This window comes from Primulina tabacum, chromosome 1, assembly GCF_025594145.1.
Source record: "Primulina tabacum isolate GXHZ01 chromosome 1, ASM2559414v2, whole genome shotgun sequence".
Classification (NCBI taxonomy): domain Eukaryota; kingdom Viridiplantae; phylum Streptophyta; class Magnoliopsida; order Lamiales; family Gesneriaceae; genus Primulina; species Primulina tabacum.
The window spans coordinates 5003582-5117109 of record NC_134550.1 but is presented as its reverse complement, the minus strand read 5'-3'; the positions used below and the strand labels follow the sequence as shown (position 1 = coordinate 5117109).

Genomic DNA, 113528 nt, shown 5'->3' with positions numbered 1-113528 from the left:
TTAAATAATAATCTTTGAGTGTAAATATTCAAAAAAATTCATTTAGTTGAATTTTTTTTTGAAATCGTAATTATTTTAATACTAAATAAAACAAAACATAAATATTTAAATTTGTTATCGGATCAACACATTTTTGTAATCATATATAATTATAATATTGTGTACTTTAAATAATTTCAATGATGAATGAAAAATATGATGTAGATAATTAACGCATAAATTTTTATAAAATCATCCTATTCGATTTAATTAACAAAAATATATTAATTTTTAATAATTATTTATCAAATCAACTCATCTTATAAATATAAATAACTCATTCTTAAATATGTAAGAATAATGAGCACTAAATTATGAGTAAAATGGAATTAGCCCTAATCTCTGGGAAATTAATAGGACAAATATTCAAAATTATTCCGATCCACAATTAGCTTTCCGGATCCAGATCCCCTACTATATCTTTTCTGTTGATCCCAGAAAACTGCTCAGAATCAAGCCAAAATGGGGTTTTCAACTTCTTCTCGAACGAAACCCTTTGGTTTCTACGTGCTCTTGCTCTCTCTCTTCTTCTCCCAAATTGCAGCTCAGGTAATTTGATTTTATTGTTTTTTCACTCTTATTTCTTCGTGGTAATCACTTGGATTTGATGTTCGGACTCATCTATTTGTATACTCTCAATGCTAGGAGAATGGCAGGGATGAGGCGAGTGCAGGGATCAAGGATCTGGGCCGACGTAGTAAAGTCAGTATTCCACTGCTTTATAGTTTTACCCGCTAAATCAGATGTTGCAATATTTGGGTTTTGAGTAAAAATGTCTAAAAACTCTTGATTTTTTTTATAGATTTAATCATGTTATAATGTGTCAGCCGCTGTAATTGTTTCTGAGGAGCTTAATTTCTTCAGTAGCTTACTGCTTGTTATCAATATATTTGGTGCCGTTGAACTTTTATTGGATGAAAGAATTCTCGAACTTTCAACAACTGTAGCTGGAAATAGAAGCTGTGCCTTAGTGGTCATGTACATGCTGGCGTGATATTTTTTGGGTGTATGTGTTGTATTTGTGGAATTTATGTTGGAGTGTGATGACCATTCATGAGTTTTGGTGGGCAGATATTTGTGGACAAAATAAAGACTGGTATTGCAAGGAATGTAAAAGATCCTGATTCTGTTAATCTTGGTGTTGCATTGGACTCTGGTCTTGGGCTATCCGATGCTTTCTTTGCAAGTTTATCAATGATTATTGTCAGCGAGGTAAATATTGGTATCATATATTGCCAGGCATTTTACATTCAGATTTATCGATGTTCTCCGCTGCTCGGGCTTGAACTTTCCAGTATCATGCCATGTATAACTACTTTGATTTGTCATCCCATCAAAAGTATTTCTTTTTTTACCATCCTTTTACTTAATGTTTGAGTTGTCATATTGATAAGAATCACATTTTAATCTTTGTTTTCTCGTGTAATGCTCAATAGAAATGTCACCTATTTACAATAATGAACATGGCATCATCTCGTGCAACAGTTATTGTTGATTTAATTTTGTTGACCAAGATTTTGACTCGTATTGTTGAAATATCTGTTCTTTAAAATAGAGAAATGAGACAGCTAAAATCTTTCTTTTGTTATTGTTTTTCATGGACAATATGTGAATGTTTCCTTTTTTATTCAGCCATTTGTTGTTAAGATTGAATTCGTTAACCACTCACTTAGAACCAAAGAGAACACTAGTATGCCTTTCTTAATTTGCTGGGATAATTTCCTTTCTTAATTTGCTGGGATAATTTCCTTTCTTTCTTCTAGTAAAACATGAAAATAGTCGATCGCAGTCTATGCGGTTAAGATAATATTGAAATGAAAATACCTAATGGAAAAGCAATAGAATGTCAATAGTTTTTGCAGCAGTGTTTTGAAAAGTTGGTCTGTGTTTCATGGTTTTGACACTCCAAAGTGTGCAGCCTTAGGTCTTGATCATACTTTTACAAAATTACATTATTTTAAGTTTCACCACTCAAAATATTGGCATCACAATTTTGAAAAGTTATGTTTGTTTTATACTTATGAAATCAACCTTTTTAAGGGGTTGATAGCCTGTTTTGATAAGATCCTTCATTTGACATCCCTTATCTTTATTGATCATCTTTATTGATGCCTTGCTACTAGATTGGAGATGAAACTTTTATAATAGCAGCTCTTATGGCAATGCGTCATCCCAAGTCAATTGTTCTATCCGGCGCCCTCAGTGCTTTATTTGTGATGACAGTAAGTTGAATGCTGTTTCTTTTGCTGAAATAGTCCTGTTTTGTTTGCTGAAAGAATGCTGTACGTTTTGCTGAAATAGTGCTCTATATTTCTTCTTTTAGGCTTATCTCTCCATTAATTCCAAATATTTGAAGCTTTATATCTATTTCCAGTTTTTTGCTCTCAAAACTTCTTATGGTGGATGATATTGATGCTTTATTTCCCACACATGCTACCAGGTACTATCAACTGGTCTTGGTAGGATTGTGCCTAATTTGATATCAAGGAAACACACTAACAGTGCAGCTACAGGTTATTGCTTCACTCTTCTCCCATATCTATCAATAAAATTTTGCCTTTTTTGGCACGGGGGAGGGGGGATTAAATATGTAAAGCGATTGCTTTTCCAAAAAAAAAGATCGGATGATTTATGATTTGGTTCAACTAAATATGTTTGATGGGTAGCGAAAATGAAAACATGCCTCCCTCAATTGCCAGTTGCGAGATTAGAAAGAAAGAGCCAAAAATGAGTGGGAAATTAATATGGACAGAATCAGTGAGTGTTGTTAGGCAAGGGGAAGCAAAAAAGTAAAAGAAATATATACGGGTGCTTCTTTAGAGAGTTTAGAAAGGAGATAACAAGAATCAGTAGATAGTAAATGTGGATAGATTCGGTCAGTGAAGTGCCTGGTGTCATTTTAGAAATGCTTGTTACGTAAAATTATATTAACTACACAGATCCTAACTCAGAGTACATGCATCCTGGGCTTTCTATAATCATCATCAAGTGAATGACTGGAAGCTTGATAGTGTTTGTAGTGTTGTTAATGAATAATGCGCCAGTATCCAAAATAGTAACTATACTACTAAGCATACAAACAAAAATATAAGCTACACTTCACCTCATGGAACATATTGGATATGCTCCAAGCTTGTTACAAACCTAATTTAAACTTCTTCTCAGTGCACAACACATTTATGCAACCAACTTCTAGTCCAACTCACATATATGTACCACTTATGTCCATCACACTAAACTCAATTATGATCAGTCTATCTAATAAACAGAATCTACTATCACCAGGTCAGTTTCCTATGGACTTTGCTTTGTGATATCCCCATAGCGATTGAACTTGGTTCATCAAATGATGGCTCAAACAAGCAAAATCTTGAATATTTTTGTTCACGCTTTTCATGACACCAAGGTGAGCTTTAAAAACCTTGAAGTCTGCTGGAGAAATATGAAAATAAAAAATGTTAAAATGGTATTGGCTCATTTACCACCAAGCTGAAAGCCATGTTGTTGGTGAACTACACCTGCATCTTTAATGAAAGATAAACTTGCTTGTATAATCTCAAGTTTCTATCTATGCTAACTGGACTTTCAACTTGTTTAGATATCTGATATTAATTTTCTATGGCAGTTCTTTATGCCTTTTTTGGACTCCGACTACTTTATATTGCTTGGAGATCAGATTCAAAAGCCTCTCAGAAGAAAGAAATGGAGGAAGTATGTTCCTATTCCTAAATTTGGTTTATAATTGTAATTTTTATTTCTGAAATTGATACTGTTTCCTGTTTTTGTTTTTTCTATTAATCTTTGAATTATTTTATGGAATTAATTTTTTTGAATTTGACTCTTGAATAGACACTCTGGATGCTAGCCTGCAGTATGTCGTATGCATCAACCTTTTCTGCAAGCTGATTATGTTGGTGCTATATTGTGTTCATGATGCTGTTGTTTGGTGTTTTGTTATAGTAAAACATCATGGTTGATACGACTAGTCATTGATTTTTTGGTTTTGTTGCATGACTAGCTCGTTAACTTTCTAGTTTAGCCTTTTTTCATGCGTTCTCTGTTGATAAATGTAACGCTATGAAAGGACCATAATGCGTTCACCTCACTTTCTGGTTTGGATGGGCGATATTTCTTGTTTCATAGAGCTGGTGGTTGAAATTGAAGTTACTTTCCAATCCTGACTTTATCCTAGCTTATCTACCTTACTAAAGCGTATACGCTGCACTTTCTGTACCTATTCTTATCTTCTCTCCACTCACATGTGTTGATAGATTGTGGAATTTGGTTTTTCACTGTGAATATTTTCAGGTAGAAGAGAAACTTGAGGGTGGGCAAGGGAAAACACAATTCCGACGTTATTTTTCTAGATTTTGTACACCAATCTATTTGGAGGTTTATTTTTACTTCTTTTCAGGCTTTATATTCTACCTGCTGTTTTTCTCTTTATCAAGTTTTATATTCTAACTAGCTCTCAGGTGCACACTGTCCTTTTTCTTTCCAAAGTTATCGTTGAATTATTTCAATTTTTATGTAAAAATTGGTCCATTATTATAGAATAGAGGCAATATGATAATGAGTAAAAAATGATCCGTAAGTTATTGCCTTAATGGAAATTTAATATAAAAAAATGTTAAAATGATCTTTAAGTTATTGCCTTAATGGAAGTTTAATATAAAAAAAATGTTAAAGGGGTAATTGTTAAAATCGAGAAATGGGTAAAATGGTCATTATCAAAACTGCTAGGGTTGAAATGATAATTGCATAAAATTGGCAAAGGGGAAATTGTGAAAATTGAGAAAGAGGTCAAATGATAATTAACAAAATGAACAGGGATGATAATTATATAAAATTGGTACATTATTATAGAATAGAGGCAATATGATAATTAGTAAAATTGTCAAAGGGGTAACTGTTAAAATTGAGAAAGGGGTAAAATATTAATTATTAAAACTGCTAGGTTTATAATTGCATAAAACGGCCAAAGGGGTAATTGTGAAAATTGAGAAAGAGGTCAAATGATAATTATCAAAATGAATAGGGATGATTTTGACAATCATAAAAAAACCATACAAACCTACCTGTATTTTGTCTGTATTATGACTCAACTTTAATATAGGAATAGATAGATAAATTTCTCCCTATTCATTTATTCCATTTTTTTTGTGTTTGTTTTTCCCTCTGCTTTAATTCAAATGGATTGGAGACTTTAAAGTAACTGACTGCAATGTCCTTTTCGCAGTCATTTATTTTGACATTTTTAGCAGAGTGGGGGGATCGTAGCCAGATTGCGACAATAGCTGTAAGATTTTCTTATTTACCTTCAAGTTTCTGATTGTATGTGTGCCAACTTTCAAACTTGGTCATTGTGGATATGAGTATATGTTCCGTCCAATGGTGTCAAATGCATTTCAGACATGCAGTCCTTTGTAGAACTTGAGAATTGATTGTTCACCACCAGACTGGCTAAGCATTTCAGCCATTTCTTCTAAGATCTGTGGAAATGCTTCAAGATTCAGTCTCGTTTAACATAGAAGCATCCAATGGTCTTGGTGTTTGAATGATAGCCTATGTTAACATGGTTAATCGCTAAACAAGCGATATTAAGAACTATATTATAGTTGTAGAGATTCACACACACTTAGGCCATAGAAACTATGACCAAAGCTTTCCTTGTGCTGGTAGTAAATTTTGATGAAATTCATTATAGTCCAACATTTATGGACAAGGATATTGCACATAGTATCTACTTGCTATCAACTTAAGATAATCAATATGGTTTGCGTCATGGTTAATGATTTAGCAAGGGATACAGAGAACTGTGAATTCATTGGAGATCTCTGTTTGGTTATAGAGTAATATATACAGTTGTGCTCATAATTTGTTTTTGGTGATGTACTTTTATTCATTTTCATCTCGTTATATTCCAAGACATGCACAACATTTTACGAACTCTATTGGTTTTGTTTGACTAGAAAATATAAGGTTTCTTTTGTCATCATATTTCTACATGTATAAACCTATTTAATAGTGAGTGAACTGAAGTGTGAAAATTTAATTCAGTTCAAAACCCCTTCATGATTTACTCTAGGCACTACTTCATACTATAATTGAAGTTGTCAAAACTAGATGATACCGTTGCATGAGTTGTCCAGATCCCAGATTAAGTTTCATCTTGGATCCTAGAGGCTTGTCTGGAGTGAAAGCAAAATAGGAGTTATGCTTAATTTGCTATCTGTATTGATAGATTGTTAGAGGACAGTTTATTACGTTGAAAATTTTTATATGGCATGGTTTCAATGTGAATGTTGTGATACAATATTTGTGGTTGTGAAAATCTTGTACTTTGGGCTTGTCAATAATAATCTCTTTAGTCATCTCATCATGCAGTTTACATGTTTGAATTTGAACAATCAGAGGGACTGCAAACATGTTTCCGAGCTAAAAAATCCAAAACTAGTCTACTGGACGAGTAAAAAACTTTTGAATTTTTGCCTTTTACAGCTAGCTACACATAAAAATGCTGTTGGAGTTGCTGTAGGGGCCATTATAGGACATACAATCTGTACATCGGTGGCAGTGGTCGGTGGAAGTATGCTGGCATCAAAGATTTCACAGCGTACTGTTGCAACAATCGGAGGCCTCCTCTTCCTTGGCTTCTCCTTGTCTTCATACTTTTATCCTCCTCTATGATCATTTGGTAAATTCAACTCGATTACATGTCGTGATATCCCCCCATAGTGTTAAGTTTCTAATTTATACTTCGTCACATGTGCCAGGATAAGTTTAATATTGGTGTTCAATGATATTGTTCTCCCTATTTTTTGTACGTAGCATTCTCCGTATTAAGATCAATTTATTAAATACTCTTAACGTGTTTCTTTCAGTATAAAGAATCATCTTTTGTTGAAAACGCAAAGCTTGCAGTTTAATTCATATTCCAATTTCCAGCTCTGATGTCTCGCATACGTATAGTTTTGGTTTATTGAAGCTAGTTTAGTCATCATGATACCAACGACAGAAGTACCATACACGAAAAGGCGAAAGATTCTGTGAGACTGATTGCGAAAATCATAGATGACACAAATCCATCCTATCCGATCTGGTCATATTTTTAAAGGCGAAATTATGAAGATTTGCTTGTGTCCACGAGTTGATGAAATATACAGCCTCTTGTTGAGAATATAAAGAATAATTGAAGTGAATATATTACCAAAGATGGTGAAATAAAAAGCTTGATAGTATAATTTTTTCCTTCATAAATTGAATCTGAAGTGGATTCGACTCTTGGTGCTATTGTTGCGGCTTCTGCAAACACTGCATTATCGGAGCTTGGCCAGCAGATCTTATCCGATACTCCGAAAATTAGGACTTGTACAAGACTTTAGCTTCTTGTTCATTATGGTGACATGTATGCCAAAGGCGGATGCCCTAAAATCGTGAGGACCGCGATTGGACAGGCAAATTTAGTACAAAAAACTAATGAAGAAATACAGTATTCAGGCAAAGCAGGTATCCGCATGTTGTGCTCTTAAAGCAACCAATGACTTGATAATTCATTGGTTCCAAATCCTTCGGAATCAGGCAAATTAACAAAATTCCCCAGCTATATTTATGACTATAGCGATTGGGGCTCTCCATGTTATCAAAAGTTTGCTTGGAACGTACTCATTTTTGGTGGAGTAGCTAAAAGATACAAGAAGATTAAACAAGCAAATAGCGCTGGTTACCTTCTCCTTTAAGTGAGGCAAGTAGAGGAGGAGCCCACCTATTTAGAACCAACGGAGAGACAACTGAATATCAGTCATCAATCGTGAATGGACATTCTTTCTCAATATAAAACAAAGCAGTTCTAACTTAAAAATAAAGCTAGTGTGTAAATTAGAAGCATATATATTATATTATAGAAACATCACTCCTCCAAATCCACCTCATAACTTGTTGCATCTCAGTTCTAAACCATATCAAGACATGCGAGATCGAAGCGAACGGTTTTTACTTCTTCCATTCACTATGGGCTGCATCTCTGAATCAAGCATAGCAATTGGAATGCAGCAAAAAAGATCAAAGCCAGACATCGACTCAACTCCCACAAGTCTGCTTCTCCACAAGACATAAACGCACGCACGCACGCACGCATTTCATGCAAGCATTAAATCCTTTTACTCGCACACTTTTAACCTTTCTGGGGTTTTTTGTTTTTGCTTTGAAGGAACCAATGAAGGAGACAGGAACATAGAAGAAGGGGACTACGAGGATGACGAAGAAAGTTTGTCGGGCCAAAATTTGAAGAGCCCATCCTCCCTTCCAAGATTACAAAAGCTGATAAAAAATTTCAAGAACTTCTCCCAGTTATTTGGTACGTAAAAATGAAAATTTTCCTATCATTCAATACACATGTTATGTCTATTTTAAGATGCATAACTAAAAGTACGATTTTATTCTCATGTTGAATGTGTCCGTCATACTCTAAAAATAGTCATCTTGGAAGCCGCCCCAAGATTACTTTATTTGACTCCACAAACTTGATCAAATAACTCAAATATAAATAAACAGTATCATTTCCAAAGTCACCCCCTTTGTTCACTTGTCAGGCTTCTTTGACATGCTTATAAATATACGTGTCAAAAAATATTTAATATGTATCTCATTCAGCATACAAAGATGAGTTAGAAGAACCAGAAATAGGAATGGAAATTGGATTACCGACAGATGTGAAGCATGTGACACACATAGGGTTGGATGGTTGTGCAAGCTCGATCCTCTCAAACGGCTGGAACAATCTTATTGAACCAGAAATGATAAATTTCCCATCTTTATTCTTACCGCCGACGCATGAGATTGCAGCAGAAAACCTTGCTGATACATCCAGTGTCAATATGTTGCTTGGAACAAAATGTACAGTTTAAAGTGATAATCACAGTAAAATTGAAGAGTGACTCAGATGAAGATGGTTACTTAATTTTAATTGTGATATGCATCTCCAGAAATTTTGCTCATGTATCTTATAAGTGTTTATTGTGGTTATGTTTGCTTTTGTGATGGTGTGTACCTTGTAATGCAAAACTCTATGGCAGTTATATGATATTTGTCCAAATTCTAAGATACATACGGCTGCAATAAAACTAAATCCCAAAACCAACAAAGTTAACAACAGTAAGAACAAAACCTAAGTACGACAGTAACGTTAAGAAAATTTACTAGCTGATAGGTCCAAAGCTCCCATATCAATTTGAATGGTTGACAAGCTCTTGGTGGGAACAGTTGAGCTAGAATATGTTTGATTTTTCAAAGTCCCATATTTTTTGGAACCAAAATTTCTTGGTTTCAATTATTATCTTTTTGACAATGTCACTGTGATGGTAAAATCATTTTTCTCTAGTTGCAAAGACAGCATAACTTCCAATTAGATATGAGACGAACTGAGTTTAGGTTCAAATAGCAAGAGTATGACGCATGAGATACTGACACTATTTTCACACATAAAATGTTTATTCTAGCGAAATCCTCTCAACCCCCTAGATTTTGACACCAACTGCATGCATTCAAAATTCACCAACTTATCCTTCATTTAACTGCGTGATAAAGCGGCAATGGGACACAACTCCTGTTATGTCTGGAAGTGATGTAATAGCTAATTATGTGTGAGGTGCAACGCATGCTAGGTCAATGAAAAATGGACAGTCATGCAAATCTTGTGATGATTCAGTGGTTTGCTGCTTTGGGACTGCCTACAATATGGTAAATCTGTATGTGTTTTCAAGTTAATTTTGAACAACATACTCGTGCCGAGTGAGCAAATGAGTGAGACTATTTTTGCTAAGCTATTACTAAGTAGTGGGAAAATATACATACCGGTGACATTCTAGACATAAAGCTAATCAATTGTATGCCAGATACAATACGCATAAATGCAGTGAGCACAATAACAAAATCACAGTTGAATCACTAAAAGTAACCAAAACATGAGAATGTGCAGTGTTAACAGTAATAGAAATCTTAATTGCATAACTGGCAATGATCAACGCATTGTTCGACGCTGAATCCTTCAAAAAATAGCTGAAGAATCCAGCAATGGCTGCAGGGGAATGATTAATCCATAAAAATCTCAACTCTGCTCTGATATGAATTTGTTAATATCATGAAGAAAGCATGAACGAGGAGGCCTATCTTCCCTCCTAACATACTTCTTTCCCATCTCCAAAGTGTACTCACTCATCAGCCCCTCCTCCCCACACCTTTTCCTCATCGCTTCCCCAAATCCCCGATGCGCAAAGTACGCCTCCGCATGCACCACCTCATCCCCGCCATCCGCAACCACCGCCACCGGAAGCCTCTCGTAGTGGGCTCGATCAACCCCCTCCAGCTCATCGAGACGGGCCAATCCCCGGTCTGAAGACACGGAGTAAAGCTCTCCCCGGATCAGGTGACCCGATCCCGGAAGGTTGATCAGGTAAGGTATGCCGTTGGGCCCGCACACCAAGGGGAAGGCGTCCAAGGTGGCACGTGGTCCGATGAATGCGGCGTCGCCGGTGTGCATGAGGTTCGAGATAAGCGAGTGGTTGTAGAAGCCACGCTTGAGCGTGCCATACACGAAGATGAGGCTGACGCCACCGTCTACTACTCCTCCATCTGCCACTCTTGCATTGGCCATGCCAAAGATGATTCAAGCCGATAAAGCCTGTAAAAATCTGATCTTTCAATTGAGAAAGTTGATTGATGGGAAAAATCAGGATGGATCTTCCCCTGCTGAAAGTGAAGAGAACCGATAAGGAAAAAGAGGAAAGCCGTGCTTTTGTGCGATCAGTTTCATTAGGTCCTAAACACGAGTTTACCACAACCAAACAACTTTCACGTTTTTGCCTGGTTTAGTATCGAAGCAGTTAGCTTTAGACTAGTCTGATCGTGTACCTCTCGAGCCGATTTAAGAAATCGTTTTATTCGTATTGGAATTTGAGCATAACCCAAATATGTTCGATTTTTTTTCGATCGAACTCAAACTCAAATTATTTTATTCAATATTGCTACCCTCATAAGAGCTCGGGTCATCATGAATGACCCGGTATAACAAATGGATTTCCAAATCAGGGTCATTATGCATAATGGATTCTTCTGAAGTCAGGCAGGTGCAAGCTCAGGTTCAACTCTCCGGGCAACCAGAAGCCCGGGCTCTCATATAAGCTCCCGGGATGCATTCTACTCGGGCTACCTCGATAACAGTGCCGCACTCGAGTGCTATCTTATCTGTCAGAATTACAGGGGTTTGGCGTGTCAGAAAAGCTATCAGAGGTAGGGTGGCTTGACAGGAAGTCAACATCAAATGCTAGAATGGGAAGTGTACGCGCAAATCAAGGTAATCCTTGATTTTCCTTCTTATAAATAGCAGTTATACATCTCATATTTAAAGAATTCTGAATTCTTTGAACTCTCGAGCACTCATATATATTCGCTTGTGTTCATCTTCAACCTGTTGACTTAAGTATCGGAGTGGTCACGCCGGACACCCCTCCGGCACCCATTCACGAGTTCCTTTTATTGTTTGCAGGTCACGATCGAAGCCATCTACCTTGCTCATTTTTTTAAACAACATTATTGATTCGATTCGATGGAGCACCCGATCCTGCTAATCTATTTAATTAGGATCGCATCAAATGCATCTCAAGATTTGAAAACGAATACCAAGGAAAATTGAAAAATGGATGACTAAATCATAAAAATGACATAAAACGAATAATTAAATGAGTAATTATTCCACTTTCAAAAAAAAAGGAAATTATCCCGATCATTAATTGATTGTATTCAACGTACATTGGGCCGGGACTGCAGTAATTGGGTTGGTTTGGTGGCCCATTTGACTTGTCTCGCGAAAGGACATTTAGACTTTTTTGTGAAATATGAACACCGATCGTTTCCCTTTATTTTCAAAATATTTGTCAACATGCCAATTATGATTTGAACTGAAAATGGATTTATCGAAAATTGTCATATAAACCATATTTCGGTTTTTTAGGTTTGGGATAAAAATTTGAAACCAGCGAATATGGCGAGACTAGCTCGACCAGTCGAGCCGACGCCACGGTTCGACAGATACTGGGCTTGGGATGGCTTGATGTGCAGGAGTCCACACACACACAAGTGTATTTCCCTGAAAAACCAAGAAACCTATATGTATACAGAAGAACCTGACTATTTAAGGGTGCATTTGGATGAAAGTATTTGACTGGATCAGTGAGTGGATTTTAAATTTTACCAAGAAAAAAAATTTTATATATATATATATATATATATATATATATATATATTTTGCTTCCTCCATCTTAATTTGAATCAAGGCAAAAATTTGTGTGAGACGGTCTCACGTGTTGCATTTGTGAGACGAATATTTTATTTGAGTCATCGAAAAATTATTGAATGCAGCCATGTGCCCATTTTTATTTATTTATTTATTGCAATATAATAATTTATTAATTAATCTTTGTCAAACTTGGTTAATTCAGACAGCATGCCTACCAACTTTGAATATCGACAAAGCCCACCATATGACCATATGCCTAACTTCTTTATCTTTGAATACTTTAATTAATTTATAAGATTGTGACGAATACTAATTATTTAACATAATTATTACATAATATCGTCGGCTTTCGATGTTGAACTGAGACATCCATTTGGCGTCATCGGCTAATGGCGATGAATTATAAGATTAATTAGTCAATCTCGAACATTAAAAAATTGAGCTCAATATAGAAGAGTTTAATACGAAACTCAAACCTCTCAGAGCTAGCTAGACTCACGAGTCGGTATTTATCGATATCTTATAACTTATCTGATACAAAGCTCCAAAATATAGGAGTCAAACATGTATATGATTTTTCAAGCCTTTTCAATTTTATTTTTTTTTGTTTATAGAAATTCAATTACATCAATATCTAGCAAAATAAAACTATGGACCAAAATATACATTTTGTAGTCTATATTTATGTTATTAAGAAATTTGACATAAAAATATAATATTCACGAGTACTAATACTCTTTTAATGCATATGAAACATTTGAAAATTAGTTTTTAGCCGACAATAGAATTTATGCTAGGGCTAGAGTTCGGAAAATTCTTAGTCGATAAGTCCAAAACAAGGATGTAGCTCTTTTTTTTTTATTTTATTTTATTTATTTAAACGATGTAGCTGCTTTATGTAGGGGGGGAAACAGCTTTAAAAAAATTGTAATTTTACCTTTAATTTTTTTAAAATTTTGTTAAAAAAGTTTGAAAATAATAATAAAAAATTTAAAATTTTGTCCATCCAAAATTTCCTTTTCGCCTTGCCTATCTGGTCACCACGAGCTGTGGGGTAGGCGTTTAAAGTCTGTATATATATATATATATATATTTCACATCTTAAACATGTGGTGCTAGGCTAAACATGTCTTGATCGTCATGTTAAAACTACTTTTTCAAATGTTCATTTTAATACACATTGGATTATGAATTTGTTTTGGGAATTTTTATTAAACAAAATCAAATTTGAACTTTATGTAAGATGAACACAAACATGCATAGTGTTGATCAGAACCATACATGTGTTCGATGGAGCCTGAAGATAGAATTTAAAAATAGGTTCTCTAGTTGATATAAATAATGCTAAAGTTCAGTTAGCAAATAATAAATATAATAAATAGTACATAAATATACAATAAACAATATATTACAAAAAAAGTCAGTAAATATTTGAAATAATTATATAAATAATAATCGTCTAGCTATTTTAGAGAAAAAAATATATATATCAAATTTGTAAAATCCCGTTTTTGAATTATTTCTTTGGTAATCAACAAGATAGCTAGCTCATTTAGTGTATTTTGTGACATTATTGATCGAAGATAAGTAGTGTTGTGCCTAATATTTCAGAAGCCCAAAATTCGGCCCAAATGAAATTGCAGTTGGCCCAATGAATCAACGTGATATCAGTTGCTGCCAGTGCCCGACGTGGAAGAACGTTGAGTGATGGGGGAAGGGAAAACTGCTGTGCAGAATGTGACAAAAGTGAGGGAAGGAAATCAGAAAAACCCCCGAAAAAATCAACACAAAAATCTACAGCAAAAACTCTGCAGAATTCCTTATCAATTTTATGCAAAATTTCTCTTATTTGCTATGTTGTTTATTGTCATTTCCAGCAAGCATTCTATAGATTTTAGCAATGTCCATCCAAGTCTCATGTGAAAGCTTTGTTCGAATTTATAACGGCATAATAAATATTGATGTTGCTTATGAATTCCTCCTTTAATTTCATTATATTTCTCATTTCACGTTCTTATTTTTGGAGCCATTTCGAAGGAATTAGAACAAACGGTCGAATCGAGATTCGCAACGCTTGGTAAACGAAGTCAGATTAATTCACATTCGGCACGAACACGTGCCTGGCACGCCCGCAAATTTTCGCGACAAACAAGTAGTTATTAACTTCAACTTCGATATGTTTCTTTCTTCTTATGCAACTGTTACTAGGATAATTAACAAAATCTCACAGGCAATATAAGTATTTGATAATGAATCATTCAGTTTTGCTAAACACGGTAGCATCTTAAAAAGTTATTGAAGCTTTGTACAATACTTCATCAAGCTTGTTAAAGACTAACTCGTTAACTTCTCCAAACTCAAGAAATGTCCCAAAGTCTATTGATATTGTTTAAATTGTTCAAACCGAACTTTAAAAAAGATCGAGTTTGATAAATTATAAACAAAAAATTTCAAATTACTCTTTTTTTATTTAATATTGGGCAAAAAATTTTTATTTCAATAGATTATCGCATCACGTACCATCTCAAAATCCAACGCTGGAGTTTGTCTCAAATGGTGAGGAGGATAGATTGCCCCCCGAGTGTTATGTCCCGAACCTGGCGCTGAATATCCACGCATTCCCCCATCAACATACATCCCTGGATGTAAGTTAGGAGATGTAACAGAGAACACGTTACCAGCCATTTGTTTACTGTTGCTGCAGTTTTGGAATTTCAACCCCAACTCCTCATCCCTTTTGTGCGGAGGAGTGTATCTCCCTTCCTTGGCAGATTCAGGAACTCGTGCTTCGCCCAAGCGGCGATTTTCACCTGCTTGAGAAATCCCTGATCCTTGACCTTGATCTTTCAGCAATTTAACGTCAGTTTCTTGAAGTTTAACATTTTCTGGCGTAACAGCCTCTCCCTTTGCAGACTTCCTCCATTCCTTCACTTCTGCCACAAATTCCATCATAACAGTAGAGAAAGTTTGGGTCATTTCTCTGATATCACTGCGGATATTTTTCTCCATGGCCAACATAAAGTTCAGCGAAGGCCCACCACCTTCAGAAACATCAATTCCTTCCTTCATATTCTCTTCCTCGAACTTGTGTACTAACCTTTCCACCGTTCTTCCATCTGCATCAGTTTCCTGAAACTCTTCTTGTGAGCGATGACATTTCCCCATTGATGGAGGAATTCCTTCACTCTTCTCAGTACGCTTTGGAGGCATTGTGTCCCACCGGATCACGGATTGTCCCTTTCATGAAACGCAAAAGTGAAGAACTTTCCAAGAAAAACATTTCTCCAGTGCAAACACCCTATACTTTTGATGCATCAAAGACGGAGGAAATTTTCGATCACTTGGTGAAAGAAAAGTTTATAATATTCCCCTCAGACCACAAGCTGCCCACTAGGGAGGAATTGAAAGAAAGGGATTACTGTAAGTACCACAACTCCTTCAACCATAATACTAATACTTGTTGGGCTTTCAAGAATGTCTTGCATGAAAGAATCAACAAGGGTATCCTGAAATTCCCCGAGAAAAAGGAAGCAATGATAGTGGATGAAGATCCTTTTCCCCCGATAGCCAATGTGAACATGAGCAGTACTGATTTGCGCTTCTTGATCAATGAGAGGAGAAGGAGTGGAAACAGGGACATGTCCATTAGGCCAAGAATTACTATAAAGAAGTGTTGGGTGCCTCGAAAAATGATGTTTGAGGTTAGGGAGAAGAAAACAGAAACTTTTCATGGGAAAGATCGCTATTACAGTGGGGAGGATCTGCATTATACTGGAAGGAATATGAGGTATGACAGGGAATCCATGGCCAAAAGGCCGGAGAACCAGTACCTCAGAAGGAGCCCATATTCTTGGTCGAGGAATAACGAGAGAAGAAGTGGCCAGCAGTCATGTCATAAGATAACACAGAGGCCATCTCTTCTGAGCACCGATAAAAAAAAAAAGAGAGGAATTCCCGCTTTTTTGTTCCTCCCAGAGCAATCCCTGATGGTGTATGGAGGCGAGTAGAACATCCAAAATTCCCAAAGCCTCTTTCTAGAACCCAAAAACGACGTTTGTTGAGAGAAAAAGCTGCTGAACGTAGGTCTGGGGTAGAGGAGTCATTTAAAGAGAAGAAAAAATTTGGGAGGAAGGCTACTGAAGATAATGAGGAGGAAGATGATGATCTATTATCGGAGGAAGACAGTGAACCAGTCAAGAGGGCTACTTTCAAAGTGGGGCAGATTTTGGTTTCATTTGAGTGTGCCACTGGCTCGTTAATGTTGTCAGAGGAATTCAAACGCAAAAGGATGTGTGAATCAGAGGTGTTCGCTGGAAATCAAAATGGTACACAACCTGTTCAGACTGATATTTTCAATGAAAGCGTCGGTGTTTTTGTCGATGAAGAGAAAAGAGTATTGATGAAGCGACCCACAAATGAAATGACTCAGCATATCAAGCCACTCTATATTGTAGCGCATGTGAATGGAAAACCGTTGTCTAGAGTGTTAATAGATAATGGGTCTGCTGTGAATATTTTGCCGTACAGAATTCTTCAGAAATTGGGGAAGAAGGTGGAGGATTTGATTCCCACCGAAGTTTCCGTGGCGGCTTTTACTGGGGAGTCTACAAAAACTTTGGGAGTATTGCCAGCAAACATCACTGTAGGGTCCCGATCTTCATTGTCAGCCTTTTTGGTGGTAAATTCCAGTGCAAGTTTCCACGCTTTGGTAGGAAGGGATTGGATTCACACCAATCATTCTGTGCCATCATCCATGCACCAGTTGCTGTTGATGTGGAAAGGAGATGAGGTGGAAGTGGTACAGGCTGATTCACAGCCGTATCAGTCAAACTCCAACGCAGTAGAAGCTAGATATTATGATGGAGCCTTCGGACCTATCAGAATTCGTGATTACAAGATGAATGGGCAGCAAGGAGCAGTCTACATGGACACCAAGAAAATAAAGGAAGCAGTTGAAATAATTCTCAAACCCACTGCCATGGTCTCTCCTAGACCAATGGTTCGACCTGTTATCGAGGGGGTCGATGATTAAGTTCACTAAAGAAGAAATGGAAGTGGCTGCAACTTCCGAATGGAAAGCCACATTGCAGCAGCTGGTGAGTGAAGTACAATATCAGGAATTATGGGACATTGACGGAACTGAAGTAATATTTGAAGATGAATTTGATAACGGTGAGGAAATAGAGTTACAGCTGGAAGATTTAGTCTTAGCTCCGGCACAGATGGAAGATCGACAGCCGGAGACTCAGGACCCTTTGAAAGAGGTGAATCTGGGGACTGTGGAATGCCCTAAACCCACGTACATCAGTGACTTATTGGAGGAAGAGATGAAAGGGGAAATAGTGAAACTTCTCATGGAATTCAAAGATTGTTTCGCATGGGAATATGAAGATATACCGGGTTTAGATCGTAAATTGGTGGAACATCGACTACCAATTAAAGATGGTTTCAAACCATACCAACAGCCGGTTAGAAGGATGTCCAAGGCGATTGAAGCAAGAGTAAAAGAAGAAATTGAAAAACTACTCAAAGCAAAATTCATTCGTCCAGTAAGATACACGGAATGGCTGGCAAATATAGTCCCTGTCATGAAAAAGAATGGGAAGCTTCGAGTTTGCATAGATTTCAGAGATTTAAATTGTGCTACCCCGAAAGACGTTTATGTCATGCCAGTAGCTGATATGTTAATCGATGCAGTAGCAAAAAACGAGTTGATGTCATTTATGGACGATTTTTCAGGATACAACCAAATAAAAATAGCCGAGGAGGATGTATCCAAGACAGCCTTTAGATGCCCTGGAGCGATCGGCACGTTCGAATGGCTTGTTATGCCATTTGGATTAAAAAACGCGGGGGCAACTTACCAAAGGGCCATGAATACCATTTTCCATGACATGATCGGTCAGTGCTTAGAGGTATACATTGATGACATTGTTGTAAAATCTAAAAAAGCAGCAGATCACCTTGGCCATCTTAAGAAAAGTTTTATAAGGATGAGGCAGCACAACTTGAAGTTGAATCCTTTGAAATGTGCTTTCGGTGTACAGGCTGGGAATTTCCTTGGATTTTTGGTTCACCAGCGGGGGGTAGAGGTGTACAAAAATAAGGCTAAAGCCATTATGGCAGCGATGCCACCGAATGATAAGAAGGAGCTACAAAGATTCCTCGGTCAGGTAAATTATTTAAGAAGATTTATTTCAAACCTGGCAGGTAAAACTCGTGAATTTTCTCTATTATTAAAGTTGAAAGACTCGGAGGAATTTAAATGGGAAAAATGTCACCAGGAAGCCTTTGATAAAATAAAAGAATATTTGTCTAAACCTCCTATTTTGATGCCCCCAAAACATGGTTTTCCCCTCAAATTGTATATATCGGCCGCTCAGGATTCTATTGGGTGTCTTTTGGCACAAAATAACCAAGAGAATCATGAGCAGGCCATTTATTATCTGAGTCGATCATTAACAGAGGTGGATGTTAGATATTCAGTCATAGAAAAGCTGTGTTTGGCGTTGTATTATTCATGTACTAAATTGAGGCATTATCTGATTCATTCAAGAGTTTATGTGATTTCGCAGACAGATCTTGTCAAGTACATGCTTCACAGGCCTGTCTTGACTGGGAGAATTGGCAAATGGTCGCTGGCATTGGTCGAATTCACTTTGATCTATTGCCCACAAAAATCGGTGAAAGGCCAAGCCGTTGCTGATTTCCTAGCAGACCATCCTATGATTGATGTGACAGGGAATGTGCCAGGAGATATAACAGTTTTCTGTATTAATCAGCCTTGGATTTTGAAGTTTGATGGTTCCAGCACGGAGAGGGCATCAGGGGTTGGAATCGTGATAACATCCCCAACAGGAGTCAAGACGGCTTTGTCATTCAATCTGGACTTTCCATACACCAATAATCAGGCTGAATATGAAGCACTAGTGATTGGTTTGGAAATTTTACGAGATTTGGGAGCTAGAGATGTGCTGATTATTGGGGATTCCCAGTTAGTCCTCAAGCAAATGTCAGGGGAATATAAATGTTCAAGTTTGGCGTTGGCCCCTTACTTTACTGCTGCTTCACAGCTCCTTGATGATTTTGAGGATGTGATATTCCAACATGTGCCAAGACAAGACAATTGGGAAGCTGATGAATTGGCTCAAATTGCTTCTGGTTTAAAGATGTCGTCCGAGCTCACCCACAAACTCTTGTTGATACAAAAAAGAAATCACCCTTCTATCCATCAGCGAGGAATACAAGTGGATACCTTTGACATTGATGTTGACCTCGTTGGGGATTGGAGGGATGAAATAAAAAATGCATTGAGGAATCCTGAGCAGAGGTTGCCTCATGGTTTGAAGATGAGAATTCTGCATTATGTCTTGATGGGAGATGAACTGTACAGGAAAGGATACGATGGTTTATTGTTGCGGTGTTTGGGTTTCCCAGAGTCCATGAGAGTTATGCAGCAAGTACATGAAGGAATATGTGGGGCACACCAGTCAGGAATCAAGATGAGATGGCTAATCCGTAGACATGGCCACTACTGGCCATCGATGTTAAAAGACTGTATAAGATATTCGAGGGGTTGTCAACAATGTCAAAAACACGAAAATATTCAGAGGATACCAGCCGATGAAATGCACGCTGTCATAAAGCCGTGGCCATTTCAGGGGTGGGCCATGGATTTGATAGGTAAAATTTATCCTCCCTCGTCTAAAGGACACTCCTTTATAATTGTGGCAACCGATTTCTTCACCAAGTGGGTTGAGGCTCTCCCCATGAAAAAGGTAGAGCAGAAAGATGTTGTTCTGTTTGTAAAAGAACATATTATTCACAGATTTGGAATCCCGCAATCGATCACTACCGACCAGGGAACTATGTTCGTAGGGTCAGAAATGAAGGAATTTGCCGAAGATTACGGAATCCAGTTGATTAATTCTTCACCTCATTATCCCCAGTCCAACGGTCAAGCTGAAGCTTCAAACCAAGTATTGATCAAGATGTTGAAAAAGATGATGGAAGACAATCCCCGAGATTGGCACCGACTGCTATCAGAGATTTTATGGGCTTATCGGACCTCAAAGAGAAGTGCTACTGGTACAAGCCCTTTCACCTTGACTTATGGGCATGACGCAGTATTGCCTATGGAAGTGGTAATCCCTTCTTTGAGAGTGATGAGGCAGAATGATTTGGAACCAGAGATTTACACGGAAGCTATGATTATGGAACTTGAGGATTTGGATGAGCTGAGAATGCAGACATATAATGCTTTGATGCTTCAGAAATCCAAGGTGGCCAGAAGTTACAATAAGCGTGTGAATAAGAAAATATTTGAAGAAGGAGACGTGGTTTGGAAAGTGATTTTACCCCTCGGGACCAAGGACAGGGAGTTCGGCAAATGGTCACCCAACTGGGAAGGGCCATTCAAAGTTCATCGACTATTAGATGGAAATGCATATTGGTTGGCAAGTCTTGATGGGGAGCCACATAGAAGGTGCATTAATGGCAAATATTTGAAGCATTATTACCCCAGTAGTTGGGTAGGGGTGTCAGAAACAAAGGGTTCATGAAGCTGGATGCGAAGGAGTTGGTACAAAGTAGGCTAGATGGCCACTTTGTTTGAATCCATTGTATTAACTTGTCAGAAGTTATTGTGAATATGCAAGGAATAGGCTTTAAGCCATTCCTTGGCAAACTTATTTGTATAGAGTGACAGAGCATTTGTAAATAAATAAAAATACTGGCTCGTGGAGTTCGCGGTAGTTAATTTGGGTAGAGTGCTCGTTTTGTTAGTTGGCCAAATCGGTAACAAAGCGAAGTTCATTTAAGTGCATGTCTTGAAACTTCGGTGAGCTTTATTCAAAAATTGTGGTTTGGCCGTTCATTGGGAATGTATGTTGATTTGCGTTTGTTTGCATCGTTATTAAATGTTCACTTTTTAGAAAAAATTTTGGCAGAGTTTCGCTTGTAAGTATAATATGCCAAAAATATAAAAACACCTGCAAACAAGCCCCAAGCAACAGATATCCAGAGAATAATGCATTATAACAACAGAGCTGAGTTTCTAAATATTCCCCAACATTCACGAAAAAGAAAAAGAACAAGCCAAATCATGGCAGACATGCGCAATATGTCAAGAATGTACTACTCTATAGTCCATAAAGTCCACAAAATACCAAAATATAAACCAATATCGCCATAAAGATGAGATGGAGTCTTCAAGAGAAATCAAGTTGACGTAGCTCTTCCCACTTGGACAAGCATTCAACCCGAGTCTGCTCAGCCGTTTTCAATGTATCCTCCCACTGCTGATAGGCATGCCTTTGACTTACCAAATTGTCGCCCAAGCTTTGGATGTCTGCCTTGAGTCTGTCAGAGGAAGTCTTTAAAACCTCACTATCATGAAGGAGAGTTACCATATCAGCTTTGTGTTGGGCGATTTCCATTTCTAGCTTCTTCACCAATTCCTCTTTGGCGTCAAACTCCTCATTTTTCTGATGTAAATCAGAAAGAGCAACTTTCCGTTCGGATAGCATACCATCTAAATGTCTTTTTTGCTCCTTGAAGTTGTTCACTCGAATTAGTGTCTCTGAACATATAGAACTCGAGTCCTGGAAAGCTGAGAATATGTTTGGCAAAGCAGCCAACACCTCATGAAGTGGGGATGACGAGAAATCTGGGCTGCTTTTCAGGATAGACACAGCGGATAAAATGGTGGTTTTTTCCATATCCCCTAAGGCGTTGAGGTTCATATTCAAGAAATGCTTCAGTGAAGCTTTTGCGGTAGCAAGCTCCAAACCAGAGGGGACATTCAAAGAGGAGGCCATATGAGAGGGTCCTGACTCCAAAAAGCTGAAATCAAAATCCAAAGTCTCCTCTACCAAAGAGACCATCGCTCTCCGTGCCGATAGATCCTAAAATGCCAAGGAGAAGGTGAGACACAAACAACAAACTGATAATTAAAGAGGGAGTAGAATGGTTGTTACCAGAAAGTGGGAGCCAGCCGAGGGAGATTTCTCTGCCACATCATCGGAAAAATTCCCGGGGAGAACTTTCCTACGCTTGAGTGAGGCCAAAGGAGTGGCCAAAGGGACATGCTCATCCGACTCGGTCTCTGCGGAAGAGCTGGAGGTTGAGGAGGAGTCAAGATTTTCTACTGTCACAGGGCCAGCTGAGGGAATGGAAGTGAGCGGTTGGATTGCCCGAGACAATTGAGCGGTGGATCGGGTCCGTCGTCTTGACGGCGAAGGAACAGGTACTTGTTTCACTTGAGCAGACGGAGTCACTTGAGTAGGATTTGGTTTTCCCTCCTTGCCTTTTCTATCATTCCTTGCAACCGACAGATCCAAGGCTTGTCGAGGACTTTGAGGGTGTACATATCCAAACATATAATATTTAAAATCTGAGAGTAGCAAATCATACAAAAAGCAGGAGGAGATATACCTGATATGTCCAGCTCTGCAGGGATAAGACAACGGTATCTTGTAGTCCACCATGCAAGGTAGTCATCAGAGACTGAAATGGGGGCCTCCACAACAGGGGTCTTAAAATATTCGGCTTGCTCCATTAATTCGATCAACGATAGTGAAGTGAATTTCTTTTGAGACAACTCCGCTTTTATCATTTCGTTCAGGGGGCGAGGCAGATACAATGCGTTTGAAGGCACGGTTGGACACAAACCTAGCTGGGAGGGGTACAAGGTTGGATTGTAAAACTCAAAAATATTGGTACTTTGATCACGTGGGGACACCCCGTCATGTACTAGGAAACGAGGATGTAGGGTGGCAGTCCGCACATTTTTAACCAAGGAAGATACGTCTATCGCTTTACTGGTAACCATATACCCAATCCACGGGTAATCATCGGCTGTGACCGTAAGGAAAGGAGGCTGATGAACTGCTCGAGAGAAGGGCAGAGATCGCATAAAAGTACACACCCCTGCAACAGTGAAAGTACTCTGACAAGTTATGAGTTCCTTCCATGACAACCTCTCAGAAAGAAGGCCGGGCGGGGATTTCAACTCAGGAAAGTAAGAGAACAGCCACATTTGAAGAAACCACATAACCCCATTAAGTCTAGAGAGGGGCACATCATTCACGGCAACGTTCAACCAATGGTAGATCGATCCCAAAAACATTACACCAAGACCGTGTACATTTCCAACGCTCAGGGACCTGGCAAGGGCCAAGTATTCCATAGTCGGCTTACCAGAAGGACAAAAAAGATACTTACATATCAGTACCCACATAAAGGATATACGTTCTTCGCTGGTAGGGGAAGTCCTCTTGAGAGCGCTCCAAGACCTGATAATCTGAGAGTAAGAAGAAGGACTCCAATATTGTTCAGAGAGCTGAGGTAAGTCCCGGGTATCCACCAGGCTGGCAAATTCATTTCCAAGAACGGGAAGACCAGTGAGATGCAAAACGTCTTGAAGAGTGATGGACATAGGGCCACATGGGAGAATGAAAGAATTACAAGGCGGTGCCCATAACCGAATGGCACCCTCGATGAGGTCTAGATTAAAAGTACGATCGGTGGTGGACATTTGGATGAATTGGTAAAGGCCCTGTTTTCGCCACATTCCCCCATCAAACTTTTTCAACCTATCAACCCAAACATTCCAGTTAACATCTCCCCTGGGCAAAGATTTAAATTTGGCAAACTCAAAAGGTGGTACAACGGTGCGATTTAGCAATAAAGCACTTGGCTCAAGGATGGAAAGAGGAAATAGCATGTTGGTGGCCTCGGGGGATAAGGGAATATGACTATAGGAAGGATCAACGGTATAATCAAAGACTTCCACCAAGTTAGAATCACCCTCAGTGATCATCGAAAGTCTGCAAATGACATAAGATTCAAAGTAAGGGGAATTAATACTTAACAAAGTACACCCAGACAAAGAGGAAACCTACCCGGGGGTAGACATCCCAATAACGAATTCGTCGCTAAGCGTAGAGGATTGGTTTCGATATGCTGACGAGTGTGCGCCCACGAGTGAAAGATCACCGGTTATCCCTACAAGGTGAAATACGAAAGGCGTTTCACGTCACAGACAAGAAAATCGAAGAAATATACATTGGTACTGAGAAGAATCACGTGAGCTAAAGTTGCGTATCTAACAGACAAAGAGGAATTGCCAATGTGCAGTAATCATCCTTATGAAGCACTCAAGAACACGTAGCCACACAGAGCAATACTCCAACATAAATTTGAATAGACACAAAATACCATCCGATCGAATCAACCGAGATAATGAAACAAAAAGGGGGATATCTACCTGTTCCTTGTAGTCGCCCGGACGGTGGACGGCGAGTGAAGGAATCACAGACCCGTGAAGAGGAGCTTACACTATTTGGATAACGGCATGGCGATGAGAGAAAACCAAGAGAGGAGAATGAGGGTGGTGGTGCACGCGGTATATCACAGACCGCGGCTCCCAGTAAACCGAAATGATTTGGGCGATGGGCAAAATCGAGGAACGTGGAATGATGAGGCAAATCGATGCTTTTGTTATCCAGCGTAGGCGAGGAGTTGGGGAAGAAGACAATGGAAGGAACGAAGGGAGTGTGGAGGATTTTTAGGGATTTGACGCGGGGATCGAGGAATAAAGTTTGAAAATGAAAGTTGAGAAAGAAACATAAATAAGCCAGGATCTTTTATTGTGAAGGGATTACATTTGTTAAACTCATTTTGAAGACTCCAGGAAGATCGGAATGCTTGGGAAATGTGTGAGGGAATTCCATTTGTTTTGAAAAGGGACATGCGAAAACATAGCCAAATTGGCCCATGGGCCAAATTGGCTACGGGGGGCAATTGTTGTGCCTAATATTTCAGAAGCCCAAAATTCGGCCCAAATGAAATTGCAGTTGGCCCAATGAATCAACGTGATATCAGTTGCTGCCAGTGCCCGACGTGGAAGAACGTTGAGTGATGGGGGAAGGGAAAACTGCTGTGCAGAATGTGACAAAAGTGAGGGAAGGAAATCAGAAAAACCCCCGAAAAAATCAACACAAAAATCTACAGCAAAAACTCTGCAGAATTCCTTATCAATTTTATGCAAAATTTCTCTTATTTGCTCTGTTGTTTATTGTCATTTCCAGCAAGCATTCTATAGATTTTAGCAATGTCCATCCAAGTCTCATGTGAAAGCTTTGTTCGAATTTATAACGGCATAATAAATATTGATGTTGCTTATGAATTCCTCCTTTAATTTCATTATATTTCTCATTTCACGTTCTTATTTTTGGAGCCATTTCGAAGGAATTAGAACAAACGGTCGAATCGAGATTCGCAACGCTTGGTAAACGAAGTCAGATTAATTCACATTCGGCACGAACACGTGCCTGGCACGCCCGCAAATTTTCGCGACAAACAAGTAGTTATTAACTTCAACTTCGATATGTTTCTTTCTTCTTATGCAACTGTTACTAGGATAATTAACAAAATCTCACAGGCAATATAAGTATTTGATAATGAATCATTCAGTTTTGCTAAACACGGTAGCATCTTAAAAAGTTATTGAAGCTTTGTACAATACTTCATCAAGCTTGTTAAACACTAACTCGTTAACTTCTCCAAACTCAAGAAATGTCCCAAAGTCTATTGATATTGTTTAAATTGTTCAAACCGAACTTTAAAAAAGATCGAGTTTGATAAATTATAAACAAAAAATTTCAAATTACTCTTTTTTTATTTAATATTGGGCAAAACAATTTTATTTCAATAGATTATCGACTCAAAATATATATGTTGAACCTCTCAAAGAACGACCCTGAGACGGTGGCCTCCTTGACCTCATAAAAGGTTCGGCCCTAGTGTTGAGATACTAGATGTTTGATTATCTTTTAGTTCGAGCTTTTTGTGTTATTGCTTGAAAGTTTTTCAACCGATTCATAATTTTTTTATAGAAATTATTACAATATTATTCAATTTGTTCCATATATTTAGTCTTATTAAGAGATAAAGACAAATGAGGGGTAATGAGTATGGTCGTCTCCTCTCGATTTTTTATTTTTATAGAGTATTGTGTTAGATAAAATTATTTTATTTCACTTTCTTTCTCCAGAAATTTGCACTTTCCACTTAAAATTTTTAATATATTTTTTATCTCATAACTTCATTTTCCTGACTCTTTTATAAAAGTAATATTTTTCATGAATGATCTAAATAAAAGATTCGTTTCATAAAATATGACCCGTAAGATCTCTCACACAAATTTTTATCCGAAAATCAGCATGAAATTTAGTATCAAAACCAAGCACCGCCTCGTTTTGACATAAATGCAGCCGTCACAATGAAAGATAGAGGGCTCAATATATAATTATGTTAAAATCATTTTTTATACCTAAAAATTCAAATAAAGTTTACTAACATACATAATTTAGATATCCACATAAAAATTTAGACTTGACTCCACCAACTGAATCGTTCATTTGTTGTATTCATAAGTCAAAACATGTGTGTAACTTCATATTTTTCAACATTTGGCTGCGGTCAATTATGGCTGATTTTGACAAGTTTTATGAAAAATTTTGTACATCCCAACAACAATAAAGTACAATAGATAAACAAAATAAAACAACAATAAGTTGCTTTCGATTCAATCCACATTGTATATATCTATACATAACCATCAGGCAATCTGAAATCAAGCTCCAAGATTGCTAGTGGAGAATCCAAGATCGTGATTTAGTGCTCCAAACTTATTTGTTTGTTTGTTTTATTTTTTTATTTTGTTGGGTGAAACCAAGAAAGGGAATACTTTTTTTTTTTTGGTAAAATTCACAGAATAGTAATGTCCTCCATTACTGGCATTCGGTTCCAAAGTTTGTTACCATTCTCCTCCTCCGCTGCGTCTTCATCTTCAATCTCTCCATCTTCGTTGCCATTCAAATCCCTTCTCCTTAAATCGGCATCCCTTTTCAGAGATAATTCCTCGAGGCCCTTTTCGGTCCACGCTTCGTCCCTCACCAACACCCCTTCAACCATGAGTGCTGCTGATGTTTCCGCTGATGCCGGCATGGATGCTGTCCAGAGGCGGCTTATGTTCGACGACGAGTTAGTGATTCTATCTGTTGACCTCTCATTTGTCTCGTTTTGCTTTTTGTTACACTCAATGAGAGGATTTGAGATGGGTTTTTTTTGGTGAAATGGGATTGGATTCTGGGTTGTCTAGTCTGGTATTTGTGGATCTTAAAAATTGAAACTGGGTTTGCTTTGTTGTTTTTTTTTTCCCCACAAAGTGTTAAGAAATATAGAACGTTGATTCATTTGTGATAAAGATGTTTTCTTGAATGTCTGCTTCTTATTTGTTTATTTATTTATTGTGTTTTTTTCAAGACTATCTAATTAGCTTTTGTATCTATTTATTTTTACGTGACAATATGGATCATTTTTCCCATTCCGAGTTTCCTTTTGATTGAGTTCATAGTTTCGGATGTATTTTTCCTCGGATTTGATTTCTGGTCATGCTTTTTTATTGAAAAGGAGTAGTAATATTTGTGTTATTCTTTTGCAGATGCATATTGGTTGATGAGAATGATCGGGTTGTTGGCCATGACACCAAATACAATTGTAAGCCACCACCTTCGATTCTTCTGTAATATCTTGAATGCAAAAAAAAAAAAAACATGTAATTCGATCTATGTACAATCTTGTGAATTTATGCCGCGCACCCATAATCTTTTATTTAGTCATCAAGACATGATCAATCGTGTGGTCATATATGTATGCCTATGTTTCCGAATTACTGCTCTTCAGTATGTTTGATGGTTTACTCGAGGAAAAAATATTCTAGTGGTTCTTGCTGGGTGCATAGAGAGTGGACTGTGATTTTCGATTTTATTCGTTTTCACGGTGTCTCAGATGCAGTTTTAATATGGTACCTGCAGCCTGTTTTAGCTTCGAGTATTGTACTCCTGACCATTCAAGTTTTGTATTATGCAGGCCATCTGATGGAAAAGATCGAATCTGAAAATTTGTTACACAGGGCTTTCAGTGTTTTCTTGTTTAACTCAAAATACGAGTTACTGCTTCAGGTACGTGTTGCCGAGTGAGTTTTGTGCTGGCTAAGTTCTTTGAAGGTCATGCATACAATCTGTTGTTTTAGAATCGGGCTATTTTATCATTTCTCGGGGCACTTGGGTATTCTTAAAAGCAATTAATTTTTGGATATCTTGAAAAATAAGGATTAAATTGGAGCATGTATCGGATATCACTTTTATCTTTACCTAAGTTGTCCATGGCATATCTTTTAACAATTACACAATTCTCTTGCTCTTGAGTTCAGGTTGCCACAGCTCTCTGTGTTTGAATGCGTTTGTGAATTTTATATTTCCCTGTTCTCATAACCATAGTACTACGTGTGTTGTACGCTAATTTTCATGCTTGATCGAACTAAAATTTTGTTTAGTCAAGGCACTGGATAATTCTGAACTTGGAGAGTGCATTATCTGTTGGTTAATAAATCTCAGGTTTCCTCCTTCATGGGCACATCTAATTTCTTGCTCTCGCCGAACTGTTTCTCTCAAATGCTCGACATTAATCATGGACAGTCTTTTTAAAATGTGAATGCCTTTTTGATGAAAAAAATATTTGTTGATCAAGAATAACTGGAACAATCGTAATAGGACCAAGATTTCTCTAGGCCCTAAAGAAGATTGAGGTATAACACTGCTCAGAGAAGGAGTCTGCTTGGTACGATTCACGTCTGATTATGGTATCTCATTGGATGTCCCCGAAGCATTGCACCACTAAGAATCAATTGAGACCTACTTAATAAATTGTTTTTTTTGGTCAACGTAATTTAGAAATTTCTGAAGATGTCGATCTTCCGTGAAATTTGCCTCCTATTAATTTCATCTCAACTAGCTAGTGTTACTTCACGAATTTCATGTCTGTCTGTGAAGGAATGCTTACATGATCTATTATGTTTGTTTTCGTGCAGCAACGATCAGCAACAAAGGTGACGTTTCCTTTGGTGTGGACCAACACCTGCTGCAGTCATCCTCTGTACCGAGATTCCGAGCTTATCGAAGAGAATGCTCTCGGTATTTTTCTCGCTTCGCATTTAAACTAAGGAGTTAATTTTTGTCCAACAGCAATTTTGACTCTAACCCAATTTTTCATTTTAAAAGGGGTGAGGAACGCTGCTCAGAGAAAGCTCTTGGATGAACTGGGTATTCCTGCTGAAGACGTCCCAGTCGGTCATTTCACTCCGTTGGGTCGTATGCTGTACAAGGCACCATCAGATGGGAAATGGGGAGAGCATGAACGTAATATTTCATACTTCTAGTCATTATTATCTATTGCCATGGAATTGTTTTGTCACTTATCTACTACCATTTGCTTTGCCAAAAAATCCACCCGAAAAAATTCTTAACTTTCAGAGTAATTTTTCTAAAATGCTACTCTGAGCCCCCAGGCCCCAAATCTGTCAAGCCACCATCTTCGCTTCATCTTAGCAATCTCTCATTTCAATTTTAACAGCAGCTTCGTTTTGGGGCATCTTACCAGACCAACCTTAAAATTACCTATCAACATTGCTATGGCAGACTCAACGGGAGGGTGAATGCTCTCAAGAGAAATTTCATGTCTAATTTTTTAAAAATATACAAGTTATCCCACAGTCGATCTAGCTGCCCCCCTAATTTCATCTCCTCCCCTGAACATTTAGTTGCAATCTTGATTGCTCGAGGCACTATGTGTGTCTGACTCTGATCAATGTTATTTGACACATGCAGTTGATTATCTTCTCTTCATTGTTCGGGAAGTTAATGTGAACCCAAATCCTGATGAAGTGGCTGATGTAAAGTACGTGAACCGAGAGGAGCTGAAAGAGCTCTTGAGGAAAGCTGATGCGGGCGAGGGGGGACTGAAGCTATCACCATGGTTCAGATTGGTCGTGGACAACTTCTTGATGAAGTGGTGGGATCATGTGGAGAAAGGAACTCTCAAGGAAGCAGCAGACATGAAAACAATTCACAAGTTAACTTAGAAGATCTACCAGGAGTGAGTGAATATATGATGCTACTATGGTTGTCTAGGTGTCTTTTCTTGATATCATCGGTTGGTTGTTTGAAGCAATAAGTTAAAACCTTGTCGGATTTACTCGAGTTGGATCAGTGTCCCTTGATTTCGAACTACATTATCTTTGTTTAGACTTGTTCCCATATTGATTCGGCTTCAAATGGATAGTGAGTCTGTTGTCTGTCATCTTCCATTGTCATTAGCGGTCTGTTAAAATTGGATTATAAATCTGAAATCTCGTCTCACGCTTGAGGCATTTGGTGTCAAATAAGTTGTAAGCAATTTTGTTGATTGACATTGGACTATTGTTTCTACCAAAAATCCGTTTGGTAACATGGTTCATTTGATGAATATTTTATGGATAAGTATACCATAAATTCTGATAATAGAATTTGAAATACAATTCATTTTTATTTCAAGAACTAAAATGTATGGGGTGATTATATGTTTGTAAAGTACAGATCCATGTATTAAAAAATTTCCATTGAAAAATGAAATTGATTTTTAAAGAATAAGTTGCCTCGTTTTAATATTTAGAAACATATTTTGATTAACAAAAGTTGTCGTTCTTCAGGCATATTAGAAAAGCTTTAAATTTGAGATTTTTGAAAAACTCTAATTTCAACTTAATTAAATACTTTTAAAAGCACTAAAAAGACCATTCAAACACAAATCAAATTATAAAATTTTTAAGGAAAACAATTTAAAATCCAAAGGCACTCTAGTCGATGTCATGATGTGACCACAAAATTAACATATTTACCTCTAATATTAAAAATAATAAAATTTACTATAAAATAACAAATATTTTTTTTTAAAAAAAATACGAAACATTTTATGGGTATAATGAAACTCTGTACATATTCGATTATTTTTTACTCCTATATTGGATGATAAAAAATATATATATTAATTTTTTTGGCATGATAACAAATGTAAATACATTCTCTAAAATATATAAGTCTTATGAGTGATGCCCCTAAAACTCAGTTGCATTCTGTAAAATATTTTGCTCATTAAAAAAATTATATATAAATATTGAATTACACATATGTTCACGTTCCTCCAATTACTACTTTATGTTAATCATCAGGCATACGTGCTGCGAGTGTAGTCACTGCTATTTCACCAACTGCTCACGTTTCTACGTCACCATAGCTCTCCGCATTCCATCAATAACATACTTGCAAGTAAGCTTATTTGGTTCAAAACCTATTTTTGTCATCCTATCTTGGAACTCCATCAACTTAGCAAGATCTCCTTCCATGGAGAGCATTCTTACAAGAGCATTATAACATTCTGAATCAAAGATTTGAAATTCCTCAGCGAAGAGTTTCAACAATTTTTCGGCTTCAACGAAATTTCTCTCTTTGCATTGCCCATTCGTCACAGTTCTACAAATTTCAACATCTGGGGGCAAGCCGGATTCAACCATTTCTTGCATCAAGAACTGTCCCTCCATGGTTCTGTTTGATCCACACAAACCTCTAATCATACCTCTGTATGAATTCAGATTTGGTTTCATATCCATCGATACCATCTCCGCTTTCAGTTTTAATGCCTCCTTCGCAAAATTACCTCTACAAAGAGAACCAATCAACTCATTATAGATTTCCTCGCTAGGGACACCACCATTTTGGCACATCTGATCCAAAAGAGACATTGCTGCAAATGGCCTGTTCTCCTTGCATAAAGCAAGGATCAAATACAAATACACATCATGAGAGACTGTAACTCCCATGCGTGTGATCTCTAAAATAAGATTCAATGCGGAAATCAACCTATCTTGATCTTGGTATCCTTTTATGATAATCCAACAAGTGAAGTTATCAGGGCGAATCCCACTTCCAATCATGTCAAACAACAAGGATCTTACCTCTTTCATCATTCGCTGCTTGCAATATCCATCTACGAGAGTATTATAAGCAAAAACATCTGGCTTCAACTCGCGATTAACCATCAAATGGAACAACCGATGAGCCTCTCTCACACTACCTCCCTTACAAAGACCATTTATCAGGGATGTGAACGTGATTAAATCAGGATTTACTGTTCTCGTAGTCATTATATTATACAAATAAACTGCATCCTTTAACCTACCCGTCTTGCAATAGCTATCAATAAGCATGTTGTATGTCACGACATCAGGGTCAAATCCTTGATCTTCCATCCTCTCCAAGAATTCATTCACTTTGTCCACATTTCCCTCCTTGCACAACACATGAGTCAATATATTAAATGTGCACGCATTAGGATGCACCCCAATATTCTGCAGTTTTTCATAAACATCCCAACATTTTTCTCCACAGTCAACCTTAGAAAGCCCATTTAACAGACAATTGATAGTGATGAGGCTAGGAACGAAGCCGAGATTTAACATTTTTCTAAATGTTCTAAAACTTTCTTCAACCATACCCTTTTTAAGATAAGCCTTGATGAGCATGTCAAGTACAACAGGGTCCCAATTACATTCATTTGAACATGAAATCAAGTTCTTGTACACACTCAAGCTCCATAAAACATTTCCGTTTCCTTTCATTTCCACCAATTCTAACAAAAGCTTCATTGCTTGCTTAAAATTTTTAGACCATACCAAATTATGAATCATGATGGAATAATTGTGCTCATTTGGTTCGAGACCCAAATATTTTTTGACCCATTTGAAGAAAGTGAGTGCTGTACATGAATCAGACTGGCATCTCAACAAAACTCTTGAGAATTCAAGGTTCGTGAAATTACTAAACAATCCTTTCTGTTGAAGATGGTCCCAGTAGACACAATCCTTTTTCTTAAGGGAAGAGCATACGAGGGTCACAATATTATTTGGATTTTCGGTACTGGGAAGAAAGTTGTAAAGTGGGTTGGGTATCGGTTTGCCGTTGATAGTTTGCAGAGCAGATGGATTCCTGACTTTTGCGGAAACAATTTGTGTCACTTGAGAAAGTGGAGGTAAGGGGGTACTTAATTTAGCACGACTCATGACTGAAAATCATTGTCACACAAAATTTATACAAGGCGAGCTTGAATTGAGAAAGCGAGTGTACTAAAATGGGAACACTAATAAATTGCAGAGATGGACAACTAAATAGGACTCAATCGTACCAAATTACCAAGTAACAATCCTCCAGAAGTTAGCAATCATCATTAAATAGATCTTGGAAAACTGTGAAGAAACTCACGGGAGAGGAATTTTTCTCCTTCGAGCTGAGTAGGAAAAAAGACATAAATTAGTTAACACGCTAAATTACTCCATCTATATATTCAAAGCATAAAAAAATTTCACACCGCAAATACCGAAAGAAAGGGAAAATATTGAAACTGACAAGAAAAATGCAATGAATTAAATGAATTATTAGGCAAAAAATAAAAACCATTAAAGTTCAACAGGTTAAGGCACCCACCACATAGGCAATTCATCAAACAGGTGCCAATCATCTTGAAAAACAACAGTAGTACATATAGAAAATCATTGCTATGGGGAGTGGATGTGTAGAGTTCGGCAGATTGCATGTGTTCGCCAATGTAAACATTCAATTAGCCACACATTAACCCGTAGCGTTTCATATGAATATAACAAAGAACACAAATTCAATGAAGGTTTTATTCTTATTAGTTATTACACTTGAACGAGGACAGGGTATCTCAATCGCATATATTAAAGTTTAACTCTTTATGTTTTTATAATTTGATAATAAAATACCAATTATGTCAAAATCATCTGTCTTATTTTATTTAAACTACTACCATATATATATATTGTATGCTTGTATATTTCGTTTTTTAACAAAAAAAATAAGTAAATATTTTGTTAAACCATTTCACATATTTATTCACGTTTTCTCTCGTAAGAATGACCAATAGGTTATATAAAAAAATTGACCAATAAGTTGAAAAGTATTAGTTCCAGGATTACGTGCCCGGTGCCCCAGAGAATCAACCAGAGTGGAAAAGATAAATCAATGTGGAAAGACAAGAGTCCTGGCCTCAAGATCCTTTGGCTTTGGACCTTCGGAACCGCAGCTGGTAAGTGTTTTGCTTCCATGTTTGTATGTGTAACGATGATACAGTATAATCTGATCTGTCGTGGGGTTGGTCGCAGTGCTGGTGACGAATGTTGTGAGGACAAGGATGAGAGATATGGATCAATTCATCAACAACGCCGTCGACGCCCCCCAAGACGAAAAACCCACCGGCACGACCATTATTTCTGACGACCCCAATGGCAGCGTATTCGAGGAGAAATCATAGCCTCTCCGTTCCATTTTACGAAATACTTGTCTCATTCTGCGTGCCAGATGTTCGATAAATTTCCCAAGTGGTGGGTGCCTAATTAGCTTGTGTAACGACGAAACAATTCATGTTTCTGTTTTGGTGTCTCACCATATTTTTTTATTTTAATAAATGAATCGTTTTTTTGCAAACATGTTGGAGGCAGTTTTTATTTTTAATATTATAAAATAAAATGACTTTACTAAAATATTACAAGACCAGTGGTAACATTAATAACATATTTAGCTTATATTTGATTTGAATGATAAAATAATGAAATGATTAAGAGAAAAATTATAAAAATAATGATTGAATTAGATAATGATAAAATAATATTATATTTGATATGATTGTTAAGAATGAGATAAATAATAATCTTTTGATTAATTGACAAAATTGTCTTTCCAGTTTTGTGGCGGCGGTCGACGGTGGTCGGCCGGCCGGAAGCGTCGGCGGTCGGCGACGGGCGACGGTGGTCGGTCGGCGGTCGGTGGAGGGAAGTGGTTGTGAGTTTGGATTTAAGAGAATTGTAAAATTGGAAAAAAATATGATGAATTAAGAGTGATATAAATAATCCTAGGGGGTGAGGAGTGATTATTTTATCACATATAATATAACCTAATCATTCATAGGAGTGATTGACTTGGTTAAATAAAAAACGTATCAAACATGTGATTAGGTGGGTTGTTCACCTAATCACCCCAACTAAACGCAGCATTAAGAGATATCATAATCCAAAAGCTAAATACTTGACGAAAAAAAAAAGATAAAATTATTTCAGAAAAAATGTGTTACAAAATTTAGATGTGTATTATTTGTTGGTAACTAAAATGTAATTATTTTATTAACGAAAGATGTTGGAAAAATTTAAATTTAATCTTATATATCTTTCCAATATTAGCATTTTTTAAAACGAAAATCTTTCGTAAGATCAACAACCATACATGTAAATAAGGGTGTAATCGAGTCGATTCGAGCTCGAGTATTATATTACTGGAGCTCAACTCGGAAAAATTAAAATACTTGAACTCTAGATCAACTCGATAACGTATCGAGTTACTCGAGCTCGAAAAACTCGATTCCGAATTTTTTACAATTTTAAATAAATAAAATATTATATATATACATATGTATATATATAAGTACCTAAAATAATAATATATGTTATTTATTATTATTGTTATGATGAAGATATGGTTTAAATTCGTTAAACTATAAGGGGCTCCCAGCATTTTCCAAAGAAGCAGGGTGTCGTATGCTATTTTCAACTTTTGGTCATTTTTTTTTATATAACCTATTGGTCATTCTTACGAAAGAAAATCCCCTTTTCTCTCGTGAAGTGGGATCCACACGATATTAGCAGTACCTCGTGCATTAGTTATTGTACTTCTCTTTCCGCGATCTGAAACAATAAATGCGGGTTTCCAAGAAAGTATCGACACCTATTTCTCTCTTTTACCACTCATCCTCTTTTCTCTTGGCATCGCGAATCGCTGTGATTTTCTTCGGACTCGTCCCTCTCCTCAATTCTCCGAACTTTGGTTTATGAGGTACAAATATCCCTTTTCAATCCGTTCTTTTTGTAGAATTTCGTTTTTCATCTTATGATTTTGTTTTAAATTTGTCCGATTTGTATTTTTGGATCTACCGTTTTCGCCTTTTAGACGTCTAATCATTTAGAAATTTTGGTCAATGAATTGAGGGTTGGATAGTAGTTTTTCTTGTGAAAGATTTGATCTTGATTTCCCTGTACTCTGTGATCGTTCTGGATTTGTATAGCGGAAGCGGGTATCTTTCTCATTTAGCTTACAGTGAAATCAATATTTAATCTTGATCACTCTGTTATCGTTCTAGGTTTGTATAGCGGAAGAGGGTGTCTCTCTCATTTAGCTTAGATGTTTCTTGATGGTTTTTTTATTTCTTTGGAAGTCAAATCTTTTACTCAGATCTGATAGTGGATCGCTTTTATTTGGGGTTCGTTAATCGTTATTAATTGTGTTAGTGTGTTTACTAATTTTAATATTTTTGCCACTTGTGCAGCTCGAAGGAGAAACCCACTCTCGGGTAAGTTTTTTGACCACCAATTTAATAATTAGTTGATGATGATTGCTGTCTGATTTTGTTGTATAATAATGTGTGAGCGCTTTATATTTTGTCCATGTACAAGTCTGGTTTAATCACGGGTTTGCATCCATTCAAAGTTTGGTCAATAAGTTTTTATTTTTTCAGAAACCATGGCAAATTTCTATTTTGTTCTCTTGTGGGAAACATGTTGTTCTTGGTTTTGGTTTTAGTTGATTTTTCTGCGTCTCTTGTTATTTCTTAAAGAATCTGAAGTAGCCTTTGTAGCTGAAACTGATATGCTTTTACATGCATTGATTGGATTGCAACAATGTTTTCTAAGCTTATTTTCATTAATGTAATTTTCAATGTTGAAATTACAGTGGCACGCGGATTAAGACCCGCAAACGGAATATTTCAGCGCCGCTGGACCCTGCAGCATTTTCGGATGCAGTGGTCCAGGTCTATTTGGATAATGCTGGTGATCTGGTACTTCTTCTTTCTCACTGCTTTTTTCATATTTAGTTTCACAAATCAGTTATCCCTTAAATCTTGGTTGCACTGCATGCGTACACATTTTGGATATATTTGTCCTCTGGACAGGGGCTGGATGCAGGCCTTAGACGATACTTATGTGAATGTATTTTATTTAGGAACTTGTTGCCAAGACCATTGAATCTTCAGATTTGAATTTCTCTAGATACGGTGACACTTTTTTTGAGGTTAGTTTATTCTATTCAACTTCTGTTTTACCTTGTGTAACTTTACTCGCAGTGTAGTTTTGGCACACCTTTGTTAGAAATAAATTTGTGCTACAGCCTTCCTGTTTGATTGAGAAGAATCTCATGGTTCTAAACTAATCATTAGGATTACAAATGAAAAGTTTGTCTATGAAGAGCCAGTCTAACTGTGTTTGTGTTTATGAATGATATATTATCCTGTGTAGTGCTAATTGAAAGGGTCTCATAGGTAAGTGCTACACCTATGAGGTCTCTTGTTGTGGGACCCATGGTTATGGTGCAGAATTTATATCCATGTGAAATCCCTAGTATATAAAATATTCAAGAGGTGTGTTTATGAAATAACAGAACCTTTGTATTCAAATGCATGTTAAATATCTTAGAGTGGTGTCCACTTTTTGTAGACATGAGTTGAAGCTTTACCAAGAATATTCATTGGAACCATACTTTTTCTGTTACATGACAAGTGGGAAAGCATGCAATTTTTCATTCTTAGATTCATGCAATTTCTCTCATCATGTTAATAGCAGTGTTCTAAATGGCGGTGCACCGCCTACGCATGAGGCGGGTGTTTTAGGCAGACTAAGCTATACGGCGTTGGGCGTTGAGGAGGCAGGTCGAGGCGGGCGAGGCCGGCAGTCAAGATTTTTAAATTGTAGTCAACAAATTTTAAAAATCTAGTCAAAGTCAACTAATTTTAAATCTCAAAACCCTAACACACCCAACTTTCTTTTTTTTACTTTTAGTTTTCCCTCTAAACTCTCAAGTCTCAGCCACTAAGTCCACCACACACTGGGTGTATATGTAGATGATTTGGAAAATTAGTTATGTTTAGTAGTCTAGTACTTGTTCTAATGATGGATAATGGATTGAAACTTTGAAATTTAAACTTAGTTTATTGGTAAAAGTAAAATATTATTTTTTTGGCATAATAACATTAATATGATGATGAATCTTTATTAATTATCTTGTTAGTTTGCATTTATATATTTATTTGCACATTATCTAGATGATATTATACTGTACGAAGCTTCTTTGTGCTTAAACACTATTTAATTACACATCTTACATAAAAAATGATGACTATCTGTGATTATATTGCATGATTGTATATGATTATCTATAAAAAATTACTTAAAAAATTCAACCGCCTAGGACGCCAAGGCGGTAGGCGGTCACCGGCCGCCCACCACCGCCTTCCGCCATTTACAACCTTGGTTAATAGACGATTGGAAGGAAATGCTTGGCATCAAAGGTGTTTCTTCTCTGAAACATAGTTGATTTAGTTTATTGAGCTTTGACTGATTCACCCCAAAACCATCCATTCAATTACATGTTTTAATTTAAATACTTACCTTATTAGTCTGTTATATCAATTTCAATTTTTCCTCTAATTTAGATCTGTATGATATGTTTTGTGATATCTTTCCTTAACCTTTTTTTTGGTTTTTGCATGGATGCAGGTGGTCTTTAGAGGGGCCCGCACACAACCTGGCACAATAAAACCTGATGAAGGAGAGCTTCACCCATACTCTATAATTGACTGTGAGCCAAAGCGTGAAGTGATTTTGCCATCTGTGATATATATACAGAAGATCTTGAGGAGGAAGCCTTTTCTCATTAAGAATCTTGAAAATGTTATGCGAAGATTCTTGCAGTCCTTGGAGCTTTTTGAGGATGATGAAAGAAAGAAGCTTGCAATCTTCACCGCCCTTGCCTTTTCCCAGAAGTTGTCTGGCCTTCCACCTGAAACTGTTTTCCAGCCATTGCTCAAGGATAACCTTGTTGCCAAAGGGATAGTTCTCACTTTCATCACTGAATTCTTCAAGGAATATCTTGTTGATAATAGCCTTGATGACCTGATTTTAATCTTGAAGCGGGGTAAAATGGATGACAATCTTCTGGACTTTTTCCCATCTGGAAAGCGGACACCTGAAGCTTTATCTGAGCATTTTACGTAAGGTTTTCACTCCCTTGAGTTGCAATTTGTGTTTAATGGATGTTATCCTTACCAGCTATACTGTAGCTCAGTAAATTATCACCTCACATATAGCACAAACTATATTATATGATGGTGATGACACAATTTAAACATAATCTTGTTTGCTCTGACCCATTGTTGGAAACATGGCTAAATTCGAAAAAAGCAAAGAGTTTTTCCTCGTGTAAGCTGATCATAAAGTGCTTTAGTTTGATTGATTCTTGATGTTTAAGTCGACTGTTTATCTTTAAGCTGTGGAGGTAAAGTCAAAATACTTAATTTTTAAAAAACTCTAGATTGCAAAGCTCTCCATATCATTCTCACCAATAAGAGAAGACGGAAATTTTCCACTTTTTGTTCACATTCATTGTAATTGGAATACCTGCATCTATTGTAGTCTGTTGGCATTGTCAATATTTTCTTTTATTACATGATCTAAAACCCATTACCTCTCCATTCATGGGTACAGTTGATGCCACTCGAACCAGGTGGGTGCAATGTGATTGCATTATTAATGTGTATTATGACAGAATTTTTGTATGAACGGCATCATTGGGTGTGGAGATGCCAAAAAATTTGAAATTATTAGCTGTCAAGTTTTGCAAGGTGATTTAATGTTAATTTCATTATGCAGCTTGATTGTCCCTTCAGTTGTCCTGTACCTTTATTTTTAATTCCATCAATATTTTTCAAAATCTAATGTGAGACTTCTCTATCATGAAACACTGTTGTGTTAACAAACTCAAGAAAAATTAAACTCAAAAAGAAAATAAAAAATCTGTAGGTTTGGAATAAATAGAGTTTTGAGTAAAATTTTGTTTGCTATGGCTTCAGTTCAAATGACATAATTGGCGAAAAATTCTGTCCTGTTGCTAGAGATTATGGCAGCATTTCACAAAGCTACCTAGTGTCGAAAACTACTATTAATTGGTTCTCATTACTTTTAGGTTGTTAATTGTGTAGATTGCAATATCTTGTTCAAAACTAAAATAGGAAAATCTGCAAGGCTTACTCAATGTATTGATTTTTTTATCTGTCTTTTCTCAGAAAGGAAAAACTTCTCTTGGTGGTGGAGTATTATGAAAAAAAGATGTTTGAGACGAAGCTTAAGGAGATGAAATCTGCTCTAACTAGCCAAATAGCAGAGGAAGCTGATGTATCCGAAGTCATAGAAACCGTCAAGCAGCACGTGAAAGATGCCAAACTCCCAGATGTTGAGGTTGTGCGGGTTTTATGGGATGTCATGATGGATGCTGTGCAATGGTCTGGAAAGAATCAGCAGCAGAATTCTAATTCAGCTTTGCGCCAGGTACATCATAATTGTCTGATATGCTACTTGTTATCAAAGATAGTACTTGAGGGAAAAAAAAAAAGATAGTACTGGCTATTAGTCACATATTTGATAAAAAAAATTGAGATCATATCTATGTGACTTGGTTTCTTCTGGTAAATAACTGTTGATTATGTGCATTGAATGGTAATCGGATTATCGTTACCCTTGCTGTTTTAATCCCAAGCTTTATTAGCATTTAGCATGTTAGTATGATTCCATGTTTTAAAGTATGGGTTGATACCGCCAGTCTGTGCTATAATCTAAATCAATTTGAAAACCTGCTGTGTTATGTGTATTTTCTAATTTCATTCAGATTCATTACTTTATGACTGTGATTAGAACTTAAAGGGCATAATTGTAAAAAAATGATTTGAAAATTGTGTGGTAACCAATTCTCTGCTCAAGAAACAACTAAATTGAAATCCAATATGTACTTGCATACTCAGGTAAAAACATGGGCTGAATTGTTGAATGCCTTCTGTACGACTGGGAAGCTCGAGCTTGAACTGATGTACAAAGTCCAGATCCAGTGTTACGAAGATGCTAAATTGATGAAGCTGTTTCCTGAAATAATAAGGTCCCTTTACGATCAGGATGTTCTTGCAGAAGATACCATTCTTCACTGGTTCCGTAAAGGAACGAACCTTAAGGGCAGGTATGTTACTTTTTATGAAATAGCAATCACAGAGCTGGTTTTCTACTCATTGTCCTTGTCTACCTCTTTTTTTCTGAAGGAAAAAAATCAGTTTCTGGAGTGGTACCGACTATTTCATAAATCTTTTTCTTAAAGCTCTAACATTGTGTTCTTTCTGTACTAAGAAATCTGTAAAATCGTGTCTTAACTTGTCCGTAAATTAACTGTTAACCAGTAAAACTATAATTTAATCGGGACTCTGGTGCACGTACTTGAAAATCACTTGCACAAATTCTAGAGTATCTACAGTCATATGTACTCCTTCGCGGCTAAATAAAATCATTATACTGGATGACCTATTTGTGAGCACTTGTTACTAGTTTTTCTTAATGAAATAGGTTGCATGTAATCAAGCATGGGGAATTCAATTTCTTAGACAAAATTCCCCTCGGCTCCCTTGCGATATTTCTGTCTTAGTTTGGCATGAAAAAGTGACGCGATGTTTCGATCCTTTACATCATATACCCTAGTGTTTACATTCATTATTCAGTTATTGCTTGTGTTTCTTTCTACTCAAGGATCTTTGTTTTCATTATAAATATGTACAGGCAATCCTTTGTGAAGGCATTGGAGCCATTTGTGAAATGGCTGGATGAGGCAGAAGAAGAAGAATGAAAAAAAGTTGGTGGTTATCAAAATCATAATGATATTACTAAATCTGTGTGGGACATTATTATCTGCTATGACTAATTCAACACTGTTTGTTATCCCTTCCCGTTGAGTTTGGCACTTAAGTTGCTTGTTGAAGTATTTGATGAATTTATGTTTGAATTTGTGAGAAATATTACGTACCGCATGGGAATGGAATCATGGAGTTCCGTTTCTCATTTCATTATCACATGAGATCGAACTTAATGAGTATTATTTTTCATTTAGATATAGATTGGATCGATTCGTGTACCTATCCAACTATAAATTTGTGTATTATCTGTTGCAGAAGTCACGCTTGCCAAAATGATCTGTTTTATGAGGCAGCTAATTAAACTAATTGAATCCATTCACGGTCTCGCACCCTTTCCTCACGAATATAGGGAAGTATGTTCTTTTTCCTTTTGTTTTTCTGAAAATAAATTTGACCATGTGGTTATGAAAACATATATAAAAAAATAATGAAAATTGTATTTTAATAAAATTTCCCATCTTTATTCAATTATTATTTTAGTTAATGTTTAGCCCTATCTTAATTCATGATATCTAATTATATGACCCCATTTATGTAAGTTTAAAATTTTTAAAAAATCTTGTTGTACGATGATATCATTTTCAGCAACAAATTTTGCGTGAGAATTTTTAACATCTTTTATTCTCAAATAGAAAAATAGGTAAACCATCAAAAATATTTATTGATAAAGGTTTAATATCCAAAAAATTCCCGAAGTAAAATTTTATCATGAAGTAACTAGTTTTAACATAAAGACCAAAATTACCAAAAATTAATATTTCCTAAAAACTATCTTTTTAAAAAAAAATAAAGTTTTTGGATTACATGAGTTTTTAATTGGTGAGGGTAAAAAAACCCTTCTAACTTAACTATTCCAATTAAACTACTTCAAAGTTATTGTTGATTACATTAATATAATTTCTTAATAAAGAAAATTGATTTCTAATATATCATGTAATAATATTTAAATAAAATTGTATTATAAATTTATTTGGGTATTACAGAATCTGAGTTATTTTTTTAAAACAAAAAAAAAAAAAAAACAAAAAGAAAAAAATTCCTACTCAAGTTTCCATTATAATGACGTGGTTAAGCTATGCACAACCAGATTTCACACCTTATCCAACAAGGCTACCTTTGTGGAACAAAATAAACACACAAACTAAGATATTTAAGGGCTTATCCACAAATTCAAATTCTTCTTGCAAATTCAGAATGGGAAGATTTATTACAAAGACATGAGCCCTTGTGTCACAGCTTTCCCAGCCAACTCTTATGCTTGTTCTCCCTCCCCCTGTGCTTCAAATTTGACACTTTTATCACCATTCCATTCATTTAACTGCAGTAGAACTACTATTGCTGCTGCTGCTGCTCCTCATAGCGGTAGTAGTGGTATTAGTATCTTTCATTATGGCCGGAATGAGCAGAACTCGAAGGCTTCGTTCCATCATTTTCGTCACAATTATGTTTCTTTACGAGGTACCGGTCTCCTGTCGAATTATCGGCTTCATGGAATGATCATATACCGTTATACATGTTTTTGTCTGAGAAAAATGTACAAGAATCATTTTCGAAAGTAAGTTGTAATCATCACTAGGCAGTCAAGAACCTTAGTAAGCAGAGCGAGATACAATCAAGATTCTGCATGTTGTATATTAAAATAATACAAGTTTTTAGAAAATTTAAAAGCGGTGACTTTCTCTACTGTCCCGTCTTCCTTCAGCACTCGCTCTTATTAGCGTATTGTTGTGATTACTGCAGTGACAAATGAGTCTTCTAGAGCTGCAACATCTGAGGTGTCTACGGATGCAAACACCGAAACATCCGAAGCAGACAAGATTGTTGATGGAATGGACTTTGGTGAGCTTTGTAATGAGTTTGAGTGCGTAAGCAGCCCATCTGTGGAATCCACTGCTCGACAACTTGCTCGCGACATTCTTGAACTTCGGCAAGGAAATCGTGCTCTGGGTGTCTTCGCCGTTTCTGTCAAGTACAGGGTACTGGATTATGCATTCTACGTTTGTGATGATCATTAAGCTTATGTTGTGGGGAAAAGATGAAGATTCTTGGATCATATTTAACGTCCATATTCTGCTGTATCTCAGGGCATAGGATTTCACTGTTGAGTTTTAATTGTTTAAATTGGTTCTGAAAAGAGAAATAAATAAATGCAGGATCCAGTGAGAAGTTTTACTGGTAGAGAAAAGTACAAAAGACAGTTGTGGGCAACAAATGCACTAGAGAATCCCAAAGTGGTGAGTTATTCTGTAATATTATGAGAAATATTATCTGTGGAGTTGAAAATTTAACCATACACATTTGAAGATGAATTACGAAATCATTCTTACAGCCAGTGTGTTTGCTTGCACAGACTGTGCAGGAGATGGTGATGTTGTCAACAAGTGAGTTAAATATCAAGTGGACTGTGAGAGGGAAGCCCAAGTCTCCAATTTTTAGTGTTGTAGGAGACTTGGTTGTCAAAGTGAATTCAAAATTCATTCTAAATCAGATCAGTGGGCAAGTAATCGAGCACAAGGAGACCTGGGATTTGTCTGATTCGTCGCCTATAGTTCAATCATGGTTCTGGACTTCAAGACGACTATTTGCCACGGTTCAAACAGGAAAAGATGTCTCTGAATTCATGAAGGACTTGACTAATGGCTTCCAAACAGAGGATACGAATACAGAAATCTATCCAGATCCTTCTGGTGATCCAACAAAGGTGAAAGTCCATTACACAGAATCCTTTCCATAATTTTTTTATATGATTTGTTCCGTTTACTTGACCGATATATACTGTTATTTCTTGATCCAGTTTTTCCAAGGGGATGATGGGTTTCAGAGAGATTTATACCAGGTTGCATTATTTCTTGCAGTTGCCTATTTTGTTGTACAGTTCTTGAGGACAACTCTGTAAAGGCACACTCGAAAATGTTTGCTATACGGATGCAACAGAGAGTTACGCTGAGATTTCGCAATGGGATTCCATTTGATGTGAGTTTCATCTTAGTAAATTTTTTTGTAACTAATGTTTGTTACAATATTCTGTGAATATATTTTGTTTACCTTATACTCGCATCCAAAATGTTTGTCAAACAATATAAATTAAGGAAGCATAAATAGGCTTGACTATGGTTCCATAACTGACGGTTTTAGTTCCAACCTCCAACGAAAGTTGAAACCCGAAACGAACCTCTTGGGAATATGGTTCCCAATTACGGTTTCGGTTTGAAATTTAAAGGCAAAAAGATATAAAGGATACAATAGGTCGGCCAGTTTAAGGACACAACGAGGATTTGGGAAGAAAAAAAGAGTAGACATTTTCCTTTATGTTATTACAGTGCAAGTGTATATAAGTTCTGCAACATTTCCTGTTGGGGAAAATATGTCAAACCAAGAAAACTTGAAAAAGTCTAATCTCTGATACTCCATCAATGATCCTACAGAAGCTAGAAACCAACTTTGGGGGAAAAAAGAAAAAAAAAACAATAGTTCATTTCAGAAACACAAAACAAGAAAATGAAAAATAGCCACAAGTTCACAAACTATATTTCCCTGTGGTTGACACAAAGATTCATCACCATGCTGGGTAGCTCAAACCTTTTTGCTATGGTACAACATGAACAGCATTTCTCGATCCTGCTCTTTATGACGGAAGTTTATTCTATGAGGTTGAAGAGGGCGACTATTAGTAAAAGGAATGATAGAACATTCACGCCAGATACATTGAATGCAGCAGATATGTTATGGGCACCCACAGCGTAAGTATTTCCAGTAGCTTCATCTTTTACTTTGATGCTAGATGAGCCTGATATTGACAAGTATAAGAATGATATTATAAGACCAAACTTCAACCATGAAAGCAAATCAATCACAAAGTATGCGTAGACTCACAGTTATATTGTGTCCATCCAATGGTTTGATTTTCAAGGTCATACAAAATAAGCTTGTCTGATAATGCGAGATCTGCAGACAAATGAATAAAAAATGAACATATAAACTCTTTCAAATCATCAAGTAGTTCATCTATTCTGGTTTTGAGACAAGTCACGGCACCTTGTCAAGTTAATAGCAAGCATTAGTTATACACCATAAGAAAACATGGTAAAACAGTAAGATACTTATATGACATTACTTTTAATCCAATTCCGCACGAGGGGCCCCTAAAAGTTAAAGCAATTATGCGTGCATACCATTTGAGGAATTCAAGCAGCTATTGAAAATTAGCCAACTAAGAAACAGGGAATGTATCTAGAAAAATCCAAAAAGGGCCCATTACATGGTTTTTTTCCCTTGACGAGAAAGGATGATCAATATCAAAGCAGATGCACAGACCATTTAGATATGGATAAAAAGTGCTAACAATAGGCAACCTCTTTACACCATGTTGACATGACTTTCACACATGAAGTTTGAGAAAAATCTAGAAATTCCATTGGTGCTGAATGTACTATATTTGAAATTTTCTTTGCTAGTCTAACAATAACCAGAGAATCTTCAAACCACTGCGCACAGAACTAAGTCACAGCAATCGTATATTGTTCCAAATTGAAAGAAACAAATATACCTGCATTAACGATGCAATATGCAACACTTGTATAAAGTGAATTGAAATATACCTCCCAGCAGGGTAATTTCTTTTCCATCCTTTGTCTGCATTTCACTGTTTTGCCAACCTATACAATATTCAGTATCCTGCAAAAAAGCAAGGTTTTTAACACATGAAATCTATCATATTTCAGTTATGACATCCTTTTAAAAGCAACTGAAAAAAAAATCACAATGTTTATCTCGTGAATAGAAGCTCAAACACTATTAAATGCTCAGGATAAATCTTTCCAACATCACAGAATGGCAGCTCCATTCTAAAATATCACATCTTAGATACAAGGCACAAATGTAATGGTAAGACTCCAGCAGCTGTAGGACAATCAACAGTTAATATTGAACTTTCACATGCAAAATGTTGAGGAATTTTGTCTCCATGGATAACGCTTTTAAATATCTTAAAGTAAATAAATTTTTAGATAATTATTTATTTTTCATCGGTATATTATGCTTCAACTACATCCTCTGTATCTCTTTCTATGCACCCCGAAAATTGCAACGTCATACCGAGAACCAGGCAATTACATAACACAAGGACAAAATACCGTCTTTGCCTCTCTATATTGATTCATCATGTATGAAATAACTGATATCAGCTTTTGGGAACTATACACCAGAAAATAAGAGATGCTACCCATGCCCACATCTCTGGAAGATCAGTTAATGGAAGCAGTCTTCATTATAGTCCCTGTGTACAGCATAAATTCCTTGCCATAACTTTCTTCCACACCATCTCATTCATTGCTTACACTCTTAGCTATACAACATTCACATTTCATTTGACAAATCTGGAGATTCAGCAGGAATGCTGAAAATTTTTTACTCCCTTTCTACATCGAGTCAATCCCATTAGCTGTCATAACTTGCTTTCCTTGCATAGTTATTCAATTTTTGGAAAACCCCGAGATTATAACGCTCATGTAAAGCATACGACAGTTTTTTTTGTAATCACATGCGCTAGCCATTGAAATTCATTATTCCTACAAACTTTAATGATAGATTTTTAACTTCTCAAACTTGCTGTCAAAGCTCCCGAGAGCACACAAAAAAGGCGTGTTCATCACCAAGTGATGGTTCAGCTGTCATCAGATTCATCTTCAAGAGCAGAACAATCTCAGACTCTGATTATAAAGTACCTAAGAATAGCTTTGTCTGAGTCACCTCAAAACCTTTAAGAAGCCCTTTCTCATCATTCTCCTGTTTAAGCTAGCTTAGCAATAAGCATCACATGAGAAACTAATTTTTTCACTAGAAATAATAAATAACATACAGCCTGCCCTAATGACCTCTCTTTTTCCACATGGTTCATTACACTCATGTCTGCACATTTTACAACTAAATAGTACGAGTCCCATTTGCATATCTATTTCTCCTTAAAAACTTCCCATGAACACATCAACCAGATTGTTTTCCCCACTCAATCATCCTCACCCAATTCTAATAATCAATCTATACTAATCTATCAGATGCTCATCACATAAATATATAAAATCAAAACACGAGGAACTGGAACAACTAATAAACAATAAAAGAAATGAAAAAGAAATGTCTGCTTATATGAATTTTTGTTTTTTTTACTGGATTAAACTATCAAATGTAAATCAGTAAATGTGACACACCAGTGGCCCAAAGACAAATCAATCATCCCAAGACAATCAACCACAATGCACAACCAAATTAATCGGCTTACTTACACGAACTTCAAATAGATAATCATGAGGATAAACTGGCAAAGAGAGTCCGCCCTCAAAATGAAATGTTACAACTGGAAATCCATCATCAACACTGCAGAAACATGCAAATAATTATATTGGATTTTATGAAGGCAAAGTTCATCGAGGAGAAAAGGGCATTGACTTGTATTATACTGGCATTCAAAGTTTGAACTTGAACTTTGATTTAAACCGAATTCAAGCTAAAACTATTAAGATGTTTGAGCTTCGAATCGAACTCTAGATTGAATAGCAATTTAATTTAAAGTTACAAATCTGCTGATTTGAGTGAAGATAACATGTTGATAGAACAGGGAATTGACTTTTATTATACTGGCATCTATTACACCCACAAATAGATAGAGAGAATGAAGAGGGAATTCGAGCTAAGAAACGATACTTACTTCTCACTGTAATAAAAACATTTGAATTGCTGTTCAACTATATGAGTTTTCAAATTTGGTTGCTGCACCATCATCTAATGACAAAGGTATACATAGAGAGAGAGAGAGAGAGAGGAAAATGTTAGAACATATATGTCACATGGAAAGATCAACGAGTAAATAATATGAACTAACATTAGCACCAAGAATGTATTAATAACTCTGCGAGGTTTGGGAATATTAGATTTACCTTGTCTACAACTTGTTGATAAGCATTGTTTGGAAGATAGGCCAAGGTTGTGCCACTGTCAATTATAGTCCCCGTACTAGATCCCGTGTCAAATATATCAGTAGGAAGATTAAGCAACTGACCACCCACGTCAATATCCTTCAAAACAACATTATAATGTTGCCTGCTAAAAAAGGTTTAATCAAAATTGTGAAGTTAATCAATAAAAATAAAAAAGAGGTAATTATTTAAGAAGTCGTATTGCTAAAACCAATAGCGGACAACTTCATCATTTTTCACAGGCTAAATAGCTGCTATGGTTGCCATGGATCTGTGGCAAAAATGGGACAATAACCAACACAGTGAATGGTGTGCAGTTGGAAGTTGAATGAATCAAGCAGTGCCAAAAGAGGTAGCATAAAACATGGTGATTGCTAGGATGATTTGATCTGCTGTAGATGGTGACAATCTAATTTGTCTCACCTCAGAGAGATCAATGAGAGGCAAGAACCAAATAGTTCAACATTATTCACATGTAATAATACCAATGGTTGAAGGTTATCATCTTTCCAAAGGAAACCTTTTTGACTTTTAGAGAATCTAATATCATCAGGCACCTTTCATATAAAGTCATATGCTGTATGAGAAGCTGGACCGTGTACTGTAATATAGTTAATGCATTGTATTTGGGGCCAGATATAAGATAAAAGGCTTCCAAGCAGAGTGATTATGAGATTCTCGATCATATGTTATAAATTCAGATTAGGATTGAGGTTTTTAAATAAATTCTGACATAATGTGAGCTACTGCATAGGAGATAGATTCCGACAGCTCAAGACACATAACAATATAAGATAATAAAACATAAACTACACACCTCCCAATATAACTCCAATGCAGAAAAAAGGAAAATACAAACAATTATAAAGCCACGTACTCATTTTGGAGGAGTTTTGTTCTATTTACTTTTGGCTGAACTACTTCTCCAATAGCAAAAATGCCACCTCCCTTATAGCTGTCCAGGCAATGTGAAAAGATCTTTTTCACCTTTCCAGATGAAGCAAGCTGAGAAAGAACAGAGGTATTTGCTTGTCCAAAACCAATTATTCCATCAACTGCCTCAGAAGATGAACCAAGCTCTCCCGATTGTTTAGCCGAGCACCTATCTTCGATAATACATACGTCAGAGACAGAAAAGGCATATTATTTAAGCTGTAAAGAATCTGACAAAGAAATATTGAAAGACAAGAATCCGGCAAGACTCATTTTAGAAGCAATCACATTGTACAAACAAGATGATGTATAACACTGAATAAGTACGAGTAGATGAAAATTTGCAGATTTCAACCTGTCAAATTATTATGTTAAATATATCCAAAAAATAAAATTAAGAAATTCCCTTCTCCATAGTGCAAAAAAGTTAAAAATAAAGGAAAAGCAAAGACGGAAAATAAAAAAGTTCAGAAAATCCAGAACATTGAGTTAATTCACGTAATATCTAACACCCACTAACTGGCATTGCCGAAAGCACTGATGGTCATCAATCTACTCTTGAGCCTATACCTCAAACTAAGATCGGAGGAACTTTGGCATCCCTTAAAAATATACTGAGATTATTCCAACAGCAAGGTAGAATTCTAGTCTTTCTTATGGAAAATATAGAAATAAAATCCTTATCCAAATAAGGAATACAATTGATTTATATCTTGCCTCAGTTGAAAATATGGGTTTAGATATCTAACAAGAACTGGAGCTTATTGCATAGCAACAGAAATATGTAATTTTTATAACGGGCGTTTGACTAAGGCAAACTATATGAATACAACAACTTTCTTTCAAATGTGGGAAAGTGTTTACAAGTGAACTTTATAAGATAAGTACTTACATATGTAGAATTGTTTAACTTTCAAATATATAATAACCCATGCACATACAACGATAAATAATAATACACACCATAAAATTCAACAGCTTAACATAGAGTGGCTGAAAAGATCCAACCCTTCTACCTGCATTGTTGAGATCAGTTAGGTACTAAACTTTTTCCTCTATATTAGACAATGGACAATGAAATGGATGAAGAAGATGGGAAAAACTATTTCGTTAAATCAAGAAATCAGATACTCTCCCTTTTTCGTAATTCCCTATCTACATTTCTCATGCTCTAGTCTACAATAAAAGCATGGAAAAACTGCATATTGCTAAATCATCTTCTTAATAAGAAAATTGGTCGCAACTACTGAAAGTGCTTCCAAAAATATGTGCAACGAAGTTCAATAAAGCATTGAGATTGATTCAACGATTTCCACCAAAGTTGAAGCTATTCCAAACATGTGCAACAATGCTAAAGGTCTACTGTTTCAATGTGAAAGGTTCGTATTGTGAATGCCTTAGCATGAATATATAGGATGCCTAGTTAATAGCTGATGCAAGATGATAAGAACTGGAAACAACAAAAAAAACCTAAAAATAAATTCTGAGATCGAAATAAAAAACCCACCCAAATGCTATGGATCCATTCATTGCTGAAGTTAGAAGGTTTCCAGTCACTTGATCAAATCTAAAATAATCTCTGACAAAGTAACCCTCAGTTCTGCTCCCATCTCCGTAGGTAATAGCATATTCGCAGTTAAATCCAACCTTGCAATCTGAACTAGGAGCGTTGAATACGGAAGCGCAAAAAGCCTGGTCACAAGAGATCGTTTTTCCTGTAGAGGATGCCTTCAAGTCATACTGCTGCAAGGGTATCTGGCAGACGAACACAAATCATAAGCTACAAATTCTAGCTCCAAGGTGAAACATAACTGATTATGACTTATGAGGTGTACATCAGACTGTGCAAGTGGACAGTCTTAAAAGTTAAGATTCCATATTCAACTGCTAAAATTTTAATTTTTGAGACAAATAGAACCAAAAAAGAGAACAGGACAGGAACGTAGACGTACATTAAGATCACTTTTAGTGGGGCACCTAAGACAGTTATGACAATTCACCCACAAAATATCACTTCCTGTATCAACTTGGACATGATAGTCAACTGGAGGAGTCCCAATTGTTATTTTGGTGTAATAGAGCCTGCACAAATTTATCAAATGAAAATTTCAAAAACTGTTAAAAAAATGAGCTAATTAGCTGGGGAAAAACAGTCCTTAGCAATCCAAGGTGGTTGGACAATCAACACCCCGTTGGGAAGATCACACATAAATACATAAGACCAGTGTCTAAAAATAAATGGACAACTAGTGCAAAAGTAAAATTACGGTTCCTTGAACACATCAAATGGATGCAATTCATGCTAAAAGAATTACATACTTGCAGTCATTTGGAAATAAATATGATCTTAAAGCCAAAAAAATAAAAATAAAAAAAGAAAAAAAAAAGAAAAGAGAGAAACGAATATCATCGTTTTTGCAATTATGTATACTGTATTCTTTCAGTCGCTAAATTTATCAATGCATGTTTAGTTTTCAAGCGTAAAAAATTCAGAATTTCTTTTGTTGTCTAAGATATAAAGCTCCTTGATTGCATGCTTAATTATGTTAATCAGTGAAGGTATGCCAAACCATGATCTGCAAAGAAACTAATTGCTTGATCTCAATGTTTGACCCCCAATTTACCAGGTGCCATTAATATATTTTTGTAATGATATTAGAACAATCTTCAACACTAATCACACGGTACAGTAGTCACTTTATGGGTGAACAATTTTTTCATATCTTCGTTCTGTTTGATTAACCGTTCAGCGATTAGTCACAATGTACGTAATCACCACTCAAGAAACTGATTGGACTCTCGTAACTGATTGATGACTAAGCCAAACTAGACTTTCGTGAAATTTGGAAGTAGAAGCATTCTAGTAGAGATGACAAACACAATACACCTCCACACCTTACTCTAATTCCAGCAACAAGAATAAAACATTGTCTACTGGCAGCAACTGTAATAAATAGAGCAAAGAAAAAATTGACCAGGCCTAGAAATATTAGGTGATCGCCGATCATCACAAAAACAGCATTTTCATACATATGCATTTTAGATAATCGAAAGAAAAAATCTCTGGCTTTTTTTAAAGAAAAATTCTCTTTCCTTCTTACCAAGAATCTAGTCGAAATATGGCAAGAGTACAGATACTGTGTTCATATTTTGTATAGAACAAGAAAACACAAGTGACTGGATATATATGGATCCCTTAGACAGGAAACTATATCTTATATATATGTCTCGAATCAAATACATCTCTATCTTTACTCAAATCAACCACTTCATTAAATTTCATATTCCTATATAAATGTTTCCTCCAATGTAAGTGGACTTGCCTTATTCAGATTAAAACTTGCGAGGAAAATGTGGAACTTATTTCATAGGATAACAAAAGACAATCTAACGAACAAGAGCAATTTTTACCTCTTAAAACTAAATCAAGATAGGAACAACTGAGAAAATCTCATAAACACACAGCATTCTAAGCCTCAGATTTCGGATTAGAAACAATTTATCATCATAGCAAATAAAAAATCCCGATTTTGACCATAATTCCATAAGCCATGACGAGAAATTCTCACGAGCATAAAGTACCGATGATCATGAACCAAAATTGATCATCCACATGAAGAACAAGCATATGTAGGGAACGCATACGCTGCATTAGTGGGTGATCCATCGCCCCCTAACTGAAAATCCATGGAAGCTAGCATCCTGCCGTGGCGCCGCGAATCATGTGCCCTCAGGGAGCTCAAAGCCGCCTTCTCCCCGCGACCACCGTATTTGTGATGAACTTCGAAGACCACATTACCCTTCACCACACACATCAAATCAACCAAGAACAACATAAGGAAAGCCCACCTCATACGCCTCCTCCCGGAATCCATCGCCACCTCTAAGAATTTAATTAAAAAGCCGTAACCAAAACAAAAGAAACAACCCAACTTGAAAGAATGGAAAGAAATCTTGAAAGGAAGATAAATGTATTGGGAACGAATAAATGAGAAATCTGTCAGCTTTTTCGTGGGTCGTTCGAAAAAAGAGAGAATTTTTGGAGGGGTGGCGAGGAGAAGGTGAATGAGGTCAGGACAGAAGTTAACCGAAAGCGTGGGAGACAAAAGAAGGGAATGGAATGGACGGGAAGAGAGAGGGACAGAAATAGAGGTCAACCAGAGACGGGAACTATCGGTTCAAATTTCAAATTTAGTTAATTTATAGAAATCAAAGATTTCATTTGGATTCAAACTCCAATCCAATCAACAAAAGAAAGAGAGATTAATTTTTTTCCCTTTTTTCTCAAGATTTGACCTCTTCAATTTCCCCAGCCATCCCTTTAATTTGTGAGCTGTCTCCAAAAAATGGGAGCTAACCTGACGATTTGTCGGGTCGTTTCGTACACATGTGTGTATGTGTACACGCGCAAGTGAGGAGATTTTCACATTACTGAGCTATAGCGCAAAATTATTTGAACGACTATATTCATCCCATAAATTATCGATTAAAGCATTTCGTCATGCATAATGAGCGTCTTTGTCTTTTATTTTTTATATCGAGCTAGAAATTTGTTGGGGATCGATGTAGAGTTTAGAGGGGGTGAATAAACTCTTCTCCTTTGATGATAAATTGTGCAAAGGGTGCTAAAATCCTATTAGAGATTGTAGCTGTTCTTGTTCAATAGTACGTCCAGCAGATCACAGTTGAAAGTGCGGAAACAATCTGATGGAGTAAGGTGAAAAACAGTAATAGCAGTAGATAGTAACACAGTAGTTGTTTCTGGAAGTTCGAAGATAAAATCTTCTACGTCTCCCCTTCTTCTGTTTCCAGAAGGTATCACTAAAAGACTTTGGTTTTACAGTACACACTTGTACACACCCACTTCAGCAGGGCTTATCTATTGCCTACTGAAACTCTTAGCAACTCGATACAATAGTTCAATATAGCAATGTTCTGGAAAAGACTCTTTTCCAGTTTACAAACTCTTCTACAACAAGATTATGAAGTTTTGCTTGAAGAGATGAAGAAACAGCAGTACAAGATGATCTCCAAAGATCAGATGTAAGATATGATGCGTGTACTGCTTTTCTGCAATTTTGAGCTTTTGAAGATAATGGAAATTTCGCGGTTGCTCAATGTATTGTTGGATAGATAAGAATGATCAGCGTTGTTATCTAAATGGTTTTGATCCATATATATAAGGTAACTTTAGTCCAACGTCTATAATCAGAGATTGTCTCCTGTCCTCTGATACAATCAGCTTTATTACCGAAATAGGTTCCTACATAAGAGCTACAGAACAATCAGTCCTATTTTATACTAAAATCGGTAAAGCGTATTAAATGACTTAGTATAGCATTTAATGGTGCAATAAATGCTTGGTACTAGATAAGATAACAGTAACAATTAAGATTGAAACAATCGAGTAGAAAGTCGTTAAGTGCTGATCCAGTAGAACTAAGTTCTGCTAAGCCGTTGAGTATTAGCTAAAATACTACTTCTGATAGAGCAACTCAAAAGCTACTGTTTTGCATAATCTTCTGGTTGATATTATTCATACTGGTTTTAATACTTATCACCACAATAAAGTTAAGTCTAACAAAATTCTCGAAATCTGATATGCTCATTGACAACCATTTCTACCATTGGAGTCGGTGCTTTCCTAGCATTTTGAATGTTTAAATATTATTCAATAAATATTAAATCAAATTGTTAAAATATATTTATAAATTTATATATTTAAATATTTTAATTTTTCATAAAATATCTAATTATTAAAATAATAAAATAAATAGTATTTAAATATATCTAATTATTAAATTAATATAATAATAATATCATATTATTATATAAATAATATTAATTCTAAATATAAATATTTATAATTTAAAACAAATAATAAAAAAAAGAAACAACTCTGCGCCACGCCACATTTGGCGCAGCCACATTAAGCTCTGCGCCAGAGAAATGGAGCTGCGTTATTTTGCAAATAGCACAGCTCCATTGGAGATGAAATGCTATTTTGATGCTTGGGTTGGAGATGCCCTAACTCCATTGTTTCTAATAGAGTACGCCAGCTCAAAAAATTAGCCCATTTTTAGATAATCAAGTTTTTTTATTATATTATTGTAAGCTATTTGGTCCTAATCTAAATGAATGAGTATTTCAATTGATATTGACGAGAAGTCTCAGTGCGCAAAATTTTTCGTTATTTAGGATCTATTATTCAAAAGATTGAGGACATTAGAGATGATATAAACCATAAAATTAAAGTAGTGTGGATGAGACGAGAGATGATATCATGAGTGTCATGTGATAGAAGGTTGTCTGCAAGATTGAAAGAAAAATGTTACAAGACTATTGTTCAACAAGTTATGTTGGCCACTACATGATTACTTATGCGTAAGATGACAGTAGCAGATATGCATATCTTAATATGAATACATGCAAAATGCTCAAAGATAGAATTATGAATGAGATAATTATGAGCTATTTAGGTGTAACCCTCATAGAAGATAAGATTATGGAGACGCGTCTAATATTATTTGGTCGTATAAAGAAGAGATCAAACACGATCTCGATCCGACATAGCTTAGATTAGCAGGCTCATGGAAAAAGTAGAAGGAGAGGTATGTCATTGAAAACTGGGATAAAAGTGGATAAAGATGATATATTTGTAACGCCCCAGATTTGACAACTGTCTTCTCTGTACCAAGACGAATATTTGCAGCATGCTTATGTCCTCACTCACACGCACCCTAGGAAGTTTCCTAGGGGGTCACTCATCCCAAAATTGCCCCAAGTCAAGCACGCTTAACTTTGGACTTCTTATGTGATGAGCTACCGAAAAGAAAATGCACCATCTTGATATGAGTAATACCAATTAAATCTTTTAAGCCCTTATCAACTGCACAGTCTCATACCTGAATAATTTCGAAATCTCTCTCCTTCCGGTGTAAGATCTGTCCATTCATGTTCCCTCCACCTAGAAGCCTGTCAGGAGCCGCTCATTGTCTGTGCGACCTCATGGCACCGGCGATCACACCCCGCTCTCTTCGGCCCCGGGCCTCACAATATTATATTTTGGTTGAAGAGATGACATGTATGAAAATTACTTAGTTTGAAGAACTAATATCCATGTAGCCGACTCCACAACTAGTGAAAATGTGCTATGATAATTATCGTAACGCTACTTGGAATAAATATATGTGTTCATACTTTGGATATAACCATAAAAAACCAACTTAAGTAATAAAATCATTTTTATTCGTTTTTTTTTCGATTTTCATTGTGGCCGGGTTCGATTTGTGTCTGAACCGATTATAGTTTTAGCGTAAATTACAATTTAGTTCTAAGGGTTTAAATTTTAAATGATTCCACATTTTTTGCTATCCATATTTGAATTGTTGATCTAATATTTGGCCAAACGATTAATTGTTTGGTACTTTTTTAAAGGTAACTCATCATATTTATTAGGTGAATATCACTTCATCGGTGCTTATATAAGTACACAATCCAGTATATCAAAACTATATGTATGTATATATATATACATGGATTAGAAATTTCTAAATCAAAAAGAAAAGTCGAACCGGAGTTGGATAAAATAAAACAATCCAACGAATGAACGACAAGAATGTTTTCATGGTTTTTAAATTCTATGATACTAAATTTTGTTATTTTAGACCCCTTAACGTAGATAGTAATAATAATATGATGTAATGGAGGAGCATTTGATCTTTCAAATACAAAACCTTTTTTCATTCTCTTTCTTATCTATTTTAATTTACTCTAGCTAAATTTTCTATTATCACCAATATATTTTTAAGTAAATTGTAGATGGAGGTGCCATCTGCATGCACAAGGTTGAATGTTATCGGAGGGAAAATGTTGATTTTTAATTTTTAATGAGTTGTACGTTGTCAATTTTGATAAGCTATTTTGTTCTAATGAATTTGGGATGATATAGGGTAATATAGGTATCGAGACAAAAGTCATTATTAATATTTTTAAAAAATGTGTATATATTTCCCATAAACCGCACTTATGGAGAATTCATTACGATTTAATTAGTAGCATTACATACTTCAAATATTCCCAATGAATCAAACAAAAATGACAAGTATTTATGACACTAAGCATTATGTAAATTATGGTGGTTGTGTGGATATAATTGTTTTGACATCCATTTTGACCAATTAAAAACTTGATTTACTCTTACAAAATTTACATGATTAATGAAAAATTCAACACACTCAAATAGAATATAGGGAAGAAAAAAATTTCTGTGAAACGGTCTCACGGGTCGTAGTTTTTGATACGGATCTTTTATTTGGGTCATCCATAAAAAAATATTATTTTTTATGCTAAGAGTATTATTTTTTATTGTGAATATCGGTAGGGTTGACCCGTCGCACATATAAAGATTTGTGAAACCGTCTCACAAAAGACCTACTATACTGGGAAAATAGTTTATTTTTCCATTAATTTGTTAAATTTTGGATTTTTCTCTAATAAGTTTTCAAAATTTGGTTTTAATATAATAAGTTATAATTTTCGATTATTTTGGTCAAATTGCTAACATGACACTAAAAAATACTGACATGATATCAAAAAATGCTGAAAACTTAACGAATCAAAATCCAATTAGAAAAATTAATAGACCAAAAAAATTCCCTTTGCTTGATATTTGGAAACTTGCAACAAAATGAACTTTATCGAGCAAACACACACATTAAGCTTTGGAATCCAATCGTGTTAACGTAATGGGGCATCCGCTTTGTAACCTAGGAATATGTGCTTTTCTTTCCAAGCTAAGATCATCGTCATCAACAATCCACCTACGCCACAAAGGCAAGATTATTGCAATATTCATTGGAAATAAATTCTAGTAATATAACATTTCTTATTAATCTGTATGTATAAATTTATACATACAAATTAATAACTAGATTAAACTTACATGAGAAGTCATTTTTCATTGTTAATTAAATGTTTTACCAGGCATGGACTTACGTGTATCCGCCGGTGAGTCGGTGCAAGAACACTAACATGGTCACTTTCGCCATATTTATACCCAAACATGTCCGAGGTCCTGACCCGAATGGTATGTAGCTGCATGGCTTTTGCATGTCCTGATCGAATAACACAAAACAGTTATCGTTGTCATTGTAACGTACATCAATGCTCGGATGACGGAATTTAAGCCCTTGGTTCGATCCTACGAGGAGGAGCTCAGAGTATCCAAAGGCTCGTATATATTATATTACACCGATCGAGTGTAGCATAGAAACTACAAATGTAAATCTTGGAAAGAGTAGTTAGTTAATTATTACATCAAATCTTGAAGGGTTGAAGCGCATGGGTTCTGTGTATATTGTTGGGTCATAATGTATATGAGTCGCATCAACGTTCACTTTCCACCCTTTCTTTATCTCAAAACCTGCGAATAGAAGCATCTGAATTAAACATAATAAGTGGGTTTTGTATAATTTTGAATTTCATGTTTGGTTTCATTCCCAAAAGAAGCTATACATATATAATATACATGTCCATTTTTCAAACATAGAAAAAGAAAAACAATTTCTTCCTCTCTATTTTAATCTCAGTTCACCAACTGTCTCACAAAATTTTGTTTAAAATTTAAAATTCCAGATCTCCAAAAAAACTGTTGATTGTACCTATATTCACTATAATTAATTAATATAATAAAATTAAAATTATAATAATTACATAATAATTATAATTATAACTGAAAAGATTTTTAGATTTGTAGAATAAAATATATTAAGTACAATAATTTTACTTACAATTATATTAAATATCTTAATAATATTATTATTTATTAATTTTACAATTATAGTATTATAATCATATTTTTTTATTGTTCATTTACATTTTTTTAGAAAATAAATATTTGCATCATCGTGACAAAAAAGTCTCGTAGCACCAAACTAATCAACATATTTAACTTTCTTTATTTATTAAATCCAAATACTTTAAAACCTAACTTTTTTTATCTGGAGTCTGCACTATCTAATTGTACCAAAATCATCGAAAATTAAAAATTAGTACATCAATATTAAATTTCGACAAATTAATAGACAAACCTCCGAAATTGGACAAGTTACTCGACTAAACCAAAAATAAATATATATACCAAACTCACCTCCAATAGTGCAGTCATGAAGTGCAACACGAGGATACCACAACAAAACATTTGCCATCCTCAAAGTCTCTTTGACAACCTAAACAACACCACCATATAATTATTGCACATATAAATAGCAATTTTATTTAGCAATTCATGCAGGTTTTTTTTTTTTTTTTTTTTTCGTTTCTCTAACTTTTGAACCGTAAGCCATGCTCATCAGATCTTCATATTTAAGTAGAGCTCCAACAGCATTTTTCCCAAGTATTGACAATTGTTCCTCCTGCAGCATGATAAAAAAAAACCCTCATCAATGCAAAACGTAACATTTTCATTCATGTTGTGAGAAAATTTTCAATCTGAAGATGCAATAAAAGTACCCTTAGCCTGTCCTGAACTTGTTTATTTTCGTCCAAGAACTTGACACACCACATTATGGCAGCTGCGGTGGTGCTCTGCCCCGCTATTATCATGGTCAGTAGATTATCCATTATCTCTTCATCATCGAGCCTTTCGTTCGGAGGATACGAATCTCTTTGCAGCATGGATTGCAGAAAATCGTCCCCAGTTTCCTGTCCATTCCGCCTCCTGGTAATCTTTGCTTTCAGGGTTTCCAATATCCTTTTGCGCGCCTGCACGAAAGTTCGACTATATACTTTTGTCAATTGTCATACCTTACTTTTAGTTGTTTTTCATTTATTAGTTTATTGCAGTAACCTCCAGTATTACCTTCATGCCGCTGTAGTATCTCGAGCCGGGTAACATAATGGGAAATGATAGCATTGCATCGGCAACAACTGTGACATCCCCCTCGAGTCGTTCAAGCGTGGAAGCATCCGTGATGCTCATCAGCATATCACAGATACCATCAAATGCAACCTGTGTACATTCACTTGCAGGATTAGAGTCCTGATTGCAAAAGGCCGCGAGTGGTTCTTGGTCACCGCATATTGGCCTTGGCATCCTATTAAGGGCATGGCCGTACATATTTTCGGAACATCGATCCCTATTAAGTTTGTGTAATTTTCACGCCAAAGATGATAGTTGTGAACATGATGACTTTGATTGATTCGATTACAAGCCGACCAGGCCAAGATTTTCAGAGGTTTGAAAATAAAAAATGAGATGTAATCTTTCATTCTAATTAAATAGTCCTAATTACTCCAAAACAATTGTTGGTAACCAACAGAAGTACTACTATAACTTGACAAATGATTCTTTAATCTTCATATATAGTTGATATAAATTTTTACCTTCATAGTGAATTCAAGTACCCTGAAGCTTTTTCCAGCCCTTTCCAATCTTTCTAATCTCGTACACAATTCGCGATCAAATTTTGGGACGAACTTGGATACGGACTTCATCGAGAAAGGATCTGAGAGCAGTCGCCTGATGCGTCCGTGTATTTCATGCGGAACACGGAGTAAACTTTTCTTTCCAACCATGTCTCCCATTGATTTTAAATACCCTTTGTTGAACAGAACAAAATCATTGGCGAATACTGTCTTTGCACCCTCGACAGTCGGGACATATACGTGAACATTACCAAATAATCTCGTTTTGAACCACTGTCCATACCTGGTTTTATCCAACAAACATGCGGTGTTATACTGTTGTTCCAGTCGATGAATGAATCATCGAAATGAAAACTATTTGTTCAAATCATAACCATATGTTATTGTGTTTCTTCTAAAATCTCTTAAATACTTGACCAAAAGGTAAAAACGATTTAATTTAATAGTGAAGCCTAGCACGCTTCGAATTCAAATCTTTCGATCCTATCATGACATACACTTTTTTTTAATCCGGAGATTTGTTACGATTAGATCTCGTCACAAACATGTAACCTTGGTGCCATGAGTCATCAGCTATCATGAACAAACTTTTCACTATCTCAACAAAGGGAACAAACAATTACATAACACATATAGTTACCTCGATCGTCGGAGTCGAACGAAATCATAGCAGCCTTTGGTGCTATTCGTTGCCGCAAGAAAGGCGAAGGTCTGGCCAAGAAAAGGGATTCCTAGTTTCCCAGGAATCTCACCTTTTCTCCTTGTTGATGTACTTAACCACGTGAGCACTAATACTGCTATACTTATGCCAATGAATAAAGTTAACATAGTAGGAAGTTGAAGCTCTTGCTGGAATGAAACAAACATGATTGTGAAGTCAAACAAGGATGTCGTTTTTAAATGCATCGATAGCATCTTCCTCTCCAAGATTCATTTTCGGGCAAAGACAAAAGGGTCCTTGAGTCCATGTAGAGTAAATCACATTCTTCATTTATTTACTTTTATCTTTTATATACTTTGCGGAGGAATTCGAGATATGCTGCTCAGATAATGCCATTCATCGTCTATAGAAGTGCCAATGAAAGGACAAACTTTGTCCTTTAATAGTGTATAATAATAAAACAAAAAAAAAAGAATGAGGGGTATGCATGTAAAAGTCAACTTTGAGACAAGGGTATTAGTGGGAAAAAAACATTAATTATTTTCGATTAAAGGTCAATTCTCCAAACGAAAAAATTGTAGTAAATAAAAAATAGTAACTCAAACTAAATAGAAATAATTGTCTGCATTAAATAAAAAATAACTCCAACAACAAAGGGATGAAATGAAATTCATCCATGGCAGATTCAGAGGAATTACGAATTCAAAGTACAATTCTTTGGGCATCATGCAGCCAATTGTGTATTCTTCTTTTTACACAGCTTGTGCCGCACAAGAACTAGTTTTGGAGTCTTGTGTCCGTTGATGCTCCCGCTGTTTGTCTTCCTCAGTCCAAAAGGATATATTTTGAATGTTATTATTGTGTCTTAGATAGATAAATTACTGGGCATGCAATGTTTGAGTTCTGAACTGCAAAGATCTCGGTGCTATTGTTGTTGGAAGTTGTTTTATGCGTATTTTGAGGAATTTCCTGCATACTTTCGTGGGCCACATACTCTGTTTTCTGGACCGTTCGCCCTCCCTCGCACGTATGTGTTTCTTGTCTCAATGTCTCTTGTTAGTAGTTCCATGCATTTTTATTCGCGTGAACTTTTGTATGTGAGTTGATGTAAGTTTTGACATATTCCCAGTTTCTTGATTTCAATGTTGGGTTCTTGCATTTATTCTATGAGAGTTAGAGGTGGCGATGGTTGCAAAGTCGGGGACATATGTTAGCATGAATTGATATCAAATTTTATGATATTTTCACTATGATTCTTTTATTTTCAGTTTTCTGAAAATAGGTAAAAAAATATATATGAATGGATTGCTCCGCAAGAAGTTAAAGACAAGGAATGTTTTTAAAATGCGGAAAAAAAACAGTCTTGCTCCATGTGGAACAGAGTAACTAATGTTTTGAACTTTCAGGTGTTGAGAAAATGTATTTTGGGTGGCAATTCTGGGAACTTTGTTTGAACCTCCTTTTATTGGTTGCAAGTGGATGGATGGGACTTGTGTTTGTTGGTGTTATTGTTGGAACAACACGTTGTATTGGGTTTTGATTATTCGGATATTGATTTCGGCATTGCCCCCATTTCGTGCACCTTTTCTGTTGCCTTTATTGTTTCATTAGAGGCTCCTGACATTTTGTTAACTGGTTTCTATGGGAACTTCTTGCTTAGCGATGGGTAAGAAGAAGCATGGCAGAATTATGGTGAACAATATAATGAAGGATGCCGTTTTGAATAGTTAAATGAAAAATGTTCGAGTGATATTAAGAATTTACCAATGGACTATATCGGAAACAAGAACTTCACTCTATTGCGAGACCGTATCATAATTAAACGAAACGTCAATATTGTCTATATTTATAATAAAAATAATATTATTGTTCGATATCCATCTGAAAACCCACTATCCTAGTGTCGTTCCCTGCAAGAAGTTTAGCAGAATTGGAAACCTCTCATTCCTCAACTATAAATTGGCAACTACGTACTTTATCTTGCGGTATCCCCATACATCTTAGAGTAGGTCTCTTGTGAGACGGTCTCACGAATCTTTTTCAGTGAGATGGGTTAACCCTACCGATATTCACAATAAAAAAGTAATACTCTTAGCATAAAAAATAATAATTTTTCATGGATGACCCAAATAAGAGATCCGTCTCACAAAATACGACTTATGAGATCGTCTCACACAAATTTTTGCCTTGATCTTATGCTCTTTTTTCCGAAGAATTTTACTGTTTCTTTCGGAACTCGATATTTGTCCCCCATCCATGTGTAGTTTTCGAAATTCAACAAATTGGGATATAACTGCGAGCAAAGAAAAATGTTTGTCAAGTCGACAACCTTAGCAACAAATCTAGTTCGGCATGTAATAAACAGTGTAAAACATTCACCCGATCGAGATACATTCCCTCGTGCCCATTTTTTGAGGGAGCCCAAAAATAAATTCATATTTGAGAAAATTACATTTTTGATTATGTGTTTTGAACGTTTTCTATTTTTATTTTTGGTTATGCCGTCGGTCAATTCATGATATTAATATACTAATTTGTAATTTTTTATTTAGTTTTAGTTGTTTTTTATTTAGTGTTGACGTGACATCGGACACTTTAACAATGTTCGATGTCACGTCATCAATTTTTGGTGTCATGTCATCATTTTTCGGCAATACACCACATCGACACTTCGGTGAAAAAAGATGAAATTTGAAAAAGAAAATTGCAAAATAGTAGACTAAGATTGCAACAACATAATTAAAATAGAAAACGTCTATTTTAATTATTCTTGACGTTGAACCACTGTTGGTTGAAGGGCAATTTAAATGAAGAACTGAAGTATGAAGAGATTCCGATTCGAATTGTGGATAACAAAGACCAAGTACTGAGAAGACGAACTATTCATATGTCAAAGTACAATGGTCCAATCACACCGAAAGAGAAGCTACTTGGGAGTTGGAAGAAAATATGCGAGAACAATACTCTTACCTCTTTGAGGATCATGTATAGCCAAGTTTCGAGGACGAAATTTTCCATAAGGAGGAAGGGATGTGAGAACCCGAATTTCCAGCATTTCCAGCATTTCAGTAGCAATGCAAAATTTCTGGCAGAAGATAATATTTTAGAAGCTGGTACTTTTACAGCAGAGTAGAATACAACAGCAGACAGCAGATAAAAAACCAGCAGCAGAAGATTAGAATCCAGCAAACAGTTACTGATTCAGCTTAGACTTGTAACTGAAGCATTAACATGGAATAAAGGCTGTTAATGGCAGATTATGGTCATTAACAGGGAGGCTAACAGTCAGAATTTGGCTTATAAATAACACCCTCAAGTCTCTGTTGTTACACAATTCTTGAGTTATCACTTGAAAATTTAGCTAAGAGAGGGTATTTTAGAGATGTAAAAACCAGTAGCGAGGCAACCAGATTTCCAGTAGACTTCAACCGAAACTCTAGCAAATTACAGTAAGTGGGCTTATGTATAAATATCTTGAAATCAGTTCTGTTTTAAAGCACAGTTTCTGTATGTTTAATTTCTGATATATGATTTTGAAGCACTGAAACTCCCTAGTGAACTAATGGTAGGAATATATATTCTGAACATTTCTGAATTCTGATTCTGGCCTCACCCCTTAGAGGAGAGAATATATAGGGGATTGATATCGATTTAGCCATGAAATTCACTAACGTGCTCAGTGCTTACTAATTCTGATTTCTGTTCTGAAACATGTGATTTCTGAATTCTGATTTCTGTTATGAAAATAAGAGTTTTCTGCATATTACTGTTTTACTGTCCTGTTGAAAACGATTTCGAAAATTGGGAGTTATTCCCGCCTCTGCTTACTGAGTGACAATCATATCACTCACCCACCAAACCCATCTCAGATAAGAACGAGGAAGAAAAGTTAGAAGAAGAAGAGCAGATCCAGTTCTGGGGCTGGTGAAGAAGACTATTGTTCTCAGTTTATGTTTATGTTAATTCCGCTGCATCTGTTAAGACACTGTTATGTCTGGTTTTACATTTCCGCTGTAAAACATTAGTATTCGAGTTGTAACAGACAATTGATTTATTCCGTTTTATGAATAAAAAGACTGGTTTCTGAATTTTATACTTCTGAGGCTTGTTGTTTTCGAATGTAAATTTGAGAGCAACGTCGGTGTCAACCAACCCTCGTCTCGGGGCGTGACAGGTGGCCTCGCATCTGAGCGGCTGGATTTCTGTTGTACATATCCTGTAATAGTGACACCCAAAACTCTGAACCAAGTTTTAAAATCATCCATTTACTTTCAGTTTCTTTGAATTTCACATCTCTAGTTTGTTTTTGGGATAATTACATTTTTCATTATTTTTGTTTAGCCCAAAAAGGTTTTGGTCTTTCTGTTCAGGGTTGTACCACAACAGTCTAGTGATTTACGAATTTTACTATAATTCTTTTTATATCAATAATTTAATTATTTTTTGCATGATAACTTGCATATTTTATATTTTTTTTGTCATGTTAATCCATCAATTAATAGTCTTCTGTTTTCAATTTTAGTCATATTTGACTGAAGTGTTAGCTAACGTGACATTAGAAACATCATGATTTTCGGTTACGGTAGCACACTATTAAAAAAAGTACTAAAATCGAAAAAAATACAAATTAGTAAGATAAAATCATAAATTGACCGAAAACAAAATCAAAAATGAAAAATTACCATCTATGTAGCAACAAAAAATATAGGGACTCATATGTACATTAGAGAAACCAAATCGGTTTAGGTAAAACAATTATTTGGTGGGTGAATGTAATTATCCAGATTAGAAAAGGTTGGTAAAGTCTAGGTGAAATTTAACAGGTGTGGCACACATGCTTGTTATCAGGTTTTAACGAAAAATTAATTTTGGAAACTAAAAGTATTTAAATGATTTTTAAAAATTACGTGGATATATGCTTCACAAACACAAATTCACACAATATAATGAAAGACATGAAACTTTGAATGCGGTAATAATTCAATGTGTCACGTTGAAGAAGTAGACATGTTTGGTGTCTTATTTTAGGAATTTGAACCAATTCATATGGTACTAAAATAATCCGTGGAAATTTATAAAATAAAATTCATCAACTATTTATTAAAAAAAAATGACTTTCTCACATGTATTTAAATAGTTGACAAGGTTAAAAAAATAAAATAAAATACTCCACCAAAATCAAGAAATAGTTGTCACTATCGTTTTGGTTGGAGTGATATGATAATTAAGTCATGCATTGGGAATTTGACCAAAATAAATGAAAATTAAGTTAGTATACAAAAACTAAAATTTGAAAATTTATTTAACTAAAATTCAACATCGAATAAATTAGTGAATAACAAAACTATTTTCCGGTGGATTAAAAATATATACGTTTGAGTCTCGCATACATGTGCGTATTACATTCACGATTTGGGTGCAGTTTCTTTCATGTAAAAAACTTTCTTGCTAGATTTAAACCGCCTGGCTAAAATAATTGAGTTTTAAATATAAACAAAAATAAAACAATGTGAGATACGTCAAAGATTATATTACGACAAAATGCAAATTAAATTCTAAAGTATGTGAACCATTGTAGAGTTCAAACTTTCCACATGCTTGTGGAACTCAATAATTGAATGGTATAATATAATATAATATAAATAAACAATAATAAAAGCTGTGGTTCATGGTAAAATGTTCAACAAAAGACAACCCGATAATGCATATTATTTCTCTCCAAACAAATTATATAATCCGATATCATGTGACACCACGGGCTTCGATATCCACCACGACTATATATATATTAAATAAAGTCCTATATATATATATATATATATATATATATATATATATATATATATAAAATTCGCTTGTGTTTTAGGGAGAATATTTGAACTTTGTTGTCGATTCTAGATTCAAAGAGAACCAAGGGCGAGTCCAATATTTCTTATCGAGATCATGTTTATAATTACAGTTGTTAAAACGGGCCATTGTGAGGAGTCGACCTGTAATCCGTCACAACGTAACCCACCATATGGGTTGGGTTGAGATATTGCCAACCCACTTGCCTATTTGGTGGAACGGAACGAGACGAAACAACCCATCAATTTTTAGTTATATTTGATAGATTGGGACGGATAGGCCTGCAACAAGCCACAACCCACCACATGCAAGGGCGGGGTAGGTCTTCTCATTATTTGGGTAGGCTAGAAAATTGTCAACTCAACCTGCTTATTTGGCAAGTTTTGAAATAATCCATTTCCTTTCAGTTTCTTCGATTTCATATCTCTAGTTTAAGTTTCCATTTTGTTTTTGGGATAATAACATTTTTCATTATTTTTGTTTAGCCCAAAAAGGTTTTGGTCTTTCTGTTCAGGGTTGTACCACAAAAGTCTAGTGATTTACGAATTTTACATCATTCTTTTTATATCAATAATTTAATTATTTTTTGTATGATAACTTGCACTTTTTTTTTTGTCATGTTAATCCATCAAAGACATAGTTTGGTACATGAGATAAGAGAGAAATCGATAAATAATCCTCTTTATCCTATGTTTGGTACCTTTTTAAAAAGCACACGATAATATCATGGGCCCTTGATAAATAATTTTTTAGAAGGATAAAATATCCATTCTATTATATGTGATAATTTTAATTTAATGATAAAATACACTACAAATGACTTAATTGCCCTTAATTTATAAATGATTTTTATAAATCTATGCTATTAGGTAGAAATTAAAATCAAATAAATATTTTTATTTATTTTTATATATTATATATTATGATAATTATATAAATGAATTCGAGATAATTATATAAATAATTTTATAAATATCAATAAAATTATTAGTATCACTTGATTAACCTTAAAAATTGATATTTGACTTGACTCACAAAATCAAGGGCTCAATTATCATATTATATAATATATAAAATTAGGTAAAAATAAATAAATCATGCAAGCACTATCGGCGCATGAACATATAAAAAATATGAACTCAAGCAACAACTTTGAAATTATAAAATTTATTATGATAAGGTTAATTTTGTCATTACAATCTAATATATAAATTTAATCACTCTTATTAAAATCATACCAAATATTAAATATAATATCCTACATCTTATTTATCCTTAACTTATCCTTATATTATATATCACATGTTTATCATATCATGTGTACCAAACTATGTTTAATAGTCTTATGTTTTCAATTTTAGTCATTTTTGTCTGAAGTGCTAGCTAACGTGACATCAGAAACATCATGATTTTCGGTGTTACGTTAGCACACTATTGAAAAAAGTACTAAAATCGAAAAAAACACAAATTAGTAAGATAAAATCATAAATTAACCGAAAACAAAATCAAAAATGAAAAATTACCATCTATATAACAACAAAAAATATAGGGACTCATATGTACATAAGAGAAACCAAATCGGTTTAGGTGAAACAATTATTTGGGGGTGAATGTAATTATCCCGATTAGAAAAGGTTGGTAAATGTTGGATCTCGGTTTTCTCGTGCCCCAAACGCAGCGGAAGTTTCAAATTTTTATTTTATTTTGACAATCAAAATATTTTTTTGATTGGACACTCGTATGGTTTTATCATAAACTTTCATAGGGCGTTAGATTTTTATACCTTTGGTGAATTTAATCAATTGGCTCCAACTAATCCGGTATAGGCGGATATAGCTCTTGATGAATTCCTACGAACTTTCTTCAAGGACTCCTTTCTTCTAATCAGGTTCACGACTAGATGATTTGTTCCTCTTTCAAATTGCATTAGAAAATTTGGAAGAAGTTTTGACGTTGGAGATCGAAATTTGAGAGACCTTGGGAGATAGGATTTTCGAAAAACCCAAGGAGATGGAGGCTAGGTTTTTTCGAAATTTTTGTATCAAAATTGTGTTGAGACCTTAACCCTAATACATATATATAAGCTTATGGCTCATTAATAAATTAAATACTTAATGTGCTTAATCAATTAATTATTCTAGTCCAACTAGTTTAATTAATTAATTAATCTTTTAAAGCCCAATTAAGAACCTTAATAATATGTATATTGGTCTTGTACTCCTACAAGCCCATTATACATATACACATTACATTTAATTTAAATCCCTTATAAATTCAACGCTTAAATTTAATTATAAATTTAACTCCATGAATCTTATCACCTCCAAAATTTAATATTTAATAAACCCAACTTTTGAGTTTAATAAATTAAATTATCAAATTTTATAAATTCAATTCCTTGAATTTATTATCTCCAAATTTCATAAATTCAACTTCTTGAATTTACTATCTCATAAATTCAACTTCTTGAATTTATTTTCTCAAAATTTAATTATCATAAACTCAACTTCTTGAATTTACTATATCATAATATAAATTCAACTCCTTGAATTTATTCTCTCAACGGGAACAAACGATACTAGTGCTTGTGTGACCCTCAATGGTTCAGGGATATAGCTAACCGTGGGTTCACAACTCATTGTGATTCAGGACATAATCCTTTATTCGGACTTACCCTTATTTGCCCCATTATATGTATCAACGATTGATCATAAGAATGTCAGAAATCATATTTTTGATTAAACCGATCGAACCATGGTAAGAGCGTCTAGTAGCATCGCCCCATGATTCCCTAGGTATCACTGATACTGCCTGCAAGAACCAGTCTATTATGATTAACGTACAGTACGGTCCCTTCATCTCATATATCTCGATCGAATCTGCAACCATTGGTTCATCGAGGGTTGCATAATAATTCGACAACTATGTGATAATTATAAATAGTGGCATCTCATGTACCATTGGAGAACTCCTTCTCCAATGTACATATCATACTCTGGTCAGAGATTCCACGCACTATTATTTCATCAGATCACATAGGATATCCACACCTGTAGGTGAGCGGTGAATCCCCGACTACAATGCACTTGCTCCTATATGTGTCGCAACTGTACCCAACCTCGCCACCTGATGACTCTCCTGGAGCCGGTAAACGAGTCAAAGCACAGCCCTAGCATACCGAGCCTCAGTGTTGTCTCGGGTCGTAAGGACTAATGGTGTACAATCATAACCACAGACTTATCCTCTCGATTAATGATAACCACTTGGAAAGTCCGATGGAGGGTTGTTCGGTATAATCATCGTATGACTACACATCTGCATGTTTGGACATCTCTATGCCCTTACCAAGAAACGCAGTACACAACATCAAAGATGCTAGTCTCGAGCTCAAGCGACCTTTATCCATATTTTAGGCGGCTGAATCGACTAGGAACGAATTTAGATCATACAGTGTTTACAAATGAGTTTCAACATCGAATTACGATTCATTTGTATTAAAGTATAATCAAGGTCTTTATCTATGTTTGATAACATATGTATATAGATAAAGAAATAACAAACCATGAAATAATGAATTATATTAAAATAAAGATTGTTTATTACAACCGAGTCAATAAAATCCCTAGCCAACAGTTGGCTTGCAGGGCATCTGCTCTAACAGTAAAGTCTAGGTGAAATTTAACAGGTGTGACACACATGCTTGTTATCAGGTTTGAACGACAAATTAATTTTGGAAACTAAAAGTATTTAAATGATTTTTAAAAATTACGGGGATATATGCTTCACAAACACAAATTAACACGATATATAATGAAAGACATGAAACTTTGAATGTTGTATTAATTTAATGTGTCATGTTGAAGAAGCAGACATGTTTGGTGTCTTATTTGAGGAATTGGTTGAATTTGAACCAATTCATATGGTAATAATCCGTTGAAATTTGTAAAATAAAATGTGAGAACCCTTGTAGAGTGCAAACTTTCCACATGCATGTGGAACTCAATAATTGAGTGGTATAATTTAATATAATATAATATTTTATAAACAATAATAAAAGTTCTTATTCATGGTAAAATGTTCAACAAAATACAACCCGATAATGCATATTATTTCTCTCCAAACAAATTATATAATCCGATATCATGTGCCACCGCGGGGTTGATCTGTTTTACGAATAAATATATATGAGACCGTCTCACAAAAGACTATAAACAGCTATATATATTATTTACATAAAAACACTTGACGGATCAAACACGTGATTTCGAAGATATACAAAATATGGCCGACCATATTAATTGTAACATAAAATTTAACTATGCATTAGTTTTGATAAGACTATTGCAGTATATTTAACATAAATTACGCACTAAATCTCGTTTGATTATTTATTACACTACGAGGACTCGGGTTGGATGCGCTATATGTGCCAAATTACTTGAACCTGAAGCGAACCCAAAATCCTCGGTTTCAAGTCCTATATTTGATCAGTACCAAAACAAAAGAAAAATAAAATAAAATTGGCTTGTGTTTTAGGGAGAATATTTGAACTTTGTTGTCGATTCTAGATTCAAAGAGAACCAAGGGCGAGACCAATATTTCTTATTGAGATCATGTTTATAATTACAGTTGTTAAAACGGAGCAGTGAGACGAGTCGACTTGTAATCCGTCACAACCCACCATTTGGGTGGGTTGAGATATTGCCAATCCACCTGCCTATTTGGTGGGACAGGACGAGACGAAACAACCCATCAATTTTTAGCTATATTTGATAGGTTGGGGCGGATAGGCCTGCAACAAGCCACAACCCACCACATGCACGGGTGGGGTAGGTCTTGCTCATTATTTGGGTATAGGCTTGTCAAATTGAGTCAGGTCCGTCGGGCCGGCCCGCCCCGCTATAAAAATTGAGCCGGTTGGGTTGATAAAATAGCAGCCCGTTTGGAGGCGGACCAAACGGGTTGAGCCCGTTTGGGTTGCGGGCCAAGACGGGACGGGCCTAAACGAGGCGGGTTGGCCCGCCAAATTAGAGTAGAATTTTATATTTTTAAGTTTTATATAAAAATTCCTATTTTTTCCTTATTTTTTCTCATGTGCCTAACTTCAATCACTCTAGTAAAATCTCTATGCTTCTATTTTTTTTAAGATGTTATACTCTCCAGTCTCCTCCTTTTTCTTTAATGTTTAACTCGAACTAATCCAGAATTATCGAAATAATATAGTAAATAAAGTAATTATGTGTATTGTTGAACACATAATATTTTCTGAAATTTGCAACCGTCTGTTTCCTCGACTTTCTGTTATCTTCCAATGTTTCTCACTTTTTAAGAAAATGTGGATGGTAAGAGCTAGGTGCCTTGTGCGGACAAACTCTTAAGATCGTTAATTTTTGTTTTCTTTTGAAGACAAACCTTTAAGAAACTGGAAGAGTGTATACTAAAAAAGATTTGGAATTCACATTTAAAGTGTTTCATTATATTTACGGTTGGTGATATTACATGAGTTAATTTTTATTACATGTGTACGATGAAATCTTGTGTGAATTAAAATAAGCAATTTATTTTTTATGGATTATGTTGATTGTTGTATGCTTTCAATGTCTTATTTCAATGTTTTTAAGTTTTTTATGAAACTATTTGACTGAAATATATTTTTTTTTATTTTTATTTTAATACTGTTTAATATTTTTTTTAAAAAAAAATAATAAGCGGGTTGGCCCGCCTAACCCATGGCCCAAAGTGGGTTGGGCTGGGTTGGCCATTTGGAGGCCTGCCAAAATGGCGGGCTGGCCCGCCCCGCCCTGCCTAATGGCGAGTTGCGGTGGGTGGTGGGCTAGCCCGTCCCGCCAGCCCGTTTTGACATGCATATTTGGGTGGGCTAGAAAATTGTCATCCCAACGTGAGGTAGGTCTTGCTCATTATTTGGGTGGGCTAGGAAATTGTCATCCCAACTTACTTATTTGGCAGGACGTAGCGAGCCAACCTGACTGAAGTTACTCATTTTAACAACTCTATTCCTGAAGAAATAATTATGAAAGTCAATTCACAGAAAGAAATAGCAATTTAGAAGCTTAGATAAGAAATGTAAAGCAAGTTAACTAGCGTGCAAAAGCAAATCTAAACTTCCCTTGCTTAATTTCAAAGGCGAGAGAAAATATTTTATAATTTCTTGTAAAATAATTGAAACGTGTACGAAATCTCAACTGTTTTCCTAATTTGTCACATTAATAAGAATATAAGAAATATCGTAGAGGTTTGAGGACAAAACGTACGTCAATATTCTGACAAAACACGCCTGAGAACTTCGAAAAAAATGAACTGTAAAACTTTCACAAAATACAATGATGCGATCTTGGTGAAATGGATGAACATGGTCGGATGCTACACCGGATCTGCTATCAAGATAATGAAGGAAACTGAGGAAGAACTATATCTGTGATGAAGATATATCTCTGCAATATGGCTTCCGATGTAACCTGGGAATAAGAAAAGAACTCGTGAATGGGCGCCGGAGGGGTATCCGGCGTGGCCACTCCGATGCTTAAGTCAGCAGGTGAAGATGATAACCAGTGTAGCTTAGACAAAAGTAAAGGCTACTGGTGTAAATATGTGCATTAACATGTATTGGTGAATGAATCATTCTCCAGCACTAGAGAAGAAGAGGAAGCCAAAAGTCCCTCAAATGAATTACATACCTGCTATTCATAGGAGAAAATGTAGTAGGTACTTTGTTTTCAGTGCCTACTTGCCACTTCCTGTCACGCCACCCTACTTTTCCATCAAGTCACATCAATAGGATTCTGTCATGTGCGCTTCTCGAGACAAGATCTTATCTTCTGAACCACTAGAATGCGGCACTGTTATCGAGGTGCCCGGGTAGAATGCCTCCCGGGAGATTTATACAAGAGCCCGGGACTATGACTGCCCGGAGAGTAGATCATGGGTTTGCACCTGCCCGGCTCCAGAAGAATCCATCTGCAGACTCACTCGGATTTGGGAATCTATTTGATATTCCGGGTCATCCATGACCCGGGCTCTTACGGGGGTATCATCACCCATCCCTTAAATAGTCGGGCTAGAGTCATACTCGCTGTCCCGATCAGTTATGCCTGGATTCCCAAAGAGATCATCAATCTTGTTCTATAAAAGCATCGGGGGCTTCATGTCTCCAGAAATGGGATGAAATGCCGGAGTCTCATGTCTTATGTACTTGAGATAAGATGACGGGGCCTCGTGGCTCCCAGTCTCTGCATAAGATGCCGGAGCCTCATGTCTCTCGGACTTAGGAATGGTCGAGGTATGGTGCCCCGAGCCAGGTTTGAGAACCCTGGCTTATAAGTAACCAAGGTGTGTAGCCTTGGGCCGGGGAGCATGTCCCGGGACTTGGGAGCGATCGAGGTGCGGAGCCCCGAACCATGTTTGAGAACCCTGGGCTTATAAATAACCAAGGTGCGGAGCCTTGGGTCGGGGAGCATGTCCCAGGACTTGGAAATGGTCGAGGTGCGGAGCCCCGAGCCAGGTTTGAGAACCCTGGGCTTATAAATAACCAAGGTGCGGAGCCTTGGGCCGGGGAGCATGTCCTGGGACTTGGGAGTGGTCGAGGTGCGGAGCCCCGAGCCAGATTTGAGAACCCTGGGCTTATAAATAACCAAGGTGCGGAGCTTTGGGCCGGGGAGCATGTCCCGGGACTTGGGAGTGGTCGAGGTGCGGAGCCCCGAGCCAGGTTTGAGAACCCTGGGCTTATAAATAACCAAGGTGCGGAGCCTTGGGTCGGGGAGCGTCCCGGGACTTGGGAGTGGTCGAGGTGCGGACCCCTGAGCCAGGTTTGAGAACCCTGGGCTTATAAATAACCAAGGTGCGGAGCCTTGGGCCGGGAGCATGTCCCGGGACTTGGGAGTGGTCGAGGTGCGGAGCCTCGAGCCAGGTTTGAGAACCCTGGGCTTATAAATAACCAAGGTGCGGAGCCTTGGGCTCGGGAGCATGTCCCGGGACTTGGGAGTGGGCGAGGTGCGGAGCCCCGAGCCAGGTTTGAGAACCTTAGGCTTATAAATAACCAAGGTGCGGAGCCTTGGGTCGGGGAGCATGTCCCGGGACTTGGGAGTGGCCGAGGTGCGGAGCCCCGAGCCAGGTTTGAGAATCCTGGGCTTATAAATAACCAAGGTGCGGAGCCTTAGGCCGGGGAGCATGTCCCGGGACTTGGGAGTGGTCGAGGTGCGGAGCCCCGAGCCAGGTTTGAGAACCCTGGGCTTATAAATAACCAAGGTGCGGAGCCTTGGGCCGGGGAGCATGTCCCGGGACTTGGGAGTGGTCGAGATGCGGAGCCCCGAGCCAGGTTTGAGAACCCTGGGCTTATAAATAATGTGTCGAGGCCTCGTATCTCCCGGGCTTTGCATAAGATGTCGGGGCCTCGTATCTCCCGGACTTTCAAGAATGTGCCGGGGCCTCGTACCTCTCGGGCTTAAGAGATTTTGCTTTACCTGCTGTTTTAGTTTTATTAAAAATCAAATCTCTAACCTGAAAATATTGAATCCGAATTCATTTTCGGTAGAGTGAAATTTCTCTGGTTGAGCTAAATTAGGTGACTAATATAGCTGTATGCTACTGAGTGCATAGTAAATGTTCTCCATGCCAATCCGGGATAGCTGCTGAGCTTCGAGCCCATATAAAATCCACATATAATATCTGAGTGCCAAGCTGGTCGGACTTGTATGTTTGCCAAGCAGAGTTGAGCTTATTTTTGAATGAAAACCATATCTACGTCTTGAGCTCAATTTCCCACAGACGGCGCCAATGATGCGATCCTGGTGAAATGGATGAGCAGGGTCGGATGCTCCACCGGATCTGCTATCAAGATAGTGAAGGAAATTGAGCAAGAACTATATCTCTGATGAAGATATATATCTGCAATATGGCTTCCGCTGTAACCTGGGAATAAGAAAAGAACTCGTGAATGGGCGCCGGAGGGGTATCCGACGTGGCCACTCCGATGCTTAAGTCAGCAGGTGAAGATGATAACCAGTGTAGCTTAGACAAAAGTAAAGGCTACTGGTGTAAATATGTGCATTAACATGTATTGGTGAATGAATCATTCTCCAGCACTAGAGAAGAAGAGGAAGCCAAAAGTCCCTCAAATGAATTACATACCTGCTATTTATAGGAGAAAATGTAGTAGGTACCTTGTTTTCAGTGCCTACTTGCCACTTCCTGTCACGCCACCCTACTTTTTCATCAAGTCACATCAATAGGATTCTGTCAGGTGCGCTTCTCAAGATAAGATCTTATCTTCTGAACCACTAGAATGCGGCACTGTTATCGAGGTGCCCGGGTAGAATGCCTCCCGAGAGATTTATACAAGAGCCCGAGACTATGACTGCCCGGAGAGTAGAGCATGGGCTTGCACCTGCCCGGCTCCAGAAGAATCCATCTGCAGACTCACTCGGATTTGGGAATCTATTTGATATTCCGGGTCATGCATGACTCGGGCTCTTACGGGGGTATCATCATACGGGTACCACATCAATACCTTTAACAAAAAAAATGACCCGGACTCTTACGGGGTATCATCATACGGGTACCACATCAATACATTTAACAAAAAAAAATCACAACAGTAATGGTGGGCTGATATGCAAGCAAGTTCACAATAACTTATGGAACCAACTTTGATCATTTTTTATTTGACTTTGACCATGTACAACCTGTGTTATCACCAAAAAAATAACTCAATTTTTCAAAATTAAAAATTATGAATATATGTAAGAAACGTACGTTAGGTACTAAGTCCCTAAAATATCTCCCCGTCATATCTTCTATTAATCACTGTTGATTATGACAGCATTTAACTTTTACATCGGTCCAATTGTTTACTGCATATCGATAACTCCAAAATACAAAACAATAAAGTCATATCAGTAATATATAGATATCAAGTGGTCACGGAAACAAGAAACTAAGAGCAATATTGATCTTCTCTCCCAAATTTTATAATGGATATTCAATTCGCAACTCGAATGCGACACATAGCATCTTCGGGATCCGATAACGCCATAAATAGAAACGAACACGCTCTTAAGATTACTACAATAGTTTCAAAATTCTTTGTATGCTATAAACTTTGATTAGCCAAAAATAATAATAATGGGTGTTTCTTGGATTTGGATTATGACAATTGTAGCATGTATAGCTGCTCCTTTGCTTCATATATATACAAGGAAAAAGAAGAAGCTGCCTCCGGGTCCGAAAGGGCTTCCTATCTTGGGACATCTTCAGATGATAGGCAAGAACCCTCATCAAGATTTGGAAAGAATGGCCAAACAACATGGCCCGATCATGTACTTGCAATTCGGGTTCGTGCCGAACATCATCGTTTCATCTGCGGCAGCCGCCGAGCTTTTTCTTAAGACATATGATCTTGTGTTCGCCAGCAGACCTCCACACGAGGCGGCTAAATACATTTCTTGGGATCAAAAAAGCTTGGCTTTCGGGAAATACGGCGCATACTGGCGAAACATGCGTAAACTCTGCACTCTAGAGCTTCTTAGTAATCTCAAGATAAACTCATTCCAACCCATGAGGAAGGAAGAGCTTGGCCTTTTTATTGAGGCCGTGAAAGAAAAATCTCAGAGAGGAACTGTTGCTGTTGATCTTAGTGCTATGGTCTCATCCCTTACTGCAGAGATGAGTTGTAGGATGGTGTTCGGTAAGAAGTACGAGGATAATGACTTTGACGAGAGAGGGTTCAAATCTGTGATTCAAGAAGGGATGAAATTGGCAGCACTTCCAAATCTTGGGGATTATTTTCCTCTACTTGGGATTCTTGATCTTCAAGGACTGACGAAAAGAATGAAGGCCGTCGCGAAAGTGTTCGATGATTTTTTCGAGAAAGTTATCGATGACCATGTCATGACCAGTGATCGCGGGCAGGTTAAAGACATTGTTGATACCATGATGTCGATTATGGAATCGGGAGAGACAGAGTTTCAGTTTGATCGCGGCCATGTTAAGGCCATAATGCTGGTAATTAATTTATTACCCCATTTCCCCCGGTTGAGAATTCAAATTTGAAAAAAAAAAACTATTGTAATTAGATAGCCTCTCGGTAGCTCAAACTTTTGGGCACAAATGATGTTCCAGTTATAGCCATAATCATTGTCAGTAAATTTTCTGTGCAGGACATGCTTTCAGCTTCAATGGACACCGCGGCCTCAACGATCGAGTGGGTGGTTTCGAGACTCCTACAAAATCCCCAAGCAATGAAAAAAGTTCAGCAAGAGTTGGAAGAAGTTGTGGGATTGGAAAGGATGGTAGAGGAATCCGACTTGGAGAAACTGAAGTATCTAGATATGGTTGTAAAAGAAACGTTTCGGCTACACCCGGTCGCGCCTTTGTTGTTACCTCACTACTCTATGGAAGATTGCACGGTTGACGGGTACCATATACCGAAAGACTCGCGAATAATTGTTAATGTACGTGCAATCGGCCGTGATCCGAGTTCCTGGAGTGATCCGGAGAAGTTCATTCCTGAGAGATTTGTTGGGAGGGATATAGATGTCAGAGGGCAACATTTCGAGCTTATCCCCTTCGGGTCTGGAAGGAGAGGATGCCCTGGATTGCAACTCGGGCTCATCCAAATTCGACTAATCGTTGCACAACTAGTTCACTGCTTTGATCTGAAGCTGCCTAATGGTATGTTGCCTGAAGAACTGGACATGACCGAGGAATTTGCGCTCGTCGTGGCTAGAGCCGAGCACTTGATGGCAGTTTCTACGTTTCGGTTGAAAATTTAAAGGAATAATGATCCATGAGCACAATTTTTTAATCCAAGTAGCGATTTGTGGGATTATGTTTGTGAAATTATCGTTTTCTTCTTGAAATCATAACATGACCTTGGTCGGGATTGTGCAACTTCAAGGATGAATAAATGTCCAACTATGCTGAATAAAATCAGGCTCTACTACCCAATTTATTTTTGAGTACTTTCAATATATGTAATATTCACATATTATGTTATACGTATACCATATATATGTCGGTCATCAGAAGGAAAAACTATCTATCATAAAAAGATTCATCGTGTATAATCCTTCTATCATAAAAAGATTCATCGTGTATCATCTGTAGCAAACTCCTTGTTGAATACCTTTCTTTTGAGTGAATGTAAGATCATCGTAGTTGAAATGTTGCTTAATATAGCTGTGAACTAGTTTGGTTGAACTTATTACCATTTTACCTTACTTCGAATTCAGGATTGACAATTGTTAGGGTTTAGTATCTAAGTGGCTGGCTAATAATAGGAATCCACCCATCTTGTCAGCGGAGAAAAAGAAAAGAAATGGTAGTAGGTCTTAGAAACGAGGCTGTTGTCTCGTGTATTTTTGCACGATCTAAATAAAGTCAAGTTGGCCGTTGGTACAAACAAATTTTAGTTCACAAGAAGTAATTTCTTTAAATAGTTTGATTATCATGTTTACTCCATGACTTGAATTGAGTCATTGAATTTTAAAAAATAATTTCAAATTATTTGATATTTTTTTGAGGGAAAAAGTAATTTATGATAATAATTAAAGGAGATGATATCTACGAATCTGAAGAATATCTTTATAAATTATAATTAGGTCAATGATTTAAAATATTTTTGTCAAAACTTATCATCGATACACTTGATATTTTTTAAATTTGTGTCGATTATTTAAAATATCAATCTAAAAATGTGTTCATCCAAACACACAATAGCTTGGAGGTTTCTCGAAGCTTTAGAGTTTTGTTCTACTTTCAAAAAGAGTGTTTCTTGTGAAACTATGAGGCAAATCTATACAATTCATACTTATAAAATATTTTTTCGACATAAAAATAATATTTTTCGTAAGTTAGACAGTGTTGGATATTCGTCTCACAAAATTGACCTTAAGATAATCTCAAACAAGTTTTTATGTTCCACAACATATATTTTCATAGCTTTTTTAATATTTTCTAACATATTATTATGTTTAATCCATAATTAATGGCTTATTACAATATATTTTCATCGACACAAAAACTTTTTTTAGATCGTCTTACGAGAAAATTTAGTGAGACATGTTTTTCGTTAAAATCACTAGTGTTGGTTTTTGTAAACAGAAATTGGTTTTCTAGTAATCATTTTGCTCTGAGACACCGCGTAAATATTTATACTTGTGCATAATTAATTTTGAGTTATTTTGGTTGAAATTATTCATTTGTGTGTTATATTATTCCGTTTCGTGTTATCACCAGGTGTTACAATATTTAGGACAACATTTAAATCTAATACAAAAAAAAAAATTATAGTCTATGTTAAACAGAATATACCCCCGACCTGCACTGTTAAATTATTTTGAGATATTGCATTTCAAATTATATATTATCATATGTAATAGGCTCCATTTTACGTTGGTGTAACGTATATAGTCGGAATAATGATTGACAAAATGAAGTCTAATATAATTTTAAAATGCAATATTTGATTAAATTTGATAGTGTTCTGGCATTGCAACTCTATATTTGGTAGCAAACTCAATTTCACTCTTTAAAGAACTCAGTGTTTCTCTATTTTATTTTCATATTTTGCTCTCTCAATTTATTATACAATTCAAATAATAATTAAATACTTTTATAATCAATTCATAGAAAGAATTAGCAATTTAGAAGCTTAGCTAAAATATGTACGCTTGAATTGGGAGCAGTTCCTTCATGTCAATGACCTTAGCATCGGGTAGCTAGCCTGTTGGGGACCAAACCACTAAATGGTGGATCCACAAGGCCCCAAGCAACGCACTGCAGCCACGACAACATCCATCGCGAGACCACCATTACAACGAGAACATCGCTTCTTCCAGTATTAAAGCTCGTGCTAGAATAAGTAGCCGCTGCACCAAAACGTGCTATCACCAGCTTCCATCTTGGTGCTCGGACGCCATTCCGATGGCACAACATCCAGGGACGGAGCTAGGAGTTTTTTTGGAGGAGAGGCTGATTTTATTTTATTTTTTCCAAAACAATTAATCATTAAGAAAATTTAAATTATAAATACAGTGTTTTCACATTTACTCCAACAATAATATTAGTGATAACATTTATTAAATTTTTCGGAATTTAATTTCTAATTTTAAACAAAAGTACTTATATAAGTATAAAAGAAAAATAGATTATACTAATACGTAACACGTATATAGAATGACGTTATATTTTAACATGTATCAAATTAAAAATTTATATAGAGGAGATATGACAGGGGAACCTTTTTACTCGAGCTAAGTAACCATGAACCACAAAAATCATTGATTTTAGAGGCGGATTATACTATCATCAGCCTGATTTTTCATCTTTCCGAGCAGGGTTTCCAAGTTTTGGATTTTGTCACATCTCTGATAGGCATTATTGTTCAAACGACTAAAAATCAATGGGATTTTAATTTTTAATTTTATTTTGGTCGATATAGTTTGGTTTCAGAGCTACTTTATAATATTTATCAGACGAGGATGAAGTTGATTTTAATTGTAAAAGAAATTGAAAAAAATGCTCATTACTGATTACTGTTTTATGTGTTTGGTTTACATATTTGTCATCTATACTATATTCTATATTCTAATAAACTAACTTGATATCTGTGTTATAACATGTATTATTTATTTTCAACGATATTTTAAATTTATAAAAATATTTATTTAAATTTATCTATTTTTTATCTATAAATTTTTTGATATCATTCTTAATTAAAAATTATGACTCTATGTAAGAAACTTAAGTTAGGTACTAAGTCTCTAAAATAACTCCCCGCCATATCTCAATCAATCTCTGTTGATTATGACAGAATTTAACTTTTACATTAGTCCAATTATTTACTGCATATGGATACAAAACAATAAAGTCAATAATAGCAGAGAAGCGCTGGATTTGCCTGATGTATTTTGTTCCATTATATCAGTAATTTCTAGAAATCAAGTCGTCACCGAGACAAGAAACTAGAGCAATAATGAACTATCTCCCAAATTTTATGTGGTGTTCCATTCGCAACTCGAATGCGACACAGAGCATCTTGGGGATCCGGTAAATTCTTTGCATACTAAACTTTGATTAGCCAAAAAATTAATAATGGGTGTTTCTTGGATTTGGATTATGACAATTGTAGCATGTATAGCTGCTCCTTTGCTTCATATGTATACAAAGAAAAAGAAGAAGCTGCCTCCGGGTCCGAAAGGGCTTCCTATCTTGGGACATCTTCAGATGATAGGCAAGAACCCTCATCTAGATTTGGAAAGAATAGCCAAACAACATGGCCCGATCATGTACTTGCAATTCGGGTTCGTTCCGAACATCATCGTTTCATCTGCGGCAGCCGCCGAGCTTTTTCTTAAGACATATGATCTTGTGTTCGCCAGCAGACCTCCACACGAGGCGGCTAAATACCTTTCTTGGGATCAAAAAAACTTGATTTTCGGGAAATACGGCGCATACTGGCGAAACATGCGTAAACTCTGCACTCTAGAGCTTCTTAGTAATCTCAAGATAAATTCATTCCAACCCATGAGGAGGGAAGAGCTTGGCCTTTTTATTGAGGCCGTGAAAGAAGAATCTCAGAGAGGAACTGTTGCTGTTGATCTTAGTGCTATGGTTTCATCCCTTACTGCAGAGATGAGTTGTAGGATGGTGTTCGGTAAGAAGTACGAGGATAAAGACATCGACGAGAGAGGGTTCAAGTTTGTGATTCAAGAAGGGTTGAAATTGTCAGCACTTCCAAATCTTGGGGATTACTTTCCTCTACTTGGGATTCTTGATCTTCAAGGATTGGCGAAAAGAACTGAAGGCCGTCGCGAAAGTGTTCGATGATTTTTTCGAGAAAGTTATCGATGACCATGTCAAGACCAGTGATCGCGGGCAGGTTAAAGACTTTGTTGATACCATGATGTCGATTATGGAATCTGGACAGACAGAGTTTCAGTTTGATCGCGGCCATGTTAAGGCCGTAATGCTGGTAATTAATTTATTACCCCATTTCCCCTCGGGAGCTCAAACTTTTGGCACAAGTGATGTTCCAGATATAGCAATAATCATTGTCAGTAAATTTTCTGTGCAGGACATGCTTGTAGCCTCAATGGACACCGCGGCCTCATCGATCGAGTGGGTGGTTTCGAGACTCCTACAAAATCCCAAAGCAATGAAAAAAGTTCAGCAAGAGTTGGAAGAAGTTGTGGGATTGGAAAGGATGGTAGAGGAATCCGACTTGGAGAAACTGAAGTATCTAGATATGGTTGTAAAAGAAACCTTTCGGCTACACCCGGTCGCGCCTTTGTTGTTACCTCACTACTCTATGGAAGATTGCACGGTTGACGGGTACCATATACCGAAAGACTCGCGAATAATTGTTAATGTACGTGCAATCGGACGTGATCCGAGTTCCTGGAGTGATCCGGAGAAGTTCGTTCCGGAGAGATTTGTTGGGAGGGATACAGATGTCAGAGGGCAACATTTCGAGCTTATTCCCTTCGGGTCTGGAAGGAGAGGATGCCCTGGATTGCAACTCGGGCTCATCCAAGTTCGGCTAATCGTTGCACAACTGGTTCACTGCTTTGATCTGAAGCTGCCTAATGGTATGTTGCCGGAAGAACTGGACATGACCGAGGAATTTGGGATCGTCGTGGCTAGAGCCGGGCACTTGATGGCAGTTCCTACGTTTCGGTTGAAAATTTAAAGGAACAATGATTCATGAGCACAGGTTTTTAGTTCAAGTAGAGATTTGTGGGATTTGATGTACTGAGATTATCGTTTTCTTCTTGCAATTGTAACATGACCTTGGTCGGGCTTGTGCAACTTCAAGGATGAATAAATGTCCAACTATGCTGAATAAAATCAGGCTGCTACTGCCCTTTCTTTTGAGTACTTTTTGCGACGATCTAAATAAAGTCAGGTTCCGTTCAAAAAATAAAAAAAATTAAATTAAGTCAGGTTGGCCGCTGCTGGTACAAAGAGACTTTAGTTCACAAGAAGTAATCTCTTTAAATGATTTGATTTTTGTGTATACTCCATGACTTGAATCGATTATTTAAAATATAAATCTAAAAAATTGTTCATCTAAACACACAATAGCTTGGAGGTTTCTCGAAGCTTCAGAGTTTTGAATCTACTTTCGCGAAGAATTCGTTTTTTTGACAGATCGACGATTCATACTTATCGTGAAAATTATTATTTTTAACATAAAAAATTCATATTTTTTCGTCAATTAGGCATCATTGGATATCCGTCTCAAAAATTGATTCGTGAGATATCTCGGACAAGTTTTTGTGTTCCCTTAACATATATTTTCATAGCTTTACAATATATTTTCATCAACACAGATTTTTTTATCATATGGTCTTACCAGAAAATTTAGTATCCGATTCATCCATACAAAATAAATTTTTATGTCATAAATATTATTTTTCATTATTGATAAAGATCATATCGACGCGTATCATAAATATAAATATGTGATACTGTCTCACAAGATATTTACGTTCTTTTACAAAATTCATAAAAATTATAATTATAATTTTCAAATCAAATTTTATATATATTTAACTACTAATTTTTTTGAAAAAAAAAACTATCGTTTTATCTTTACTGCAAACTTATTCATATAATGTATCTTCCTCTTTTTTTTTTCTTGCGTACATCACATAAAATATGTTGGCTGTATAACATCTCTGCAAAATATTAATCTGATTTTAGGGTCGAGACGCTGACACTGTTTCGGAGATTCCGAGGATTTGCCGAACCCAAATATGTGCGGATATATGCATCGGAGTTTCTGAAGATGTTGAAGGAGGCGGCGTTGGTCTTGCCGGTCCCGAGCCCAGGAATCCGTGGTAGTTCCCGTGGTGGAAGTGGCGCCGTCGCTTATTCTCGCCGGCGTCTGAGTCTCAAGCTACACAATCGGCCTGGATTCGCTTCTTCCACTGTTCAATCTGTGGACCTCTCATCCGCAGTTGGATCCTCCCCTGAGCTTCTGCCCTATCAGTACACTTTCACTCACCGCCACATTCACGTTCTCAGTTTCATCGCCTGCGGGGTATTCTCTTCCTCTCTCTCTGCTAGACTAACTTGATTTTGTTTTGGGTGAGCTTTACTTGAATAGATATTTTATAGAGTGTTTGATTGTTTTAGTCTGAGATAAAGGGTTCTTCTTTTTTCTATCAGATGTATTTCTACTGAAATTTGTGTGTCGGCCTAGATTTAATGTATAATCATCATTAGATTTTATCGCCTCAGGTCCGAAGTCTTTCAAATTATTGCCGAATTACATAAAATCCAGGCAAAATTACTCATTTTTCCCTGTACAATATCACATGTTTCTATGAAGTTTTGTACAACTTATGGAGCTAGTATTATTTTTAAAGTGTTCAGTATCAATTTAGAAAGTATTCGTGATTCAGTGCATCTGCAAATAGCATTGGATTCACCGATCCTTTCCTGGATATCGACATGATAAGAAAAAGGTTGCTCGTTGCTTAGCTATCCATCCTCATGTAATTTATGTATAAGCTGCTGGTGCTTATTGCAGCTAATGTAAAAATATCCAAGAAGAATGGATGCAGGCACAGAGCAAGAAGCAAACAAAATAACACTTGCAAGCGCTCAAGTCTATTTTATTACTATTGAAAAAACGCTGAGAAGAAATAACAAGAGACCTATAAATGGTAAAAAAAAATTCGCCTAATCTAGCAGTTCAAATATAAAAAGGACGAAAGAATGATCGAATCCTAACCAACTGCAATTCACGCTAAAGCTATCACTAAAAATTAGAAAAATGTGTAGATAAATATGGAACAAATAAGATATAGATCAATCTTCCACTGCGTCGAGAATCCATTGTTAGTTGATGAAATCTATTGGTGGATAATCGTTTGGGAAGATAGTAATGAACTATCTTAATTCTGTGAGCAGAAGTAGAAAAGAAAATTTGTCTACATTACAAGGTTTCATGGTTACCACTATATCACAGGGTATCATGGTTACCACGAGAGAACATATATGCTTTTGTGTCCTACCACGCGTTGGCAGATATGGGATACCACAGTTTTATTTTTATTTCTTCGAAACTTACATGAAAGTGAAGTGTGAAAAAGTAAATTGTGAAGCCCAATTAAATTGTGAAAAAGTAAATTGTGAATTGTGAAAAAGTAAATTATTTCTTCCATTTCACGTTGGTGTAACGTATATAGTCGGAATAACAATTGACAAAATGAAGTCTAATATAATTTAAAATGCAATATTTGATTAAATTTGATAATGTTTTGGCATGACAACTCTATATATTTGGTAGCAAACTCAATTTCACTCTATAAAGAACTCAGTGTTTCTCTATTTTATTTTCATATTTTGCTCTCTCAATTTATTCTACAATACAAATGCTGCTTTCTTTTTCCTGTTTGCTATCTTAGCCCTTTGGATTATATTATTATTTAGAACTTGTTCGTGCTGAAAAATATTGGGCCCCCTCTCGTTGAGTGATTTATGTCTCATGCCTACAAAACCTCTAGAGAGACTGAAACTGAGAAAGGTTCTGCTGCCGTTTACACTGCTGTTTATTATTCCCTATGTTGTTAGCTTGCTATTAGCTTCGTTGCTGCTGCCTTCCACTGATCGGTAGAGACAAATTTCATTGTATTTTATTTATTTTGTAGTTAAAAATCAGCATTTAATTTATGAAATAGACTTGTTTTCAAGCATCTTATGTGCTTTTGAGGATTGATATTTTTTAAAGTTACTTTTGGTTTTATAGAATGTCATCATTAATGCCACACATTGGATTTGGGATGTAATTGTGATAAAGCTACTTTTACACCATAAGACTTACAGTTGAGCTGAATGGTCGAACTTATTTAGTTTATTTGATATTTGATTTTTTGAAGTGGCATTTCTATCTTGAATACATCTTTTGTGCTATTTGCTTCCATTAAGTTGTTCTGTTGGGTTATTTTAAAGGATGATACTCAATTTCATATTATCTATCAGGTGGCGATATCTGCAACATGGCTCTTTTGTTCGGCAATTCCAACTCTTCTGGTTTGTTTTCATAATCTTTTTTGCTACATGTTCTCTCTTTACTTGTAAAATATTTTGTTAAATCCAAATGTGCCACCTGCAATAGAAGTTGCTGATCATTAGCTGGAAAATAAGCATGCAAAAGGCAATAATGCTGTTATTATATAATACTTAAACGGAGATGAGAAAATATTGATGAAATATGTCATTGGTAGCGTACGTTGTTTGGTTCCCCTCATTTATGGTGCTTGATTTTCGTATTTCAATTGAAGGCCTTTAAAAGAGCAGCAGAATCACTAGAGAAGTTAATGGACGCCACGAGAGAGGAGATCCCTGATACTATGGCTGCCATTCGATTGTCTGGGATGGAGATCAGCGACCTGACAACAGAGCTCAATGATCTGGGGTACTCATTTTAGCTTCGAGCTTCTCTATCTCTGAATATCTCATAGTTAATGTTAATTTGACATTCGTTATTTTCCTGTTGTAGCCAAGAAATTACACAAGGCATTAGGAACTCAACTCGAGCCGTTCGCGTGACAGAAGAAAGATTAAGGCAGCTGACCGACATGATTCCATCAAGTTAGTACAGTGTATTGATTTCAGTTTTCTTTCCGAAATGACTCGAGGGTGATGAAGTTGGCTTAATCTCGACTTCGATAGCACCGGTGCAGGTGGTGGCCCCAAAAGAAACCGGGATACATGAACCGAGTTTAGCTAGGAGTGCACGTGGTGCAAGAGAGGGGATTGTCAAAGGTCGTGCAACAATTAAAACTTTTTTTACTCTATCGCGGTTCTCTATGAAGCTCCTGAGTTATCTCAGATTCAGAGCTAAGGCATCAATCTAAGTTCAAGATTGTCAATGCTGGATACCATGGAAGGTGTTTTGCATGTAAAAAGAGTCATTGTGTCTGCTTTTTGGTGGAAATTTATTATTTTGTTTGCCAAATTTTTGCTGATTCTAAATTCATTTTACTGGATAAATTTTTAATTTCATGAAATTTTAAATCTTTCATCTAACTTTTAAAGAAATTCTGAAGTTTGAGCTTGTGTTTTTTCCTCTCTAATCTCTATCAATCATGATAATCATTTTAAAATTCTTTTGAAACAGAATAACTTATCTATATATATTTGTTTTCCGACAACAAGAAGAATTTTGTAATAGAAAAGTTGGTAATAGTTTTTTAAAGCATTTAAAAAACTTGCTAAAATAAGTTATTTTCAATTTTACTCATTGTTACTAGGTTTAAAAAGCCTAAAAATATTAATTGATTAAGTCGAAAAGTCAACTGTCCGCTCATGCCTGGATTGCTAGTTCAAGCCTAAAAATATTAATTAGTTTTATAAATTTTTCATGGAAGCATATGAATTTTGAATTTTATAATTTATTATTGTAATTTTTTTATTTATGTAAACTAACAGTTGAATATGAATAAATTTCATTTATTTAAAATATTTTTATTTATCAATATAAATAATTTTAATTATTGATTTAATTTAAGAAAGATGATAAATAAGTTACGATTCAATTTCAATTAGTCATATGTCAATTCAACGTGTTCAATTGATCAATTAATATTTTTAGAAAATACAAAACAATAATTTTCGATATTAATAAATAATCATACTAAAAATAATTTCATTCATTTTGAGTAAATTTTAGTATGAAAAAATATATATTTTGTTTTTGACAATATTTCTAACAAAAAATAAATAAGATAATTATTTTGTATCTGAAAATAGAGAATAAGTACGTTATAATATTTAAAACTATTGTAACTTTATAAAATTTTAATATATTTGATTTATTATAATTATAATGTGTTCATAAATTTTTAAAAACATATTAATATATCAATCAATCACACACATGTTATATATATCTTCAAATGAATAAATTTTTTAATCACTATCATATATATGAATTTTGAGTTATAACAAAAAATAAGATGCAGATTATTTAAAATTTTATAAAATAATTAAACATCAAAAGTTTTATAATAAATAAAAAAATAAATTTACTTATTAAAAGTAATTATTATTTCCAATTTATAGGTCATAAAATATTATTTATTTTTGTTATGTAAAAACCCTTAATGTAGAAAAAAAATAGATTTCTAAAAAAAATATATAGAGAATATTTTTTAAAGTGATGTTTTTGTAAATAAATAGTCATCGAATACAAATAAAAAGGGAGGAAGGTCATGCCAACATACCAAACCCTCCCCCCAAGCTTAATATAGTATAATAAATATATGAATGTGTTGCATGTTTGTACAGTCTATTTTAAAAAAAATGAAAACAAAACAAAAAAGGGAAAAATTAAATTTTAAAACGAAAAAATATACAAAATAATGTGTAGATAAAAGATAGAGAACAATTTCAAAAGGTGACATTTTGGTATTTATAGATGCACATAAATTTTACAAATGTGACATTTTCGTAAATAAATTGTTATCTAATGGCAAAAAAGAGAAGTTAATCATACTAATGTACCAAATCCCACCTTTATCCTAATATATTGAATAATATCTTGTTTTATACGATCACAGATCTAATTCTCTGAAATAGATCAACTCGATCCATACTTAAAATAAAAAATAATATTTTATTATAAAAAAGTAATATTTTTTATTAATCGAGTCTGGTTGAATATCAATCTCATAAAATTGACTATCATTTCATATGAGTTTTTGTGTAATATATTATTAATATCCGACATACACGTTTGTTTGTACTGAATTTTTTGCAATTAATTTAGTTTATGTTAAAATAGGGATAATATCGTATTTATAAAAATTAATGAGTGGCTTTCATGCAAATTCTGAACTTGTTCAATTTTCTGTCTCTATTAAGCTAACATTAAATATAGTATTAGTTTTTCGACACAAGCTTGTGTTCTTGTACAATTTTTTTTAAAAAAATTTATAATAAAATTTGGATAATATCATAACTATAAAAATTTATGAGGTGTTATATGTAATTTTGAAATTCGTAAATGAATAACTAACAAACGGAGAAAAAAAATGGAAATGGAAAAAGTGCTCACAAATCAACTTTAAAATAGCATAGAGATAAAGATAGGGAAAATAGATATATCAATTGTTGTATCTATATATTTTTGTATCAGTCATTGTATAATAAGAATACAATAATTTGTAATCATTATTTGAACACACTTTTCTCTTTTTTAAAAAACTTTATCACATTTTTAATTTTACTTATGATTATTAAGTTTAAAATAATAATTAATTATGTCGAAAATTCGAATGTCCGTTCATGCGTGGATTGATGCTTCAAGTGAAGATTTGCGTTGTTATACGAAATCTTGTTTTCCAAATATTAGAAATTTCTAGATTTCACGTTTTTTTAATTTACAAATAATTTAATTTGTTAGTTGAGTAGGTTTTTCATGAGACGGTGTCACGGATCTTTAAATTTGACATAAAAAGTAATATTTTTTCGTGAATGACTCATATAGAATATCTGTTACACAAAATTGACCCGTGAGATCGGAGGAGTTTTTGTGTTGTTAGTTATTCAAATCTTTACGGAATATAAATATCATTGTATCTTTAAAACTAGTTATGTATGACAATTTTGTAGCAAAATATTTTCTTCTGTTGAAAGTCTCGAACTCCTGAGAATGAAGAATCAGCATGATTTTCCATACGATATATTAGAAAACATTCTCTCAAGATTACCCGTTAAGTCTCTTCTACGGTTTAAAACCGTCTGCAAATCATGGAACGCCGTGATCAAAGATTCGGGATTCGCAGGAACTCACTCCAAGCAATCAAAACTCTCGAATTCCCAACGCTTCTTCGTCGGTTATTCATGTGGAGAGAAGACATACAGTTGGATGAAGTGTAAAGGCCATGAATTTTACAAGGAATCGGTCGGGCTGTTTCAGTTGGAAGAGTACAAATATGCCTACTATTTATGCGGCTGTGAAGGGATACTTCTGTTCGAGGACATTTATCGAGAGACCCGCGAGAGGAAGTTTGTGTTGCTGAACCCATTCACGAGAAACTACTCGACTTTTTCTTGTCCGTTCTATGATGAAATACTTGACAACCGTATTGATTTTTGTGGCTGGTATGGGCTTTGCTTCGATAAATATGAAGATGATTACAAGTTTGTAGCTGTTTTACGAGGTGGAAGATACTTGGTTTATTCAGTTAAAAACGATAGTTGGATCGAGAGACAGAGCGAATTGAGAGGATATGTATGTTTCAGGGGGACTTATGTCAATGGGGTTGTGTACTGGATTATGTCAAAGTGTTTGTCCTTCTTTTCACCGGGTGAAATAGTATATTTTGATCCGAAAGATGACTTGTTAAAGCAACTGCGTGGACCGGAGGATTTGAAGCATGTCAATTTTGATCTGACTGTACACTATTCATGAAAAGTCAGTGATTAGGATATTTTTGCTGAAAGAACACGAACACGAACATGGTGGCCGTAAACGTTGGATGAAGCTAATGACGGCGGATTATAACTTGGAGCCACCGGAAGACGACTTGAGCAAATTATTTCTCCCTTGTAGGCCATTGTACTTGACGAGTGAAAACGAGGTTGTGTTTCAAAATCCGTGGTCTATGACATACGCTGTTTATCACACCGGAAAACAAAAATTTGGGGAAATTAAGAAACTTCCGTTTGACACTGTGATGATTGGATCCTCATGTTTGGAGAGTTTGCATTTTCCAGCCATCCGGAGAGAGTGATAGCTCTCAAATCAATGATCTTTTTCTCCATCTTCTTTTTCCGGGTTTAATCGATTTTTATGAGAGAACTTTCATTTGCAGATATTGTTATTTTTTGTTTTCTACTAAGAATAGGCCATAGCCAAGAATATTTTTTGATTACTTTGACGAAGTGGAGTGATAAACTACATTAGTTTGATTTTAATATGTTTTTTTTTTTTTTTTGTTATTTGAAATTGATGGACCCTGGATATTTATTTTGTGATGATTTAACATGATAGTTACATTTTTTATGTATAGACACTACAAGAAAAGTGGGTTTCCGCCGCGTGCAATATGCGCTGCGGAAAGGTATCCGCAGCGTGCAATCGTGCAGTGCACGCTGCGACGCACGCTGTAAAGTTGAAAGCCGTCTTAAGTTTGACACTATTGGCGGCGTGCGATTTACGCTTGCGGTTTAGTCTAATAACGGCGTGCAGAGTATGCTATTGATAGTTAAACTATTGGCAGCGTGCATATGTACGCTGTTAATACAACTTTCTGCAGCGTGCACAAGTACGCCGTTAATAGTCATAAAACAAAAAATATTAGCGATGGTTTCGACACAACCGTCGCTAAACGGGCGATGGGGCCAAACCGTCGCTAATTTAGCGACGGTGTTATAATTTCGTGACAGTTCCAAAAACGTCGCTAAATTTTGCGTAAATTTAAATAAAAAATTTACTTTTATAATTTAATACATTTTTATAAAAATACAATACAACAATTAAAAAATACTCATGATCTTAATTAACAATTAAAAAATTAACCAAAAATTGAAACAAAAACAGGTATTTAAATCGAAACTAAAATCATGTAAGTAGAGAAAAATTTTAAGTGTTGAACGAAAATCGGGAATAAATAGATAATTTACGATTTTTTAGCGACGGTTTGTTACTAAACGGTCGCCGATGTAAGTCTATTAGCGACGGTTAATTATTAACCGTCGCCGATGACGGTTAATTATTAACTGTCGCCGATTTAAATCGACGACGGTTTATTCTAAACCGTCGCTAAATGTGGCCATAAATCGACGACAGTTTCTTGTAAACCGTCGCTAAATGTGGCCTTAAAATCGTCGCAACTTTAACTTTAGCGACGGTTTTACTAAAGCCGTTGCTACGTTAAAATTCGAACTCATTTTCCGCAGCGTGCTTATAATATGCATGCCGTGAATAATACTATTGACGACGTACGATTAATGTACGCCGTTAATGTCTGAACACGATTTTTTTTAAAAAAAAATGATTTACTTTTTGCATCACACATAAACTTGCACGCCGTTAATAATACTATTAACGGCATGCATTTATTGTGCGCTGTCGTTTATATAATTTATTAACAGCACACATAAATGCAAGCTGCAGATATTACTATCCCCAGCGTGCTTTTAATGCACGCCGTTCATAATAATATTCGCAGCGTGCTTTTAATGCACGCCGTTAATAGTATCAAGTTACTATCCGCAGCGTGCTTTTAATGCACGCCGTCAATAGTAATATTTGCAGCGTGCTTTTAATGCACGCCGTTAATAGTATCAAGTGCAACACTATTAACGGGGCACATATGGGTGCACGCCGTGAAAAGTAGTATTCGCAGCGTGCGTTTAATGCACGCTGTTGATGACGTGCTGCGAAAAATCATTTTTCTTGTAGTGAGAAATAGATATAATTATGATTTTGGTTGTCTTTTAGATTTTAGTTGTATAACTTTTCAAATTTTGATTATTATCCAATAACTTTTTTGATAAATTTTTGCTCATAATCATTAAATCAAACAAATATGGTTCATTTGCTATTGATTGCTTTCTTCGTTATCCATGTGACAATAGAAAAATATATATTACATAAATAAAAATATACCTAGTCGTTCTCTATTATTTTTCCATTTTTTTTTATTTAGATGAATTTTAATGTGTGTAACATAGGTTTTTTTTATTTGCATCATACAAACCATAGAAGAGATAATCGATATCAAATAAGCAATATTTGAAGTCTTATGGCGAAAAAGAAACAAAAAAAAAATCAAGTTGCTGAATGAACCTCTGGCAAGATATATACATGACTATAATCTAAAACATCCAACTTACAAGATCAAAACCTTAATTTTTCTTTAGTAAAGTTAAAATACGTAAGAAGCGTGGTCGATCAATTAGTTCAAAAGATTATGCCTGTCGAAAGACAAAAATATGTTACAACTCGAGGATAAATAATTTGAAATGATTCAGTAAAAGAAATCGATGTAGTTTCCAAGCAATATAATGTCTCCAAATGAAAGTTTTAACAAAGTACTTGCTATGTAAGTAATCATCTAAGTTAAGTGTCAAGATATGATTGTTTAATGTAACTAATAATGTAGATATATTTTCTATTAAGACTGAGACTCGGATGTATGTGTTTCGTGTTTGTATATTTAACTTTTTTAACTGAAAAACCAAAAAAAGAAAAAGAATGAAAAATAGAAAAACAAAAAACAAAATTAAAGCCACAACAGTAAATACAGAAATTTGAGGGGGTAAAAGAAAAAATTGGGGGAAAAATGGTACCAAAAACAAGAGATTATACCAACCTACCAAAACATTTGACCTCGACGCTTATATAGTACTAGTGTCATTTGGCACGTGATGGGTGCGTATATATCAAAAGTTTTTGTGTTCGATAATTGTTGAATAAAAAATATATATTATTAAGTTAAGATATAATACTTATAGATTAGATATGATTTTAATGAGATAGTTTGAACTTTGAGATAAAATAAAGAGAAATCGAGAAAATAAGGAAAGAGACGAGGAGACGTACGAAAATTACATATAAATCTCCACCAACAAAGTTACGTAATAAATGTTATGCAAGAGTAAAACTATAAATAAACTTTGAAGATTGAGAATATATATATTTTAATCGTTCTATCTATAGATTTGTATCTATCATTATACCTTAAATAAATAGGGATTTTAGTTATTGATAAAATAATTTGGAAACATTATCTAAACTCTTTTTTTAAAAAAAAAATATAACAATATTTAGTTTTATTCATGATTATTAAGTTAAAAAAATCTAAAAGCCATAATTAATTATGTCGAAAATTCAACTTTCCGTTAATGCGTGGATTGCTGCTCAAGAGTTACCTTGTCATACAAAATCTTGTTTTCCAAATATTTGAATTTATAGATTTTACGGTTTGCTAATACACAAATAATTTAATTTGTTAGTTTTCCAAATCTTTTCAGTTTAATGAGAATATAAATATCATTGTATCTTTATTTCTTTATCATAATTTTGTAGCAAAATACTCTCTCGTATTGAAAGTCTCAAACTCCTGAGCATGAAGAATCAGCAAAGCACGCATGATTTTCCATATGATATACTAGAAAACATTCTCTCGAGATTACCCATTAAGTCTCTTCTCCGGTTTAAAACCGTCTGCAAATCATGGAACGCCATGATCAAAGATCCGGGATTCGCCGAAACTCACTCCAAACAATCAAATATCTCGAATTCCCGATGCTTTTTTGCCAGTCATACACTTAAAGACGACACATACAGTTTGATTAAGTTTAAAGGCCATGAATTTTATACGGAATCGGTCTGCCAATTTCAGTCGGAAGAATACAAGTTTGACCATATTTTATGCGGCTGTGAAGGGATACTTCTGTTCAAGCACACCAATCAAGAGACCCTCAAGAAGAAGTTTGTGTTACTGAATCCATTCACGAGAAATATCTCGACTTTTTCTTGCCCGTTCTTTGATGAGATACATGCCCCCCGTATGCATCCTTCGGAAGGTTATGGGCTTTGCTTCGATAAATATGAAGATGATTATAAGTTTATAGCTGTTTTACTAGGCGGAAAATACATGGTTTATTCCATTAAAAACGATAGTTGGGTCGAGAGACGAAGCGAATTGACAGGATGCCTAGGTCGTGAGGGGACTTACGTTAATGGAGTTGTATACTGGGTTATGTCAACGTGTTCGTCCCTTTTTTCATATACTGGAATAGTATACTTTGATCCTAAAGATGACTTGTTAAAGAAACTGAATGGACCCGAGGATTTCGAGCATCACGCGTATTTTTTGACAAACTTGATAGGAAATTTGTGTCTCTACACTCGTTTTGAAGGGTTTGTGATTAGGATATGGTTGCTGATAGAACACGAACACGGAGGTGGCCGTAAACGTTGGATGAAGCTACCGTTGGTGGATATGGGGGAGCCACCGGAAGAGGAGGATAGCGAATTCTTTTTCGCTGGTGTCCCATTGTACTTGACGAGTGAAAACGAGGTTGTGTTTCAAGATCAGCTGTGGGGTGGGACATACGCTGTTTATCACCCGGACAAACAAAAATTTGGGGAAGTCAAGGAATTTCCATGGTACACGAGGATATTTGAATCATCATGTTTGGAGAGTTTACATTTTCCAGCCATCCGGAGAGAATGATACTATGATAGTTTTCGTTTTGATCGATTATTTTCATGCCCACTTTCATTTTTAGGTATAGTAATTTTTTTTCCTATTAAAGTCAGCTCTTGAAACATACATTTTAGAGCAATAATATAAATCTGACGTTTATATCATTCAATTTAACTAAATATTAATGTTCTCCTTTTTATCATTTTCATTATTTCTTTTTTTAAATTTTTTTTAAATATTTTTAATGGTCTTAAATTCTATTATATTTTTATGCTCATATAATTTATAAGCATAGTTATTTACAAGCATTTTATCTGTATCTTGGATATAAGTAAGATTATTATGTCATTTAAAATATTTTACGTATGTCAAATCAAATATTTATTAATACAAATTTTACGCTTTTATTTTATTAAATAAATGTTTTATTTAGTTTTAAAGGTATCTTTCAAAATTAAATTCTTAAATCATTTAGATAGAAGAACAACTTCTAGAAATCAAGAGAACATAAACAAGTCATATGATCTCAATGCTTAAGAAAACATTGATCAAAATAGATATAGATATTTGGATTAATATAAAACCAAGACAAAAACTATTCTTAGATAATCTTATTAGTCAATTTTGTGAGATAGATCTTCTATTTTGGACATTCATGAAAAAAATATTATTTTATATACCAAAAGTATAACATTTTATTGTAAATATGAGCAGATTTGACTCATCTCATGGATAAAATCCGTGAGATTGTTTCACAAAAGACCTGTGAAGACCTGAAAAATGATGGCACAATTAAGCACAAGAATGATGGAGCACAATATTATTTTGTATACCAAAAGTATAACATTTTATTTAAACATTTTACATGCTTTTTTATTCAAGAACAACCAAGCAAATGGGTTTTTTGTTTTAACTTGATATATATGTTTTAAAATGACAAGCATATATGTATTATATGTTTTTAAAATATGATTTGTAAAATTTGTATTTTAGAAGTATTGGAACTTTGTGAACTAATGGTAATAACATATATTCTGAACATATTTGATTTTTGATTCCTTGCGTCACTTTTTAGAGGAGAGAATATATAGGGAGACAAATATTAGTTAGTCATGAAATTCATAATTCATTCAGTGCATAATTCTGATACATGTTTATTCATGAAAAATTAGAATATTCATGTATATATATGATATTATTGTTTTTGTTGAAAAAATGATTTTAAAGACTGTGAGGAATTCTCCTGTTTACTGAGCGATGACCATGTAGCTCACCCACTCACCTCCTCTCAGATAAGAATGAAAATCGGTTAGAGGATGAAGAACAAACTCAGTTCTGGGGACGTTAAGGAAAAAGACGACTGTTGCTAATGTTTAAGTTTCAATTTGTTATCAGTTTATTTTAAGTCGTATGTTGTCGCATTATAGTTAATGTTTTACATTATGCTTATGTGAAAAATTTTATGATTATTTCGGAGTTGTAAAGACAAAGTTTTCTATTTATGACTAAATATACTAGTATGGAAATTGTATACTTCTGAGGCTTCTTGCTTCACAATTTTGTGATTATGAAACAACGTCACTGTTATACATTCCGATCTCGGTGCGTGACAAAATCAAATATTGGGTTTGTTTTGAACGTAATTTCTTTTATTTTAAAAATTAAATTATCATGGCCTATTTTTTTCAAAAACATCTATAAAACACAAGTAGCTTATTTTTAGATATTGATAAGTTTCTTTTAGAAACAATTTCAGAAAATTTGTAATTAATTATTTATATTTTAAACTAGTTTAAATACCTAATAAAATTGCTGTAGGCACACTCGATATGATTTGACGGACGGGCTTACCCCTATAAGCCGATATATGGGCCACTTCTTCGGGTTGAATTGGGCCTAATCAGGCCTTTTTTCAACCCTAAATAATAATAATCACATAAAAGTTTCATTGACCAAGTAATAGATGCAATTTGGTTATTTTGGTAAATTGATAATTAATTCAATTTAATTTCACTTTTTCTTGTGTCACAAACCAAATAAATCCAATAATTTAAGCATATGGGATAATTTTTATTTTTATTTTTTTCCCTTGTATCTATATCATTAATATAATATTGATATCAAATGCAAGAATATATAAAGGATATACATTACTTTCTTTTTTGGGCGACGGAAAATTCATAGTTGTTACGGATAAAATCTTAGGTTTAAGCAGCAGCATGCAAATAACGTCACTCTGGTAAATATATTAAACAAACATTACATGATAGGTTCGACCGAGAAAATATTAACAAAGAGGATCAAACACATGATGAACATGTATGTAACATTTTTTAAATCTATTTTTAACTAATAAATTAATGGTAGGAAATGAAATATAAGAGTTGCTTGCCCAAAAATTAATCAATCATGCTCCAAGTTCCAACCACAAGTTAAAATGCACACACTTCAAAACCTTTGAAAAGACAAAACAAACGCAGATTCATTGTCCCCTTCTCTAATTAAGGCCAATACATTGCCTTTATTCAAAGGTTGACTTTGAATAAATTATTGTCAAATTGGCTAAAAACCGATCATATTATAATTTTCTTTTTCTACAAAGATTTTCCTTTAATTATTGGATTCCTTGAACTCCTATAATTGTGATCGACAAAGATCGTTTATATAAACCAACGAGAGATTATGTCAAAAACCTTCCGCACATAATATCACGACGATTATCAGTAGATGTTCTTATGAAAATTATATATATATATGTGTGTGTGTGTGTGTGTGTGTGTGTGTGTGTGTAATATAGTAATTTGGATGGGATAATTCCATGCACGACCAAAGGCAATAAAACAGTGAATGCCAGCGAGAAACCACACACCGATCAGAATTAATTATATTTTTTGAGTAAATAAAATATGTGAGAAATTCCGGCGCCGTTCTTCTCAGATCAGACGACAAATCCATGACTTCTGTAACTTTTTTTTTTTGTCAATTAATTAATATAAAGACAAGCTAAATTAAATATGCTTTTGCGTGCTTGAGGTTGGAGAGGAAGATTTTAAATTTTCTCCTTCTTGTATTAATTTTCGTGTAATTTATCTGTACCCTTCATTACATGCAAATATTAATTTTCGTGTAATTTATCTGTACCCTTCATTACATGCAAGTAGAAAGTTTGTGAGAGATATTGCGATATTACATGTAGTCGATGGTGATTGTTGAGTACGAGGACAATACTGAGTGATAAATTAGACTTGTCCCATACTATATTATTATTGTCTGAACCATTCGTGGAAATTCTCGAGTGTCGGCAGTATGGCCGAGGCAGATTATCAAGGTTTCGTGGCACGTAGTTGAATTTTGGACTAATAAAACATGAAATACTTATTAATTTTGGGGGAAAAAAAAATTTTAAAACTGAGGACATCTTTATAGGGATTATCAAATCCAAAACTTTATATATTATACGTGCACGGGCTCTCATTTGTCTCATAATATATTTTGATGTGATTTGAACTTAATAGGCCACGACTCGATTATTTCAAGAAATCATGTGTGCTAATGTTGCAAATTTTGGTGTTAGTGCTATAAAGGTAAAATTATGTTTTTGCGATTTTGGCTTTCTAAGCTGTAAAATATCAGTATTCGTCTGTTATATTTAATTTATTTTTTTTGCAACTCTAGTTATATTTTAGACGTATTGCTAATGAGACACTAATACTGCGTTGATATATGTTGTATCATATCAAAACCCTCCGAATAAAAAGTAAGTAGAATTTTCGAAAAATATAAGATTGAGACTTGGTTAAATCTGATAACAGAGATAATCAAAAATACAGTTTTCCGGAAATAAATTAGTTTTTTTTAGCATTTTTAATCAGATTTTCGTAAGAATACAGACATGACACTACAACTTGATGACGTGATTCCGATAATTGTTACATGATATGCACTATATTAACACTACATAAAATTAAATGTACGGAGAAATCAATTTCTTGAATGGATACCAAATTTTCATCAATTTGAGGGACAAAAAGTCTCTACAAATCTATTTACAGAATTAATTTGAACTTTTCCGTATGTATATATATCTACACACACACGAGACAAGTACGTATTCCTCTCTTAAAAGTAAATTTTTTTTATCATATTCTTAATTAATCATGCGTCGGTTATGTGTACAATGTTGGATTGATTAATATGGGTTAATAATTTGTTAGTTTTTACAATGCACGTGAAGCACAAAAGCCCATGCTTCCTACCAAACGAACATGTAATAAATATTAAGATTTGGGACAAACAGAAATATAATGTGAAATCTGAAAGGTATCAAGGGTTAAATTTGTGATAGGGGATAGCTTGAAATATGTGGGGTGCATGCATGCTTGCTTGCATTGTCTCTCTCATTAAATTCTACTGTTCACTTATCCCTACAATCCAACATTAAGATCATCTTTCATATGTTTGGATCTCCCACGTACGTTTGTTTTTTCTAGGTCAATTTTGCTGACCAAACAACTTGTCGCACGAATGTTTATCCATAGTTTTTTTTTTTATATATATATAAATTTTCTTTTCTGGGGATCCTTTTTTAGATAATAATAGAAAATTTAAAATTGTATAATGTATAAGATTTTAAATTTCGGTCCCTTATTTGATCGATAGTAGGTCTTAATGCCATAATTGGTCATTTGGCACGAGTGTTTTTTCTCTAAGTTTGTTTGTAAATTCTTCCATCGTCATATTCTTCCATCTTCTCCCCGAAAGTGTATATACGGTGCGTTTGTTTGGTGACATGCATTCAAAATTATCTAAATTGATCTTCTAAGAACAACCGCTTTTATATTATTTGCTGGGATGGATGTACAATAGAAACACAAGCGTGATTGTTGTTAATTGTCTTGCATCGATTGAATGAAATATCTGAGTTTTGCATATATGTAATTGAACAATTATCTTTCCCAAAACTAGCTTTTGATATTGATTTAAGTTTAAATCTGAATTTTAACATGATATCAAAGTTTAGATTCCATCATATATGTTGGACTGTCAATAATTGAGTCATTTGTAAACTTAACGCTCCATATATTCATTCTTGAACGTAAGAAGGTGTGTTAGTAGTCCAATATCGGTTGGATAAAATTTCTGAGAGTTGCATATGTGCACTTGGACAATCCTCCCCTTAGAACTAGCTTTTTGGATTGAGTTATGTCTAAATCTCAATTTTAACAACTATACAATAGGATCATGTAGCAACTACTTTGAATCTGTATTCGTTTTGCGAAAATGATTAACACATGTTGGCATAAAAATCTATGTAAGATATTATAAACCATTTTAAACACTTGTTTTTTACTCATACGAGATAAGATATCATAATCATTTCACCATCATAATATACATTATAATAGAAAAAAAAAAAATCATTTTTTACAATGAAAAACCATGATAGAAAAAAGTGAGTATAATATTGCTGAAATACTATAAATTTTCTAAATAGAAAATTCTGAAAATTTTCTTTAAAGAAGGTTAGACTAATTATTTTAGAACAAATAAGAGCACGCTATCTTTGAACTGGTCCGCGTGAACGGATGCCTAAATATACAACCATTCGAGTTCCCTTATTAAATTATCCAATTGGTGCATCAATTTTTTAAGTAAAAATCCTCTATGATAACTAATTTATGCCCTTTAATACCACTCCATTAACTAAGTTTTGACAAACATATAATTATTTTTTAAATAAATTATTTAAGAATAAAACAAGAAGTTTGATGTAAAATCTATTTTTCCAATTATTTTTCTTAATATGTGTGAAAAACAAATAAACATATATGTTTAGGATAAAGAGAGCAGTGTTAATGATACTTTATATATTGTTTCATTCAAATATCAATATATAAAAAATTAAAATCATAAATTATTATTGATATATTATAAAGTTATTAAAACAAAGTGAACATGTTCCAGTACATTCATCCAAAAAATGTGACTTGGTAAATCACGTGGCTGCCATGGGTAAACTGAACAATTCAACGATGATTTGCAGAGTCAAAAAGTAGCCATTAGTCCTACCACGTGAATGGGCTGCATTCACTCCAATCATCGACCTATTATGATTCTTCAATATCTTTCTTTTTTTAAATAAAAAAATATACAAAAATCATTATGTTTCTATAATATTTCTTGGTAATAAACTTTTAATGGATATGAAAAATACTAGATTAATATATATTTAAGATATTGTTTATAATTAATTACATTAGAAAGTCCGGCAGTCCATCTCGGTTACCAAATATATATAGCACCGAAATCACGTATCGTTTTACCAAAAACAACAAATATCTATAATGATTTAAATCAAAATTTTTAAACCATACAGTTATTCAAACACAGAAATCATTTACTCTCCAACAACATAAAAAAAGTTTATTTAGTTCCATGAATTATAATTATTTTATTTTGATTGGTATTTTTAAAATTTAAATTAGACAACCAAATGGTAAAGAAGATATTGATCAGATTTTTGGCACACATTTCATATCATTTTGGGTTAGGGTACCCGCAATCACTTCTCTCTGCATGTATATATTTACTCCTCAGGATTAAAGCTGCTCCCTACTCTTAACCTACGGCTACCGGTTCCCTACATGCTCCATAGCCTGACAATCGAAAATACCTCCATTTTTTATTTTCTAAAAAATCGAAAATCGTATAATTAAATCTAGGGTTTACTCGAATAATAACTTCAAAAACGTATATATGAGTGTAGATAAATAAACAACGTGGCTCATACTCTAAATCATAGTCGGATTGAAGTTTAATTCATTCTTTTCCGTGTAGACCGAAACAAACTCATATTTTGTATAACGATCGAGTGTTGAACTTGAGATCTCGATTAGGCATATGTTTTTATTGATATTGTACATTATTTTTGAATGATATATATTGGGAATCATGACCTAATGTGAAGGTGGCGGAAGGAAGCGTGGAGTAGGCAGTAATTGCTAAGCCACCCATAACTCTGCAACTTTAAATTGCATGAAATTAGCAAAAATGTATAGGTGGATCGGCGTAAATGAATCGGGGACGTGTGGGCGTGGGTACAGTAAAATTATTAACATTTTCACGTGATTATGTTCGCCTTTTGGAACTCTGAGCTCTTGCGTCATTGTGCCACTTGGATCACAAAATTAAACCATCCAAAAATACATATTTTATAACTTTTAAAAATAATAATATGGAAAGCAAGTAATCGACTTTTTTGGGACATTTGGCATTGAAAAACGAATAATAATAAATTTTATTATAATTTTTATATATGTATGACTATATATAATGATTGTTTGTGTCGATCATTTTTGTATTGATAAATTTTTACTCGTAAATACAGTAAAAATATAATTTCTTAATAGTTGCATCTCATGAACCTGATCAGTTTGTATAAGAAAATTACGATATATGATTTTTAATTTGTCATCTTGACAAACTAAAACAAACAATACTATCCTTATTTATAAAAAAAAAAAAATCCCAATTTGAAGTCCAATATAAGGCAAAAACTTGTGTGAGACGGTCTCACGGGTCGTATTTGTGAGACGGATATCTTATTTGAGTCATTCATGAAAAAGTATTACTTTTTATGCTAAGAGTATTACTTTTTATTGTGAATATGGGCAGGGTTGACCCGTCTCACAGATTAAGATCCGTGGGACGGTCAAACATGAGATCCACCCTCTATTTCCCCATTTGCCAAAATTATTTTATTAAATTTTATGATAATATGTTTTGAATTTTAAATCTTCAAATTTGAAATCTTTGTAAGTAGAATCAATCGTTTATTTGTTAGTTTGTTTTTTAACCAAAAATTGTAGATGGTGCCATTATAATAATTTAACTCATATAGCACCTCAAATATGAAATTATAAGACCGATTGTTTGTCTTTGTAAATAGCTTTCGTTACAGAGTAGTTATTAAACCCAATAATCTCATCCCAATTATTCGATAAATTCAGGTAATGGTTGATAAGTTTAGTGTTGTTTTCAGTGAGAATTATAATATTTTATCATATTTGTTTAAATGAAAAAAAAAATCAAAAAAAATAAATCAATTTGAGAAATAAAAATTTATCCAACGAGTCAAAATCAAATAAAGAAGCAGGAATTTGTTGGTTTCTCATATTTTGAGAAGCCTCCATTGAGGGGTTTCTCTCCAACAAGTTTGGATGAACTGTTGTCCATAAATTGAGTCTTCAATTCCTTTCACCACAGTCTACGGACTCTACACATACAAAGGACAGTGATAGCTACATATCAATATATATGCCTTCCCAAAAAATCAAAAATAAAAATAAATAATAATAACAACAATAGCAGTAATTACGATAATTTGAATGTAATTTTTCGAAAATTTTCCAAAATAATAATTTTAAAAAAAAAACCTACAAACCTGAGATGTAGCTTTTAATGATATATAATATTTTTAAGTATAATAAAACTTACAAACCTGAGATAGACTTTAGATTAAAGGAAGATATGAAAGTTTATCTTTTTCACAAATTGAAATCATATAATTATAAGCTAAAAAGACATAAAAAACACAAAATTCAGCGACAAAAATGCAAATATTTCGCTCAATAACTCGTTCAATGGTAACGTAAAAATTCACATGTATTAGATATTCAAAATATGATATGGTCAATTTTTTTCACCCGCTGCTCTTTTTATTTTACATAGTGTTGATACTGACGTCAATCAAAATATTAACATGTGTTATATTAAATCAATATTATAAAAAAGCAATTAAAATTTATTTTAAATATTGAGTGAATATTTTTCAGCAAGACTTGATGTTCTGTAATTAATGGCAAACAAGGGGTTGGCCAAGCTAGAGCAAGTTGAATATCAAAATGATAGGGTAGGCGTCCGGCAGATGTTGTAGCATCAAATGTGTGATTCTCTGATGTACTGTCACAACCATCGTACGGCTACAGTACTGCCAATGGATGGATAGGATTAACCCATCCTGTCAATCAAATTAAAATCTCCTGTCAATCCTTCCAACAATAAAGTACATCAAACAAAAATTAGTATAGTTTGATTTTTTTCTTGACATTTTTTTACCTAATTATCATTAAAAAACGAAATTAATAATAATTATTATTATTAGTACTATATGTCATACAATAGGTTTTAAATCACTGGAGAAAGAAAACATCACTGATAAGAGTCGGTTTTTGTGAGAGGTTTCCTCGAATATTCATCTGTGAGACAGTCAACTCGATCGATATTCACAATAAAAAGTAATATTCTTATCATAAAAAATATTATTTTTTCATGGATGACTCAAATAAGAGATATGTCTCACAAAATACGATCTGTAAAACCGTCTCACACAAATTTTTTCTCATTAACAAATAGTGTATTCGATGCTTATTGAGGATATTTCCGAACATGTCCGAGTTAGTTCATTAAAATTTGTAATCGTTCCTGAACCAGCTTTTAGAATTGTTAACTGAGTGAACGCTTTTGTGGATCAATTTTATGTGGTAATATTTTTTATGTCAAAATATTATTTTTTGTTGTAAATATGAGTATTGTTGTTCCGTGTTACGAATAAAAATATGTGAGAATGTTTCACAATAGGCCTATTCAGTGAGTAATTGTTGCTCTATAACTCCTACAAATAAAAATTCTTAAAGTTAATTTTCCTTGAGGAGTAATGTTTTAAACATTAAAAATGGCAGGTATTATTAAAATTTAATTTTTACTGCTTTATTTATTATTTATATATTACGTACGAGTTGTAGGTATTAAGGATAATTTTGGTATTTAAATAATATAACAAACAATGTGTTGTACTTGTTCAGCTCTCTTTTTATATGGTATAATACACCTAGGTACCAATGATTCTCAAAGACATCAAAATATATATATAATAAGTATATGCAAATGAATTAAACTGAGTTGAATATTAATATAAATTATATATTCAAATATTATCATATAATTTTTTGTAAAGGGCTTCTTCAAATCAAATTTTGCGACAAGACCGAACTTTATTTATTCTCCACTTATTATCATAAGAATAAAATTATTAACTAATAATGATATTATTTTATAAAATCTTTATTGGGATAAGGAACACTGAATGGCCTGAAATTTGCTGAGTTCATAGATTCGTCTGCCTCTTTGCGTTCCCCACGGCTTTCAAATTAAACCTCCTATACTTGATAATTAATATAATTATTCTTCACATGATTATCTTAAAAAAAAAAAAAACAATTTCAAATGTTTAATAATGTACATATAAAACGAATAATAAATTATTCTATACGCATGCCTTCGCTTTTGATATCTCGATTTGAAAAATTAAATATTGCGTAACAATTTTATTATTTTGTACCATTTTGTAATTTTCACAATGATTTTTTAATTATTCATAAAAAATAAACAAAGCTAAAATTGCACATTTCAGACGCAATAAGTATCGTGTTTAATCATAAAATTTGTAACGCATCAATTTTTTAGTCAAACAATTGTCATTTTTTGAAACCCCGATTTTATCAAAATAAGGTAAAGATCTGATTCGGAGAGATGGATTGTAAATGCTACCGAATTCCTCCGTGATTTTGTAATCTGCTTCTTCAATTTTCACAATCCAGACCATCCGAAAAAGTTTACAAAAAGGAAACCAAGACCACAAAAAAGGCATAATACAAGTAAAAAGAAATCTATGGAAGTTAGGATATGTCAACTCCAGAATTGCTTACTACCTATGCACGACCATCAATATGTATTATGTATATGTTTCCTCGACGAAATATACATTGCCAAAAACAACTTGCCTCCCCGACAACATAAAACACAAGTGAGGTCGACAACAAAAAAGATTGAACTTAGATTTCATCATGAATGAGATCCGAATACATTCGAAGGCTCTCTTGAGGCAAAACAAGATCAAAATTGAGAGCCACCATCCAATCTTGTATATGCCCCTACTATATAGGCTAGCTAGCACAAAGGCCAAATCTTTTACCATTTAACTTGCTAGACTAGACACCCTTTCCCTACAATATCTTCAGACGCGAGAAAAAGACACCACAAAAGATACATAATAATAATAAAAAACACTTCTTTTTTTCTTAATTTGATGGAACATTCCTTTTCTTGGCAACAGCGGACAAAGGATACTTCATTTCACACGACAGTTTCAGCACCTCACCCAAGTCCACCGGATTGGAGCTCTCCGCCGCCCACTCGAATTTCTGTACCAGCTTCGCCACCCACAGCGCCACCGTCGTTAGCCCCAAGTTCTTCCCTGGACACACCCTCCTCCCGGCACCGAAAGGGGCCAGCCTCAGATCCCCGCCGCGGACGTCGATTTCGGCGCCACCCATTTCCGGGACGAACCTCTCCGGCTTGAATTCGAGAGGGTTCTCGAACACGGAGGAGTCGTGAGTTATAGCCCACATGTTGACCATGGCGGTGGTGTTGGCGGGGATCACCATGCCGTTGGAGAGGTGCACGTCCGACGTGGAGAGACGAGCCCAGGAAAGCAGCGGCCCCGGGGGGTGAATCCTTAACGCCTCCTTCACCACCGCCTGAAGATACGGCAGCGCAGCCAGGTTTGCATCCGTTAACCCGCAACGTTTACAACGTTCGGCGTCATCAAGTTCATCCCGCAGCTTCTGTTGTACCTCAGGGTGCAACACAAGTTCTGCCATTACCCACTCAGTCAACAGAGCTGTCGTATCCGTTCCTCTGAAAATCATTTCCTGCATACGTATAAAACAAAACATATTTAACAATTATTACGACTCCAATGACTATCCAAAACGTAGACATGCATGAATCAATAGCAATATTAACTCAATTATTAATGGATAAAGAAACGTACCCACAAAACGGCTATCATGTCATCTTCCTCAAGCTTCTCATTACCATCCAAAGATAGCAAAATATCGACGAAATCAGCAGTATCAGTAACATCTTTAGACTGAGATTTTAATGCATGTTCTTCAATAATGCCTTTCACAAGTTTCCTGACGCAGGGCACGAGGGCTTCGCAGCGCGCGACGATTCGTAGAGGGTCGTATAAATTCGAGAGCCAAGGAAGATGATCAGACCAATTGAAAGCGCCCAATAACTCAAACCCTTCTCTCACCATTCTTTTGAGCTCCCTCAACTCTTCGGTATCCCGCGTAAAGTCGTAACGTTTACCGAAAACGCTGCCCATTATGTTGTTCAACGCGGCAGCCTGCAAATGCTTCCTCAAACATACACTGCCGTTTAGGGTTTGCTCGGTGGCAATGTTTTCCAACATCGTGGCACAATCGAGTTGGCGGCCAGGTTCATGCGCCGCAATCCTCCGTGGAGCGAAGAGGTGGGAGGAGGCGATGCGGCGGAGGAGACGCCAATAAGTGCCGTTGGGAGCGAAACCGATGGCCCTACTGAACATGAGGCTCCGAGCCGACTGCTTGATCGGACGGTCTGCGAAGTGGGGAGAGGTCAATATTTCTTTGGCTACAGCAGGGTCGGAAGCCACCACAACCGGCGTCGAGCCAAGGCTGAAAGCCATAAGCTCCTTAGCTTCACAAGCTGAAGCCATGGCAGCTAAAGAACGGTGAGCCAATCCCCGGCTTAGAGTGAATAGGCTCCCGAAAACCGGAAGCCCTCGCGGCCCGGTAATCGGGGAGGCGCCATATCTGTTCCTCCCATTCTTCCAAGCTACTCCACCGGGAGTAAAGGCCCACGTAAGAACACACAGAGAAAGAAAACACAGAGCCAGATAACATATGAGACACTGATCAAGAAGGGCTTCCGAGCCTATAAAAGTAGGAAGAGCGTAAAGCCACCAGCTGGAATCTTCGATAGCCATCGTAAAATCCTCGATATAGCCCGAAGAAGAAGAGAACGAGCGTACGGAGTGCGCAAACTAAGGACAAAGGGAGCAGTAGGAAACCTGTGAGTTTTTATAGACGCTGGAAGGGCCATTATATATATAGGGAAATTTCGAAATTAAGCTTAAAATGGTCGATGGAAATCCCCATTAATTTTTTTTAGAAAAAAAAACAAAGTGAATGATTGTATTCCCGTTTTATCTTTTAGGTCTAATTGTGTTGCATAGTTATAAGATACGATTACAAGTCATCCTATATTTTATAATAACATTAAAAGTTTAATATTCTCTTGGTCACATATTTTTGTATTTTATATTTATATTATTAAAGATATTAGTCACGTATTTTTTTTATTTTTACATTATTAGTTTTTTCATCAAAAACTGAACATGTGAATCTCATATCAGTGTCTTCTTATTAACACCGTATTTCGGCTAGACGTTGATGCGGGGTTCCATACCAAACATAATAAATTTAGTGTGAGAGCGATAATTAGAGATTCACGGGGAGTAACTAGAGGTGCACACTTTCTTATCATCTGTAATTCTAGTAGTGTTCTTGCAGCTGAAATCCTGGCTATTCGTTGTGGTATAGACCTTTGTCTACGGGTAGGCGTTTTTTCTGTTTGTATTTATTATGATTCCAAGGAGAACGTTCGTGTAGTTCTCAACCCAGATTTGGACACTGGTCCTTGTGGTGCATTGGCTCTTAAAGTTAATTATATGTTTATAGTGAATTATTTTGTGTCGATCAAGCATATATGCATCGTTTGGCCAATATCGTGGCACAATTTCTTTCTCATAGAGCTTTCAATAGCTCTTCTAATTTACTTTGGCTAGATGAAAATATTTCATCTTGGCTTTCTTGTATTGTAACTCGGGATGTATCGACTTGATCTTACGAATGTTTAATTTTCAAAAAAAAAAAGTGAAAATAATGAAAATAGATACATAAATGACCAAAATTACAATTTTCACTTGTGACATTATTGGTCAAAAAATAAAAAAAAAATAGAAGAAATGATTAAATCAACAAATTATTATAGTCATTATTCAAGGATATAAGACATATAATGTTACAAATATTTTTGGTTAATATTCCGATAATATAACACGGGGTTATATTTGGATATTATATCTTCATTTTTGTATAGATAGATTTGATGAAAGTTCGATAATGGTGAATAAATATATATTTTTAAGTAGCTTGAAGTGTCAAATTAATTGTAATAATTTTTAGGTTATGATCTTTTGAAATTAGTTTATATACATGTTATCTATATTATCGAAACGAAGTGATTGATTCATCATTCAAATTATATGAATGTTTGTGCATTTTATCAATTTAAAGAACATTCCATTAAACAGCAAACAAAAAATGTGTAGGCCCAATAGCCAACCATTGGATTCGAGTTGCACAAATCGAATGTTAAGCGATGGAAACCAAAATGTGGCATTTCATCAAATCTTATTTAATAATACACGTTTATTTGTGTCTTTACACATGCATAATATAGTCTTTGATTGAATTAATAAACTCCAGTTTTGTATCATAGGAAGATGATTTCCACTTTTAACCTGTTTGAAAATTCGACACTTGACCTGAATACAGGAAGGTATAGAGAGATTTCTTGGACTCGATTAAATAATCGGGTAATCGAGAATGGACAAAATCATTTGTTATATCTGGCGCTCAAAATCGTGTTATATTTTACTGAAACAAGTCTCATTTTAACGAATTATTATAAATTAAACGTACTAAACACTATACATAAATAAAATACAATAAATGTACATAGACAACTTTATATTCATCTATGTTTCAAAAAACAATTGACATAAATTATATATCAATCATGACAAATGATTAAAACAATATATATAGTTAATGTTATTTTTGTAAAACAATACATACATATATATATAAATTTTTGATGAATGATGATAGTTTAATGACATGAAAAAAATTATTATTATACATCTAACGTTATTTTTGTAAGATAATAGTATTGAGATGAATTATTTATAATATATTTTTTATTTCTTCTAGGATGTTTAGTTTGATGATATTTTTTATCTTTAATATTTTCTATTCATAATTTGGTAAATATGCATAGCTTCATCGAAATAATTAAAATTTGAAAAATATAATTGTAGGTTGTAATATGATATTTGGATATGGTACAAATATCCAGTTTTCCGACTAGTATGAAGATGATGATAGATACAATAAATGGAAATGAATACAAAAGATATGAAATCTTACACGAATCAGACGTACTGTGATAATTATTCTTGCATGCTTAAAAGAACCTCATCGAGGGGACATGTTATGAGGAAATTGTCTTTGTACATGCTTCGGTTTTATATTCACATTATACGTACCGAGAATCGGACTTCAGTGATGAATTAAGATTTTAAATATACTCGAACTAGAATTTTCTATGCTTTTTCTTTTATGGGTTGAGCCGGTCTCTTTTTATTTATTGATTCCAATCTCTTGAATTCAGTATTATGATCAAGAAATAATATAGCAACGGTTAATTTGCACATCTACATATTCAAGAACACAAGTATAAGTGCAGGATGAACAAAAGAACAAAGGAACACAAAGAATTTTAGGTTGTTCGGCCAAAATAAAGACCTACATCTGATTTCAGTCTGACCAAATGGCTCTTTTCCGCACTTTCTCGAATACATTTTTATTTGATCTATTTTGTTTAATGTATTCTGTTTTGTTCACAGTACTACAAACTTTGGTTTATATTATTATTTCGTGCACTTATTATTCCTACAAAAATGTAATATAAAAACATATGAGAAATAAAAGGACAGATACATGAAATATTAATTATCATTATTAAATTTGTTTTTTTTCCCTTGTGCAGTGATATCCAGTTTAGGAGCATGCTGCTTATACTCTCAGATATCGTTTTAGATGGAAAGAACCTAATTATTTCTATGGATAATTTTAAATTCATAAATTTTGATGGTTTTATTTTCCTATTCATCCAAATAGTAAATATATCTTTATTATTATACAAAGAATCTCTCTAATATTAATTAAAATTGGTCTGATTATGTTCTAAATGGAAATATTACTCTTAACTCACTAAAATAAATCAATCTTCAAATGACAATATTAACCCATTTCACAAAACAAAAATTACATCATTTTTTTTAATTTTAAAAATAGCACATTTCAACATAAGAATTACAAATATTTATTACTAATTGGATGACTGTGTTATTTGTCAAATTTGTTATTCTAATCTGAAGTCCAGTAAAAATGTTTGCACGTAAGTTCATTTATTTCAAGGGAAGCCCGTATATAAATCTATCTAAGCCCAAACAAAATGTCAAACTAAAACCCAAATAATAAATCACCATCCTCAAATTGAATCCAATCCCGACAATAATTCAAAATCCTTTTCAATTTAATCAAATTATATAGGGATATATATTCTATATATGTTTTAAAGGTATTTAT

The 113528-nt window shown here is 35.1% G+C and overlaps 15 protein-coding genes and 1 long non-coding RNA gene across 22 annotated transcripts; 11 read left to right on the top strand and 5 right to left on the bottom strand.

The window, feature by feature from the left end:
• The first annotated feature begins 330 nt into the window (after positions 1-330).
• LOC142536475 (GDT1-like protein 3) lies at positions 331-6915 on the top strand. Its single transcript, XM_075641932.1, has 9 exons — positions 331-588; positions 685-741; positions 1111-1251; positions 2163-2261; positions 2480-2552; positions 3665-3750; positions 4348-4431; positions 5279-5338; positions 6541-6915. Exons 1-9 carry the CDS (start codon positions 502-504, stop codon positions 6727-6729), a joined length of 876 nt encoding a protein of 291 aa, XP_075498047.1. The 5' UTR covers positions 331-501; the 3' UTR covers positions 6730-6915.
• Positions 6916-7435: 520 nt separating this feature from the next.
• Positions 7436-10223, top strand: LOC142536612 (CRIB domain-containing protein RIC4-like). Of its 2 annotated transcripts, none has more exons than XM_075641959.1 (4): positions 7436-7548; positions 8249-8395; positions 8692-8934; positions 10096-10223. In XM_075641959.1, the coding sequence occupies exons 1-4, from the start codon at positions 7446-7448 to the stop codon at positions 10137-10139; spliced, it is 537 nt and encodes a 178-aa protein (XP_075498074.1). In that variant the 5' UTR covers positions 7436-7445; the 3' UTR covers positions 10140-10223. The 2 variants fall into 2 exon arrangements, with proteins under 2 accessions (XP_075498074.1, XP_075498062.1); XM_075641947.1 differs by lacking the exon at positions 7436-7548 and adding an exon at positions 7982-8131.
• LOC142536697 (putative gamma-glutamylcyclotransferase At3g02910) lies at positions 8691-10905 on the bottom strand. Its single transcript, XM_075641971.1, has one exon. It carries the CDS (start codon positions 10688-10690, stop codon positions 10145-10147), a length of 546 nt encoding a protein of 181 aa, XP_075498086.1. The 5' UTR covers positions 10691-10905; the 3' UTR covers positions 8691-10144.
• A 16035-nt stretch (positions 10906-26940) lies between these two features.
• Positions 26941-30535, top strand: LOC142536339 (isopentenyl-diphosphate Delta-isomerase I). The gene is made up of 6 exons (XM_075641916.1): positions 26941-27379; positions 27840-27895; positions 28268-28359; positions 29268-29370; positions 29458-29595; positions 30064-30535. Exons 1-6 carry the CDS (start codon positions 27117-27119, stop codon positions 30315-30317), a joined length of 906 nt encoding a protein of 301 aa, XP_075498031.1. The 5' UTR covers positions 26941-27116; the 3' UTR covers positions 30318-30535.
• Positions 30536-31312: 777 nt separating this feature from the next.
• On the bottom strand, positions 31313-33963 carry LOC142535966 (uncharacterized). 3 transcript variants are annotated; one of them, XM_075641885.1, is made up of 3 exons: positions 33751-33963; positions 32131-33553; positions 31313-32025 (listed from the first exon to the last, which is right to left on the bottom strand). In XM_075641885.1, the coding sequence occupies exons 2-3, from the start codon at positions 33327-33329 to the stop codon at positions 31494-31496; spliced, it is 1731 nt and encodes a 576-aa protein (XP_075498000.1). In that variant the 5' UTR covers positions 33330-33553; positions 33751-33963; the 3' UTR covers positions 31313-31493. The 3 variants fall into 3 exon arrangements, with proteins under 3 accessions (XP_075498000.1, XP_075498008.1, XP_075497989.1); XM_075641893.1 differs by having other exon boundaries at positions 31313-32257; positions 32450-33553; XM_075641874.1 differs by having other exon boundaries at positions 31313-33553.
• A 33-nt stretch (positions 33964-33996) lies between these two features.
• On the top strand, positions 33997-34572 carry LOC142536244 (uncharacterized). Its single transcript, XR_012818141.1, has 2 exons — positions 33997-34372; positions 34449-34572. It is a non-coding gene; the product is annotated as an uncharacterized LOC142536244 (long non-coding RNA).
• A 1432-nt stretch (positions 34573-36004) lies between these two features.
• On the top strand, positions 36005-42319 carry LOC142535843 (uncharacterized). Its single transcript, XM_075641858.1, has 8 exons — positions 36005-36168; positions 36659-36682; positions 37063-37168; positions 37333-37401; positions 38883-39376; positions 40448-40709; positions 41180-41388; positions 41976-42319. The coding sequence occupies exons 1-8, from the start codon at positions 36164-36166 to the stop codon at positions 42040-42042; spliced, it is 1236 nt and encodes a 411-aa protein (XP_075497973.1). The 5' UTR covers positions 36005-36163; the 3' UTR covers positions 42043-42319.
• A 934-nt stretch (positions 42320-43253) lies between these two features.
• LOC142535646 (uncharacterized) lies at positions 43254-45158 on the top strand. 2 transcript variants are annotated; one of them, XM_075641842.1, is made up of 5 exons: positions 43254-43567; positions 43850-44085; positions 44263-44343; positions 44460-44810; positions 44965-45158. In XM_075641842.1, the coding sequence occupies exons 1-5, from the start codon at positions 43327-43329 to the stop codon at positions 44989-44991; spliced, it is 936 nt and encodes a 311-aa protein (XP_075497957.1). In that variant the 5' UTR covers positions 43254-43326; the 3' UTR covers positions 44992-45158. The 2 variants fall into 2 exon arrangements, with proteins under 2 accessions (XP_075497957.1, XP_075497945.1); XM_075641830.1 differs by having other exon boundaries at positions 43258-43567; positions 44904-45158.
• A 234-nt stretch (positions 45159-45392) lies between these two features.
• On the bottom strand, positions 45393-54312 carry LOC142535449 (aspartic proteinase 36-like). 2 transcript variants are annotated; one of them, XM_075641803.1, is made up of 10 exons: positions 53659-54312; positions 51966-52095; positions 51521-51768; positions 49958-50182; positions 49042-49207; positions 48813-48886; positions 48391-48481; positions 46708-46783; positions 45983-46054; positions 45393-45896 (listed from the first exon to the last, which is right to left on the bottom strand). In XM_075641803.1, exons 1-10 carry the CDS (start codon positions 53886-53888, stop codon positions 45748-45750), a joined length of 1461 nt encoding a protein of 486 aa, XP_075497918.1. In that variant the 5' UTR covers positions 53889-54312; the 3' UTR covers positions 45393-45747. The 2 variants fall into 2 exon arrangements, with proteins under 2 accessions (XP_075497918.1, XP_075497932.1); XM_075641817.1 differs by having other exon boundaries at positions 49042-49204; positions 53659-54309.
• Positions 54313-58677: 4365 nt separating this feature from the next.
• LOC142516836 (abscisic acid 8'-hydroxylase CYP707A2) lies at positions 58678-62446 on the bottom strand. The gene is made up of 9 exons (XM_075619887.1): positions 62081-62446; positions 61399-61723; positions 60875-61024; positions 60526-60777; positions 60342-60428; positions 60164-60242; positions 59331-59437; positions 59011-59129; positions 58678-58835 (listed from the first exon to the last, which is right to left on the bottom strand). The coding sequence occupies exons 1-9, from the start codon at positions 62353-62355 to the stop codon at positions 58730-58732; spliced, it is 1500 nt and encodes a 499-aa protein (XP_075476002.1). The 5' UTR covers positions 62356-62446; the 3' UTR covers positions 58678-58729.
• Positions 62447-77911: 15465 nt separating this feature from the next.
• On the top strand, positions 77912-80001 carry LOC142535258 (cytochrome P450 71AU50-like). Its single transcript, XM_075641736.1, has 2 exons — positions 77912-78964; positions 79120-80001. The coding sequence occupies exons 1-2, from the start codon at positions 78086-78088 to the stop codon at positions 79732-79734; spliced, it is 1494 nt and encodes a 497-aa protein (XP_075497851.1). The 5' UTR covers positions 77912-78085; the 3' UTR covers positions 79735-80001.
• A 2903-nt stretch (positions 80002-82904) lies between these two features.
• LOC142535354 (cytochrome P450 71AU50-like) lies at positions 82905-84836 on the top strand. Its single transcript, XM_075641769.1, is given in 3 exon segments — positions 82905-83761; positions 83763-83936; positions 84039-84836. Coding segments are annotated over 3 exon segments (1494 nt in total). The 5' UTR covers positions 82905-83056; the 3' UTR covers positions 84654-84836.
• Positions 84837-85619: 783 nt separating this feature from the next.
• Positions 85620-89028, top strand: LOC142535061 (uncharacterized). 2 transcript variants are annotated; one of them, XM_075641671.1, is made up of 5 exons: positions 85620-86009; positions 87956-88006; positions 88258-88391; positions 88476-88567; positions 88649-89028. In XM_075641671.1, the coding sequence occupies exons 1-5, from the start codon at positions 85755-85757 to the stop codon at positions 88831-88833; spliced, it is 717 nt and encodes a 238-aa protein (XP_075497786.1). In that variant the 5' UTR covers positions 85620-85754; the 3' UTR covers positions 88834-89028. The 2 variants fall into 2 exon arrangements, with proteins under 2 accessions (XP_075497786.1, XP_075497820.1); XM_075641705.1 differs by having other exon boundaries at positions 85622-86009; positions 88660-89028.
• Positions 89029-91631: 2603 nt separating this feature from the next.
• Positions 91632-92715, top strand: LOC142556555 (F-box/kelch-repeat protein At3g23880-like). Its single transcript, XM_075668017.1, has 2 exons — positions 91632-92213; positions 92398-92715. The coding sequence occupies exons 1-2, from the start codon at positions 91632-91634 to the stop codon at positions 92713-92715; spliced, it is 900 nt and encodes a 299-aa protein (XP_075524132.1).
• A 3342-nt stretch (positions 92716-96057) lies between these two features.
• On the top strand, positions 96058-97170 carry LOC142556545 (F-box/kelch-repeat protein At3g23880-like). Its single transcript, XM_075668007.1, has one exon. The coding sequence runs from the start codon at positions 96058-96060 to the stop codon at positions 97168-97170; it is 1113 nt and encodes a 370-aa protein (XP_075524122.1).
• Positions 97171-108057: 10887 nt separating this feature from the next.
• Positions 108058-110117, bottom strand: LOC142516820 (cytochrome P450 78A7-like). Its single transcript, XM_075619886.1, has 2 exons — positions 109037-110117; positions 108058-108914 (listed from the first exon to the last, which is right to left on the bottom strand). The coding sequence occupies exons 1-2, from the start codon at positions 110015-110017 to the stop codon at positions 108282-108284; spliced, it is 1614 nt and encodes a 537-aa protein (XP_075476001.1). The 5' UTR covers positions 110018-110117; the 3' UTR covers positions 108058-108281.
• Between the last annotated feature and the right edge of the window lie 3411 nt (positions 110118-113528).

Bases quoted from the DNA above. Each gene is read 5' to 3' on its own strand.
- LOC142536475 (XM_075641932.1), top strand. From the start codon at position 502: ATGGGGTTTTCAACTTCTTCTCGAACGAAACCCTTTGGTTTCTACGTG. The intron at 2,553-3,664 runs GTTATTGCTTCA...TTTCTATGGCAG, and splicing joins CACTAACAGTGCAGCTACAG to TTCTTTATGCCTTTTTTGGA. The intron at 5,339-6,540 runs GTAAGATTTTCT...TGCCTTTTACAG, and splicing joins GCCAGATTGCGACAATAGCT to CTAGCTACACATAAAAATGC.
- LOC142536612 (XM_075641947.1), top strand. From the start codon at position 8,008: ATGCGAGATCGAAGCGAACGGTTTTTACTTCTTCCATTCACTATGGGC. The intron at 8,132-8,248 runs GTCTGCTTCTCC...TTTGCTTTGAAG, and splicing joins CATCGACTCAACTCCCACAA to GAACCAATGAAGGAGACAGG. The intron at 8,396-8,691 runs GTACGTAAAAAT...TATCTCATTCAG, and splicing joins GAACTTCTCCCAGTTATTTG to CATACAAAGATGAGTTAGAA.
- LOC142536697 (XM_075641971.1), bottom strand. From the start codon at position 10,690: ATGGCCAATGCAAGAGTGGCAGATGGAGGAGTAGTAGACGGTGGCGTC.
- LOC142536339 (XM_075641916.1), top strand. From the start codon at position 27,117: ATGTCCTCCATTACTGGCATTCGGTTCCAAAGTTTGTTACCATTCTCC. The intron at 29,371-29,457 runs GTATTTTTCTCG...TCATTTTAAAAG, and splicing joins TATCGAAGAGAATGCTCTCG to GGGTGAGGAACGCTGCTCAG. The intron at 29,596-30,063 runs GTAATATTTCAT...TGACACATGCAG, and splicing joins GAAATGGGGAGAGCATGAAC to TTGATTATCTTCTCTTCATT.
- LOC142535966 (XM_075641874.1), bottom strand. From the start codon at position 33,329: ATGAGTCGTGCTAAATTAAGTACCCCCTTACCTCCACTTTCTCAAGTG.
- LOC142535843 (XM_075641858.1), top strand. The intron at 37,169-37,332 runs GTACTTCTTCTT...TATTTTATTTAG, and splicing joins TGGATAATGCTGGTGATCTG to GAACTTGTTGCCAAGACCAT. The intron at 39,377-40,447 runs GTAAGGTTTTCA...GTCTTTTCTCAG, and splicing joins GCTTTATCTGAGCATTTTAC to AAAGGAAAAACTTCTCTTGG.
- LOC142535646 (XM_075641830.1), top strand. From the start codon at position 43,327: ATGAGCCCTTGTGTCACAGCTTTCCCAGCCAACTCTTATGCTTGTTCT. The intron at 43,568-43,849 runs GTACCGGTCTCC...TGATTACTGCAG, and splicing joins CAATTATGTTTCTTTACGAG to TGACAAATGAGTCTTCTAGA. The intron at 44,811-44,903 runs GTGAAAGTCCAT...TTCTTGATCCAG, and splicing joins CTTCTGGTGATCCAACAAAG to TTTTTCCAAGGGGATGATGG.
- LOC142535449 (XM_075641803.1), bottom strand. From the start codon at position 53,888: ATGGATTCCGGGAGGAGGCGTATGAGGTGGGCTTTCCTTATGTTGTTC. The intron at 46,784-48,390 runs GTAAGTAAGCCG...GCTTTTTTGCAG, and splicing joins ATTATCTATTTGAAGTTCGT to GATACTGAATATTGTATAGG. The intron at 46,055-46,707 runs GTATATTTCAAT...ATTTGTCTGCAG, and splicing joins AGAAATTACCCTGCTGGGAG to ATCTCGCATTATCAGACAAG.
- LOC142516836 (XM_075619887.1), bottom strand. From the start codon at position 62,355: ATGCTATCGATGCATTTAAAAACGACATCCTTGTTTGACTTCACAATC. The intron at 61,025-61,398 runs GTAAAAATTTAT...GAATGTACACAG, and splicing joins TACTTGAATTCACTATGAAG to GTTGCATTTGATGGTATCTG. The intron at 59,438-60,163 runs GTGAGTTTGGTA...TTCTATTCGCAG, and splicing joins TCATGACTGCACTATTGGAG to GTTTTGAGATAAAGAAAGGG.
- LOC142535258 (XM_075641736.1), top strand. From the start codon at position 78,086: ATGGGTGTTTCTTGGATTTGGATTATGACAATTGTAGCATGTATAGCT. The intron at 78,965-79,119 runs GTAATTAATTTA...TTTTCTGTGCAG, and splicing joins ATGTTAAGGCCATAATGCTG to GACATGCTTTCAGCTTCAAT.
- LOC142535061 (XM_075641671.1), top strand. From the start codon at position 85,755: ATGTTGAAGGAGGCGGCGTTGGTCTTGCCGGTCCCGAGCCCAGGAATC. The intron at 88,392-88,475 runs GTACTCATTTTA...TTCCTGTTGTAG, and splicing joins ACAGAGCTCAATGATCTGGG to CCAAGAAATTACACAAGGCA. The intron at 88,568-88,648 runs GTTAGTACAGTG...CGACTTCGATAG, and splicing joins GACCGACATGATTCCATCAA to CACCGGTGCAGGTGGTGGCC.
- LOC142556555 (XM_075668017.1), top strand. From the start codon at position 91,632: ATGAAGAATCAGCATGATTTTCCATACGATATATTAGAAAACATTCTC. The intron at 92,214-92,397 runs GTATGTTTCAGG...ATTCATGAAAAG, and splicing joins AGAGCGAATTGAGAGGATAT to TCAGTGATTAGGATATTTTT.
- LOC142556545 (XM_075668007.1), top strand. From the start codon at position 96,058: ATGAAGAATCAGCAAAGCACGCATGATTTTCCATATGATATACTAGAA.
- LOC142516820 (XM_075619886.1), bottom strand. From the start codon at position 110,017: ATGGCTATCGAAGATTCCAGCTGGTGGCTTTACGCTCTTCCTACTTTT. The intron at 108,915-109,036 runs GTACGTTTCTTT...ATACGTATGCAG, and splicing joins ACATGATAGCCGTTTTGTGG to GAAATGATTTTCAGAGGAAC.